This window comes from Leiobunum rupestre, chromosome 3 (genome assembly GCF_980474605.1).
Source record: "Leiobunum rupestre chromosome 3, qqLeiRupe1.1.hap1, whole genome shotgun sequence".
NCBI classification, from domain to species: domain Eukaryota; kingdom Metazoa; phylum Arthropoda; class Arachnida; order Opiliones; family Sclerosomatidae; genus Leiobunum; species Leiobunum rupestre.
The window spans coordinates 17,270,028-17,414,206 of record NC_143386.1 but is presented as its reverse complement, the minus strand read 5'-3'; the positions used below and the strand labels follow the sequence as shown (position 1 = coordinate 17,414,206).

General features: G+C 35.4%; 2 protein-coding genes and 1 long non-coding RNA gene across 3 annotated transcripts; 2 read left to right on the top strand and 1 right to left on the bottom strand.

Annotated features, from left to right (window-relative positions):
* The first annotated feature begins 1,093 nt into the window (after positions 1-1,093).
* LOC149949715 (uncharacterized) lies at positions 1,094-7,713 on the top strand. Its single transcript, XR_016479958.1, has 3 exons — positions 1,094-1,199; positions 1,538-1,785; positions 7,194-7,713. It is a non-coding gene; the product is annotated as an uncharacterized LOC149949715 (long non-coding RNA).
* Positions 7,714-78,069: 70,356 nt separating this feature from the next.
* Positions 78,070-117,914, bottom strand: LOC149949714 (uncharacterized). Its single transcript, XM_090169277.1, has 7 exons — positions 117,876-117,914; positions 87,995-88,082; positions 87,774-87,935; positions 84,851-84,974; positions 79,573-79,808; positions 78,487-78,737; positions 78,070-78,424 (listed from the first exon to the last, which is right to left on the bottom strand). The coding sequence occupies exons 3-7, from the start codon at positions 87,930-87,932 to the stop codon at positions 78,187-78,189; spliced, it is 1,008 nt and encodes a 335-aa protein (XP_090025403.1). The 5' UTR covers positions 87,933-87,935; positions 87,995-88,082; positions 117,876-117,914; the 3' UTR covers positions 78,070-78,186.
* Positions 117,915-118,506: 592 nt separating this feature from the next.
* On the top strand, positions 118,507-119,355 carry LOC149949713 (uncharacterized). The gene is made up of 2 exons (XM_090169276.1): positions 118,507-118,659; positions 118,733-119,355. The coding sequence occupies exons 1-2, from the start codon at positions 118,641-118,643 to the stop codon at positions 119,119-119,121; spliced, it is 408 nt and encodes a 135-aa protein (XP_090025402.1). The 5' UTR covers positions 118,507-118,640; the 3' UTR covers positions 119,122-119,355.
* The last annotated feature ends 24,824 nt before the right edge of the window (positions 119,356-144,179 follow it).

The window sequence follows — 144,179 nt, the reverse complement described above, 5'->3', positions numbered from 1 at the left end:
CCCCTTGAGAAAGTGCACTCATCGGACATTGGCAAAAGACGCTGATAATCCTGGTTTTCGTCAGCCATGATGTTAAGGAAGTTGCAGAATTCGTATCGGTGCTGCATGTCTCCCCATTGTGTAGTGCTTGGTTACAACGATACAGACTATCTATTTGCCACACCAAGGTCATTGCTAGGAACTCTGACGCTCGATTGAGGATATGCAATGAATTATTACCCTAGCTGATTTTCATTGATTATTATTACGTAAGGACAACGTATTCCAAGTCAAAGTTCTTTCGGCCTTGTCCATAGAACCTCAGATTGGTGTTATGACTTTGTGAACAGTTGTGTTTCTAGGGCTACAGTTGGGAAAACGATTTCTTAATAACTGGTTTACTGTACGGGCGTGCCATAAACCTACACCGAGAAATAGCTCAAGCATATGGGTGCGCTGCTCCCAATTGTAACGAGGCATACTTAACTGGAATTGGTAAATTAAAATAATTATTTTATTTCGTAGTGGTACAGCTTTAAATACTAAATGACATTTTCTTTAAGATTAAACTTAAGTAAAAAAACAAATGACTTTAGATGTCAAATGATTTTTGTGGTTAATTAAGGCATAGAATTTTTTTGATAATTTTCGATTAAATAACAAGTAATAAAAGGTTTTTGCCTCCTACGACCATCTTGTTTTTTCATGACCTCATATTTCAGTGAAACATACGAAGTTAATTTTAACCTTTTAAAGTCCGCTCTTTCACTTTATCATTGAAACTTTATTTGCAACCTACCGGTGAAAAATAAAGTTTTTTCAAAATGCCCTGATTTTCATGAAAATTAAAATTTTAAACCATTATAAGTCGTTGAATACCTCCTTAAATTTTCTTACTTCTACAACACAAAGTTTTTGTGAAAAACGCTTGTGTCTATCAATTTCAAACACCTTGTATTGGTTATTTACTAAAAAAGAAATAGTAACAATTTTTTTTTAATCTGGTGAAGGTTTGGTAAACATTTTTAAACCAAAGATAAATCTCAAAAGGTCGGATGATGTAAGTGCCGATAGAGGGCGCCTGAAATTAGATAGAGGTGGCGCCATAGGCGTGTATATATTCCTTGATAACGAGAAAAAATGGGCTTAATTGAGAGGGAGAGTCCCGGAATAGGTGTTAAAGTTATATTTTTGGTTCGCAAATAAGAATTTTAAAGATTGTAAGTACTAATAAAAATACTTAATGTTCCTTTCAAGAACAGTCTATTATTGTAAGTTTACGCGCCTATTCGACTTACCCCTTTTGGCCGTTACTGCATTTCCTCATTTTATTTGCGTAAGTACTTTGAATACCCCAAAGTATTTCAAAGTAATGGCTTTAATTCTAAGTTCAATTGTAAGTTCCCACACCGAAATGTTCATTAGTAAAATGCCCTTCACACCGAAAGTGCCGACATCTAAAATTCCGGAAATAACCTACACACTGAAAAAATTTACCGAATCAGCCGCACCGAATTGCTCCAGATTTCTAAGTGTTTATGTTGAATTTTGTTCGTAGGCTTTCGGAAAGGTGCATATTAATAGAATACATCGTGTGACGAGAACGGAATACAGAAAACAGTTGTATGCCAAACTTTTGACGGAAGGGAAGTTGGCGTTCATGACAAACTCAAAATATTTCTATTTGTTGGCTCAACAAAATAACATCGTCAACAAATATCACGAAGTTGAAGAGTATCTTTTTCTGCAATACATTTCCATCGCACACAGCAAAACCTTTCCGTGCAGCATTCAGTTTGCTAAAGTGTAAGATTTTTATTTAAAGAACATTTAACCTGTAGTAGTCGCTTCTGAAAAAGGCGAAATAAAATTTATTTCCCCCTCTCTATGGTGGCTCTTATTCACTATGTGCAGGCAGGTATATCCATTTTACTCGCCACGTTTTATCATAAGGTACCAAACTTTTTTATCTAGTTATTATATTTTACAAATATATTTTTAAAATAAAGATTTAAAGGCCTTTTATAAAAACTGCGTATTCATTGCACATGTATAAAACGAAAATGGGTAATTGTAGGCGCGACCATACAACATGTTTCAAATGGATTGAGTCACAAAGGAAAGCTTAAAAACTTGTTGGTTTAACGGTAATAGTTAATGTAGGGAGCTGTTAGCTCGCGTGGCTTGCCACCACCCTCATCCGCATTGTACCCGGCCACCTGAATTAATGGCTTTAAAAGTCGCTTGATGACGTAGGCCTAAGGTGGTGCCTTGAGTAATTGCCTAGCCTAGCTGATTAGCTATAAAGAAGGTTGAAATTATTACGATCTGGGAGGCTATTCTGTAAGCTTCGAGACCGTGATGTCGATCGACATCTCTCTCGATCTCGAACTGAGATGTCGAAAATTGCCAAAATGGTATTCTGTAAGGAAGTTGTCGAACTTTGAGATGTCGAATATCGACAACGCTCTCGAAGACGATGTCGACAGGGTAAAAGCTGTCGAGATCGCCTTCGACTAGCTCTCCTCCAATGATATTCCATTTACAAAATATTTTTATTGATGTGATATTAAAGATGGCCGGAATGAATTTAGCTCGTCTTGAGCTACTACAACTGGCAAGGGAAAGCTTTTTAGCTCACAGAAAAAAACTTTCGCCGATTATATAGACTTGAAAAACATATTGTTATAGAATTATGTGAGGAGCTTCGTGGGCCTTTGTTAGGCCAGAGGAAAACGAATATACCTGTAGATAGCAAGGTAAGAATTGAACTAACACCTTAAATGTTATAATATTTATTTAAATATATTAATTTCAGATATTAATTGCCCTACGTTTCTATGCGATTGTGTGTTGGCCAAGATCTATTCCTGGAAGTTAGCCAGCCTACAGTTTCTCGTTGTCTACGGGATGTTTCTAAAGTGATTTTAGACGTTTTAGCCTCTAAATGGGTGAAATTTCCATGTGATGAAGTTGAAAGGGTTTCTACGCAGATGAGGTAACTCAATATAAACATACCCAGATATAATATACAAATGTTAAACAAAAACATGGTTAATTTTTAAAGATTTATGGAGAAAACAAACTTTCCGGGGGTAATAGGAGCAATAGATTGCACGCACGTAGCCATTGTATCACCATCAAAAGTCAATGGTGAAAACCGAGAATATCTCTATGTGAATCGGAAAGGATATCATTCTATAAATGCTCAACTGGTAAAAGATCAGTTTTCTAAATGTATGATTAGTTATATACCCTTTTCATTATTTTTACACAGATGTGTGATTATGATTTGGTTATTTCACAAGTAAATGCATTATTTCCTGGGTCAACGCATGACACTTAAGGCCTTTTCACACGAGCCAACTTTTTGATCCAACTAGATGAGTCAACTTGAGTTGAGTAAACTAGTTGGTTCGTGTGAATAAAAGTTCGATGAGTTGATCCACCAAAAAAGTACGCGAGAAAAAAATGGATCACTGATCCATTTTTGCTGACTCAGCATTTTGATATGAAAAGTTGGCTCGTGTGAAAAGGTCTTTACATATACAAAACATCCGGAATATCTGCTTACCTTGAAAATACATTTGAAAGAGGCCAATTGAAAGGGTCTTGGCTGCTAGGTAATTTTAAACAAAACTGCTATTTTAATTTAAAATTATCAAGACACAATCTTTGGTGTAATTGAAGAAATTTATTTCTAGCACTTAATACAGACTTAAAAACCTTTCCAATTACAAATAAATTAAGTTTAAATGAATTTCTTCTAATAACATTTTTGGTAGTAATAATATGTGTTTTATTTCAGGAGACAGTGGTTACCCGCTCCTTCCATGGTTAATTACTCCAATCTCTAAGCCCGCAGTTGGATCTCCTCAGGAACGTTTTTCACTCTGTCAGCAATCTGCAAGATCAGTTATAGAACTCTGTAATGGAGTTTTGAAACAGCGTTTCCGCTGTTTGCTCAAGGACCGCGTACTTCATTATTCTCCTGAAAGAGCATCCAAAATAATTAATGCGTGCGTGGTGTTGCACAACATTTGTATTTTACGCGGAGTACCAAATGATTATATGGAATTAGAACCTTTAGAAGCTGGTGAATATGGCCTTGATGATGCCATATGGATTGACAATCGACCATGGGAAGATGTGGCACCACCTAGAGGAAACCCAGTGGAGAATTGCAGGACAACAAACCCGTGACCAAATAATTCGAAGGCGTTTTATGTAACGAATGATAAATAAATTTTAAAATGCTCTTGGTTTTATTCAATATGAATCGCGTTGTAAATTTTTTTTCAAATTAAATATCACTTTTACCTAATTATTTTTAAGCCATAACATGAACTAAGGAATTGATTAAATCATTTGTCCGCCTATTGTTGATAGTTTTAGTTTTTCTATGTTATTTTTCTCTTTCTTGATTTCTAACAATTGTTTTTGTGAAATAGCAAGATCTTCGGTGGCTTTCGCGTAACGGGCAAACGAAGACGCTATATCCTTATGTACATCATTCTGAGAGTCTTGTAACTTTTCTAGCAGAGTTGTAGTACTACCAAGTTGAGTTTTTGAATTTTGTTTGCCTTCATTCATTTTTTTTCGCTTGATAATATTCTCTAAAAAGTAAAATATAAAATGATTGTACGGCAGTTTTTGTAAGGGTATTAATACAACAATAATAATCAGCAGACAGCACGCGGAGCAGTTATAGCGCAAACAGCGTCATTGCATTTGGCTCGTTTAAAAGTTAATTTGTCGTAATTAAAAAAAATACTGATATTTTGAGTATATTTAAACATGATCTGGACTTTTCCATTAAGTCACCACTACAGTCCTAAGTCATCTTGCGACTCATAAGGCCCTATAACCAATGGCCGGATTATATTGCATACTCAACTTACGTTTGGCTGCTTTTTCAATACATCTCTTTTTTTCCGCATTTGAATAAACCTCTGTATTGCCGTCCGACTCGCCTCTAATACCATCTATCAACAAAACGTTTTCAATTGATGAATTGTTACGGTTAAAAACGGATGCTGATGTATTTGGTTCCAATGTTGAGATATTGATTGTTAGTGAGATATATCAGTGAATGGTACGTTGTTACTACTGAAAGTATCCATTTCAGCCTGATTGTTTTCCATCACTACAGAAGATGCCGGCTGAGTGGACCATTAGTTTTTTGTTCCATTTTAGTTGGCTGGCTAGGGCATTATAACCATTAAAATGTGCCAGAATTTAACGTACTTCAATAGGTAGACCATATTCTTTGGTATCAGCTATACCATCTGTTAATTCTCTCCCATAAACAGCTAATATTTTTTCTTCAAGAGTTGTGAGAGCTTCCGTAGTCTTTTCTCCTCCTCCCGTTCCATTCAAAGACTTTTTTATTCGAGCTACTTTAGATTTAAAGTTACTTTTCCAGTCAGCCAATACCTATTAAATCATTAGTATATGCAAGCACTGAAGACTAATAATAACAACTTACTTTTTTCCATTTATCCGCAGTTTTGCAGGGTCCTGTACCATCAGAATTTAATCTTTCGGTTAAAATATTCCACATTTTGTCAGAATAATCCGCTGTAAATCTTTCGTTTGCTTCAAATAGCTTATCATAATTTTCTGTTGCGAACTAGAAACGCGCTTCTTGGTCCCGTTCATTTTCGGCACGTACAACAAAATTAAAATACTTGGACACGTGTTTATGTTTTATAGTCTGCTAATAATATATACTAGTCTTCTATTCGTCTTTTTAGTTACGCGGTTGATCACGTGAGGCATCCCATAAAACGGAAGTACGTCAGACTATCGACATCTAAGTTGAAGTCGAAGATCGACAACTTCAGTATCGAACTCGAACGAAACGAGTTACAGAATCCCAATTTCTGTTCGAGAAGAATCTCGTTCGATAAGGATGTTGTTCGAGATTTTCTTGGAGTTCGACAACTAAAAAAGTTACAGAATAGCCTCCCAGGTCAGACCAACTGAAATGAGCATCATATAATATACTATCTCAAATTTAAAATTTAGCTTTGGAAAAAAGTGGAAAAATAAGAAGCGACTAACTGTAAGTTAAGGTAAAGGGTTATTATAATATTATTTATAATGGACTGGGTGATTACTTTTTCTTTGTGATAAAGATCGATTGTTTAGGCTTAGTGCCCAAGTTATGCTAAATACCAGTGTTTTAGTTTTCATTGAGATATCGCTCATTTTTATAAAATTTATTTAGGTTGCTTTAGTGCGCTCATCAAGTAAATTGACAGTGTGATTAAAATTTGGTTAAGTATTAATGGTCAGGTGCATTTCTAAAACGATGTTATGGATTTTTGTGATGAAATTACTCTTCGGTTGTTAATACTCAGTGCGTTCATTTTGATTAACGACAAGGTGATTAAGATAAAGTTTTTATGTACAAAGTGGATGAGAAAACGCACAATCCAAAAAATATGTTCCGTTATTATAGGGCATTTATTTAATAAATGTACAAATTTAAATTTAATATGTAAGATATACTTATTTCATCAGGAGGCTTTGTGTATAATCATTTGATAAAAATGCTTTGGCCTTAGAGTAAATAGATCCGCCGTTGATCTTATGATTGTTCTTAACTTTTCACTATAAGCGAACTCTTATTTTAATTTAATCAATATTGAAGCGAAGTAATTCATTATAGTTGAATCTCTTAGTAAAAGTGTGTTTGATTGGTATTTTTGAATCACAAACTGAGACAGACTCCCCCGAGCTCTTCGGTTTCCTCTTCCTTAAAAAATTGTCGAGGTCAACGGTAATAGTTAGCGTAGGGAACTGTTGACTCGCGTGGCATGAAGGCCTAGCCACCACCCTCCTACGCGTTGTAACCAAGCCCCCTGAATTAATGGCCTTAATAGGTTGTGCCTTGGGTATTAGCCTAGCTGATTATTATTATCTTTATTTTCTTCACTCACTGGATTTTTCAAAAGTTAGACCCTTTAATTAGATTGTCCCGAGTGATCTAGCTAAGTGATTTCTCGTTTTAGTAAAATTCTAAAACCACCCACGCATTCCTGACATTTTTTAACAGAAACCGTTGTTTGTAAAACATTAACAACTTAGTCTTACACCCTGACAATTTGTTCTTTTCTCAGTTTTCCAGCAAGTTAGATCTAGTATTTTTAGCACATTTAAAATATATTAAATAAGTCAATCTATAATGATATATTGTTTACCTTCAGCATAAATATCCTTCGCGAGTCCGGCATTTCCGAGAAATGGGACCAAGAAAGCTTAAGGACGTACACAATTCAGCACAAGTTGGGAGAGTCCAAAGAAATGGTTTACATCAATGCCGCCGATTTATATTGGGCTTTCATTCTGCATTTCATTGGTATCCTAATTTCACTGATTGTTTTGAGTGGGGAGTGGATATTATCTTCATGCAACAAAAGGTGCCGTAGATTAAAAGTGTAGGCTGCAATTCATGAAAATAAACTGAAGCGAAGCGAGCTACTTAAAATCCTGAATCTGTCGATCGAGTTTATTGACTTTTTGAGTTATACATGTTAAGTTATGGTTGTAATTTATTAATATTTTCGTTAGGAATATTTCAGTATGATTTTTCTGATTCTATTATTCGATTAACCACGGGGTGGATGCTCAGTTTGGCGGATCAATAAAACTTTGAATCAATTAAAAATATAACAGAACTAAATGTGTAAAAAATGGATAACGAGACTATTTTCATGTAAACCCTTTAACTTACGCGAGGAGACGACCCCAGGTGGTGCTCACCGATTTCGTTCAAAGTTGGGGGATTGTTAGACCTAGATGAAACATGAAACCCGTTAAAGGGAAAAGTTACGCTGGGCTTCCGTTTTGCCATGGCAACCAAAAATGTTTTTGACAACATAAAATGAGAAAAAGTCTACGTAAAATAACATGCGAAAATGACAAACTTCAATAAATCAAAAAAATGTTATTTAAAAAAAATAATCAAAATCGTAAAATTAACATTTTTGGATTACTTTGGACAAATAGGGGGGAATAAAAACCATTTTGGGTGAACTCGAGCTAATTTGAATAAATACGTCGAAATTTTAGGTAAAATACAAAATATTTGTAAAACTTATGCCGTGATAACTGCCATATATTTTCGCCGATAAATCTTAAAATTTCAACATTAAATTATCTGAACGATGTTAACCAATTTTTAGATTTCGATAGAAAAACGACGCCATTTTATAAAATGGCGGATACAAATATAAATCATGGGGCAATAAGTTAGGTAATTTGTATCCGATTAACCCAAGATTTTCTACGTTACATTATCTACCCGAATGAATTCGTGCTATAGATTTTTATAGAAATCCGACACCATTTTGGAAAATGGCGGATATCAATAAAACTCATCGTGCGATAAGTTTCGTAAATATTCGTCGATTAATCAGATATTTTCTACGTTTCATTATCTGCCCGAGTTAATTAGACCTATGGGTTTTCCAATAATAATCCGACGCCATTTTGAAAAATGGTGGATATAAATATAACTTATGATGCAATAACTGCCGAAATTATTGGTCGATTTACGTGAAATTTTCTACATTACATTATCTGATCGAATAAATAAGGCCCTTACACTGTGATAGAAATATGACGCCATTTTACAAAATGGCAGATATCAGTATCTCATAATGCGATAACTGCCGAAATTATTTGTCCAATTACTTGAAATTTTCTACTTTACATTACCTATTAAAGATAATAAATCCTATTAATTTTAATAAAATTCGAGGCCATTTTGGAAAATGGCGGATCTCATATAATTTCCGTAATTATTCGACATCAAATCTGAATTTTTCTGTTTCATTAAATGATCGAATAAATAAGTCCTTTCTATTTTGAAAGAATTCCCAAGCCATTTTGCAAAATGGCGCATGTCTGAGAAGTTCCGTAATTATTCGTCAACTATTCTGAAATTTTCTATTTCTGACCGAGTAAATTAGTCCTATTTCTTTTGAGAGAAATACTCCGTTTTTCAAAATAACGCACATCAATGTATCCCTTGGTGCGATAAATTCTATATTGTTATTGTTAAAAAAAAATTAGGAAACTTCATATAAAATGGGTAAATTTTAATACATTTCGGCAAAATTCAATAATATTGATTTTTTAATATTGTTAATTCAGAAAATGGTTGTAATTCAGGAAATTTTGGGTAATTTGGAAACTTATTGGTAATTTGGGAAATAATTTGTTATTCTGGAAATTATTGGTAACTCGGGAAATTATTGGTAACTCGGGAAATTATTTGTAACTCGGGAAATTATTGGTAACTCTGGAAATTATTGGTAAATCGGGAAATGATTGGTAACTCGGGAAATGATTGGTAACTCGGGAAATGATTGGTAACTCGGGAAATTATTGGTAACTCGGGAAATTATTGGTAACTCGGGAAATTATTGATAACTCGGGAAATTATTGATAATCGATAATTATTCTAATAACAATCAAGAGATATATTGTTATGCGCTATTTTGCATACGGCAGATTTCAAATTAATGTACAAATAATTTCGGCAGTTATAAGATATTGATATCTGCCAATTTGTAAAATGGCGTCATATTTCTATCACAGTGTAAGGGGCTTATTTATTCGATCAGATAATTTAATGTAGAAACTTTCACGTAAATCGACAAATAATTTCGGCAGTTATCGCATCATAAGTTATATTTATATCCACCATTTTTCAAAATGGCGTCGGATTATTATTGGAAAACCCATAGGTCTAATTAACTCGGGCAGATAATGAAACGTAGAAAATTTCTGATTAATCGACGAATATTTACGGAACTTATCGCACGATGAGTTTTATTGATATCCGCCATTTTCCAAAATGGTGTCGGATTTCTATAAAAATCTATAGTACGAATTCATTCGGGCAGATAATGTAACGTAGAAAATCTTAGGTTAATCGGATACAAATTACCTAACTTATTTCACCATGATTTATATTTGTATCCGCCATTTTATAAAATGGCGTCTTTTTTCTAAAAATCTGTTTACATCATTCAGATAATGTAATGTTGAAATTTTAAGATTTATCGGCGAAAATATATGGCAGTTATCACGGCATAAGTTTTACAAATATTTTGTATTATACCTAAAATTTCGACGTATTTATTCAAATTAGCTTGAGTTCACCCAAAATGGTTTTTATTCCCCCCTATTTGTCCAAAGTAATCCAAAAATGTTAATTTTACTATTTTGTTTATTTTTTTTTGAATTATTTTTTTTTATTTATTGAAGTTTTGTCATTTTCGCATGTTATTTTACGTAGACTTTTTCTCATTTTATGTTGTCAAAAACATTTTTGGTTGCCATGGCAAAACGGAAGCCCAGCGTAACTTTTCCCTTTAACGGGTTTGATGTTACATCTAGGTCTAATAATCCCCCAACTTTGAACCAAATCGGTGAGAACCACCTCGGGTCGTCTCCTCGTTAGTTTTTCATCGTGTGAGAGAACAAGAATGGGCATGTTGTCTGAAGTACCAGGTTCCTGACGACCATGTTTCCCCAGCCACAGCTATTTTGCATAACACAAATTACATAAATATATATTATTTTAAACTAACACGTTAGGTAATATCGCTTCAACCTTCATCATGTTTAATATTTTTTTGTTAATCACGATTAACCGTCGTTTATTGTAAATCATATTAAAAACATTACCCAAAAATGGTTGTTTATAGTGATTAACCAAATTGATATGTGTTAGTGCCGTTGGTAGTTTCATTATGTTAAATATTACGACCATGATATAAAAAGTATGTTTAAACGAATTAAATGATCAAAATCCAATTGCTGGTTTTTTTTCTCAACTCGTCATAGCAGATCTAGCGAATCACCTTCTGTAATTTTCCCATCTCTGAATCCGGATATTTGCCTAGAAACTAGTAACATTGTACCGCCGGTGTAGGCCGTTATCTGATTTCTATATATCAAAAATCAATTTTTTTTCTTAAAGAGGCTATAAAACTGGTTTATATTATTAAAAATAGAATTTCCAAAAACACCCGAAATAGCAAAATTGAGGAAGCTAAGAAATTTTATTTTCCCAACTAAACTAAATTTAACAATTTGACAATAATAAACACTTGCTTCCTTTATGAATGGGCTTTTTTTTAAAATTGAAATCATACATGTTTTTTCGAATTTTTTGACATCAAGCTAACCTGGTAAAGAATAATTCGTTTAGGACATCCTAGCTTAAATTTAGTAGCTGAAGTATAGATTTTAAAAATAAATGATATTTAAATGTATGGTGTGATTTCTTTAATTGTTTTCCAACAGTTCCCAAATGGGGAAATATTCTGATTCAAATTCAAACAGGACATTTTTCATTAAATTTGTGTTGTTATCCGATAAATATTTCATTTTTCGTTTGTTATTATCTCCATATCAACTGTGTGTTTGTTTTAACGGGAAACGTCCATTGTAAACACACCGTATCAGAGTAATACGCCCTCAATCGACAAAACTCTGGTATTGTATTGGATAATAAAAGGGTTTACTTTGTGTCCCCGAAAAGGTTTAAATTTAGTAAAATTTTGACTTTATATTCATGTAATTTTATTCGACAACTCTAAGTGTAAGTTAAAAAAATAATCGTCATTCTTGTGTCTTATAATAAAAAAAATTAGCCCTTATGTAATTAGTTGATCAACTTTGGTCAGAAATTGGACCCATAAAACCATAATAAAATTTTTAGAAATATTTTGTTAAATTTTTTAAATCATGGTTTGATCGGTTCCAATTATCATCACAATTTATCAACCACTTTTGCAACGGAGGTTAAGTGAAACAATGGTTAGACACATTGAAATATTAGATTTTAAAGAGTTTGTGTCAATAGTATTTTTTTAATTTTTTGGCTTTTTAAGATTAAGATCTTAGAATTATTTAAGGAACCTTTATTTCGAATTGAATTGGGCTTCAGATTTATTATTTATATGGAAGTTTTTCATATAATTATTAAAAAATTTCATTTTTATCACTGATTTATGCATAACGTTCTAAAATGGTCATCAACGCCACTTGTTCAGGGAATCATTTTAAGGTCGGAATTATGATGGTCTGTCTATAGTCTTATCACTTTTATTGTTATCTATAATGATGGCAAACCTTTATTTGAAATCTATTTACGGCTTTACAAGGCAGCGTCGAGTATATTGGCTTTCGACAAACTGCCCAATGGAGCCTTGACGAATGTTGAAGGATATGAAATAAAAGTGTTGAAAAAGTTGGCCAACGTTTTAAATTTTTGGTAAACAATAAATATTTTAATCCGGTAAGATCTTGGTTTTAGTTAAAAGTGGTTTTCTGAGGTGCAAGCACACCTACTACTAAAGAGTATCTTAATTTTAAACGCCAATTATATGCCACCTAACTTAAAATTTCTTTGAATTCAAATAATATCCACCATAAATTGTTCATGCTTGTTATGCGACCTTAGGAAAGAGCTTTTCAAGTTGACCTAGTAACATGAATAGTTAAATAATTGTTAGATTTTTATCTCCTGGCAGACGATTTGCTACTAAAAAATACAAAATGTCTGCATAACAGGTAGATATTCTACAGCTTCTCGAATAGGCTCCATTTTAACTCAAAAGGCTTATTGCTTCTTGATCAACTACCCTCTATTACTGTTTGCCTAAAAGCGTTAATTAAATTTCATGATATTTATGAAATCCGCCATTTTGCGTCATTATAGTAACCATAACACTAAGACGTTTTATCAGTATTTGCATTGCGTGTCAATGCTAGAAAACCTATTTTAAAGTGCCTATTTCCAGCCCAATTGTAATGGCAGGTAATGAAGTGGATTAACGATTAAATTAATAAAACATTTAAATTCTTCTTAAATATCAATAAAAACATTTTAAGTCGGCGTTCGGTAAAATGCTATGGATCACATTCCAAATCGTTTAATATTTCAGAGATTTATAACACGGACAAAACTTAACGCAGCGCTTACATTGGCCATATGCTGGTTGCTCATGAGCACCGTCATAGCCATCTTCTTTGAGAGTTCATTAACAGCTTCAACCAGTGTCTCCAACCCGTCAGCGATAAATTCCATCAGTCAGCTAATTCCATACTTCGAGAGTGGCTCCCTCGAGATTTACATCTTCGAAGGCTCCTACTACATCGACAATACGAGAAAACAAACCAAGGTTGATTTTCAAAGTCATTTTTAAACTTCCTTTTGCACCTCAACGTGACCGCTAACATTTTAAACAATCCACGACTATTTTTCTTGATTATAAGTAGGCATTATATTTTCTTCTCGTCTAGTAACAGCACAAAACTACACGTACCATTTAATTGGGTATTTTTAAAAGTCAGCAGCTAAGGTGACTTAAGTAAATGGCATTTTTTAAATGTATTATCAATGAACAAAATATTGAGATTTTGTAATTTCTTTGTTTTAATTTTATCATTTAATTGGTAAATGAATAAGATTTCGCAATTCATATTTAATTTCTGTCCACCAGCTCTGTTCCAAATGCAAAGGTAGATATTAGGTATTTAAACAACCATAAACTAAAATTACTTCTAAATGAGCGAGATTAAGTGAAGGGTATTGAATTACTTCACGTTTTGGTGAGAGAGAAGGAGGTAATTTTGTTCGAATTTAAAACTTAGGTGCCACAATTTCCCTTATTTCGTTTGCCATTCTCCATCACCTCGCAGTGATTGCGGATCTAATTTAAAAAAAAAATTCTTTTGTAATCCAAAGCCATCCTAGAAACCGGATGGCGAATGAGGCTGCTCTATTTTTAAGTGTAAAATAACAATAGTTCATTGATTTTGTCAGTATTACATTTATAACTAAATTAAAAAAAAATGTATTTGCGTAGGTCACTTGAGCTATGTACAAATAATCGACCTTCTCGCTGGCGGTTTAAAAAAAATTAAAGTAAAGACAAAGAAAGTGTGCTTTTGTAAATGAAACTAAGTGAACGAAAAATATTTCACCAGGCATAGTGTGTTCAATATGACGGGGTCCAAATTATGGGGTTGTGGAGTGGTTAACACTTTCATCTCGCAACAAGAGGAGTCGGGTTCAATCTCAGCTTGTGGCACTGGATGTCAAGATATATTGATATCCTCCAGCGTTAATATTTGGCGCTATAGTTTCGAAAAATGGGACTGAGAAATGACGAGAGCTCACGAAAACACCTTTAAGAAGTAAGAAATATTGGCCATTCATTCTGTATTATTTGGAAATATAATTTAATTGATTGTTTTGAGCGAAGAATGGTTCATATCTTCAAAAATAAATCACAAAGAAACTGTGTAGAGCATCATTACATGGTCATAACTTCAAACGAAGGTAAAATGTTATGTTATACATATTGTTCATTTATTCATTAATTTATTATATGAAAAAGCTCAGCTTCGCTGAGAAAAACGATGATATAGCTAACTGTGCAAATTTACTACTACATGATATAAAAATTGGCCTATTTGTATCAAAGTTTTCCTTTTCTGGCTATATATAGCGGCCATAAGGTTTCGATTTTTACTTTGTCTATGTACAATTAGATATTTAGATTTTCTAAAAAATTTCAGATATAACGGATTGTAATTTTTTTAATACAACATTAATAAACAGTAATATATAATGAACAAGGTGGAAATTTTTTGTTATTACAAGATTAAAAAACTAATTTCGAGCCCCTCCCAAATTTACATGTATAAGACAAAATTACTTTTTAAGTCTTATACGCCGTTTGGTTCAGATTTGAAGGTTAATTTAGCGATATTTGGTAAGAGCACGTTGAGACCAATCGAATGATACCAATATCAGGTCATATCAATTTTCAAGGTCACGTGGTTCGTATTTCCGAAAAGCCCCCACTTTGACCCATAAGACAAACAGTTCTTTGTTACAAATCAATAACCTAATTAAAAAATATCTTGACCCATCGTGTAGCTTATCACATGCTTATTTTGTCATGGGCTCTTGGACTATTGGCTAAAATCAAAGGAAATTGAGCTCTTTGAACCTAAACTTTTGCCACAATTTCGAAGTTCGCTTTTACTCTTTCAATTTTTTTCAACTGCAGAATGATCATCGAACAAAACTAATAGCTGGGACACAATTCCATTCGCATTTTTGTTGAAACCTTTCAGTGCCAATGGCTCCATTAAAATGCCCTTTTTCCATATTTATATTTCTTCCAAACATTACACGAGCTTGAAGACAAAGCAACAGTCTAGATTCCAACCCCGCTGTAGCAGAGACATTACTTTTCTATTTCTTTAGCTGTTCATTGACAGCTTTTTTTTCATTTCTTGATGTATACTTGGCATACAACATTACCACATTTTTGCAGCATAATAGAGTTTATAGCGTGGCACAATTTATTAGTTGATAACAAGCAAACTGGATTATAACCATCTTTGGTAATTAGACGTGTGTTCAAGACTTCAACGTCTTGCGCCGTAACCTCACCTACACTTATTCTAGCTATCATTTCTCCGTAAGCAAGGTCTTTTTTCTGTCTTTTGTTAATTGTTAATTCTTCAAATGTAAAGCACTCTCAAAATTAATTAAAACCACCTACGGAACCTATAAGTTTCCGAGATTCAGGCTGTAATTGGAGAAAATCGCCTAGAGCCACAATTGAAATTCCACCAAATGGTTTTTCTTTTTCTGCTATATCACAAAGTCTTAAATGAATGTAAGCAAGCAAAGCCGATGACACCATTGGAATTTCATCGATTATTAGTAACTTCAAATGACTTAACGTGTTTTGCATTACTTGCAAAATATCAAAACCCAATTTATAATACTTGGCGATTTTAACCCTTTGAACATGCAACATTAATAAACGGTGTAAGGTGACGTCTCCTATGTTATCAGCAGTCAATCCAGTAGGGGCTGTCAAGGCTACGCAAAAGTTCGTCTTTAAAATGCGAGCACAAAAACAATCTAATTGTTTTATCACAAAAATTCTTCCCAGTTCCACCACATCCACTGATAAACATATATAAGGTTTATTTAGGCGTATTGGTGCTGCAGAAAAACAGGCAACTTTGTCAAAAATAATCCTTTGATCCGTTTCTAAATGTACACCGTACACGTGAACAAGCTAAGCTATCGGGAGTTAAAATTTAAATTTGATGTAGAGGACGCCTTACATCTTTCAATCCATTTTCGGCTTCTATCAACACTCTGCCTTCTATAAGGTTGTCTGCGGTATGTTGAAAGATATTTTGATCATCGCATGGCATATTTTTAATTATAGCTTCTGCCAAAGAGTTTTCAGCTTCCAATAAACTTTTTACGTGTCGTGGTATTTCATCATTTCTTTCAATATTGGTAAATAATAATAATCATCAGCTAGGCTTATACCCAAGGCACCACCTTAGGCCTAAGTCATCGAGCGACTTTTAAAGCCTTTAATTCAGATATGGTTTCGAGTTTGGTGACCATACCGAATTAAAAAGGGTTAGCTTTCATTTAACAAATTGTAGGCTTTGCTTATGAACCGATAATCATTTATTGATTTACATCTTTAAATTAAAGCATACAAACACGCAAACATGTTTCCTATAAGTATGGCGTAAACTCTAAGGTCATCAATTGACTTTTTAAGCCAGTAATTGTTTTTGAAAGACTCTTTGAATGACTAACAATCACCTATTAAAGAAACCTGCTCTCTCCAAGGTAAAAATAGCATCAGCATGCAACGATAAAATATTTCAGCTTCTGATTCGGATTTATTTGGATCGTACTCCAGATGTTTTACAAGTAAAGGTTTAATCCTCATTTTAACGAAACCAATTCCATTTATCACCTCCAATATTTCACTAGGGCCTTTTGTGGTAGGCTTTTTTGGCACGCGATAGTATAACCTTGCCTTCGGTTTCCCCTTTCATAAAAACTTGTTGGCGTTAACGGTATATAGTTAGTGTCGGGAGCTGTTGGCTCGATCGCGTGTCATGCAGGGCTTGCTACCACCCTCCTACGCATTGTAACCCAGTCACCTGAATTAAAGGCTTTAAAAGTCGCTTGATGACTTAGGCCTATGGTGGTGCCTTGAGTATTAACCTAGCTGATTATTATTATTATTATTAAAGATATCTGTGCTTTCAGGAAGACTCTCTTTTAAAGATTGCAAATTTTTGTATCGCTTAAGTAAGCGCTTTCTATATTCTTTTGGCGCTGTATTTACAAAAACCAAAGATTCGGACTTTCCGTACATGCTGGTGGGATAACCGATCGTTCACCTGGTAGCTCCAAATTTCTCGACGTGATGAAGCCTTCAAACCCAAAGCCCAAAGGCAACCTCGAAGATCTTTGTTTGATAAATAATTCCACAAATTATCTTTCTCTGGTTTCTCTTTCTTCGTAATGTACGAAGTGATATAACGAGCAACAGCCATTTTTTGGTCGGGAACAAACTGGATGTCGATGTTCCCTTTGAACGCCTTTAGCAGTAAAGGGTTATAATCGTTAATAAGAGTTTCAATCTTCGTTCTAGGTAGCGAGTACAGCTTTTGAATATTTTCCAGAGACATGAGGTTTTATAGTACTATCAACTTTATTTAGTTTCGCTAGACTAGAAACTTCTCTAGGAAATTTGAAACGGCATCGCGTTATAAATTGGTTTCCTTTTTTTCCTTCTTAAACAAGTTGGATTGCATTTATGCCATTGATATTTCGATACTAAATCATACAACGTAGGACTTGTACATTTGTCTTGTAAGACACAGGTGATATATTTCTGAATAAAACTCAAAACTTCCTCATAGGACGCCTCACCAATTTTTGGTACATTTTTTATCCATAAAATGAAATGAATGTGTGAAGCACCACGACTTTGGTATTCCACCCTCCAAAAGAAAAAAAACCGCCCCCTCCCAAACCCGTAAATTTTTCCTGCCGGGAAAGGTGGTCGAACTTGGAAGTTTATCCCGTTGAGGGAAAAGGAAAATAAACTAAAAACATTTAGTTACGTTGTACAAATTTTATGATAATAATAAATTACATTTTATTTTATAATATTAGCTTAAGATAAGAATTGATTACTTAATAATAATAACAATAATATATATATATATAATAATTTATATGTAGATAATTTATTACTTAATTATCATAATAAAAAAATATTTCCAAAAAACCATCTATGAAAAATATATCTATTAGAAAAAATATATAACGTCAGAAATGAACTCCCGCGAAACGGGCCTAGAACACAGAACCGCGCAGTATATGACCATAGGGCAACGTTCATGTCTAATCGGTCGCGCTAGTCTATAGTGGAACTTCCTAAAATTCTTCTCCATTAATTAAAATGTTATCCAAGGTTTAGTTAAAAATAATTAAATATTGTTAAAGTGTTGGTTGCACGAAATTTTAGCTATGACTAATTAATGATTCATTAGAAAGAGCAAATATTTTAAAGCAAGTCCAGAAAATTTTATCAAAATCGGTTAAGTGGTCTTTAAATTATTTTAAAAAGAAGTCGAAATGGTGGAAAGCGAGTTTTTCGGCGAATTTCCAGTCTTCTAAAATTCTTCTCGGCACCCATGACGTCAGAATATGCAAAGCGTATCATTGGCTAATTGTCTGTAATACATTTCTTTACATCTGGGATTAAAAGCAGGTTGATTTAACAACCAGGAAAATGTCCTACGCAGTAGTAATTAAAATAGGCATACACAAGCCTACATGTACGTAATAGAAAAACGATATGAAACCGAAGGCTCCTTGTAAATTTTTCTTAAAACGTCGGGTAATAAGCCTAATATAATGATTAAAAACCTCTGGTTTGAAAACTTCTACAAGTAAACCTACCCGGGTTTTGGGGTAGTTTTTTGGGAGCCCATATCTCTGAAACGAAGCACTTTAGGACCCATGTTTATTAGACATTTGTTACTCATAGAGACCCATAGAATGCAAATAGAAAGTTTCGGTACTCTTATCCGTAACACCCTGTATAACCCGAGCTATTAAAGCTATTGATCATTGAAATTTTGTACATTCCCTGTATTTTGTCATCAAATATATAATATGTATTGCTTTTGGACTACAAAATGAATTAAAAAGAAAACCAATATCTCCTGAAAATACAAAAACGGTCTGTTTTGATATTTTTATATTATTGTTATATTGATTTGACACACGCCCAATTTTTCTTACAAAATAAAATGTGATCTAACGGCTGAAAAAAAGCCGAATGAAAATGCGTACCTCAGAAAATAACCAGATTAAATCTATTTCGTAGTAAGTAACTGCAGTTATTATTGTTTTTTTGCTAGGAAACTATACCAAAACCACACCCAAAAAGCAAGCTTTGCGTATTTAATATTAATTTTAGTTTTATTAATTATGTTAAATGACGACTGTACTTGTTGACCTACCATTAAATAGAACAGAGCTAAGAAACGATTTCATTACAAAAAATTTAAATGATATTTTGAACGCAATGTAAGAGCGTCGAAAAATAAAAAAATAAAATTATCCCATAACAGTCAGCGAAAAACGTTACAGAAATACGAACCTTTTTGTAGGAAGCAAGAATTGCTATGATTGGAACAAACTTATCAACGTGCGTAGGAAAACATTACAATGTTGGCATATTGGGGGTATGTAGTAAATTTAAAAATTTTATTAATGCACTATTAGAAATCACTTAGAAAATCTGTAATTGGCTTTATTTAAAAAGCTTGAAATGGTTTTATAAAATTAATGTCATATTACGTACTCTAGAAATTATATTATAAAAATCGTTCTTCTCAACTTTTATTTATTAAAGTTTCTACAAAAATGATACATAAGAATTAATTATTTTAAATTAATCTGATAACATTTCAAACGAATTTCTATAAAATCATTTCGAAAATTTTATATCAATTTATTAAATTTCTAACAAAGTTTTTATATATCTCAGGACGCTTCAGGAATATTGTCATTTGATAAACTTGAGAATGGAACGTTGACAAACATCAGTGGAATTGAGTTTAAAGTTCTTCACCTTTTATCAACCGTTCTGAATTTTAGGTGATTTAGGAGGAAATTTCCTTATTAATTTACTAACGTGCCCAGTTTCATCACAAGTTAATTAATAATATATAACTTTAAGTGTCAGGAAAATATAAGATTAAAGTTTCGCACCAAGTTGACATAAATGACGAGGCAAACTAGTAGCTTCTTTCCTTGTCACGTTCAAGTATCTCCTATTTGGGATATTGTAGTAGCTTTCTCTTCGTGACATTCGAATACCTCATCTACTTGTGATATTTTGTGAGCGGTTTCCATTCTGGGATTTGAGCAGCTTTTAATATTGGGCTCTATTAAAAACACAAACTTTTAGAGATAAGCAGAAGCACTTAATCGATAGGAAACATGGTACCGATAGAACATTCTCAGCGACTTCGATTAGCCGTTTTCCAGTGTATTGATCGCGTCACCAGTGGCATTTCTCAGAAAATTAAGCCGGGTCACATAAACATTAAAGTTCTTTACTCGCAAATCTGTCTTATAGAACACCCTTCCTCAATTGAAGCATGTAAAGAAATCTATCCGACAGGCAATTTTGTAAGAAAAGTTTCTTTCTCTGGACAGTGTGTCAGAATTTATAGCCCGGTGTACCTAGTAACAGAGACCATACCACCGTAGGCCTATTATCATAGTGCCCTACGCTAGCGTCCACCTAGCCCGGACAGGTGACAAATCCAGCATGGGTAGCAGTACCCTACTACTGATGGTCGCACCTTTGACGCAAGCCACTCAACCCAGCAGAAGGTGCAGCAATGAGTGGACTAATCCCCACTTCGCACACAGCAGTGGGATTTAGAATGGATGCTGTAGCAACTCCAGCCGACCCCCTAACTACGGAGGTAAAGAGTCAAACCCTTTGGAGAGAGCTCCTAAAGGGGAACGACGAGCACACAACAGTCCAAGTAACCCGGCACAGCTGGCTCCGGAGATCCCAGTGTGACTCCAAAAGGCCAGGAATCAGCACAGCCTTGCCCGCATATGGAGGCCCGCCGCCCCACAGCAGGCTACCCAATCTGCCGAAGCGGACAGTTTGCACGGACCCTCTCCGTTAGCCTGAGCCGAAGCGCAGTATCCAGCCCAAACCTGACCGAAGTCGGAGGTGAAGATAGGACCATTTGATCAGAGCTAACATCTCGTAGTGCGCCACCGCCCTTATGGGTTAAAAGAGCCGGACCGCGACTCCCTGGTAAAGCCACCAGTTATTGCACACTCTAACCCATTTAGGGCCTCTTTCTCTGGACAAGATATAGTTTATTTTATTGACCATGCCCATCCATAACTTATAGCCAAATATAGAAAATCCGTTAGGCCATTGCATATGGTTTCTCATTGAAGCCATATCAACGTGGGTCATCAGACCCCAAAAAAAGTTATCACAGAAGTAAGATTGGTAGACTTTTTAGTTATTTTTATCTTATTTTAAGCAAACCCTTCACAATTTCAAGAGCCCCGACAAATATTCAAGGGCTCAAACTAAAACTAAAATAACTTAGATGTGTTTTAAGCGATTCTTTTAATTTATTAACTGAAATAAATTTATGATGTGCTAGATTGTTTTTGTCTTACGTCATTACGTCATAAACTATTCAATATTTTGGCGCAGCAGGTCAGTCAAGCGGTTCTACTCTTAATGATATGTTTCGTTTCTAAAAGTGATATTTTTAAAAATTCACATTATATTCAAAATCGAATCTTCAATTGCCAGAGCGCAAAAATATATTCTTTGTTTAGTTAATATATTCATAGAAAGATATATTTTCGAGTATTTGGAAAATAACAAAATAAACACTATAGTTTGGGCAGCTCCGCAAAATTTCCAAAAGTTCATGATGTAAAAAGGAAAGGGTTTATGCCCATTTGCGCGGTTTCCCAAAAGCACGGTGTCCCAACTATACTATACTCATTAAATATATTACAAAACGTCAAAACCTCTATACAATTATGATTTTTGGTAAACCCTATCTCAACAACTGGGTTGAAAGCACCTAACCTAACCTAAACTAACCATTCGGGAAACCGCACTATTGGGAAACCGCGCTTTTGGGAGACCGCGATTTTGGGAACTGTGCTAATAGGCATATACCAAGGAAAGAAGTAAGAGCAATTCGTAATACAACATTAGGCCTCAAAAAATTAAGGGGGAGCAGTTGCATCAAATTCTAGGTTAAAGCCAAACATAACGGTTAAGGACCACTTAAATTAATTAATAAATTTACTAAAATGAAGATATTACTGAAATCGTGGTTTCTTAAGAATCATTGGAGGGCTACTAATATGGAATTCCTTTTATTAGCTACACATTGGTGGATATGGTTGAAAACAGATGGCCAGGGATAATAAAGGCACTTCAAGCAAACGTGAGTAGAAAAAAAGGATTCAAATATCCAAAAAAAAATAATAGCACTATCGGAAAATCAGAATTGTATATACATTTTACTAAATTCCATTACTTTCAGGAATTAGACGTCGGTCTAGCCTACTTAACAGTAACCCCGGAAAGATTGAGAGTGGTAGACTTTACACCACCTTATGCGGTTGACCGAATCTCGATTATTATAAAATCTCAAAATTTACATAAAAAAGAAGGTGTTTATTTCATGATGCCCTTCAAAACTACAGTAAGTCTGAAATTATCTTTAAATTCGGAATAGCATTAAAGTAGAGATATTAAATTAAAAGTTGTCATGCGAATTTGGAGGGCCACGACTTTAAAAGAGATTTTGGATAACAAATATAAATCCTTTATTTTTTAGGTTTGGCTTTCATTGCTCTCCTCATTAACCGTTATTTACTGCTTAATGAAATATATTACCAAAGGAAAAAGTTTCAATGGAAATAGTTTAACATTTCTTGTTGCCAGCCTTTTACAACAGGGTGCGTGAAAATACTAATTTTACTATTTATTTTGAGAATTTTATAAACTCTTTAGAAAATTCTAAGCACCAATCCAGTGTGGCACTTTTAGAAAACTATTCAAATTATTACTTACATGTATTAAATCGAGTTATTACAACTTTTTAAATTTCCAACAAAATCTATTACCTATTTTCGTCTTACTTCTACGAGAAACAAATTTAGATGTAGCCGCGTTCGAGCCTTTTTGTGTGATTTTTTTTCAATACTTTTATTTTTGAAAGGTACAAAGATGGAAATATTTCCAAATTATCAAAGATATGCTGGCCAAATTCTGCTCATTTTCTGGTTCATTTTGTGCACTATCTTAGCCATCTTCTACGACAGCGCACTGACGGCGGCAACCAGCGTTTGTAACCCTCAGGCCATAAACACACTGAATCAACTGATTCCGTTCTTCGAAAGTGGTTCTTTAGAATTATGTTTTGCTGGTGGCAGCAGTGACGAATCGGTTTTAAAAGGCGTAAGGTATCTTTATTAATAATTATGAAGAAAAGTACCTCCAAGGAGCGTAGCCTTTTTATTTCAGAGCTCTTTCCGTTAATATTAACTTAAACTTACATTGTCAGGGCCGAAGTTCAGTTATATTGTAATACCAAGAATGTATTTATTTTTACCTAGGGAGAATGTCTATGTCGAGACGGTTTTTAGCCTTTCTGTCAATCCACCCGTTGGTCCCCCCAGTACGCTCCTTCACTTAAAATAAAACGAATAGTCCCGGAATTTCATTGGCTGCTTAAAATTTACGTCACCTAACGCGATGCTAATCAAACGCCTAAATATAAATAAATACATTCTTGGTAATACCAATTGACCATTTAAACATCAAACATTGTCATGTCTAGGTGATCTTTAGAGATCTAAATCTAAATTATGTCTTAAAAGAGTTTATATTAGAATTTTAATAGTATGTTTTCATTTTTTTTAATACTTTTGTTAGAATAATTTTTATTGTAAGCAGTTATTATAATAATATATTTTATGGAGAATTATGATATATTCGAGGATATTGTTATTCAATTTTACATTTCTAAGAATTTTTTTTAAACTCTAACAATTGTGCATATTATGTCGAAATTATTGAATATTACATCGAAATATTTTGGAAATAAGAAACAATTATATTTCGGACCAGAATTGTTTTTTACCGTCTTTTACAACTTATCAATTGCAACTAAAAATTTAAAACCATAATATATGTAAAATTTTGTCAATTTATATAACATCGAAAATATTGAATTTATTTTATCAATTATTATTATGAGTTCTTAACGACCTTTCGAAAGTTCATTTCGAAAGCTCATATGCATTTCTTTATACTCAAGCATTTAAATGCATGATGAATTGATATAATAATAATAAGCGTTTATGATCAGGATTCATTTAAATCATACGTTTTGATATAAGCCCAAATAAATATTTTTGCCAAAGATTTCAACAGTAGATTGGTTTTGCCCTTGTCGGATTGATCAGTACTAGGACGAAACTCTGATAAAAAGCAAAGATATCAGTAGAACTAATGTACAATTGCTTACATATAGGTCAATTTAGTTTAATATAACCTTTACAGATCGATGGTTTTCTACGATAGTCAGAATTCCAACACAGTTCTAATGAGATCTAAAAGAGTAAAGCGAGTTCATTGTTGGAATCTCTAGATAAGGTTTCGAGTTTGATGACCATAACAAAATAAAAAGGTTCAGCTTTCATTTAACAAATTGTAGGCTTTGCTTATGAACCGTTAATCATCTACTGATTAATATCTTTAAATTAAAGCATACAAACACGCTAACATGTTTCCTATAAACATGTCGTAAACTCTAAGGTGTCTATGGGTTCTAATCCGATAAAAATGAATGATGATCCTTCAGTGCTTCGTTTCAAAGTTATGGGCTCCCAAAAATCTAATCCAAAAAAGGTAAGCAGCCGGAAAACTGACAAAAGCTGTTCTTCCATGAATCAAATGCTTTGCATAAAATCTCACATAGATTTTACTCTTGAACTTTTAACTGACTTCATCGAAACTGTCATTTATGGAAGAAGGGGAGTCGGGAATCACTAACACATCAAAAACGAGTTAATAGAACCTAAAGAAAGTGTCGAAAGCGAATGGAGGAAAAACCTGCTGAACAAAATAAAGGAACGATAAAGGAAGAGGAGGAAAACCAGGATACCCATTATCTTGAGCCGTTAAATCATTTCTATGTACCATCAAACCCGGGTAGCCATTTCTATAACCCAGTCGAACATCCTGTGAAGAATTTACAATTGTGATAATGCCTTTATTCCCATAACCCTAGTGGATTATTATCGAATGGGGAGAAGTACCCATTCATGCACTTCGACCAGAGGTCCATTGTGGAAACTGAACTCTTCCGGGCGAGATTTACAGTTCCTGTAATGACTTAGTTGTTGGCGTCTGCGCCGTTGCGGTTTGAAGAAGAAGCAATCCACAGCCAAATCAGAGTGTACAAAGAATTACCAGCTCTCATTGTGTACATAAATGCAACCACCTATCCGCTGATGGGTGATTAAAATATTATAATATAATCTTAGACACGAGGACATTGAAGTCAGCATAAAAAAGAGACTGGGTTGATACTCAGTAGAAAAATGCAGATTGAACTTCTGGTAAGGTGGTGAGGGTCAAAGAATTGTTCGAAATCATTCCACGTTAGTGCTCGGAATTGTTTATTCCTTATTCACAAATTTTCCGATTTATTGAAAAAACGTTGGTAAAAAGAATATAATTTTAACTTATTTAATTATGTTTTTTACGCAACCAAGCATTTACTTGAATAAAAGAGGTATTTTTTTAAATAATTGTTTGTTTTATTTAAATAATAAGCTTATTCACTTTCAATTATTTAAACATTTTACAATTTTTATTCCACTATTGGTTATTTAAATCAATATTATTTAAATATCGCCGAGTTTATTTTATTCTTGGATAAAAATTAATCGAATGCCGAGCACTATTCCACGTTACATATAATTTCGTCTGTGATAAGGAATTATTAAAAACCAAGTAAAAGCCAGTTGAGGTCACCCACGAGGTAAAAAGAGCAGCGATGACATCTCGGGTTCATGCATCGAGGTAGACCAGGAGGAAGAAGCATCACCTTCGAGGTATAACACTTTCGCATGTTCCTGTTTAAAATGCGGACCTAAAAGGCATGTCACCAAACAGTGCCTAAGAGATCGCCAGGCAGTTCATACCCAGGTGCATCTAAGCAGTCATCGTTTAACAGAGCTTTCGTTAGAGTGTTGACCTTAATCGTTTAGTTGAATCCGCAGATTGTTCCGATATGAATGAAATCATGATAGAGAAGGAAGTTGATATAACAGAAACTTTAGTTTTCAAGGAAAATACAACTATTAAATATAATCCAAAACTATACAGGGTGTTTGAAATTGATCGATACAATCGATTTTCGCAAACACAATGCATTGTAGAATTACGAAATTTTCAGGAGTTATTCGAAAATTACGAAGACGACATGCTTCTACAATTTTCTCGCGTAATACTTCAACGGTGGCCACAGGCGTTCGGTACTCGTGGTCTTTTATGAAGCCCCACAAGAATCAATTCTGAACTGTTAAGTCCGGTGATCTAGGAGGTCAATGAACGGGTCCATTCCTTCCCATCCATCGATTTGGGAATTCGTTGTAGAGGTACTCCAAGACATCATGGTGCCAGTGAGCTGGCGCTCCGTCGCGCTGAAACCAAAGACGCCTGAAAACATGGAAGGGGGAGATCATCCAATTGCGTCCCTTAGCTCGTTTTGAAGAAAGGCCAAGTAAAGAGCCGGCAGTCGTTGTCTTTTTTTATATAGCCCGTAAATGAATACATACCGGGGGTGTAGGATAGAAGGTATACTTGAAAAAATTGCTCAATAAGTCAATCTCCTACCAGTCCAGCCCAGCCCACACATTGACGTGAAACTGCTGCTGATGGTGGTAAGGTTATCACCAGTGAGGATTCTCTTTGCACCACATGTGATTGTTCTGGTGGTTAAATGGACCATCCCTTGAGAAAGTGCACTCATCGGATATTATCAAAAGACGCCGATAATCCCGGTTTTCATCAGCCATGCTGTTAAGTCAGTTGCAGAATTCGTATTGGCGCTGCATGTCTCCATTATGTAGTGCTTGGTGGAGTGTCAATCGGTAAGAATGATAATGGTAAATGTTTAAAACGATACAGACGTATCTATTTGCCACACCAAGGTCATTGTTAGGAACTCTGACGCTCGATTGAGGATATGCAACGAAGTAGAAGCCTAGCTGATTATCATTGATTATTATTACGTAAGGCCAACGTATTCCAAGTCAAAGTTGTTTTGGCCTTGGATTGGTGTTTCCAAAACTGTTTATGTCAATTATGTCTATGTGAACATTTGTGTAACTAGGGCTACAGTTGGGAAAACAATTTCTAAATAACTGACTTACTGTACGGGCGTTCCACAAACTAACACCGAGAAATAGCTCAAGCATATCGGTGCGCTGCTACAAATTATAGAGAGGCATACGTAACTGGAATTGGTTAAATCGAATATTTTTTATTTCGAAGTGGTAGAGCTTTAAATACTAAATTACAACTTTTTTAAGAGTAAACGTAATAAAAAAATGTATTTAGGTCTACGCTTATTTTTATATCATTTAAAAATGTCAAAAGTTATTTTTTGTGGTTAATTACGACATTTTTGACAATTTTCGTTTAAAATAAAAGTAATAAAAAGCTATTGACTCCTACGACCAATTCGTGTTAATTCAAATTTTAAATGGTTATTAGTAATCGAATACCCACTTTAATTTTCTAACTTTTACAACACAGTTTTTGCAAAAACGCTTGTACCAATCAATTTCAAACACCCTGTATTTTTTATTGACCAGACTTATTTTTGTATTTACTAAAAAAGAAATAGTAACCTTTTTTTTGGAATTTTATGAAGGTTTGGTAAACAATTTTAAACCAAAGGTAAATCTCAAAGGGTCCGATGATGTAAGGGCTGATAAAGGGCGATTGAAGTAAGATAGAGAAGGCGCTATAGGCGAGTATATATTCCTTGATTACGAGAAAAAATGGGCTTAATTGAGAGGAAGAGTCCCGGACTAGCTATTCAAGTTATATTTTTTGTTCGCAAATAAGGATTTTAAAGAGTGTAAGTACTAATAAAAATATTTGTTGTTAGTAGTTAACCCCCGTATTCCTACACACAGGTGCGTGTCGGGCGGGAATGAAGCTGGGAATCGCGTTTCTGCCACCGCACGTGTTCTGAAAAATTAATGAGGTCAACAAGTGTTTTAATTAACCCCGTATTCCTACACACACGCGGGAAGCGCACCGTGTCTCTCCCCCGGTTGCACATGTGCGTGTCGGGGCGGGAAATTTTCATCCGTGTGTAACGACCAGGTGTTTTGAAAAAGGGTGAATAATTAATTAGCCTAATTAGGGTACCTGTTTACGTAAGCATGTGTTACTTTTAATTAGTCACCTTGCGCGGGAAAATGTTTGGATCAATGACCTATTGGTGGTTGCTATATTTTACGGTTTGATAAGTCTACAAATAGTTATAAAAAGGTTTATTATATACAACGTAAAATCATATAAAACAGTAAAATGAGATGGATGCTTGACGCCATTTATCGAAGAACATTTTCGGTTTTACCAACACTTCTACTATGAAAACCATATTGAATTCGTTATACAAGATGCGACCGTCGCACCTATGATATAAAAATATTTTATGAATTGTACAAATACGTTATTGAATAATAAATTTTTAACCTATATGCATATAAATGTTTTATAACTTGCCATGAATAATAGTTTATAAGAATAATACTACTAATGTAAGGTAATTATAAATGTTTAATTTCCGATCCATGGTAAATTTTAAACTTATAAAATTAAAAATATCAAAGGAACTGATACTTATGGTTAAAAATATTTATTTATTTTCTTGGAGCTTTTGGACTGAGGTCCTTCGTCAGCCGTTAACTCGTTACTAATGTAAGGTAAAATATGAATAAATATATTTTTACTACATAATAATTTTAAGGTCACCGCCTAAAATAACACAAATTAGTTTCTAATATTTTAAAGATAATTGAATATATTACCTCCTTCCACGATGACTCTAATTCCCGGCGCTAGAAAAAGTTAAAATTATTAATACATAAATATTTAAATTTTTCACGTATCACCATTTCTCAAGTCTAATACGCGCATCTCCGCTGACTACGATGGGTTAATATGGATCTCCCAAAGATTAATCTTTAATTTACCCCTACTGGTGAAATATGGTAACCCTAGCCTTGTTCAAATATGGCTGCGACTTATGGCTACCCCATATGTAGTCTTTAATAATTGCCGATTGAACCGGAAAAATGTATGGAAACAATACATTAGTATTTATCTGACCTTACCCGCGGTGCTTTGTCAACGAATTTACATAAGGTTAGAAAGTTCTTAATTCATTCTATACACGAAGAGTAATAATAATAATAATAATAATGATAATTACAGATAATAACAAGTGAAAAGATGTACGCAAAGTTTGGTACATTAAAGTATCGAACGGGAAAAAATAATAATAATCAGTTTATTCATTAGAAAAATGGCAATGTTAAAGACGATAGTTTTTTAATTTCCTATCATTCTCCCTAGACAAATATTTGATTACTTTTTTTTTACCTAAGGTTCAGGGGCGGCTGAATGGCCGGGCAAGGACAGTAGATACAGGGACGAGAAAGTGTATTGGCGGCATCTGTTGGAATATATCACCTAAAACGACCTAAACGCAAAAAGAGTTAGTTGTAAACAAAACAATGGCGGTCACCTAATTTTAGCGGTTCTTGACGAGGCTTAAGTGCTCAAAACAAATGGGCATTTTTTATTTACGCTTGTAGTTTTATTTTCATTTAACATCAAAATGGTAAAAACTAACTACAATAATATTGTCCATGGTGAACCACGTCTTAACAATGGCCGCGGTTTGTTTACATCTAACTCCCCGTGAATATGAAGACGTTCAAAATCGAATTTTTTTCCCTGCTTTCTCGTCCCTGTATCTACTGTCCTTGGGCCGGGCAACCCGGGCAACTGCCCGAGGCTCCGAAATTGAGAGGGGCGCTGAAATTGAGTTGCGCGCCTTTTTGGTTTACCAAGAATTGGATTTGTTTATAAAAAATTTAATGAAAGCATAACATCGAAAAATCTTTAGCTAATTAGAAATACATATCGCTTTCCCAACGAAAATGTCCAACATCATCGATGAACGTTTTTTCTCTACTATTTACTTTACAATAGTAAATTATCCATAAAATTATAGTGGATAGTTCTGACGGATAAAGCATTTTCCTGGTATTCTCATTATAAACCATAGTATATAATATGAAGAAGAAAAAGTGATTGGGCGATACCAAAGGAATACAGTACTTCAATGTACTTGCTTGCTATTTCGTTGTCGTTTATCCAGCTTTATAATAAATAAACTAGCAGGCCATCTTCAAGAATTCTATTTGTTTTTTAGGCTCTTATGAACCGGCATTCAATCTTCTAAAGCAGTCTATCGGTACGATTTAATCTGTCGTGTGTCCGTGGTTACAGTTAGTCTCTTCTATTTTACGAGCACGCGCAGAAAGCCATTTATTAGTTTTAGTTTAATAGTTTTAGTTAGATAGATATTAATTAGATTCACGTTGAACTGAATTAAGATGTTCGAGAAAAAGAAGCATTCTGGTTCTTTTTATAAAAAAGGAAGTTAAAGGGGCTCCAAAGTTCGGTGGCAAAAAAAGAAAATAAGCATGCTTTTCCTTCCCCCCAACCCCTCACTCGCCCTTGGCAGAGGTTGGCAGAGTCAACCGTAAGTTTCGCACTTTACTGACTTTACAAACATTTTGCCACCGAATTTTCGAGCCCCTTTAAGAGAAGCCGTTGTAGCAGAAAGCAAGCGACAGCTTTCAAAAAGTCAATAAGTGTGGGCCTTAAAAAAATACCGCAAAATAGTGTTTTAATGAAGTTGTTAAAGCAATTAATGGGAATAAAATAATTAAGTTTACTAAGAGCAACCCGTGAGTTAAAAATAAAAATATACATTATTATTATCTTTAACTCACGGGTTCTTCGTAAACTTAATTCTTTTATTTCACATATATTAAAGTTCTAAAGTTCTAAAGTATTTTAATTCCGACAAAATGCGATGCTCATCACGTCAGAGTAAAAGAGAAGGTCAGCTTAGAGCTGACCTAGATATTTCACGTGTGAAGCTTACGCGGTTGGGCCGGGACTTCAGGTGGTGAGAGAGTTCCAGTCCTTGATGGAGGAGGGAACAAATGCGTGCTTCCAAAGCTTAGTTTTCAGATAGGGGATAACATAGGATTGGCCGGTTTTCAAACCGCGGGGGGCACGCATCCACGATGAGGTTGTATTCGCGATTGGTGAAAGCGCCTCATTCGCTTTATGGATGATGAAGTTTATCGCCACAAGACGTTTGATGCGACCAGTTAACATTTTTAAGTACTTGTGAGATACGGATGTCCCACGAGTACCCGACCGAGGTGGCAAAACGGACGGCCTTTCACCGAACCATTTCGAGTTTGTGGGTTTCCGCCGAGGTGTATTGGGACCACATGGCTGAGCAGTATTGCAAAATCGGAGTGACGTAGGTTTTTATGGCCGATGCTTTCGTGGGAAATGAGTAGCCGTGGAAGGTTCGGCTGAGTCCTCTCCACCGGAGAGGCCAGCGGTCTCGCGCAACGTTTCAGGATTGCCGGGATAAGTCCATCGGGCCCTGGCGCTTTATGGGGATTTAGCTGCTGAAGGAGCTTTAGGATTCCCGTGCTTGAGATTGTGATATCTTCCATAGGGGGGCAGACCGGGGGGGGGAGGGGGACACCGAATCTGGATGAGATGTTGCGTGAGGGGTGTGACGTAAGACCGCCTCATAGAGGGTAGCCTTAAAAGTGTCCCACTTGTCACACATATCCTGGTTTGGGAGGTACACTAACTGGAGATCAGCGGAGATAGCTTCAGTATCCGCTTTGTCGAGCGCTAGGCAGGTGCGGGGGGGGAGGCAGTCTAGGTGGTGAGGGGAGAGCCGGCAGAGTGAATGGAAGGAAATCGTGGTCCCCGAGACTTGGGTGGTGTATCACGTCGCCAATAATTCCTGCGGGAGACGAGAGCGCTAAGTCGAGAATGCTTACACAGGAAGACGTAGTTCTGGTAGCACTAAGAATGTGCTGCGTGTAGCACAGTGCACAAGAACTTCGAATCAAGAGTTAAAGGGGCTTGTAACAGATTCCAGTCTATGGATTTATAATAGAAATCGCCAACTACTAGGATATCAGAGACACCCTGGGACAGCTTTTCAAGTAAGGCGTTGACCCGGGCGGAATACGACTTATTGGACGAGGGGGGACGATAGATGCAAGCGTCCCTCAGACATTTGGAGCCCGTAGTAAGTCGCACCACATCCGCCTCAACGGTATCCTCGGAGCGCACTGGATAAGATTTTATGCTATTGGCGACCACGATCAGGACACCACCACCGTGTCGATTTCGGTCGTGACGGTATACGGTAAAGTCCGAGCCAAATATTTCCGAGGAATTTATCGAGGAGTCCAGTTTTGTCTCAGTTAATGCGACAATAGCAGGGCGGAGAGTTGAGAGGTAACCTCGGAATTCTGGGATCTTATTGCAGAGCGATTCCATGTTGGCGTAGAGGAGAGTCAGTGGAGACCGTCGGGACGGTCAGGCCAACACGGTTGCTATATTGTGTTTTTTGGCACTTATACTATTCAGTATGGACATTATAATTAATGTACTTAAGGTATACTAGTCTTGCCACCTTACCTAGTGTTTCAAGCTTCATGTAAAATGACCATGTACCACAAAGAAGATATTAAGTATTTAGAAAGTGATTAAAGAGATTATTTATTGTTATGAAAACCGTAAATTTATAACACGGACATGGTGGGGGGGTAGTTTAATTTAATTTAAAAATAACAGGGGCCCCAAAAATCCCCCTTGCCCGGGTGAAAAAAATTACTTGAGCCGGCCCTGCAAAGGTTACATGTTCGATGGTGCGGTAATATAATATATAAGACATTGTATACGTAAACTAATTAAGTACATAAAGACAATGTAAACTGTTAGATTAACTCTACAATGTATAAATTTATGTGTACACGAATAATGTTTGTAGAATACAGACTTAATAATCTAAAAACCCGTTAAAGGTTCGTATAGGAGCAACTTAACCAAATATTTGAAACATGTTCAAGTAACGGTTTTTATATCAGGTAATAGGAAAATGTGGTATATTGTTAAGTTAACGACACCTCTTTTTAGGTTAAGGTACTAACAACGACTTAATCCCGGTTTAGGCCGTACTCGTTAACTCCGTTTCAGTAACTAGGCAAGTCCGAGTTGACACGGGAAAACCTTCTGCCCGAAACCGATCTGGGCATCGCTTTATATTCGAATATTGAGATTACGCCTCACTGAGTACGGAAACTGAACCGGGTGAAAGTCGGGAGTACCGTTTATTTGAAACATATATTTTTTACATTTATTTACATATCATATATCGTAACAATATCCCCAAATGTAACTCTTCAAATATCCATAGATACCAGAGTTTCAAAAAAACCTAGTGGTGAAAAATGGAAACATTATGATTGACAAACTAACAATGTTAAACGCTGATAAATATTTTATAATCTTTATTATCAACTTTATAAACAATTACCGTAAAAAGCTATAGGTAAATCAGATGGCGCGTGTCACGTGACGCGGCTTAAATCTTCTAATAAGTAATTAACGAACATATAGTGACAACTTGTTACCATGAACCCATTGACAAACCCCGAAACGATTTGAGATTCGGTTATTGAAATGTCCGTTGGCCACACTTGACAAGTAATTAAAATTCACCCTTTTTAAAGCACGGGCTCATATCAACCTTACCCCCCTAAAAAAGTCATTAACGTAAATATGAAACACTACAATTTTTCCCGCGCTTCCTTGTGACGTATTTAATTCTAAAATGTAGTAAGCCTAAATGGGAAAATATACATTAGTAGGCTTATAGTAAATTACGTCAATATTTGATCTAGTCCCGGGTAACTCGCTTAACTTCACTATTGGTGTTAGCGAGGGCATGACGAATTTTGAAGATGTCTAGTGGAAATCTAAGTTTATATTTAATACTAAATCAGAAGAGTACTATTGAGAATTGTCAAATAATTTATTTAGAAGAAGTATAATCATTTTAAGAACATAAGAGTTATTAATTACTCATACCCGTGTAGCACATGAAGTCGTATTAGGGTCGGGGTACGGTCGAAAAGTCGCTTTATAGTCGACGACCAAATGCCGACCTAAAAACGTCCGAACGTTTTTCGACACTAAAACCGTAAATCCTTTTTTGGGACTATTTATGGTCGGTATGCCAACCATTATCCGACTTAAAATAGACCTTACATTTAATTATTACCCCTGTAGCACAAAGAGTCGATTTAAGGTCGTGCTTTGCCAATTAATCGCTCAAAACTGTGAAACTTTGGCGATTTAATAAAACAAATTGAAATATTTTTAAAATAACTTCCTTTCTGTATTATATTTTTTCGAAAAAGATTATATATCCAATCTGGGAATGTTTCCTTATTAAAAATCTCTCAGCTCAAGTACGTTACATTCGTATAGCTAAATATGTTAGGCTAAGATATTATTAATTAAGATTTTTTCGTTACTTTTACTAAGCCCCAAGAAACTCTAGAACTCTGTACTCTAGATTCAAGAGCTTTCCGATTGACGGAAATAAACTCATTGTTTCACTCCCGTTCATGGGACTTGACCAACTGCATACATGTATATAGCTATATTTACGGTTTTATGTGGTCATTTTCAGTCACTTAAATATCAAAAAGTAAGTCGTGGTTCTTAGGTCTATTAAAAGGCGGTAAAGAGTCGACGTTTTGTAGTCGGCCGACCCTTTTACCCCTAGGACATTTCGACCCACAATCCAAAGGTCGGCCTTAGTGTTTAGTACCTTTTGCCGACGTCGGCCCGACTCTAATCTGCTACAGGGGTAAGTGGTCGCCCGAAGGCAAGGCTATTTTCAAAAATACTTATGTGGCATGAATGTTAAGAGTCCTGTAGATCAAATGGATGGACGGTAAAAATGAAGTTGAAGGGCGCCAACTAATTGTTGAACGAAGCGCGAGAATGAGTGGATCTTTCAGATCCCTTTTTATTTACATATTTTATTAAGTTTTACGCTCCGCGCACAAATTTAGACTAAGCCACCGAAGCCGCACATCTCTGTCTATTCAGAGCACTATTTTGTGAGTTCATAAACCAAGTAGGGCATGTAGGATCTCTCTGTTGAATTGTTAACGGACTCTTGGTTTTTAACCAAAGAGTCAGATGAGTTTTCTTGATCCGGGTCGCTGGTGATGTCAAAAGGACCCAATCACGTCTTGGCGTCCCTTTTACTTAAGCCAATCGGCCACGTGGGGTTGGACCTAGTGTTTATGACACAGGGGGCACCAGTTATTGGTGACCCCCTTTCAGTCAAAGGTTTAACACCACGCACTTTTGGACAACACTTCACTGACAGTCATAAATTATCTTTAACCCTTGGAAGTGAAGAGAAGCACATTGTGAAAAACTAAATGAAAAGAGACTTAAAACGGTTTTAAGTATCTTTTCATTTAACCATTGGGTTAAAGATAACGAAACTCCGAAGAATAAAATACAATTAATATTAGAAATATCAGAAAATATTCCTTCTTGGAAGTTATACAAAAATAAGCCATTACTGGCATTTTTAGCAATTCTCAATTCTTATCTTTAAAACGAAAGTATGGTAAAGAAAAGGGGTTGTAAATGAAAACTATTTTGGTATGTATGGTAAAGAAAAGGGGTTTTAAATTAAAACTATTTTGGTATTTGAGAGAAGGTCCTAACAAAGACCAAAAGTGGAGCTTCGCGAGCACATACGGAACAAGGTCAAAAGTGACAATACGGTTTATAGTGGGCTATGGCCATTGGACCCTCTAAGCCAATTTAAGAGCGACCCTGCGAGTATACCTGGACAGGGTTCGTACACGACCTGGAATACCTGGAAAACCTGGAAAAGTCAGGGAATTTGAAAATGTTTCCAAAAGGTCAGGGAAAAGTCAGGGAATTTGAAAATGATTCCCTATGGTCAGGGAATAGTCAGGGAAATTTAAAATGGTCCAAATTAGTAATGGAATTTTAAAATTGTCCAAAAAAAATCCGGCAAATAAATTTTTGAAAAATGTATTAAAAATACATAATTAAAATTTTTCAAGATTTTACCTCAAAACATAAATTTAATCTACAAAAATGGACAGGGAAATTTGGCAATTTAGTCAGGGAAAACCTGGAAATGTCAGGGAATTTAATTCCGGAAATTTTGTACGAACCCTGCTGGAGGGAATACTCGCCGAGCGTTTTAAGTAAAACCTGCAACCGAAAAAAGGGGAATGGACGGCCAGGCAGCGCTAATACCGGATGATTGATCGGTTTTAAACGAGCATTGAAAGAAAAGAAATGTAAAAGTTACTGTATTCTATTTGAATAATATTCCGTAGGTATAAAAGTTAGGATTAAAAGTACGTAAACCATAAATAAAATAGGGATTATATGTAATGGGAATTAAATCGGAATATTTATTGCTACATCCTAAGGGTTATTAAAGATGGCGGCCAAAACACAGCTAATTAAATTTTAACATAATTGTTTGTATAACCTTTTTATTACAATAATAAACCTATTATATTTAACTCTCATTATATTTCCTTCTTGAGAGTTCAAACACTAAAAGATACCACTTGTTTCCCAATAGTTCATTGATCCCTACGACGCTCCCTAACGGTTATTAACAAAGATGTCGTGACAGGTCATTCGCCTAATAAAACCATACAAACTTTACCCCTAACAAATATGCCGAAAGCACTAAAGAATTTTCCAGCCAAAAAGTAGCCTTTGAAATGTTATTATTTTCAAAACACATGGTCATTGATCGACGCTACTATTCTCCCGCGCTTTCCTAATCAAAACACATTATAAAGAATTTTGCCGCTCAAAAACTTAGTGATGAAATATGGCAAAAAATAACCGTTATAAAGTACGTACTCCCTAGTTAATTTAAATTCTTCGCAAACTTTACCCCGAAGAAATATGTAAGTAGAACTACTCGAAAAATAACATTGAAAACACCGTTCATTTATCCATTTACAATAGTTCTTTTTATAAAGTAACGTGGCCTTCTTGTTTAAATGTTGCTCTTACGTCACAGTCTCTTACTTTTACAAGCCTACGAGCGCGCGCTACAGTCGCCAGGGCAATATAGATTTTCTAGCGCGCGTGCAAATCGCTCGTGCGAAGAATATACTATTAAAGCTGGGTCTTGTGACGTAAGAGCAACATTTTAAAAAGTTGGGCAACCCCATTTTAATTTATAAAATCAACTATTCACCCGAAACAAATTTAAGTTTCCTAAGGGTTATTAAAAATATAGTTCAAGATGGCCACGCTTGGGTCATTCCATGACAAATCAACCATTTTTTTTTAATTAGTCCATCATACCCTCTTAGATTTCGCTAAATTTTGGTTTAAAGGGTAATTTTGGGCCAAAACGCCAATTTGCAAATTATTTTTAATGCACTATCAATGGTTTTGGAGATATTTGATACCAAATTTGACCAAAAATGGAAAAAAGTTACCATGGCCTTTAAAGTCAAAAATCCATATATTTTGATAAAATAGTCCGATTTTAACCAAAACAAAATTATTATAAAGACATTCTACATTGAACCGTTACTTATGAAAATTCAGATTGAATCATTTGACCTTTGACCTTTACTTGTTACTCAATTTTAAAAAATATTTTAATAAATTTTTTCGAATTCCCCATCGGTGATTTACTAGATAATGTTGAAACCCCAATATATTATTTTTAGTTTTCGAGAAAAAAATTATTTTCTACCGCACCAATTGACCAAGTAAATGCCGCAGCTCTTTCGTTAATGAAAGATATAAAACCTTCGGGGCAATGAGAGTCTCGAACGACCGAATGTTATGGTGAAATATCTCCTGGTGATTTTCTATCGTGTTTATCAAAACAATTACCAAAAGTAAATAGGGGGAGAAAGTCTGGCACTTGGGTCCAACCGCACGACGTCTTATTTGAGGGGTAAAAATTTTGGGCTTCAGAAATTACTTCCCCCTCGCCTCTTTACAGGGACACAATGGTATCTGTTGTACTCCGCCACGATGAAAAATAGTTCTCTATAAAATACGTAAATAATAAACTTTTGCTTTCGATAATTTGGTTAATTTAGTTCCTAAATAAAGTAGATATATTATAGAAATTAAAATGCGACATTTTAAAAATAATAACACGACTTTTGAAAATAAATAAACCGTAACTAGAATAACACTCACTTAAATCGTGGAGAGCGTGGCGCCATCTAAGAGCGGAGATCGGGACTAATTGGTAAATCTACGATTTTAAGGCCTAACCATTTGCAAGTTTAACTGAAATAATAGCTAAAGCTACGAGCTTTTTTTGTTTATTTTACAATTGATATAGTAATTATTAATTAAAATCAACCGTTATCGAAGGAAATAATGGTCAGCATTTGACAGAGAGACTATTTGAAATCGCGAGGCGGTGACATGGTTGCCAGGGAATAAAATTCAAAATTTTCATCTTGAGCGCGGACCGGAATACCACAAATGCACTACTTCGCGCGTAATGTGCAATCCTTATTGGTTAGAAATATCACGTGATCACTAGCTCTTTAAAAAGGGTGTCAAGCACGGTGGAAGGTAAAATCTGAAGGCAGTGATAGACTTTCTCCCCCTATTTACTTTTGCAATTACTATATAGCAGTAGTTGAGAAACTTTCGTATGAATTTGGCGATTTAAAGGTATCCTGGTCATTCGGATTATAATTCCTGACCTGTAATTAAGTATCAATTCTGGGTTCCATCTAACAATATGTCGTGCAAAGTTGAACGCCCAGTTTTAGACAATATAACTAGGCAATTGGTGCTGTAGAAAAAAACATTCTCGAAAACTAAAAAAAACATATTAGGGTTTTAACATTATCTAGTAAATCACGGATGGAAAATTCGAAATAAAAATTAAAATATTTTTTAAAATTGAGTAACAAGTAAAGGTCAAAGGTCAAATGATTCAATATGAATTTTCATAAATAACGGTTCAATGTCAAAGATTTAGATTTTTATTGGACAATAACGCGAAAATGTCTGTATAATTTTTTGGTTAAAATAGGACTATTACATCAAAAGATATGAATTTTTGACTTAAGAGGCCATAGTGACTTTTTTCCATTTTTAGCTAAATTTGGTATCAAATATCTCCAAAACCGTTAAAAGAAATTGTAAAACGGCTTTTTGGCTCAAAATTACCCTATAAACCAAATTTTAGCGAAATCTAAGAGGGTAGGGGGGACACCTCTGGTTGATTTGTCATGGAATGACCGTCTTAAAAAGTAATTTAAATTCACCATTTTCAAACCACGGACTACCTATAAAGTTTACCCCCAACAAATATGTTCTGTTAACCTTAAAAGGTCATTACCGTAAATATGAAACAATTTTTCCCGCCAAAAGATGGCTGCCAAAACAAAGCTAATTAAATTTGTAACATAATTATTGTAAAACCTTTTTATTACAATAATAAACCTATTATATTTAAATCTCATTAATATTTCCTTTTTAAGAGTTCAACCACTAAAAGATACCACTTGTTTCCCAATAAGTCATTATTACAAACATTTTCCCGCACTTTCCTAATCAAAACACAAGCTAAAATATTTTCTCGCCAAGAATGGCAGCCACACATGTTTACTTAAACATGTATCCTAATTAAAATTCACCTTTTTCGAAATTTGATTGAAACGTCATTAACCCTAATTAGGCAAAGTAATTAAAACACTTGTTGACCTCATTAATTATTCAGAACACGGGCTGTGGCACGCGCCCGTGGGGGGAGGGAACGTGATTACCCATTTCATTCCCCCCGATACGCACCTGTGCACGTGGGTGTGCACGGGGCACCCCCCGTAGAGGCCTGCGCCGATTTGATATGGGTCGGCGGCGGCGTTTGACCCAAAATATAACGGCGGCGGCGGCTTACGCCGGCATTTAGGCCTACGGCGGCGGCGTCTTCGGCGTGGCCAAAATGACCGGCAACGCCGGCGTTTGTATAAATTTTAGAGCTATTTCTTGTAGCGACAGTTTAAAAAACACGCGACCAGGAGGGCACGGGCAAATACCAACTCGTACTAGTCCTTCCATGGACTAATTAATGTACTTCGCACAGGGATGCCCCGTTCCCGAATATTTGCTGGCTGCAGAGTTAGGAACTAACTAACTAATGATAACCGGGGAAGAAAGAAAAGGGGTGAGGGGAGGGAACCTACAAATGTAGTTCAGCAGCTGGAAAACACGTGGGACTGGCTCAATTTGTAAAACGTTTGTTTTAATCTTTTAATGTGCGAAGTAAATTAATTAGTCCGTGGTCCTTCCGAGGGTGGCCACTGGCCTGACGTCAAACGACATCCAAAATTATTCCCAGTTATGCCGGGTCGAAATTCGGATGAAGGCTCGATATTGGCTTTTTATTTTTTTGGTCGGGCTCTACGATAACGCTCTGCAGTGGCGTAGACAAGGAGGGTTCAATGTCAACCCCCTGGGCCTACCTGGATTATACTAAATTGACACCCCCTCTTAATATTAACATTCTTGGACCCCCTTTGACGAATTTCTGGCTACGCCCTTAACGCTCTGAGCCTTCCAATCAGAAATAAATCCGAATTACGAATAATATCATTTTTGCTGCCGAAGGTTATCATCGCACGGTGAACATACATATTGCTATTTTGATATGTTATTTTATCAAATGCTTCATTTATTGAATTTAAAGTAAAAAATTATTATTAGTCTCGGATTGGCCATAGAGGTAACCTGCCCGATGGCGTGGATCCCATGGACCGTTCATGAAGTGGGCCTCCTAAAACATTTAGTGTTAATTGTGTAGAAATTAAAATTGGGGAAGTATCTTGTTTAAAGTTTGATATCTCTAGAACGGACTGGAGTCACTCTTTTCGGTGTCTAGCTATCTATAGATCTCCAAACTCTAACCTACAAAATTTTATTCTGAGACTTGAAGCCGAAATTTCATCTTACAGAATGGTAAAAAATGTAGTCTTAATTGGTGACATTAATATATACACTAAAGACACTAATAACGAAAATACAAATGAATACCTATAGACATTCTGAATTCATACAGCTATGCTGATTACATAAATGATTACACTAGACACTCGGGTGACTCTAAGTCTTGTCTTGATCACATTTTTATAAAATCGATACCAAGTATAAAAATTAATTCCTGTATATTGGAGACGAATATAACTGATCAACATGCTACGATTTTAGGTATAGACTTTAAAAGCGTTAAATCGCATATAGAGAAAGATAGATTATGATAAATTAAAAATGCTATTAGGCTTTGAACCGTGGTACAGTATTTATCAATGTAATAATGTCGACTTAGCCATTAATGCCTTCATTGAAACTATGAACTTTTACGTAAATTTAGCGAAAAGAAAAAAGTCTTAATTAAAAAAATGCATAAAATTAAACCTTGGATCTCGAACGGTCTTATCACAAGTATTGGTAAGAGAGAAGAATTAAGAAAACAATTAAAAAAATAACCTTTCAATGAAAATCTCAAGCAAACATACTTGAAATATAAAAATACATTAAACTCCCTTATTAAGACTGTTAAGCAGAACTATTATGCTAAAAAAATTGATAATGTGGTACACGATAATGCAAAAGTTTGGAAAGTAATACGGGACATTTCAACCCCCGACTATAAAAAACGAAATAATATTGAAACAATTTTTGTAAAAAATAAGCATTTAAATATGAAAAATGATTCTAAAGAGATTTTAAATTCTTTTATGAATATTTTGCAAATGTGGGTAAAAACATTGCTAAAAATATATATGGAAATACTTACCAAAATATAAATTCTAATTACGCTCATTCGTTCTTTTTAAAACCTGTAACTGATGATGTTAAAAAAGCTATTGGGGAATTAAAAATAACGAAATCGCAAGGAATTGATAAAATAACCTCTAGTATGTTAAAAAATAATATTGATTTTATTGCTTCCCCATTATCGCACGTTATAAATTTAAGCTTTTCCTCGGGAATTTTCCCAAATGTTTGTAAATATGCAGAAATTGTACCAGTGCTTAAAAATGGCCCTAAAGACATACTCTCTAATTATCGACCTATCTATATAACCTCAAATTTATCTAAATTAATTGAAAAATGTATGAAGGATCAGTTGGTTTATTACTTCGAAAGCTTGGGTGTAATTTCTAAAAATCAATTTGGTTTCCAAAAAAATCTATCGACAAATGATGCTCTAACGATATTTTACGATTTTATTTTGAAAAATTTAAACAAATGTTGGTAAAAAGGTTTGGCTATATTTATCGATTTGGCAAAAGCCTTTGATACAGTGAGCCACAATATTTTAATAAGGAAAATGTTTAATATTGGTATTCGAGGCCTTCCTCTTTGTTGGTTTAGTAGCTATTTAACCTCCAGAAAGGCCATAGTTAAATTTGGTATTCAACGTAGTGATGAAAGGCCTATAACTGTGGGGTACCGCAAGGCACAGTTCTTGGCCCATTGTTATTCCTTATTTACACAAATATGATTTGTAATACTACTGATGCCGATAAGTTAGTCTCCTTTGCAGATGATATGGTAAATTTGTATTATGGTGACACATGGTCCAGTGTTTATAAAAAAGCTAATACCAGCCTCAATAATCTAAAATGTCTATTAGACGAACATCTCTTAAGTTTAAATCTTGTTAAAACATGTTACATTACTTTTTCTATAACGATCAGTGGGCAACCCACAGATGGAAAGTTAATAATTCATAAAAAAACCTGTAATAGATTAAACATCTGTGGATGCCATATTATTGAAAAAGTAGATAGTACTAAATACCTTGGAGTTTATATTGATAGTACCTTAAAATGGGAAGTTCAGATTCAAAATCCAGCTAAAAACACTAGTAAAAAATAACTCGATATTGTTTTAATACCTGTTCTGATTTAAAATTGATTTTCTTGATTTCTCTTTTTTGTAATACCTAATTGAATCTAGTAACCCGCAATTGACTAAAGAATTTAAAAACACCCCCCTAAGTACAAGCACTGCTTAGGTAGGGGGGGCGGTCCTGTTGTGCACTATTTTATGTACTACTTTATTTTCAAAAAAAAATTCAAGCGCAATAATAATAATAATAATAATAATAATAATAATAATAACAATAATAATAATGGTAGCGTTATAGTTGTTAAAGCTGGGACCCTTAGTCTAATAGCAACCAAAAAATATGAGACCAAGTTCGCCACTGATTATTATAATGCATTTTTCGAAAACATATCGATAAACCAAGCAACATTTAAATTTAAAGATAATTAAAATGTGGATAAGCCTTGGTTATATTAGTGACTCTCTCTATAGCCAAGTTAGCAATGCTGGAATTTATTGACGCTAAGTGAAAATGCTATTACTCTGCGTAGACCGAAATCCGAAAACTAAAATTTGACATTCGACGTCGTGTTCAATCGTCGTTATTTTCGCGTAAATGAAAACCAAGCTTAATATACCAAAAAAAAATGTATAAAGAAAAAAAACGGTGGCGCGCCGTTCTTTGTATCGGCGGCGGCGTTTAGCGGCGGCGCAAGCCTCTAGCCCCCCGCATGTGTGTAGGTTTATGGTGGTTAACTACTAATGTTCCTTTCAAGAACAGAATATTATTGTAAATTTAACGCGCCTATTCGACTTACGCCTTTTGGCCGTTACAGAATTTCATTATTTTATTTGCGTAAGTACTTTGAAACCCTAACATATTTCAAAGTAATGGCTTTAATTCTAAGTTCAATTGGAAGTTCCCACACCGAAATGTTCATTAGTAAAAGGCCCTTCACACCGAAAGTGCCGACATCTAAAATTCCGGCAATAAGACCACCTACACACCGAAATATTTTGACCGAATCAGCCGCACCGAATTACAGCAGATTTCTAATTGTTTTTGTTGAATTTTTTTTGTAGGCTTTCGGAAAGGTTCATATTAATAGAATACGTCGTGTGACGAGAACGGAATACAGAAAACAGTCGTATTCCAAACTTTTGACGGAAGGGAAGTTGGCGTTCATGACAAACTCAAAATATTTCTATTTGTTGGCTCAAGAAAAAAACATCGTCAACAAATATCACGAAATTGAAGAGTATCTTCTTCTGCAATACATTTCCATCGCACACAGCAAAACCTTTCCGTGCAGCATTCAGTTTGCTAAAGTGTAAGATTTTTATTTAAAGGGAATTTAACCTGTAGTAGTCGCTTCTTTAAAAGGCGAAATAAAATTAATTGTCCCTCTCCATGGTGACTTTTATTCACTTTGCGCAGACTGGTATATCCCTTTTACTCGCGACGTTTTATCACAAGGTAATACACTTTTTTATCTAGTTGTTCTAGACATGAAAAAAGTAGGAAAATAAAGATCTTAGGGCCTTTTATAAAAACTGCGTTATCATTGCAAATGTATAAAAAGAAAATGTGTAATTGAATACGCCACCATATAACATGTTTCAAATGGACAGAGCTGCCAGAATGTTTTTAACTTTTACCGCCCAACTACTGCTTTCCAAAGTAGCCCAATTACCAGCCCAATTTCAAATTCGAAATTTTTCGAACAAGCCTAATCTAAAACTCGGTATTTCAGCCCAAATTCCAGAACATTTTGGCATTTCCCCCCCATTCCTTTAAGTTTACCCTATTCGTTTCCTGTGGCTTAGAGCGCTTATTTAATATTTTAGGATACGATGCTCGCACTATTTCGAACGCGTTCACTGAAAGAATTGTATCGTAAAAAAATTATAAAGTGACCCTCCTCATTTTAGGATAAAAGTTTTTTCGTTAGGACATATCAATTAAAATGTATTTTGAAACCTACATTATTGATATATAGTACAGTTTTAGTACTACTAGAGTTAGGGAGCAAATTGGCTCTTATATTCTTCGCACATTTAAAAATATATTAAATAAGTCCGTCTATAATGATATATTGTATTCCTTCAGCATATATATCCTTCGCGAGTCCGGCATTTCCGAGAAATGGGATCAAGAAATCTCAAGGTCGTACATAATTCAGCACAAGTTGGGAAAGTCCAAAGAAATGGTTTACATCAATGCTGCCGATTTATATTGGGCTTTCATTCTGCATTTCATTGGTATCCTAATTTCACTGATTGTTTTGAGTGGGGAGTGGATATTATCGTCATGCAACAAAAGGTGCCGTAGATTAAAAGTGTAGGCTTCAATTCATGAACATAAACTGAAGCGAAGCGAGTTACTTAAAATCCTGAATCTGTCGATCGAGTTTATTGACTTTTTGACTTGTACATGTTAAGTTATGGATGTAATTTATTTGTATTTTCGATAGGAATATTTCAGTACGATTTTTCTGATTCTATTATTCGATTAACCACGGGGTGGATGTTCAGTCTGGCGGACCAATAAAACTTTGGATCAAATAAAAATATAACATTTCATTTTGTTTAATATTTCGACCATGATATAAAAAGTATGTTTAAACGATTTAAATGATCACAGTGGCGTTTGAAAAATCCAATTGCTTATTTTCTTTCTCAAGTCGTCATAGCAGATCTAGCGAATCACCTTCTGCAATTTCCCCATCTCTGTATCCGGATATTCGACTAGAAACTAGAAATATTTTAACGCCGGTGTGGGCCGTTGTGAGATTTTTTCCCTTAATGAGGCTATAAAACTGGTTTATAATTTTAAAAATTGAATTTCCAAAAAACCCCGAAATAGCCAAATTGAGGAAGCTTCGAAAATTTATTTTTCAACTAAACTAAATCTAACAATTTGACAAAAATAAACACTTGCTTCCTTTATGAATGGGCTTCTTTTGATAATTGAAATCAAACAAGTTTTTCGAATTTTTTTTACATCAAGCTAACCTGGAATAGAATAATTCGTTTAGACATCCTAGCTTAAATTTATTAGCTGAAGTATAGATTTTTAAAATAAATGATATTTAAATAGATGGTGCGATTTCTTTAATTGATTTCCAACACTTCCCAAATGGCGAAATATTCTGATTAAAATTCAAACAGGACATTTTTCATTGAATTTGTGTTGTTATCAGATAAATATTTTAATTTTCGTTTGATAAAATGTGTTATATTAACTGCATATCAACTGTTTTGTTTTTTTTTATAATGGGAAACGCCCATTGTAAACACACCGTAGAAAAGTAATACGCCCTCAATCAACAAAACTCGCGTATCGTATTGGACAATAAAAGGGTTAACATTGTGTCACCGAAAAGGTTTCAATTTATTTACATTTTGACTTCATATTTCAAGTAATTTTATTCCACAAGTCTAAGCGTAAGTTTAAAAAATATTCGTCACTCAAAAATTGGCTTTTATGGAATAAGTTGATCAAATTTGGTCAGAAATTGGACCCATAAAAACATAATCAAAATTTTCAAACATTTGGTTAAATTTTTCTTAATCATGGTTTGATAGGTTCAAATTATTATCAAAATTTACCAACCACTTACGCAACGGAGGTTAAGTGAAACAATGGTTAGACATATTGAAATATTAGATTTTAAAAAGTTTGAGTTAATCGTAATTTTTAAATTTTTTGTCTTTTGAAAATTTAGTTCTTAGAATTATTGGAAGACCAAATTTTCTCAATTTAATTCTGAACTTTGTTTTGAATTGAATTTCACTTCAGATTTTATTTTTGTTTGGAGGTTTTTCAAATTATTATTAAAAATTATATCGGGTGAGAAGACGAATGCATAACGTTATAAAATGGTCATTAACGCCACTTGTTCAGGGAATCATTTTAAGGTTGGAATTATGATGGTCTGTATATATTAACTTTCATTGTTATCTGATGTTTATCGTTACTATCTGTTATGATGGCAAACTTTTATTTGAAATCTATTTACGGCTTTACAAGGCAGCGTCGGGTATATTGACTTTCGACAAATTGCCCAATGGAACCTTGATGAATGTTGAAGGATATGAAATAAAAGTGTTGAAAACGTTGGCCAACGTTTTCAATTTTAGGTAAACAATAAATTTTTTAATCAGATAAGATCTTGGTCTTAATTAAAAGTGGTTTCTGAGGTGCAATTACACTTAATTTTAAACGCCAATCATATGCCACCTAACTTAAAATTTATTTGAATTCAAATAATTTCCACCATAAATTTCTCATGCTAGTTATGCGACCTTAGGAAAGAGATTTCAAGTTGACCTTGTAACATTTATAGTTAAATAACTGTTGGAATTTTATCTCCATGGAAGACGATTTGCTACTATAAAATACAAAATGTCTACATAACAGATAGATATTCAACAGCTTCTCGAATTGGCTCCACTTTAACTCAAAAGACTTATGGCCTCTTGATCAACTACCCTCTATTACAGTTTGCCTAAAAATGTTCATTAAATTTCGTGATATTTATGAAATCCGCCATTTTTCGTCATTATAGTAACCATAACACTAAGACGTGTTATCAGTATTTGCATTGCGTGTAACACTATCTAAGTCAATGCTAGAAAACGTGTAAGAGCATGGACGTTGCTTTTTTTTTAGTCAATCTACACTCCCTTACGTTCCCCCTAGATGTTTTTCGAGTAGTAGCTTCATTTGTACGGTGTAGCACCAGAGAATAGTTTTCCTTTTTTGTTTCTTCTTAACGTAACAGAAATATAAATTAATTATTTCATATAACAACAGCTACAGTCTTGTGGATATGGTTAACGATCCCTTTGGCAATAGAGCCGATAATGGCACCTGGCTTGGAATTGTTGGAGCACTTCATCGGAATGTGAGTTTCAAATTGACTTTACACGATATTGCAATAGAAAAGTGACTTTTACAAGGTTTCTTTAAAAGGTTACAGCTGTATAAAGTATAGAAGTTATCTTGAAAACATCTCAATTTAAAAATACTTAATGCTATAACATTTTATGGCGAATATACCCATAGCGACATAAAACTTGGATCTTTTGTTGCCACGAATTTCCTAAGGCTAGCGCGAAAATCTCTATTAATATCCTGCTAACGAAAAAATAGGTAGAGCATTGTTTTTAAAGATGGTTGCTCCTTATGCGCAGAGTTAATTACGAATTTTGGAAAAACTGCGTTGTATACTTTAGAAGGTCGAATCGTTATTATATTTATTAGTTTGAAAAAACATGGTTTAAAATTGTGTAGGCTATTTCATTTTTTTCTAGCACAAATAAATGGATTAAATTTTAAATTCTAAGGGGCTTGCTCTAAATTCTGGATTCCACTGTAAGCAATCATCAAATCAGTGTATTGATAGTATAAAGTGCCTTCTCAAATGTCCTTGAAAATCCAGGCATTTAAAGGTTATATAGATTTGTAAGGCTCTATAAAACGTTTTAACACCTAGACCAATTATAGACCTGATAATGAAGTTCTTATATACACAACAAACCAGTGTTGTGTGTTACATTCAGGTAACAGTGCCGAGGAATATAATGTTCAAGAAAGGAAATTTTTCCTTGAAATCAAAATTCATTAAAAATTCAAATATTTTAGTAAAAAAAGCTAACACTTTCTTAAATTTTGTCTCAACATATTCATTCCTGGTATGTGCCTGGGTGACATGCATTCTCAAATCTCACAAAACCTTTTTTTAGATTAAATTTTAAGATTAAAGTAAAAATATGTTGAATTTCTTTCAGGTTTTAGATATCGGCATCGCGTTTCTAACCACGACGGCCGACAGATTGCAAGTGGTGGATTTCACACCGCCCTACTTAACCGACAGAATCTCTTTCTTCGTGCAGCCCCAAAAACTTAACGAAAAGTTCGGCGTTTTCTTCATCCAACCATTTAAAAGTACAGTAAGTAACATCAATAGTTCATTAGCAAACTCTTCGGTAGAGATATTTCACTTGGATTTCTAAGTGAAAGGTAATCCCGTGGACCTAGAGGTTTTTTTTATAAAGGTCTACGTAGTTTTAAATAATCTTAATACCTTCATTTTAAAATTGACTTTTGATTTTAAAATATGCAAATTTACCTTTTATGATAATTTTATTTAGATATTACATTAAGAGTTGATTTTTTTTAGTAAATCAATGTTAATAATTAGTAGTTGTGGTTCCAAATTATGCAAACTGTAACCATTTAAAAAATTTCAGATAGAGGTCTACCTCACTGACTGGCTTAGGTTGAACGCGTTGAAATACCTAACTGACCTACTAGAGATTTTCCTAGGAGCGTTGGTAACATCAGCTGCCTTAAAATAATCTATGGGTTAAATCTGTAAAAAAAATTAGTTACCAGACCTCTAGCATGTTGAGTTCGACATCAAAATTTTCTACAGATTAATTAAGTTTCAAAATTTTTACAAAATATATTTTCGCAAGTTCTCAAATTTTTAGTTTTCGTTTAGAAACAGTATAGGGATTTTGAACAAAAATTTTAACTTTACAACACTGTTTCTGAACAAGAAAAGGACAAGGCACCGAAAATATGATATTAATCAGTAAAATGTTTAGTTAATTTTAGATAATTAAATTGTTGAAGATAAGAAACGTTATCGGCTTTTTCCCATTTCGTATTTTTTAACAGGTTAAAATGTTAAATGTAAATAAGATATTCTTTTTTAATTATTGCTAATCTTCTTTACTATTTTTAACCTAATATATATATATATATCCGCTCAACAGCGTTTATAGTCGCCAATTATATTCTGTCATTCCATCTTGTACAGTATTCACTCTTAATATGTTTTAATTAATAAACGTGTGTTATTTTAATTAATGTATTATGACTCGTTACTAGTCTCGTCAGTTTAGTGTAGTGTAGGCTTTGCTGTTATCATTGGTGTTTAAAAACTCCAATATAAATTTTATTGTACCAATAGCTACTTTAGTTTTTATCACAAAGCACAATATTTTATTTAATAATTAGCTCTAATGAAAGTGTTTATTACTTTCATTGACAGAAAGTCTAATGATAAATTTATTTTGTTTAAGGTCTGGTTGATTCTGTGTATCTCAGTTTTAACGTATTGTTGGTTTTTCAATTCCTTACTGAAAAAAGGAAAACATGGGATTGCGTGTATCTATATTATTTCCAACCTTTTGGTGCAGGGTAAGAAGAAAACGAACGAATGTTTCCATTTTACATTAAGTCCAGTTACTTGCGGATTTTAGTTTGGAAAAACTAAAAATCCACCTAAATTTAAAAATTTGAATTCAACATTAGTTAAAACGAAATCTATAAAAATTCCCAAACATAAAGTGAAATTTAATAAGTAATCCACTAACTTTAAGATTTCATTTTAAAAATTAACCCAACTGAATATTGGATTTTTATTTAATCCTTATAAATAACTGGCCGAGAAAGCTAATAATAATAAATTTTATTTTATTTTATTAACCTCCATTTAGTAGCAGAACGTTTATTAAATTTTAATTTAAACTAGCCGAGAAGACTTCTTTCTCTCACAAACCAAATTATTTAAATAAATATTCCGTGGTCAAAAACTATTAACATCCTCGTCCCAAAGACCTATTATCGAACCACCTCAGTAAGCCCTCCCCACACCTTTTATCCCATGCGATAATTTCCGTGGTACCCTTTCTAACTAAACTCTTACCTTCTTCGTCCCAAAGACCGATAGTCGAACCACCCCAGTGTGGTCAAAAACATGTCTCTTTCTCATCCCAAAGACCTTTAGTTGAACCACCCCAGTGTGGTCAAAAACTCGTATATTTATCGTCCCAAAGACCTATAGTCGACCCACCCCAGTAGCCCGCCCCCCCCCCACTTTTTCCCATGAGAGAATTTCCATGGTACCCATTTCCCCCCGCAAAAATAAATCAAAAACTCGCTTCTTACTCCCGTCCTAAACCCCCTACTCCCAAAACTCGCCCCACCCTCATTCTCCAGAATAAGGCGAAAAAGAAATAAACCTAGCGAGAGAAAAGGGTGATAAGGGTTAGCGCCCGCAAAAGCTCGAACGAACGAACGACCAACGTACCAAGCGCTCTTTATAATATAGAGTAGCCCTCAGCGCTCCACTCCAGTACGCCCCCCCCCAACCCTTTTTCCCATGGGATAATTTCCGTGGCACCCTTTTGCCCAAAGTCGATCCACTGCAGTAAGGCACCCTCCCCCTTTTACCCATGCGAGAATTTCCGTGGCACCCTTTACCCCATAGTCGAACCACCGCAGTAAGGCCCTTCCTCCCCTTTTTTCAAATGTGAAAATTACCGGGGTACCCCCTTCCCATTTTTCCCATGTGATAATTACCGTTCATCCCCTTTTTTCCATGTTATAATTACCGTGGTACCCACCTACCCCATGATAATTACCGTTCTTCCCCTTTTTTCCAATGTGATAATTACCGTTCCTCCCCTTTTTCCCATGTGATAATTACCGTGGTGCTCTTTTACCCATAGTAAAAGCACCCCAGTAAGGCCCTTCCTCCCCCTTTTCCCCATGTGATAGTTACCGATGTACCCCTCCCCCTTTTTCCCATGTGATAATTACCGTGGTACCCTCTCCCCCTTTTCTCCATGCGAGAATTTCCGTGGTACTCCCCTCCCCCTTTCCAACGCGAGAATTTCCGTGGCACCCTTTACCCCATAGTCAAACCACTGCATTAAGGCCCTTCCTCCCCTTTTTTCTCATGTGAAAATAACCGTTCCTCCCCTTTTTTCCCATGAGATAATTACCGTTCATCCCTTTTTCCCCATGTTATAATTACCGTGGTACCCTCTCCCCCTTTTCTCCATGCGAGAATTTCCGTGGTACTCCCCTCCCCCTTTCCAACGCGAGAATTTCCGTGGCACCCTTTACCCCATAGTCAAACCACTGCATTAAGGCCCTTCCTCCCCTTTTTTCTCATGTGAAAATAACCGTTCCTCCCCTTTTTTCCCATGAGATAATTACCGTTCATCCCTTTTTCTCCATGTTATAATTACCGTGGTACCCTCTCCCCCTTTTCTCCATGCGAGAATTTCCGAAGTATTCCCCTCCCCCTTTCCGACGCGAGAATTTCCGTGGCACCCTTTACCCCATAGTCGAACCACCGCAGTAAGGCCCTTCCTCCCCTTTTTTCCCATGTGATAATTACCGGTGTACCACCTCCCCATTTTTCCCATGTGATAATTACCGGTGTACCACCTCCCCATTTTTCCCATGTGATAATTACCGTGGTACAATCTCCCTCTTTTCTCCATGCGAGAATTTCCGGGGTACCCTTTTCCCCGCAAAAATAACAAACTCGCAGTCATTCCAAACCTCCCTGTACCCTTTTAAACTTAAGGCTACGGGACTAACGTACGCCGAGAGAGCCACGGGACTTTCAAATCGGAACGAACCCGAACCCCCCCCCCCCTCCCCGTTTCCGAACTCACAGGCCTTCTGAAACTACCCTATACGTCCCCCCCCCCTCTGAAATCCGCGGCGGTAAGAGAGAAAATTTCGGGTGTATTGCGTGTTGGGACAAACACGGCCAACTCTCAGGGGCGACAGAGTTTGGGCATTTTTAGAAACTGACATTTGCGTCAATTTTGAAAATTTGTAATAAAAAAACTAAAAACCAAATCGGAAATCGAAGCCGACTCGATGCGAAAACGCGAATCGTAGCGTACGTAAAAAAATGCCACGCGACGCTCACGCCCGTAACGCGTCAGAAAATCGTGAAATATATCTCGAAAATCGGTTGACGAACCTACCTACTAGGGATGCAACGGACAACCGGAACCGGAACCGGAACCGATAAGAACCGAGTAAATTCTAATAACCGTAACCGAAACCGGAACCGATAATATAAAAATTTGATAACCGTATCCAGAACCGGAACCGATATTTGTAAAAAAATGATAACCGAAACCGGAACCGGAACCGAGTTTTTCATTGTTTTAAACGGTTTTTAAACTGTTCTATATTTTTATTTACCAACCTTTAACCCATGTGGAAATTTAGTAATTAAACTTCCTAATTTACTTTTAGTTTTCATATAAGCTCATCTTTATCCTATCTCAGATAATTCTATGTGGGTTTCTACGTAACTCTCAACTGACACACCCTTACGTATTCTCAATTGAAAATGGGCTCGTCCTCCAAATGTTTGCTTTAAAAACTGGAATAATCCGGAAATCCGTGATAGTTTTAGGTTTAATTTCTTCAGTCGGAAAACTCGACACAATTTCACAAATGTAGAAAAGGCCACAAAAAATATTTGTCGTCTACTGATACCAAAAGTAAATAGGGGGAGAAAGTCTATCACTGCCTTCAGATTTTACCTTCCACCATTCTTGACACCCTTTTTTAAAGAGCTAGTGATCACGTGATATTTCTAACCAATTAGGATTGCACATTACGCGCGAAGTAGTGCATTTGTGGTATTCCGGTCCGCGCTCAAGATTAAAATTTTGAATTTTATTCCCTGGCAACCATGTCACCGCCTCGCTTTTTCAAATAGTCTCTCTGTCAAATGCTGACCATTATTTCCTTCGATAACTGTTGATTTTAATTAATAATTACTATATCGATTGTAAAATAAACAAAAAAGCTCGTAGCTATAGCTATTATTTCAGTTAAACTTGCCTTAACATCGTAGATTTACCAATTAGTCCTGATCTCCGCTCTTAGATGGCGCCACGCTCTCCACGATTTAAGTGAGTGTTATTCTAGTTACGGTTTATTTATTTTCAAAAGTCGTGTTATTATTTTTAAAATGTCGCATTTTAATTTCTATAATATATCTACTTTATTTAGGAACTAAATTAACCAAATTATCGAAAGCAAAAGTTTATTATTCACGTATTTTATAGAGAACTATTTTTCATCGTGGCGGAGTACAACCGATACCTTTGTGTCCCTGTAAAGAGGCGATGGGGAAGTCATTTCCGAAGGCCAAAACTTTTACCCCTCAAATAAGACGTCGTGCGGTTGGACCCAAGTGCCAGACTTTCTCCCCCTATTTACTTTTGCTGATACTAGTGTGCCTTCCGAGGAATTATTTAGTGGGGCAATGGGCAAGCATAATTTTTGATCCCCTTCACAACGGACTTAAAGGAGAAACGGCAGAAAAGCTAGTGGCGTAAATAACGCCCCGGCAGACTCCGCAATTTGGGGGGGGGCTTCCATCGAGAGGCCCCCAAATTGCGTATGGACTGGGTACAGTCCAAATGCGCGTGGCCTCGTCTAGTTTTTTCTCTTGTCAGCTCAAGTTAAGTTCTACGTGCTTCAAATATTTCTGTATTTTTCAGCAGGCGCGCCTAAAACCTTATAAATACAACCACAATAACCGTCGCATCAATATACAAACAACGTACATAATGAAGTAACATACTTAAGTTTGAAAAGTATCGAGACACGTGTTTTATAGCAGATCGTTAAACCTGTTTTAAGGGGTTTTCCCCCGAGTTCTTCGGTTTCCCTTTCCATGAAAACTTGTCGAGGATAACGGTAATAGATAGTGTACGGGATGTTGGCTCGCGTGGCATGCAGGGATTGCCATCACCCTCCTACGCATCGTAACCCAACCTCCTGGATTAATGGCTTTAAAGGTCGCTTGATGACTTAGGCCTAAGGTGGTGCCTTGGGTATTAGCCTAGCTGATTATTATTATTATTATTACCTTGTAAATTAATAACTAAGTTGTGTTTCTGAATAGAAAATTTTTAAGGTAAGGCTCATTCGGTTGCATAATATAATCGCTGGCCTGGGTAGTTTTTGTCTAGAAAATCTAAAATGCTTGTAGAACGAAATAATATGGAACGATATACTCAACTGAAATCAAAACTAGTCATAGAAATCCCGTCTTTATATTTTTCAATGAAATGAGGCAGGGGCGTAGGAACCAGGGGGGGGCAATACCCCTCCCTAGAATTTTGCTGGGATAGGCAACTAATGTTATTGCCCCTTCAACTTTGTGGTCAGTTGAAATCTTCAAAAGCTCAAATTCTCAATTTAAAAGCATATAAAGCTTATAAAAGCTCAACTGTGTCTTTCCCCGCCAATTTACATAGTAGTCAATCAGTAACACTTGCATTCGGTGAAGCTACACTCCTTTAAAAATTCAAAACCATTCTCATTTTATTATAGTGGATTTCTGTATCTTAAATTCATAAACGACTCTAAAGAATAACTATTGTTACTGTTAATGCCTTAATGACCTTCGCGACCGATTACTCACTCTACATCGGGGGCTTAGCTCCTAGACCCCCGTTTTGTTTCTCTTTGCCCCTCCAACTTCTAAAACGTTCCTACGTCCCTGAAATGAGGAGCGGAAGGGAAGGCAATGTCTCCCCAAAAGTTGAAAGTACATCAATCCCCCCCCCCTCCATCTTGAAACTATGAAACCGTGGGAATTTTCAAACAGAAGATTTCCTTTTTACATTTATTCCTACTGTATTGAATAAACAAATAACGCGCTTACGTGAGTTCGTTACGAGAGAATAGTAGCAATAACCTTTTTTTAATTATATTACATTTAGTCATCTAAATCGTGATTCTGGTCGGACTTGGGAGTCTGAAGTCCAGACTTCCAAGTTCTACCAGAACCTTTGTTTTAATGCTCCAGACGCTGATTGCCGTGATTTATCTTAATCGATTCGCTTAGGGCTTAAAGCCATTTTTACGCGTTTTATATATTTAACATGCAAGCACGTGTTAAATCTATTTGTAGAAAGCGATACATGTTAGCCCTAACTCTAGATGGCGATAATCGCGACTTGGCCTTAATGATTATAAGGGACCCCAAAAACAGTTTCGCGGGAGGACCCCGAACCCATTGCTACGTCACTGAGAAAGCTACTATTTTTAAAATATTATTTATCAAAAACAAATTTTATCATCTAAATAAATAAATGTGGTGGATTTTATTTATCTTTAACTTCATTTGAATTGCTTGTGTATTTAACTTTAATTAATACTATACACATTGGAACCGTATAGGAACCGTTTAGGAACCGGAACCGATCGGTTCTAAATTTTGAGAACCGGAATCGATAAATTAAAAATTTAAGAACCGAAACCGTAACCGGAACCGAGATAGTCCAAAAAAGTGGAACCGTTGCATCCCTACTACCTACCTACCTACCTACCTACCAACCAACCAACAGCTTTTTATTATATAGATGTGTCAACCGTCCAGTCACTCCAGTTATCATTTATTCGTACTCACCTTGATTTAGTTTCCGAAAATTGGCGCCCAAACATATCTACATTGTTAAAAGAGGTTAGAAAGTTATACCTGAAACGCGCCCGAGAGCCCTAAAACGTAACATTAATGCTAGTTTTTTAAGGAAATTGACTAATTTTTATTTGTGTTCTATATTTTATTGTCTTAAAATATACTACCGTAGATATTAGTGAAAACCTATTTTAAAGTGCCTATTTCCAGCCCAGGTCATGAAGTGGATTGGGAATAACGCTTAAATTCATAAAAAAAAAACATTTTAATTCTTCTGAAGTATAAATAAAAACCTTTTTAGTCTGCGTTCGGTAAAATGCTATGGATCACTTTATAAATCGTTTAATATTTCAGGCTATGAAATCAAGAGATCGATAGCACGGAAAAAACTTAACGCAGCGCTAACATTGGCCACGTGCTGGTTGCTCATGAGCACCGTCATAGCCATCTTCTTCGAGAGTTCATTAACAGCTTCAACCAGTGTCCTCAACCCGTCAGCGATAAATTCCATCAGTCAGCTAATTCCATACTTCGAGAGTGGCTCCCTCGAGATTTACATCTTCGAAGGCTCCTACTACATCGACAATACGAGAAAACAAACCAAGGTTAATTTTCAAAGTTTTTTTTTATTTTTTTCCGCACCTCAACGTGACCGCCGACATTTAAAACAATCCACGACTATTTTTCTTCATTATAAGTAGGCATTATATTTTCTTCTCATTTGGTAATAATACAAAACTACACGTACCATTTCATTTGGTATTTTTAATAGTCTGCAGCTAAGGTGACTTATGTTAATGGCATTTTCTTCAATGTACTTTACAGTAACAGAATATTGAGATATTGTTATTTTATGTTTAGAAAAGTGTTTTTTATTTAATTTAACCGGTAACTGTGTAAGATTTAGCAATTCATATTTAATTTCTGTCCAGCTCTGTGCCAAATACAAAGGTAGCTATTAGTTATTTAAATAATCATAACTAAAATAACTGCTAAATGAGCGAGATTAAGTAAGCGAGCGATTAAGTAATTTTGTTCGAATTTAAAACGCACCTCGCACTAATTGTGGATCTAATTTAAAACATATATTTCTTTTGTGATCTTAAAGCCATCCTAGAAACCAGACGGCGAATAATGCTGCTCTATTGTTAAGCGTAAAATAACGATAGTTCATTGATTTTGTCAGTATTACATTTATAACATTGCTGAATTTAAAAAAAATGTATTTGCGTAGGTCACTTGAGCTATGTACAAATAATCGACCTCCTCGCTGGCGGTTTAAAAAAAATTAAAGTAAAGACAAAGTGTACTTTTGTAAATTAAACTAACAAGGAGACTACCGATTTTGTTGAAACTCGGGGGTTAGGTAGACCTTATGGTAGTATGAAAATTCGCAAAGGGAAAAGTTGCAATGGGCTTTAGTTTTCCTATGGCAACCCAAAATGTTTTTGACCTCTCCATTTAAAAAAGCATGGGATTTTCTAGGTTACCCAAATTTTGTTAAAATTTAACCAAGATATATCAATTTTAGCCAAAATCATTGATCAATTTTACCCAAAATAGGTCAAATTAATCTTTTTGGGTTTGTTTTGAAAATAAAAAAAATTCAAATTTTTTAAGTAAGTAAGTACCCTGTGAAACCAAAAGTCTGATAAGACTTCGTACAAAAAGTCCGGAACTAGGGCCGAGCTGCAGCTTTGGGTGTAGTTTACACGTTATTTCTTGAGCAGACGATGCTTTTTCAAATTTATCATTCAAAATAAGCCAATTGCTTATCAGAATAGATGTGACGTAAAGAAAGTAGAACCTATATCGAATTCTAGTTCCTTATTGGTCATTTATACACGGTCGTATTATTTCAAAAACTCGGAGACGTTACTAGGATTAGCTGGTTTTGATTTAAATATATACGTCATTTTAGGCCTTTTCACAACATATATTGCTATCAGGTAAATAAATAATTGTAATTGGAAACTATTTGTTAAAATTGTTTTATATTAAACTATCAACTTTTTTTATAGATGTTTAAACTTTAAGCCTTGGCCATGCCTTCCCGCAAAACTAAAATATCCTCTTCTACAACTCCAGCTGTTCATCTTAATAATCAGTCCACCCAGTGCAATTTTTACCTAAAAGTAACTGCGACTAAAGCAACCCAGAAAGATAACCCATTTTCTAGGAACAAAGAAACTCAAACAGATAAAGAAAAGAGATTAATATTAAAAAAATGCTTTAACACAAACCTTTGATGTAAAGTTTCAAGATAAAATTCCACCCGAAACCCAAGTAGCAAGCGCACAAACTGATTGTGTTTACACAACTACCATCTCAACGCAGTGTGACTTTTTCTTGAAACAATTACATTCACGAGAAATACAAACTGAGAATTTAAAAATAAAACTGGAGATTGCGGAAGCTCTAAATCAAAGCGTTTAAAATTAGGTCCTGATGAATTGTCAACTGAATCTGGATTAAAGATTATTTACAACTACATCTGGAAATTAGAACTAAGTGAGAGAAAAAAATAAAATAAACATTAATTTTATATTCCACCTTATTTGGTTTTTTTCTTATTTAGCTCGTATTGTCTTAACACCAATGAGAAAGCTGGATGGAACCTTACATCAGCTTGAAGTAATTAAATCTGACAGTTTAATAACCGTGACAAACTACTGTGATACTCCTATTAGAATTACATTATCGCTTAATGGGTTAATGACCATTCTGACCCCCTTTAAAAAAGCTAGTCAAAATGTTGTGTTTACTTTAATTGGCAATCAACCAACAAACGTCAATTTCAAAATTATTGATGATGCTTTAAGAAGTTTGTTTGAAAGCCTTGTATTTTGCCCAGGAATTCCCGAGGTTTGTGAAAATCAGAATTTGATGTGAAATTAGTTTTCTTTTAATGTTATTTTTTTATTCAAACTAGATTAATTGTGATAATTTTCATACTAAAAATCTGGTGAAAATCAATTATCCTTTCCTAAGATATCAGTCCGTAAAATGTCCAGTTTTTTTCAACCCTCCCAAAATTGTGTCGAAGGAACAGTTACAAGCGGAAATGTTCCAGCACCGGTGTAGCGAATGCCGCTATCTTAATAGGTGAACTTAAAAAATGTGTTAGAAATTTATTTCTCTTATATAACTCTTCTTTCCTTTTTAGGTACATTTTAGAACAACAGAAGAAGAAAAATGAAGTTACCCCACGAACTAGACGTAAAAGACTGACCGCAATTTCAAGATGTAGAATTAGTATTTTAACTCCGAAATCTAGATCTAAACGTATACATGAAAATCGCCATCTTCGAGTTAAACTAAATAAGAAAATTAAGCAACTGGAACAGAAGTTGCAAGAATCAAGTTTGGAACTAAGCCAAGAGCAACACTGTAAATTGCAAGATGTTATGGACAAAATAAATGCTTATGGCAAGAATGATCTTCAGGAAATTTTTCAAAAAGCTACAGAGAAAAATAAAATGTTAGGAATTGCCCTGAAGAAAAGCTGGGAGCTAGATAACCAGAGAAATGGTTTCGTAAATGATCAAATAAATTGTGAAAAAGGATCTAAAGGAAATCGTTGGAGTCCTTTGACTTACCGTATAGCCTTAAGTGTATACTCAAGATCTCCTGCCGCTTATGAAGCTTTAGCTTCCTTCGATGTTTTAAAACTACCTAGTGTTCATTCAGTTAGAGACAAAATTCGAAAAATTCCATCAAAGCAAGGTGTAGACCTCGTATTTCTTCAAGGGGAAGCAAACCGATTTTCTGATTACACTGAAAAGTATCCTGGAATGAATAAATCACCAAAAGAAGGAGTTTTAATATTCGATGAGGTTAAAATTATTGGAAAGATGATATGGAATTCCAGAAACCATGAATTTATTGGCTGTTGCCTTAGTCCTGAGGAGTACCCAGCTATGGAGGATTTGTATAAAGAAACTACAGTCTCGGAAACCCTCGAAGCTGAGTATGTACTACAATTTTTATGGAGGTGCATTTCGGGAAAATTTGATATTATTGGACCATATTTTATGCAGTCAAAAGCAGCGTCCCATTCTTTCTTAATTAGCTGTATTTATGATGTAATCTGGGTGTTTCAAAATGTAGGATTAGAAACTTCAGCTCTAGTGTGTGATGGCGGTACTTGCAATATGTCGGCATTACGCCACACAATAGGAACGCAGAAGCCCTTGCCCTATATTGAAAATGAAGATGGATCTTTCAACTTTAGGTTTGATCCTCATTTCAAACATCCATTTCTGAAAGATAGATGGATCTATTGGATAGTTTGTCCGACCCATCAGTTAAAAAACATGATAAACGCTTTGAATCACTCTCAAGATAATGATACGAAAGAATTTACTATACTTGGTGATATTAATTTTGGTTGGTCCCAAATTATAGATATGTATGAAAGAGAAGTAGATCGACGTGACAATAACGAGTTAGCGCAAGTAAAAGGTTTAATTTTGGCATTTATTGAGAGAGATTCTTGGGTGAAACTAAATGTAACACCCGCTAAAATTATGCAAAGCCAAAAGGTTTTGGGTGAGTTATTCAATTATGCAAACCCAATGTTTGAGGACCCACCTGCGGACAAAGATGAGGTCATGGCGTGCCACAAATTATTCGAGACAGGATTGTTAGCACACGAAAAAGTTGACTCGTTAGATTATCCACCAGTGAAATCAATGCTTGAAGGCCTAGAATTTTTTGAACATTGGGCCACAGAAATAATTTTATGCGAAGAAAACTTAAAAGATAAAAGTGGACAAAAATTTTTAGCTTGGCAAACTTGGGAATTACTACGAATTTCAGTATTCGGTTTCTGTGGCTTAGTTGCAGATTTTACATCGCGAAACCCAACAAAATACATCTTCCCAGTACGCATTAATGGTTCTGCAGTTGAAACAATTTTTAGCCAACAGAAATATGTTACTGCGGGAAAACTCACGAGTTTGAATTATGGTACTGCTAGGAGAGCTTTGCTGATAAAAGGATGCACTAAAACCTCCCAAAATGCAGAAGCTTCCTACCGAAAAGTTGGAGTTGATATTTGTGACAATTAAGAAAACAATTTAAACGTGTATTTTTAAAATGGTTTAATTTTAGTTAAAACATGTTTTTTAAAGGCCTAGGTTTTCTTCTGCCTGTTTCCTTCAAGTTTACTACCCGCTGTGCAAATAGCCTGGTGGTAAGCCAACTGCAGAACACGTTGGCCTACCACCAGGATATTTGCACAGTGGGTAGTAAACTTGAAGGAAGCAGGCAGAAGAAAACCTAGGCCTTTAATTTAACATATCACATTTTTTTAAATAAAAAATGTCTGAAAGAGGAACATGACTTGTTTATCATTAAAACAAAACCTTATCACACTTTTGAAATGAATAACCTATTCATATAAGAAATTATCGAGCAACTTCTTTCTTATGTGTCTTCCCCGTGAAGATCTTTCAGCCAGATCTGAACTAACTAAAGGAGAAGATGATGCACCTTGTTCATTTATTACAATTTCTTTCAGAGGATTTAAAATAGGAACTGAGCTAAGTGTTGACCCACGCTGTTGTTTTTTTACCACAGGTTTCTTTTTAGGAGTTGATTTGTGCGATGAAACTGACATGCATTTCTTTTTTTTCACAGGTTTCTTTTTAGGATTTGATTTGTGAGATGAAACTTGCATAAATTTATTTTTTATCACAGACTTCAATGACTTGGGATTCTTTTGATTCGCTGCTTTTTTCACCGAATTCCGATACAAATAACAACGCAAATTTTGACCGCCAATGCCTCTTTTTCCGGTTCGGTCATTTCTTGATTGAATTTTGGCTCGCACCAAATCCCCTAGTTTCGCGTGTCCTATCTTTCTTTGGTAAATTAATCTGAATTGCTCTAATTGATTTGGTGAGAAATGCCTCTCTTGTACTTCACTTATGTCCAATAACGATTCGTGAAACAATTCTTTCAGTTCTTCGTTTTTTAAGAGAGTGGTCATCGTCTGTTCTAAAAATTAAAATAAAATAGAGTTTATAAAGTAAGCATTTTTTTTAGGTTTAAAACTTACTTAATACTTCTCCAGGTTTTTCTTTAGTCCATTTAACCCACTCATCAACCACTAAGTCGTGAACCTTGGAAATGTAGAGATTCAGGGCTACGTGAGGGATCAATAGTCCTCCTTTATTTATGTGAATGAGAGCCGGAGGGATATCTTTAGGAAACTGATCCATGTTCCGCAGAGATAAGCTTATTTGGTACAATTTATGGGCAGCATCTCTCTGCTTCTGTGTCAAAGGCTTTTTCCCTTGTCTAATTTTGGAATTAATTTGCATGGCCCTCTTATTCACCTTCCACATTTCCCCAAGACACCCACCACCCAGTCTGTTCAAAGAGTAAACTCGGTCTGATTTCTTGTGGCGCATAACTTTCTTCTTCTTCGGGACTACATGGCCTTGCCTAGAACTTGAAGTACTAATTGTTTCGGACAAGGTAACGTTTGAAGACGATCTTCTTAGCTTGGCATGCGTTTCTAGTATTTTCTTCCCAATAAAATAAGATATTAAAGAAAACTCACTTGCATTGCAATTGAGCTCAGAGTAAAACGCATCAGGTTTCTCCAATGAATACTCTGTCACCCAGCTATTCCATGCACAGATGAACATGGAATTTGCTGTACGCTCAACCTTATATTGTTCTTTCAATACGAAAAAGGTTTCAACAAAAGATTGAATTAACTTATTCAGATTTCCATTGGCTTTTAAAACATCACAGATTTTTCTCCTGTTTCCATCTATTTTGAAAAAGTCATCTTCATAATCACTAAATATTTCATTTACTTTTAACACATCTTGAAAAGCTACTTTTTCGTTGTTGTTAGTCATTTTATCTGTACAACAAACATTTTAAAATAGTGATTATTATTATACATTATTCCTGTTTAAGAAAAATAAATTTACTTACAAGACCGTGTATCGAGGAAAAATTACACCGTTTTACACGTGGTGTAAAACCACGTTCTGCATTCAACCAAAACAAACTAGCAGATAATGGTTTAGACCAATCCCTAGCTAGTCACATGTCCAATTCTAGCCAATAACCATATCTATTTTTAAGCATTTTCATTTTCTTACTAAACTTCCTCTATGTGGTTTGCTTTAGTTTCCAATAACCGTATTAATATCATTTCATTATTGTTTTATTACATTAGTTTTAATATTATACTGTTAAGACGCGAAATCTGGAAGAACTACGTTTTGTAGCGCATAGCCACATTTTCTTTAAAAAAATTGAAGTGGTGAGCAAGTCACGTGATTTTAGCTGCCGCTTTACAGAGATCATGGGGTGATATTTTCCTACGCGGCGTAAGAGGAACTGTTGAAAGTAACACGGTTCTCGCCTCGGCCCTAGTTCCAGACTTTTTGTACGAAGTCTTATCAGACTTTTGGTGAAACTGAGAAAATCCCATGCTTTTTTAAATGGAGATTTTGTTTTTTGAGAGATCAAAAACATTTTCGGTTGCCATGGGAGAACTAAAGCCCATTGCAAATTTTACCTTTGGCAATTTTCATACTACCATAAGGTCTACCTAACCCCCGAGTTTCAATAAAATCGGTGATAACCACCTCGGGTAGTCTCCTTGTAAGTGAACGAAAAATATTTTACCAGGCTTAGTGTGTTCAATATCACGGGGCCCAAATGATGGGGTGGCGGAGTGGCTAACACTTTATCTCGCAACAAGAGGAGCCGGGTTCGATCTCAGCTTGTGGCACTGGATGAGCTCTCGGAACAACTCCTTCTGCTAGTTATCTACTCACTGGCTAAAGGGCTTTTCCATAAAAACTTGTAGAGGTTAACGATAATATGGAGTGTAGGGAACTGATAACTCGCGTGGAATCAAGAACTTGCCACCACCCTCCTACGGAATTTAAACCGGCGAACTGTTTCAAAGGCAATAATAGTAGCTAGGTGACTTGGGCTTAGGGTGGTTCTTTGAGTATTAGCTTAGCTGATTATGGTTATTAAATTATGTCACGAACAAAGGCAATATCATGACTATATTGAGCTACGGTTATTCCGAAAGGTGGATATGGGCCAAGTGAGCGGCAGCAGAGTCCAACGAATGTTCTGGACGGATTTGGAAAAGGGTCGTTATTTCAATCTCTTCTCGGAGGGAAAGATTTGTTACATGATTGGCGTGAGGTACTTCGTCGCTCTGATGCAACAGATGGGTTTATCAGACAAATATCACGAAGTAAAGGAGTACCTGTATCCCGAATTCATTGGAATCGCACTGAGAAAGATGTTTCCCTGTCGACAAGAATTTGGAAAAATGTAAGGTCATTTCTAACATCCAAAAACTGAGCACGTCATCTCTGGCATCGTGTATTTCGCAAATGTTTTAAGTTTCTGGAGGTTTTAATTTTAAAGCATTTTATTTAATAATAAATGAAATATTTTCACTTATATTTACATCAAACGTGAAGTCTTAAAGTTTCACCATAATTGTTACGGGAACTGTGGGGACTTTATCAACGCTATCACAGCTAAACCTATGCGACCAGAGGAAAATCCCCGTAAGCCGAGCCCATGTTCTCGAAAAGTTTCCTATTTCCCGGACTCCCAACACGCGGGGACAACGTGATTCTTTTCCTCCCCCTATGTTTAGTCCCAAATGTTGTTGGAGAAGTTCCCGTCTAATATCCAACCTATATGTACCGGCTTTTACGAATCTTGGCTATGAAAGTTATGCAAAATTGGGACGCGTGCCGTTCCCACGATCGTTGAGTTACTCCTAACGTACATTTTTTAGAGGGAGATGATTTATTCTCAAAAGATTTCCATTATTCTATAAAGTAAGGGAAATTTGGCGTTATGTGAAATGATAACCTAAAACGTATTAACTGTTTCACAGAAAAAATATCACATTTTTCTCAATAATTAATACTCCATTGAAAATTAAAAATATTCGATGTCTACTAAACTTTTTAAAGTAGAACTTGAGCTTGAAGGTGTGTTAGACATTATTTCAAAGGTAAACTCACAAATATCAAAGAGTGAGTGTAGCGCGTCCACTCAAAACAATTGTTATTACATATTTACCATAACCTTTAATTTTTACTTTACTATGTCATAATTTGTAGATTTCAAACTATTTTTATCAAATAGCGTTTTACAGACTTCATTCACTTTTGCTCTCAGGTATCGATTTGTATCGGAAGCTAAATTTGAATGATTTATCGTTTTAGCATTAACATCCTGCGTGAAACGGGTTGTTTGGCCAAGTGGGAATCCGAGATTACAAAGGATTACGATGCCACTCTCGAGAAAAGGAAGTTGAAAGAGTCTGAACAAACCCCTTACATCAATGCGGTCGATTTGCAATGGGCTGCTTTTTTGTGGGCTGCCGGACTGTTGTTTGGTTTGGTGGTGTTTATGGTGGAACATGTCAATTGCTTTTGCTGCAGAAAATTTATATCCAAAAACTGACAAATTTATAAAACCAATATTATTTTAATCTTCAGAACAAAACTTTATTATTTTATTATACTTGCAGAAGATATAACATAGCGCTTTAGTTTATGAATATGTATTCAGAAATTTAAAAAATAATGTGTATATGTCCTCATTTGGAAAGGTTTATTATATTTAGTTTGAGAGAAACTGGTATGCTACGTAAAGCTGTTTGTTAAAGACTATCTGACTAAATAAAATAAAGCTGTGTACCCTTAATCTTAATGTGAACTTATATAGTTAAGGTGAAAGTTAAAACACAATAAGATATAGAAGAGTTGAAGTACAAATTGAAAATGAAAAAACGTTACTTAAAAAGCTAAAATTGTGTTCAAAATTTCGGAAAGTAGTTCGTTGCCCAAAGCATTGCTCACAGTGGGAACCTGCGGGTTAAAGTGGAGAGTCCACGAAACCCGACATTGACATCGACTTTCTACAGACCCTTTCCAATTACGATTTATTATTTATTCGGAAATATTCATGCTTTTATCTTTCCCAAAACAAGTAAATTGACTAATATATATTTGCATTTTATCTTAATTTTTAGAAAGATTACTTTAAATTGTAATGACTCGATCCAATGTCTAAATTTGGCCACAACTGGAATCAAGACACATTCAGTCGGATTTCAATTTTAATTGCATAAAGTAATTTTGATCAAATTGGAATAAATTTGAATTCCATACATTCTTCGTTGATCAATGTAACACATTTTGAATTTTAGTTTTGGCATTAAATTAGATAAATCCTTTTCTTAGGGAATTTTACCGCGTACTTTCTTAAATCATGAAGTTCTTGGCTGTTGGAACCTGGTACCAAATGTTATATGCATTCCTTGTACAAAAGAAAAAATCTGCATAAGCACCAGTGGCGTAGCGCAGTAACCTAGCCAGAAATTCGTCAACGGGGGGAGGGTGAAATATCCGAATGTTAAGAGGGGTCGAGAAGAGTAGGAAATTTAGTACAGTCAAAGCTAAGTCCAAGGGGGGGTCGGGAACCGGAAACCCCCTTCTCTACGCTACTAGCGTAGTGTCATATTTTGGACCCGCCTGCAACTGAAAGTCCCTAAAAAGGGACTTTATTATTTGAGGGGGGGGGGGGAGATTTCCGTTAACTGATAGACGACGATCAATTGCCTTGATCGAAGTTTTTATAAGTTAAATTTTAAGATCCCCAAAATACTTATCAACCTCCGACCTATATCGATACACCTCTGTTTGGCCCTGAATGGGTTAGCGTGTGCAATAACTGGTGTCTTTACCGGGGAGTCGGTGTCCGGCTCTTGTAACTCATAAGGGTGGCGGTGCACTGGGAGATGTTAGCTCTGATCAAATGGTCCTATCTCCACCTCCAACTTCAGTCAGGTTTGGGCTGGAAACTGAGCTTTGGCTCAGGCTAACGGAGAGTGTCCAGTCAAACTGGCCGCCTTGGCGGATTGCGTAGCTAACCAATTTTAATCAATTTGGTTATTTCCTTGATATTTTTTGATACTTTCTTTTTAACGCTAATTTCTGTCGTAATGGGGTTTGAAACAAGCATTCGTCGAAACCTTTTCTTTGGAGATGCTATATTATACAAAGGATGTTACATACGTGATGAATTACGCAATATGATTAATTGGGATTTGCAAAAAGCGTAGGCCTTCGATTTACAAAAATTGAAGGAACTGTTGCAACGCGTGAAATGCGTAAATTATATTTTGTATATATTTAATATTTGAACATACGGCATACATTTAGTTTTATCACTAAGCCAATTCCTAGTTAAATTTGTTTGCTACTATAAGATGACCACTATTTTATTTCTACAAATAATTTAGAGAGAGATCTTCGTAATGGAATTTACTATTTTATATTTAACTGTTTTCTTTACTGCATGTTCATTATTTTCTATTTTTGTGATCGGCAAAGTCGGCTCGGTTGATAACTCGCCGAGACCATGGCGCAAACCACTCAGTCCAATTCGGTTTTCACCGAACTATTGAAATAATTAAGTTAACTGTCCCACATTAGCCATCGAGGTAGCTTAATGTTTATAGTTAATAAAATAAATGAATTGAGAGATTTTGTAGAAATTGATGACGCTCCGATCGCTCACTATCATTTATGGAATAAAGTTTGAACTAAAAAAATAGTTATGAGAGGGTAGATATTGAAAAAGGTAAGCGACTGAAACTGATAACCCAGGCCACCGAAGGGGGTTCAAACGAAACATGGTAATATTTGGTTAGACGCAAAATGGGCCCAAAATCACCCTGCGCTTAGGATAATCAAGTGAATTTGAAAATACATTTCTTCCGGGGATTATTTTTACATTCGTAGACTTTAGTTTGAATTTATACAACTTAACTACCTTCATTTATTTTCAGAAAATAACATAAATAATAAGTTTTTTAATTACGTACACAAATTAATCATATTTTTAACACCGACGTGGAACCGTTTACATTCAAACGAATCAAATGTCCTAGTCATGCGCTCTTTGCCAATCTGCATGTACCATGAGAACCAAGTAAGTTGTTTCCCATGGTCGGGTTAAGTCAAAAGCCCCAGCAGCCACCATAAATCACGAATGGAAAAATTGTCTAAATTGGGATTTACTGGTTTCAAACGTCCCCGACACTCTGTCTCTAAAAATATCGAACAATACAGCAAAATATTTCTCCAACTAGTTCGCGGAAATAGTCGTAAAATCCAAGAAACGTCACTAGCCCCGGCAATGAACGCGGCGTATCAAACGACAGAGAGAAACTAGTCAAACAATGCTAAAATATAACAACGGCGAATTCCTTTCGAGCCCCTTCTAGCTACGTTACAGAGATGGAAAAGAAAATAACAAGGGCCCAAAGAGAACGTTTCGGTCATAAGGCGCGCAGAGACACTCACTCCCGCACTTCGTCTCAAAATAGTAAAAAGTCAATCAGTCACTTCAAAAAGGTCGAAGGAGAATTCAGGGAGCCTATTTAGTAAAGTGAAAGATAAATCGACTAAATGTTATTTGTCCTCTATATAAGGTTTGATTCTCTTTTGAAAAATAACGCCGAGATGAAGGAGAGGATATAACAATGTCACCAGTAATTGTGGTCAAAATATCGCTCACTATATAGATTATTAATTTGATATTGATTTCTTAAGATTGCTAATGGGAATAGTATCATGGAGAAATCTCCTTTCATAAGCCCGAATGGTGGAATTAACTCGAATTTTAATTCGCCTTTATTAATAGATAGCTGCGCTCATCTGACAGACATGGTATAGATTTTTTCTCTGGTTTTCTATTCACAGTTTAAAATAAAAACTCATTTGAATAGACTAAAGAGAAGTAAACCTTTCACGGCGATCATTCAAATGATGATTAGTTTTCTTTTCGAGTCTCTTTGATCTCGTCAAGCCAGCCTTTGGTTACAATTGCACACGCGGTCTACCAATAAATTACAAATATGTATTTGCTTACACATGCCGTACTACGCTAGCAGCAATTGACTGGAACGAGCGTGTAAACAGACCTCAGGCCGTAAACAAAAAGGGTGAACCGCAGTTCCGGTTTTACCATAGCAAAAAGTCTGCAAATTTTATCGTTTCGAAAGCTTGCGCGAAAAAACAATACGCTTATATAGATAAGCTATTGGAAATAATTTTTCTCGATAGGAAAAATCATAAGGTATATATTTTTTATTATTCTTCGGTTTTTACAACTCAGCTCGTTTTAATCAGCAAATTATCAATGAAAGGATCGTAATGGGCGAGTATCCGATACAGTTCCATTGTCCGAAAGTGACCCGAGAAGAATCAGCAGTTTGTATTCGATGAAAGATATGCCTCCGAAAGAACAGCTTTTGAAAAACCCCAAATCCCGATTTGAATAAGTCGCGGTTAATTTGCTAATGAAGTGTAGTGGAAGCGACGAAATTTTAAATTACTGTACGTCACACCATTATTAAACCAAATTGTTTGGTGTCGCACTTTTGTTTGTTATTTTACTTACGAAGCTACTAAGACCGTTGAGAGAGAGGTACGAATTACCGGGGCCGGTGCATCTAGGGAGCGGTTCGGTTTCTAACCGTATAAGTACAGTTATTAATACATATAACGTCTTTTTTTGGGGTCCGAAATTGTTTTCCTGGTCCCGGGCAAGCTCTACGCTGCCCTGTTAAACCGATTTCACGTTTTGCTTTCTTATTTGAAATGCCCTATTTTCGGAGAGAAATGTTAAATTAAATGGAATATCGTAGTCTCCTCTTCAGGGCTTTTCCCTCTTCCAGATCTTTTGCCGCTTTTTCAGACGGAGGCTACCATTTTCCCCCCACGAGACTCCTCAAAGGATGTGATTTTTGTGAGGACGGACCCGGGATGAAATGGGCAGGCAGGGGTTAGACCAATTATACTATGCTTATTTATGGGTAGCATATAACGAAGCAATTAAAGTGGGTGGAGCTAACTTGGTCCCATTACTACCCTGCCATATCAATGGACGTTTTGTGGAGGATACTCGACAAGAGACCTCGTACTCAGAAAGACTGATCTAAACGTTTCGCTCTCGCCTCGAATTTTCGGAACCTTTTATTTTTTTTATATTGGTTTGCTCGCGTGGCATGCAGGGGGCTTGCCACCACCCTCCTACGCATTGTAACCCGGCCACCTGAATTAAGGGCTTCAGAAGTCGCTTGGTGACTTAGGCATAAGGTGGTGCCTTGGGTATTAGTAATTGGGTTTTTCCGTTTCAAAATACGCGGTAGATTTAACCGAGGCTTAAGACTGGGCAAGATTCACCGCCTTTCATTTGCTTTCTAATACGCGGGTTGACAACGCAAACTTTACCTAGACGAGCAGATGTTCGGTTATCTACATGGTACGGGAAAAATATTATTTTTGAATGTTATAAAGCGATAAATGATTTTTTAAGACGATTTAATATTACATTTAAGTTCATATAAACGGGAAAAATTGTAAGTGGAATATTTCTTATATCATTGGGCAGGTTAATCAACTTTAAATTATCGCCAACTTTACATTAATTTCAATGGGGCGGGGAAAAACTTTTAACCAAGTTACGCGCGAGCTCGCCTCTAGAGGGGCTGCTCGCCTCTAGAGGGGCTGCTCGCCTCTAGAGGGGCTGCTCGCCTCTAGAGGGGCTGCTCGCCTCTAGAGGGGCTGCTCGCCTCTAGAGGGGCTGCTCGCCTCTAGAGGGGCTGCTCGCCTCTAGAGGGGCTGCTCGCCTCTAGAGGGGCTGCTCGTCAATCGCTCGTACTCTATAGCTACTTTTGTAACTCCGTTATCGGAATGGGTTTACTCCGTTTGCGATACTACTTTTTCTAGTGGTGTAATATGAATCCGTTTATGATATTGTTTTATGGTATCGGTATTAAACGACCCCGTTAGCGGAGTCGATCGACGCCATTATCGGAGTCACAAGACCGCATAATTGGAGTCAAACTACTAGGTTATCGGCTTAAAACAATCCGGTTAGTGGTGTCAAACGACTCCTTTGGTGGAGTCAAACGGCCCCATTATCGAAGCCGTTAAAGCGGTTCAAAGACTCTGTTTATGGTATCGAAAGAATCCGTTATCGGAATCCAAAGACAACTTTATCGGTTTAAAAACATTCTGTAGGCAGGGTAAAAAAACTCCCATTACGGTGCTTAACGACCCCATTAGCGGAATCGATTGACCGCATTATCGAAGTCACAAGACCCCATTATCGGAGTCACAAGACAACGTTATCCGCTTAAAGCAATCAGTTAGCTGAGTCAAACGGCCCCATAATCGGAGTCGTTATAGCGGTTCTAAAACTCTGATTACGGTATCAATATAAGGTGTCAAACAACCCGGTTAGCGGAGTTTATTGACGCCTTCAGCGGGGTCATTCGACTACGTTATTGGAGTCGCAAGACCCAATTAACGGATTAAAACCATTCTGAAGGCGGGGTACAAAACTCCCTTTCCAGTGTCTATCGGCCCGGTAGCGGAGTCAACTGGCCCCTTCATCGATGTATGTAAAATAAATAATACAAAGGTATTTCTAGCACTATTTTGTTTTATGAAACACTAAATTTGAAATTTTACCACCAAATCTTTAACAGCTTTAATTCTTTTAGATTTTTTAAATCTAATACCGCTTCAAAAAACATTAGTGTTTTATTTAACATATTTGAATGTAAAAAATCCAATACGCAGAAAACCAGGCAATGGTTCCGAGGTATAAATCTTTCACCTCTAAAACCATTACCCGGTCCACGTATCAAATGAATGTTTTACTTTTTAAAATTGAATTGTGTGTGTATATTATCATTGGATCGTTTGGAAGCTGGTGGATTTCTTTTTCATTGAAGAAAATTTTGAAATGTTTTTCTTTCACCAAACTTGGAATTAATAGCAACGCTCCAGCCATTTTCTTCCCTATAAAGAAATTAATAGTTTTAAACAATAGTCTGAAGATAATTAGAAGTTAAGTTTAATAGTAAATTGAGAAACATACTCGTTTTCGTTTCCACGTCAGTTGTCTGGTTTACTTCATTTTCTATCTTCATTTTAAACTCCTTGACCGATTACGGGGCCATTTTCCATATTTTATCGGTGTTTTTGTGGTAAAGTCTTTCAAATTCCAGTTTGAACTGCATTTAAATATATATATTTAAGTTATTAAATATATTATTTATATATATAAAATAGTCTTAACTATAAAAATTAACGCCTCAAAACGTTTCTTATTTATACTTTTTTAATTTCAAGAGATTTACTTGACATCGGTAAAATCGTCTACATATTGATAATAATCGGTATCGGTAATTTTTTTAAATCATTATAAGTTAAATTACGCTATCGGATAACATTATTATTGTTGAAAATTAAGTGAATAGAATCTTCAATACTATGTTGAGGCTAAATATTTTATGGTATTTTTGTTAAACTAATTTATATGGATGTTGGTATCATTGGTTTCTGTTTCCCTAAAATCCTAAATCTGCTATTTTACTTTTTTTGCAATTAGGCTTAATAAACTCACTTTTTTTCCCAATTGCATAATACCATAACTATATTATTATGGCAAAAGTATGTATCTTTGGTAAAGCGGCCCGTTATAGCGTAAATCGTTCGCATATGAATAGGTACTGTCATATTTATATTAAAATCTTATACGCGGATAATATTACCAATTGTTACTTTCAATTCTGCACAGAAGTACCAATTATGTCACTGAAGAGAAAAGCATATTTATGAAAAGGTGATGAAGTTAATAGCCAATAGCTGTGAAAAAAGCTTAGGAAAATTGACTTGCCTAAACTTACGTCATGCATAAATGAGTGTTAAATATATCCCAATTTATCCGATCACGATACCAATTTTTCCCGATGGTCAATCGGTAGCAATATAGTTTTTCAGTTTATTACTGATACTGACATTTTCAGATTAATAACTTTATGCAACTTGAAACTGAACATTGCTTGACAAAAACATTTGCGAAAAAGTAGTCGCTTTCTATGGTCAACGTTTCAATAACACAAGGAATATAAAAATACAACTTTCATTTCCTTATGAGTTTGATCCATGACGTGATAAAAAATCATAACACATGAAATTTTTTTCTTTTGCAAAATAAACCGATCATAAGAAATTTAAAAACCCTGCAGTTAGTTAAATTAAACACTTTCCTTTATAAATCTTATAATTTTAAAACTTTTCTTAAATTAATTGACCACTCATTCGACTGCTTAAAACCTTTCACAGGAACAAAACTTAAATGTAACATTTTTTAAATATTTTTGCTATGAGATAGCATTAAATTACCTTATTGTACTTCAGATGCGGACGCCATTGATTTTTTTAAGCAACGCCGCAAAAAATCAAAAAAACTGATTATAAATGAGAAAGTAATACCAAATAACCATATTCTGAAAACAGGCAATAGAAACAAAAATACATCTGCGTAAAAGCGTTTTTTTTTCTTTCTCTAGACGAGAAAAATAGAAACGAGAAACTCTATAAAATTTTTAAAAACATTTAAAACGGAACAAAATTAGTAAAATTAGGTAAACTGATTTCCTGCACGGTACTGATGAGTTCCAAATAGAACGAAACCGGTCTAACGTTGGAATTTCTGGCTATTTTATTTAGGCCTAGTTTTTATGTAGTTTTTTACTCGAAGATCTATTTGATCCGAGATTCGCGTCTTTTTGTTTGCTCGAAGACCTGTACAGTTGGTACGAGTTTTTTGTAAGTTTTTAAATATCTTCAAATTTGTATAGCGTTTAGCTATTTTATCCCTTTTAATTATGGACTAATCTACTTATTCGCGCATAAGTGGTGTGCCGAGTATGGGAAGAAGTCGGCAAAAGATAAGAACGTGAATCAGATGGCTCGCGATACAACGTGGTTGAAACGCCATCACCAGAAACCGAAAAAGTTAAATCCAAAAAGACAATCGTAATTTCAGAGATATCAACAGTTAATTCCAGAGCAGAATGCATGGCGCAATAGGCGGTAAGGAACGTGTCAAGGTCCTGACGACTACAAGAAACAAACAAGGTGACGTCATCGACGAAACGACCATAAAACTCCGGAATGGGAGCAGCATAACCTGAAAAGAAGCGCTCCTCGACCCAACCAACAAATAAATTCGCAAAACTAGAATTAACATTAACTATTAACATTAACTATGCTTATTAATCTAGAATCAGATTCTTTTTTTAAATGAAATATTTAATAAACTTATGTTAAAATAAACATGCACCCAACCTTTTCGTTTTGAAATTACAAAAACGTTTATTTATAAAAATTCCTTATTTTAAAGTAATTTCAAATTTGGGCATGCAATATCTGAACTGAAAAATTCAATTTTGAGTGTAACTCCAAGCGGTTAAAGGGAATATAACCGCAATGTATTCTATATGGAAGACCCATATAATTTGAACTAAAATTAACTAACCAGCGCCTGAATTATAAAAAGCCATATATTGGAGTGGCCAATATTGGAATTGTTGGTGTCCCATAACAAATATCTACGACTTATCTTAAAAGACAACGTTGTGCGTTACTGTAGCTGTATGCTCAATCACAAATTTTGTAATGCTAAAAATCAACTATATATATTCCTCTCATCCCATCCCTTCCAAACAGTTGGGGAAAAAACCACATTTCATAAAATGTTGGAAAAATTATCTAGTATTGTCTTATCATAAAAATGCTTAAGAAGTAGTTGATATGTACATTTCAATTGTATATAAATTCTGTAAAATTGTGTATTGTGTTTCAGATTCCATTAATTGGGGAACCATTAATTTTCCCCAAACAATGGTTAAGTTTTATCACTAAACTTTTAATGCTTGTGCACAAATCTTCTCGTTGTTTTACTTTTAAAATTATATTAATTGCGCAAGACGTTTTGGTCTAATTCTACATAAGTAAAACCGGCTTTTGTTTAAAGTGTGTCATTAAGAGTGCCTCATGCAAGGTTGAGAACGGAAAAGCGAAATTTCCATCGATAGAAACACATAATTAATGTAAAGTTCTAAATTGTTTTTTTGCTTAGAATTCCTATCAACCGAATAGCGACAATTTTATCACCAAGAATGAATTTATTTATACTTTGGGTTGAGACGATTTTCAGCGTTGTCCTCAAAGTAGGAAGAAATCAATAAAAGTTGGGATAAATGCGAGTTTGCGGTTCATTGCAAATATAAAGAAGCACTGTAAACTAACCGAACAACTGAAGGCCTTAACGATATAAATAATACGTGTTTTTATATTTTAGATAATGACTATGCAGAGGCGATTCACGAGCACCATGGTCTATCTTTTTCCGGCACGAGAGGGGTAGGAAAACCTCGTCGTTTTGTGATTTAATCTCGTCGGAACGTTTTATAGAACCATTGAGATACCAGGCTGATTTCGGGTTGAAAATTTCCCAAAGAGTTTGTACGGAGTGCATACCCCATACGTTTTTGGGAATTAAAAGTGGTTAATTCCAACATAGACAGATTTTGGCTCATTTAAAATAAATGGAATAAAAAGCTACTGCCTCCAATGACCAACCTTTTTTTTCGTAACCGCATATTTCAGAGAATAATAGGCAGATTTTAACCAAAGCAAGTTTATTCTAAACTTTTATATAGTCTGCTCTTTCACTTTATCACTAAAACGTTTTGATTGCAACCTACCGTTCAAAAAGACAATTTCAAAAAACCATGGAATATGCCACGATTTTTGTGAAAATTTAAATTTAAATTGATTAATATTCATCAAATACATAAGGTTGCGTAAACGTCCTTTAAGAATTGGCGTTTTAGGTGATCCCATTTCCCTATTACGAGCTGACTGCGAAAGACCAAAGATTCAATTCGTGGATCTCAAGAAATATTTGCGGGTTGCAGTGTAACGATGGCGAATACAAATCGAGTGCGTTAGATGGAATCATCACCGACACCAGAGCTAAAGCGTTCATATTTTTTTACGAAAGGGTAAGAAAAGGCATTGTTCTTCTCGAAACGTTGCGAGAGAGAAACAATTAACATCGAAGATATCGGATGCTCTAAGTAAGACGAGTTATCAGACTGGTGCGCAAATTCCAATTAATCTGATTCCCTATTGTAAAGTAACTTTAATGTGGCTGTAGTAGAGCTCAGGATTTGGATAAAAAATATCCGTTTTATTTGTTTTCATGCATAACTAAAAAATTATCCTAATAAACCCTTATAATATTAAATTACTTGGAATATATCAGTTTTAAATAAAGTAGCCAAAACCCCTAACTTTCTCGCCAAATATTTCTCAGAATGAAAAATCATTATTTCTTCTAATGCTAAAATATAGGGAATTTTCAAGCTCATTGTGCTACCTCTAAATTTGGCTCAATTTAACCCAAATTTCTGAAGAAGTTTATTTATATACATTGAAACCAATTTAGAGTATAAAGCCCAGTTCACACTATACAATTAATTGGGCCACTTAATTGAAACCAACTAATTGTAAGCAAGAAAATTGTACAGTGTGAACAGAAAAAGTTGGAACAGTGGTTACAATTTTTCAGTTCACACTATTCAATTTTCTTGCTTACAATTAGTTGGTTTCAATTAAGTGGCCCAATTAATTGTATAGTGTGAACTGGGCTTAAGACTTCAATATTTAAGAAACAAATAAAAACAAGGACCATCCTAGTAAGTACGCATAAAAGTGAATGAAATTGTTTTCAAAATTTATCATTAATGATATATCTTTCTCTAGAGAGAATGATAAAGTGTACGTTAAAACACATTGCTTTCCGAGCTTTAAAAGAAATGATAACCCACATTAAGTTGTAGCAACTTTCAATATTTGAGAAAAGCAGTTAGAAAAATTGTTGCTACTTTCTTTGTGGAAAATCGGTAATTTCAATCGAATCAACTATACTTGTACATTTTCCGAAATGCTCTACAACTTTCTCAATGACACTTTCATCTATTACTTACTGGTTGAAAACAAACTTTTTAAAACGATGGCTATATTTTTTTGATTTTATGATTTTTAGAAATTTAATAATTGTACCTATAAGAGTTTTTTATCATAGTTTAATGAAAGTTTTTGATCATTTTCTAATCAAAACCACACACCTGTATATGACTAACAAAATTATTTAAAACAACGACATTAATAGCAACAAGCTTTTTTAATTAAAATTTTATAGCCGTCTACAAAATATTAAATAGTGCAAAGTGTTTGTAAAAGAGATTGGAAATAATCTTTCAAATGGTATGGTAGAATAAGTACTTTTAAAATTTAATTTTAAAATATCCAGTTAACTGGACAGTTTCGTTATTGCCAATTGGATTTGATAAGTCAATGAGTACGAAAATGCCAAGTTTAGAAAATAGATGTAAAAAAAATTGGTTTATTGCAAAGACAGGTTTTTTTCAGCAATTCAATTGAGGTTTCAAAGTTACAATACAAAATCTTGTGAATTCCATCTAAATTGGTTTATCTTGGTAGCATAACTGGTTGAAATTAGAATTTTATAGTTTTTTCCTCATATTTTTCAAAATTGTTTCAAACAATGCAGTTTCTAGGCATTTAAACCATTTTTGTTGTAATATAATTCCTTAAACTTTTGACTTTATTTTATTACTAAATATTTTAGGGTATTAATAATTAAAAATATATAAATTTCAGAAACACACAACCCAATAAAATGATAAATGTTAAGTATGTTAAGAATGTGTTCAATATTTTTATCTATACATGTATAGTTTTGTTAACAAATCAAGATAGAATTTCATAAATATAAATGTGAGTTTATCATGTCAGTTGCTACGTGTATCGACCTTAAAAAGCCGGATCATGTTAATTTTGAATTGTGACATAATTGGCGAATCGTTTGATGAGGCTAGGGATGAGCATGACGAATCCCGCCAAGTAGCCTCCCGTCAATAGCAAGAAGGTGGTTTGGAGGTCTCGTAGGAGGATGTAGTCTGCCACCTTTGCTCCGTCTGGGCGCTGCTTCAGTTTTCCGAACGTCAGGGGGCGCTCCAGTTCTTCTTCCCATTTAGACAAACAACCAGATTCACGGAGAGTCTCAATTCTGCTAATAGAAAAGTGATAGATTAAGAATGACTCGATGTAATATTTGGACCTATAACCTACACCCAATTGAACCGATCCTTGCTCTTAAAATCCTTTCGGAATCCAAGAGCTATTCTTACGTTGTATAAATACTCTTTAACCATCGAGTATTTGAAATCTCTGTTGCCATAGTACCACAACCAATTACTGAACCCTTTATTAAGGTATATTATAGCCAGCTTGTGCTCTTTGAGACGCGGCAAATTCTTGAAATTCAAATTTATTGGAACGGACACTTTTCTATAGAGATCACCGTACTCGTTCGATGAAGGCTGTAATGAAAATAAAAGTCGGAAATTGCAAAAAAGTTAAGCCAGACATAATTAGACTGCTTGAAAGAGATGGGCTTATCTGGTGCACACTAAACCTGTTAAATTTTATGTTGAACATTATTTTTAATTTTGGGTCAGACGCATACTGGTGCAGTGTACTGATTGAAAATAATGATCTGATGTAAGGTACAAACTAAGAAATTGGAACCCGTGGCTTAAAAAATACAAAACACTCGATATTAAAACTGATATATTATCTATGTATAGAATCAGGTAAGGTTAAAAAGTTAGAATAGCGGGCAAGGTTTACTAAATAAAAACATATAATATAGATCTAAAACTAAAAACAAATTATTTTTAAATATTTATAAAATTATTATAAATATAATTATATAATTATTAAAAATGGTCAAAAATATTGAAGAATTATATTTATTCGTATAATTTTTCAATATTTGATCCGTGGTGGACCAAAACTATATTAACAATAAATTTGTGAAGAATAACTCTATAATTAATAATTTAATTAAATATAGATAGACTCTTTTCCAAGATCTATTTATTTTCTAAGTGGTTGCAAGGGCGTATATAGGGGAGAGGGTTTGGGGTATAACCCCCCCTAACTGCTGATGACTGGGTGGGGATGTGGGGATGTCTAATAAAAATCAATGAAACCTCCGTCAAACCCCCCCCCCCTCGAAATAAAATCCTGGATACGCCATTGAGTGGTTGTCTTTTGTAATTTGTAAACGGTCTCAAAAATAATTTCGTGATTGATGAAACTATCCTTTGAAGACCATTATGAAGAGCATTATAAATAAAGTAAGTATCATACCAAATTTTTCACATAATTTTCGATGAAGGTCCCTTTAATAACTCCTATTCGCAGTATCCGTTTCCGAAATAAATCGGCTAATTTGTCTAACGAGTCGACTTGATCAGCGCTGGTAACACTGGTTGAGGCTGTTAACACATCGCCGTAGAATATCACTAAGATCGTCAGTGCGAATAACCAAAAAGAGAGTGGAACAGTTGCTGACAACCGATTGCCACTAATTACTGTATTTGTACCTGCGTTTTTCAAAAAATTAATTGCTTAAATATAAAAGAGATTTCGAAAAAAAAATTGTAATCATATACAGCATTAAAAAATTTACAATCTGTTTTCAATCCTTTATGTAAAATCGGAATCTAAGGGCTAAGTTTAGATAATGGAAAGTTGCCTGTTTTTTAAAGTTCCTTTAAGTCTTAAATTAAAAAAATGTATTATGTTAATAATTTATAGATTGATGTGTATTAAGTAAAGCAGAAGATAAGGGTTAGAAATTTTATCTGTTTATATTCAATAAAGAGGCGGTAACCGTGTTTTCTCTGCTAAAAGTAGAGTGTGTAAAACCATACAGGTTTTTTCAGAGAAGTCTGGCACAAATTTACAGGAGTATTCTTTGGGTAACAAGGAGTGAAAAAGGTCCTAAGAAACGTTTTGCTAAATTGAACTGCATCCGAGTTATTCGCCGTCAAAAATTGGACTCCAAAACGTCGAAAAACGCGTGAGTGTGCAGTTTATATTATTCCTTGGACTCAATTATTTCCTTTTACTAAGCATTTGTTTTTTTATCGAAAAACATAAGAAAATGGTCACTAGTATCAAAAGTTCGTTGGTAATTTAAAGAAGTATTCTTCGTGTAGAAATGAACAATACCAAGGTGTTTCAAAGTGACCACGTCAATTAAAGAAAGTTACTTTTTGAATTTCGTTTTTTTTTTCAAATGCCATAAATAGAAATTTAACTGAATTTCAAAAAATGTACAAAATGATAACCTGGGGCACACACAAAACATTCTTGAATCCGTTCGAAGATTCGAGGCGTGTTACGAATACGCGAACGAAAACTACTCGTCGGAGGTGTAATTTAATGCACTGTGGAAGCTTGACGTAATTAGACCCCTTATACGATTCGGCACCATTGCGATCTAGACCCATTTTGGTCGCTAATAGTTTCACAGCGATCAATATTGCGTTGTCATAGGTCTTCAATGTTGCGGACTTCCGTCATGTGTACCAATTTTTTTAAATGTCCCCAGAACTTGAAGTTGCGAAATGGTAGAAATTCGTGTTCTTTGAATACAAGGAGTAAAACGTCTTATAAGATAAGTGAATAAAAATTTATAGTAGCAAAAGCTAACTAAGCGTTCGCATCTAGAAGTACGCTATCGTTACAATTTACCATAATGAAAAGATGATTTAAATTATCAAGCGACATAGTAAAAAATTCCATTCTTTGTTTTATGGTTTCTCAGAGTTTACATGTACTGTTACATAACAATATTACATTGATCATTGTATTTACAAAGGCTTTTCAAAATGGCCCCCATTGGCAGGTAGGGCAAGCTTTGACGCATCTTCGGGAAGCTTCTCGAACACGACGAAATATTTCAGACGTGTTTCTGATTGTGTCGCAGCTGTCAATTATCCGTTTACGTAGGACTTTAACGTCTATAACTTCAGTCTTGTATACCAAGTCCTTAATATGGTTGCAAAGGTAGAAATCACATCGGTTCAAATCAAGAGATCAGGCTGACCATGCAAGAGTTTCGCCTTGACCTATCCACCTCTACGGAAGCTCGGAATCAAGATGAGCTCTAACCCTGAGGGGGTGCTTGGTCGTGCATAAACCATATTCGTTTTCTTACTGCTAACGGTAAGTCTTTGAGTAGCTCTGGTAAAGTGTTTTGTATAAAGGTTTAGTACTACTCAGCAGTTATAATATTGAAGTTGAGAAAATAAGGTCAAATTAAATGGTTGCTAAGAATTTCGCACCCGACGTTGAGACAAAAGTGCACTTGATGTGACCTAACGGTATAAGTGTGCGGAGTTTCTTGCTGACACTCATGGCGATTATGTAAATTGAAGATTCCGTCACTGGAAAAATTATCTCCATCAGAAACTAGGAGCGTACGTGACACCGTTAGTCTGCCCCTGAAACCACTGACAAAATTCACTTCATGTTTGATAATCAGCCTCAATTAAAGATTGAACCTTTTGTAAATGGAGTGAGTGGTACCGGTTTTCTCAAAGGATACGCCAGGCAAGAACATTATCAACTCGCAATTGACGTCCAACGTGCCTCATACTTGTCGTAGGAATATCTTCGAAGATAGTAAGTCTTCTGGAACGTCTCCTTTTGAAGTAGCATGCCCCGTTTCCCGTGGGTTGTATTTTTCCAGTTTATTTTAAGCGTCTGACAACCGCCTTGAATGTTTGTCGATTTGGTAGCCGTCTTTGAGGAAAGTGCTCCTGATACAAGCGCCGCGCTTCTACCACATTTCCCTGAGCGAGTCCATACTTAAGATGCATATCGGCGTATTCTGCATTCGTGAAGTACGCCATAGCATAGCGGGTTTAAGATACGAAATGTGGATTTATTTTATTGAAATTCGAGCCTCGTACCCGTTCAAAAATACTATTAGAACAGGTGTTGTAGACTAAACTTGTATACTAAAAACATTTGTTTGTGGGTGACTTTTTAATAAGACCATTAATTACACCAGCCAACTACATTCAGTGTACTAGCATTCTGAAAAAAAGCATGGAGATGTGATATACAGGGTCTTTTTTTTTGCTCGGAAAAGTGTTTTTTTGAAAAATTATTTTTCGACCACTAGGTGCGAGATAAAAGATTTCTATTATAAAGTTGTAGGCCGTCATCGAAAACCCTTAAAAATTGTTCACTCGACGAAAAACAACTTATTTATCAGTGAAAATTCGAGCTTGAAAAATTTACAAGTTGGTGAAGCCAAATTACGATTGTTTGAAACGATAATTGAAAAGGGAACAAGTCTAATACAAACGTAGTAGAGTTTTCACACTTGAAAAAATGTACACGTTTGGTTTTTAAATGCAGATATTTTATTCACATAAATTTTTACAAAACATTTTCAATAATATCACCATTGGCTGCAACACAGGTTTGTGCGCGGACAATTAAGTTCTCAAACGCTTTCTCTACCATTTCTGGTGTGACGTCTCGGCAAGCACTGATTATTCGTCTAATGAGTTCCTCCCTAGTTTCAATGGGCGTGGCGTATACCTTTGCTTTAACGAATCCCCAGAGAAAATAATCCAGCGGTGTTAGGTCAGGTGACCTTGCTGGCCAATGCACTGGACCATTTCTCCCTATCCACCTTTCAGGAAACTCGTTGTTGAGGTGCTCAGTTACTTGCCGGGAAAAATGTGGAGGGGCGCCATCTTGCTGAAACCACAACTGACGTCTTTCAGCCAATGGAAGGTCGTCGATTGCGTCACTCAGTTCGTTCTGTAGAAAATGTAAATACCTTTGGCCGTTGAGGTTCGTCGGCAGGAAAAAGGGACCAATCAAACGGTTTCCAACAAGTCCAACCCAAACATTGACCCGTTCAAATTGAACCTGGTGATGATATTCAAAACCCCAATGTGGGTTGATCTCAGACCAAAGATGGCTGTTTTGATGATTAAAGGGCCCATCTCTAGAAAATGACGCTTCGTCGGAGAACAAAACATGGCGCAAAAATTGTCTATCTTCTTGGACAGCATTTAGTAACCAGTTGCTAAATTCATAACGTCTTTGATGGTCTCCGTCAATTAGTCCTTGGTGGAGCGTAGCTCTGTATGGGTGATAGCGATTCTTACGAAGAATTTTCCACACACGATTTGCAGAACAACCCAAATCAGCAGCGGCGTTAGCGCAACTGTGACGAGGATATGCCACAAAGTACGCGAGTACATTGTTCTCGAAGTCTAAATCCGGTTGACCCAATCCGCGAAACCTAGGTTGCAAGTTACCAAATTGATTGAAATCGTGAATTGCTCGTCTTACTGTATTTACAGATGGTGCTCCATTTGGATGTCTTTCTGCGAAGATTTCAGTCACTCTTCTAAGGTTTTGCGCTGCTTCTCCATAGTAAATGGCAACTATCTCGGTACGCTCAGCTACTGAATAACGAGGCATTGTTCGAAATATTATCAAACACTGATAATAATCTCCCAAAGTTTTCCTTTAAATACCCAATGCATGTTTAGGATTGACCTATAGCCTCGTGTTTTTTAAATCCGGTCGTTTTTTTAACCAAAGTTTCAACTGGATTAGGTAATTCGGTTTCAATTATCGTTTCAAACAATCGTAATTTGGCTTCACCAACTTGTAAATTTTTCAAGTTCGAATTTTCACTGATAAATAAATTGTTTTTCGTCGAGTGAACAATTTTTAAGGGTTTTCGATGACGGCCTACAACTTTATAATAGAATTTTTTTATCTCGCACCTAGTGGTCGAAAAATAATTTTTCAAAATTGGTGAAAAACATTACCGAAAACGCTCAAATTTCTCAAACTGATGTCCCCCGGTATAGAGAATTGACCTTCCAAATTTGAAATCGGTACTATAAATAGTTTTTGAAAAAAAAAACACTTTTCCGAGCAAAAAAAAAGACCCTGTATAAGGCTCACAATGTGTTAAATTGGTACTTACTTATGGCATTAGATTAAAAAAAACGAAATTAAAAAAATCCTTTTTTAATAGGCGTTGTCACTTAGAAACACGTTGTTATAGTTAAAACTTATTTCTACACGAAGCTTACTTCTTACATTTTAATAATACACTTTTGATACTAGTTAGGTTTTTTATCAAAAAAGGTAAGAACCAATTCTTAGTAAAAGGAAACCATTGGGTCCAAGGAATTATAGACGTTTTCGAGGACAATTACTGACGGTAAATTACTCGGATAAGATTCAATTTAGGAAATCGTTTCTTAGGATCTTTTTCACTCCTTGTTACCCAAAAAACACGCCTGTCAATTTGTGCATACTTAACTGAAACACTTTGAATATTTCCTCACAGTTATAAATGGATACCACAATTTAAAGACGGCGAGTTTATTAGGGACAGCGCGAAGGTCTTTCTTGCAACGATGGCACAGAACAAAGATGTATGGGTAATTAAGCGTCTGTAACTGTGAAAGCTGTAATTTTGGCATTAAGAAATAGTTAACCTCTACTGGAAGAACTAAAGCATGTGGCTGTGGAATCAGTCTTTATTATTTGAGAGAAAAGACATATGTGGTATTTCAATTTCTCTTACTTTGGCGAGTTACAATACCGATGACGTACCAAATCGCCCACGAATTGCTTTGAATTAGATCGACAGTTAATTCTCGCAACAATAATAAAATTATTATGATAAACGCTAGGAACACCAGCCACACCTGAGAAATATAAAACCATTTTGTAATAATATTGTTTAGTGTACCTATATTTAAATAGCCATATTTTGCTTGAAAATATTTTTTTTTTCGAAAATTTGTGTTCTAGAAATTGGAAATTTTGACGCTACGCTTGTGCCAATTTCATTTTAGGCCAGAGAGGGAACTTTACCCTTAAAAGAGGAAAGCCGATATATTTGTAAATGTAACAAGTTGGGGCAAGTTGAGATATTTCGTTCTTTAATTTCCACAATTTAAATTTTCGTTTGTTGGAAAAACTAGGATCCGTTTGGAAAAGTATTAGAATTTAACCGAGTACGAACAAAATTTTTAAAACTATTTCGAACACTCCACTGTCGGTTGCGATGCAAGCATGGACGCGAACAATCATGTTGTCTAACGCACGTTGAACCATTTCCGGTGTTACTTTCCGCCAAGCGTTAATAATTAGTTGACGTAATTCTTCGAGCGTTTCAAGGGGAGTGGCGTATACTCTGTCTTTACTGAAGCTTCAAAGAAAAAAGTCTAATGGCGTCAGATCTGGTGACCTTGCTGCCCATTGTACCGGACCGTTTCTCCCTATCCATCGTAGTGGAAATTCATTGTTTTAGATAGTATTTCACGTCTCTAGGTAATAAGGTGGGGCAAAGTCTTGTTGAATTCACAGCCTTTCTCGTTGTGCTAATGGAAGTTGTTCTAGCTCCTCCACTAGTTGGTTTTGTAAGAAATGTAAATAACTCTGTCCATTGAGATTTTGAGGCCAAAATACTGGACGAATGAGAAGGTATCTTAGAAGACCAATCCAAACATTTAAGCATTTATGCGTCCAAATTGAAATTGGTGACGATGTTGAAATTTTCAGTGTGGATTTTCGTCTTGACAAAATTGTTAATTTTGGAAATTGAAAGGCCCATCTCTTAGCAATGAACATTTAGCGGATAATAAAACTTTGCGGATAAATTAAGGATCATTATCCACAGAATTAAGAAGACAGTTGCAAAAAACCAGCCTTCTTTGAACGTCTCCATCTATAGCCTCTGTGTACATCAAAGCGTAGCTCTTTACGGATGGTTCAGATGTCTACGTAATATTTTCCAAATGAGTGATTTACTTCAAGTCAAATCCGCAATTGCCGCGGCACAACTGTTATGCGGGTAGGTAAGAAAATATGCTAACACTGTGTCCTCATAGTCGAAATTACTTTGACCAAATCTACGAAATCTGGGTTCTACATGACCAAGCTGCTGAAAGTAATTTACAGCTCGCCTTACTACAGTTCTATTCGGGTGTCGTTGTTCGAAGATCTCACTCACTCATCTAAGATTTCTAACACCTTCTCCGTACTAAATAGCATCTATTTCCGTACGATCCGCTCTAGAATATTGAGGCATTATTATAAATATTAATTCAAATAATGATGTAAATCACCGAATGCATTCGAGTTTTATACTAAATAAATGTGCGGTTTTAACTGAACTTTAGACATTAGGTCTAGTTAGCTATCGACTTCACTATGCATTTTTCTTATTCTAGGTCTATAAGTAGAAATTAAAACCTATTTCAACGTATTGTATTTGCCAAAATCAGAAAATTTCAATTATTAATAGATTCAAAAGCTTAAAACAAAACCAACAATGTATTTTTTATTCTCAGAAATGGTTCAACGTGATTTTGACATGATTGTTCGCATCCAAGCTAGCGTCGCAACCGACGATGGAGTGTTCGAACCAATGTTAAAAATCAGGTTTTGTATTTAGTTAAAGGTTTTTTTTGTATTTGGTTATATAAACTGTTGGTTTTTGGAAATTATAATACTTATCCAACATACGTACTTTAAAACAAAATACTTGTTCCCAACAAACGAAAATTTAAATTCTAGAAATTATAGGACGAAATACTTTAGCTTGCAAAATTGTCACATTTCCAAATCGAGTGTTTTCAGTGAAAAATTCGTCAATTGTTTTCCAACGAACGATATTTTTACGTTTGCGATTACGCTCTTCAAGTTTCTCATAGATAAATTTATTCCAGCACCTAGTGGTGGAAATCGAAGATTCCAAAAAACGTGAAAACCATTTCCGAAATCAATGAAAGTTTAAAAATTCTAGAAAACAAAGTTGTCGAAAAAAAACATTTTTGCAAAAAAACAAAATAACCCTGTATATTAAAGAGAAAGCATTTCAAAAGAAATGTGTTTCATTATTTCTGGATTGAATGGCTAAGGAAATTGATCCATTAGTAAAACAGAAGTATTAAACATCTCTTAAATTTAATTATTTATCTACCTAAAACGGTTTTATTGTTAAGCACTTGGTTCATATTGTTTTTTTTTTCAAAACTTATTACTGCGTAGAAAATACATGAAATCAGACTTTATAATATAATTTCTGGAAAACCAAAAACAAAAAAGTCTACAGCAAAGTAATAACGTACATTTTCTCTTCTACGCGAATTTTAAATGTTTAAAGATAATAGTTTTTCAAAGTGTACGATAAAGCCTTGGTTGTAACATTGTTTTAATAGTAAAATATATGTTTGAAATAAATATGTTTATCCAAATATCTACAAATCCCACCGTCCGCAGTCATCGAATAATTTGATGTATTTTTGATGGAATTTTTAAATTATGATTTAAAGTTTTTTTCTGTGAGGTCAACCTTTCAATTTTGACGGTTAATTAAATATTTAATACACAGGGGATTTTTTTAAATGATATCTTGTATAAAGAAATTGAATTGGATTTATGGTCAATTACTCCAGTGACTTTTCAAACCTTATTCAAAGGTTGATTGTTCGACTTACTGTGATTTGAAAAGGACTAAGGAAAAACACTATTGTGTTTCTTGATGGCGTTTGGGGTCCTATGAAAAAATTCAAAGTTTCGTCATAGTATGAACTGCTAAAATCGATGACGGTTCTCCTCTGATAAGAGTCTACTAAACACGATATCCCAACATCCATTTCCTAATTTATAAAAGGATAAGTTCGGTATTTCAACAATTATACAAGAAAAGGAGCGTTACCTTGGTTGTCAGTCGACCCACCACACCTGTCCATGTTTTGTTGGGTAAAAATGCACCAAATCCCGATTTAGTTTCGTAAAGGATGTATCTAATGAAATTACTGTTAAATTAAACTTTTCCAACTAAGGGCATGGGAAAACCTTTTAGGTACAAGTGATAAAAACACAACCACTAATCTTTAGCAAGGGCACAATACAGTATTTAATTGTTAATGGCGGTAGTATCCATTTGCCTACAATACGGACGGTTAGTTTATTTATCTGACTAAAGAACCCATCCAAAGCAATCTGGTTCGCCAACAGGTACCTTCCGTCACTATTACCGTTAACCTCAAGTTATTGTTAAGTAAAAACCTAGAAATACGGAGGCCAAACCTAATAACCAGGGCAAAGAGAAGCTAACTAGCTAACCGCTGCACCGGTTCAGGAAAATTGTTCACCCATTTTTTCAACAGTTGTTTCCTCAATTTAGCTTAGTACATCTCCTAAAAACGTAAAAATCTTGGTGTATTTGACCCCCCCCCCCCCAATATACTTCGTTAACCCTAACAAGTGCTTTGAGAACATTAACAAGTTTTGGAATATTAAAAATGAACTACGTTTATACTTACTTAGCAAATATAAAGTAAAAATTTCACTTTTCTTACGAAAGCAAAAAAAAATCAATGTCTTTGTGAAACGTTTGCCAGCAGTCGCCAAATTGTTCGTAAAAATATCGCGCCATAAATTAATAATTTTTCATAGAAATAATTTTTGTAGCATCGATTTTGGCCAGAATTTTACACCAGGCAATACTGTGTATCAAGTCAATCGGTGCGCTTTGTAAGAAAAGTAGGCATTTTTAAGAATTTCATGTTAAGAAATTATAATAATCGAAAATTTCAAAAGAAGAAAGTATGTATAATTAATAAATATTTCTTATGATTTCTTTTGTTTCTGTTTAAAAAAAAACAGTTTTTCATCAACTTCAATAGTCAAACCATTAATTTTGTTTCTTAAACCTTTTTCTGACGCTAAGCGCGACAGAAGGTCTGGTTGGTTTTCAAAATGAAGAGTAACAGAGTACCTCTTAAAAAAGGTTACGGACAGTTGTTTACTTTTCAATTGATCTCAATTTTTATCAGGGAATTACTTAAATTATCTAAAACAATTGTGTATGGAAAGTTTAAAATCTATTTTATTTTTACTATAGCCAAAATCTTTTTTAATTTGAACTTACGTGAAATTAAGAGTAGTGGAGAGAGCCTTGAGTAGTTTTGATTCGAATCCGCTGTGTGTAATGATCTCCTCAACAGTTCCATTGACGATTCTTTCATCGGTTTCGGTTTGCAACAAGAAAGTCTACCGTTCAATAAAAATATATTGTATTGATTATTTTCATGCACTTTTCATTTGAAATTTTAAAAGCCAACCTTAAAAAAGGCAATTTTAATATTTGAATTAGTAAAGTTAGTCTGTGGGTGCGACATTATTGTTTTCTATTCGACTGCGTAAGGAATTGATTCTATCAAAGTCCTCGTTTCTTGTTATCGATCGAAGTTTCTGTTTACTTCCATTTCAGTTAGTTACGCTACTGCGGTTAAAAGTATTCTTTTCTCTCACACGACAATTCCAAGCTCACCAAAATGTTTTCTACGGTCTATATAGGGAGACAAGGCTTAAGCGTCATGACCGTCGATGTCAGAGTAACGTCGCTGAGTTTCTACGGTCTATATAGTACACCGAGGCTTAACACACCCTGTGATTGGAAACTTATGCAGCCTGAGATTGAAAGTTAATACACTCTTGTATGAAATTTTGGTAAGCGAAGTGACTTCAGTAGAAGGAAAGTGAGGGTGTGGCATCGATCCCGGGTTCGGGTTTGGGTTCGGGATCGAAATCCGGGATTTAAGGGAGGAAATGGGGGTAAAATCATCGAAAAGTCAATGTATTTAGGGTATTTCTCGCGACGATTTGTTTTCCCGTATATCAACATATTATGTCCAGGCCAACTTGTTCATTTATCTACGCTTATCTCGAAAGATACTTGAACGTATATCTTATCGCGTTTTATCGTACGGAATAAGTTGAAATGATGTAAAAATTGATAACCTAGGCGGCGCGTGCGCAGATTACCCCGGGGGACGCGGTTAATTTGAATTGAAGTGTTTTGACGTCATTGAATATTCGTTGTTAAAGTAGAATGGAAATATTTTTAAACTTCATTTTAATATCATTGTAGTACGCTTGGCACTTGAACCAATCTCACGAGTATTTCTTAAAACGAATATCTCGATCGCGTTTTATCGTACGAAATAAGTGGAAATTATGTAAGTTGTATGATTAATAACCTAGGCAGGAAGATAGCGCGCGCGTGCGCGGATTACCTGGGAGGCGCGGATTGCCCGGGCGCGCGGTTAATTTGAATTTAAAACATGGATTCCCTCTCCGAAATAATTCATATACCCAAAATTGGACCGCAAGTTTTTCTTTTTAGGGGAATCTCTATGGGAGTTTAACATTACAATAAAGCTAATAGGTCCAGTTTGGGGTACTTTTGGTCCGAAATGGGGTACATAGGGCCAAAAATGGTGACTTTGGTCGTTTTAAGGGTACTTTTGGTAATTTGGTCCATTTTTGGGTACATCAGAAAAGCAGTTGGAAAAACGAAGAGCCTATTTTTTCCACCCATCTCCAAACTCCAAAAATGTATTGCTTTAATTTATTTATCCCTTCCGTAGGTATAAAATAAGATAAAAACCACTTACCTATATTTTAATTACGGTAAATTAAAAATACTTAATTAGTGTACTAAGTTACGTTTAAAAGAACCTTTTGTAACAATTCCAATATGTAAATATAGGTAAGAGACAAGGCTACCATCTATAGAAGCGTTTTACAGTTCATTTAAAAATCTATTTTTTTTAAATCATTATCTCGTTCGTAATTGCCTTTCTATCTCTTCAATTTTAAAAGTATCCTAATTAATTCTATATTTTTAACATTAACAAGTCTCCAAATTATACCAACTTTTAACCAATTTTCCCCAATTGTACTAATTTTTAACAGAATTTCCTAAATTATTCTAATTTTACCATAAGCCAACTTAATTTCATAACTATTGTCTATTTATGAAAATTGAGTTTTGTACGTATTTTGAATCGTTTCATTTTTATCCATAAAATGGGTGATTTGTAGGAAATTTATATTATTTTTATTGGCTTTACAATATTTCAAGTTAATTTATAAAATTTATAAATGAGTTTAATTAAATTAATAATTAAGTTTCGTTCGTATATTGAATCGGTATTTATTTATAATATTTTTTTTCACCTAGATTAATTTTTTATCCCCCACACTCTCGATCTAGCTCCCTACTATACGTGTCCATTTATAATATCAAAATTGAACCGTCATGAATAATCCATATAAACGTAAAAGACGCGGGCGTCTTGAAGTTCAAGTTTCGTTTCCACTGAAATAGAAACAACAAGAGGAAAGGGTCTTTCTGGTGACCTAACATTTAACATTGCTGGACGTTTTATATTTATTGTGTTCTGTTACTTATAGTCATATGGATTTCCATTCATTCGAGGAAGTTAGTGAAATAGTGGTTAGATATGCAAGAAATAAAAGAACATTTGGACGAAATAAAAAAAGCATTTAAAAAAGTGGGAATTGAAGTTAGAAGAAGCTTGTCAAAGGGAAATTGTACTGAGAAATAAAGTTAAAGATATAAAAACAAATACAATTGGATTGAAAATATTGCAAGATAGTTGGAAGGGAGCAGAGAAGTAAAGGGATAATATTGTATGTCATTTATTGGCTTAAGACCTGTTAAATAAAATATGAAATAAAATAAAATATAAAATAAAATATGAAATAAAATAAAATATGAAATAAAATAAAATATGAAATAAAATAAAATATGAAATAAAATAAAATATGAAATAAAATAAAATATGAAATAAAATAAAATATGAAATAAAATAAAATATGAAATAAAATAAAATATGAAATAAAATAAAATTTAAGTAGGAATACTCGGTGATAATTCTTAACTTTGTCTTAACTTTGTCTTAATGTATGTATTTTATAGGAATTGTTCATTTCCTGTGTCTGCTGACAAAGGGTTAATCGTTTATTTTATAAATTAATTTATTAAATTAAAAAAATATATATAAATATAATAAAAAGTAAATTACATAAATCCATCGGAATTGATTTGCGGGTGTTCGGGGATTTGATAAACATCGTTAACATTTCTTATTGGACGAGGGTACGTACGTTATAATGCTATATAAAAATAATATTTATCTAATTGTGGTAAAAAAAAAATAGAAAAAATGTAAATAACTTCTAAAAAGTTTTGAAAAGGTTTTGATATATTTCAAAATAAAATACCGGAGGACGCGGTTAATTTGAATTTAAGAGTGTTTTGACGTCATTGAATATTCGTTGTTAAAGTAGAATGGAAACATTTTTAAACTTCATTTTAATATCATTGTAGTACTTAAATATGCTTGGCACTTGAATCTATATCACGAGTATTTTTTTTAAACGAATATTTCAAGTTTAAGTATGAGAAACGTATCGTTCTCAAGTATTGTAATTGTACACGTGATTCCGTATGAGGACCGGATAAATTCCTATATACGTAACGCGATACACTTCAAAATGCGTATACGTAGAATGGAATTAATTTTAAACCCCATTTTAATAAATAATATATCGAAGATCAATAATTTCAGAGTATAAAAAGGGAAAACCGTATAATAGTTAGACCAGATTTCGAAAGTTCACCATCTGTATTATATTGGAAGTGACTCCGAGGAATCTTAAAATGTAAGTAGGAATACTCGGTGATAATTCTTAACTTTGTCTTAATGTATGTATTTTATAGGAATTGTTCATTTCCTGTGTCTGCTGACAAAGGGTTAATCGTTTATTTTATAAAATAATTTATTAAATTAAAAAATATATAAATATAATAAAAAGTAAATTACATAAATCCATCGGAATTGATTTGCGGGTGTTGGGGGATTTGATAAACATCGTTAACATTTCTTATTGGACGAGGGTACGTACGTTATAATGCTATATAAAAAATAATTTTTATCTAATTGTGGTAAAAAAAAATAGAAAAAATGTGAGTAACTTATAAAAAGTTTTAAAAAAGTTTTGATATATTTCAAAATAAAATATAAAGAATAAAGAAATTATACACTAAGGTTCATAGTATAGCTAAATATTAGTTATTATTTCTATAGTGAAATGGCATCGAATAATCTTCGATCTTTATCTGGAGAAATTGATACACCTTCATCTATTACAAATTCGGTAATCTATATAAATAAAATAGTTTTGTATTCATATTATATAGTTACTAAGTAATTATTTTATTTATATTTAGATAATAGGAAGTAATAATGAATCTATTGAATCCAATGTAAAGAAAATGCATCAAGATATTAACTTGGAAAATCCAAAAGATGATTCACCAGTAAGCAGTATTCAGATAATTAAAAATCATAAACAAAAACCGACTGATTACGGTGCATCAAGAGATTATATTTGTTTATCTTCGAAAAAAGGTGAATCATTAAACATCAACAATGCGGTAATTTACTTATAATATATTTTATATGAAAATAATTAAAGGTTTTATAAATGATTAATTTATATTATAGATTATAGGTGGATCTAATAGCAAAATAGTATACGTCCAGGTAAAGTATTGTTTTATTTAGAAGTTTAAATTTTAATTTAATGGTTTATTTTAGAATAACTATATGTTAAATGATTTATTTTAGAATAGCGTTGATACATATGGTGGTAGGACAACATTATAAAGTAGGTATATTGATTTAAAAAAAAACTATAGATTAATTAAACATTTTAATAATATTTTTACATAGCTTCGATAGTATCCAGAGATTGTACGATTGTTATTACAAAATGAAACTAATTTATTTTATAATCTAATTTGAATTATTTATCAATAAATATAAAAAATTGTTTTGTTTTGTATTTAAATGTACACATTTTCATGCAAAAAAAAAGTTTTTTTATCATTTTCTAGTAAGCGATTGTAAATTAGTTATTTTAACTCTTGCTAATTCTAATTCCTAGCCATTGTATTAGTAAGCAGATTTTTGCTCGATCCATTGTTACGTTTGTTATATTTTGTGTGATATGGTTAATGAAAATAAAAAAAGGTCTCGACTAGCTCATTTCAAATGGGTATACGAATACGTTAAATTACATTCCGATATACAAATATATACTCTTTACGTTCAATACGTTTAAATAGCTTTCTAAAATGTAAATATAGGTAGTAAAATACTGCAAAAGCCTCTGACTCTACGTTCAATACGTTAAAATAGATTTCAATACGTAAATATAGGTGAAAAAATACTAGAAAAACACGCATACTATTATTTTTTTTTTAATTTTTGGAAATACACAACATCCCCCAGTTACTTCGCAATATGACGAACTGGCTGCTCTCTTTGTCCCTAACATATCACAATTTAAACACAAATATATGCGTGGTAATGCTTTTAATACACCTGGTGGAATTCTTATACTCAAAATTCTTTTAGATTGGAAATAAACAGCTTTACGATACTTCAAACAGATTGAGTATCCGTCACAGTACCATGCTAACCCTCCGTCAGTTGGAACATGAAAAACTGAACCGTCACAATATATACAGAAGTAGCTACCAGTTCTTAATAATGACGTGATTCCGTCTTTCTTCAATTCTTCGACAGATATTGCATTCACTAGTGGTAAATAAACGCGTGGTTATAAATTCATATATAATTCTTATAATAGTTTCTAGTGAAGGCTACCATTAATTAAGAATTAACAACATCACCAAACTTTAACATTACAACTAAATAATTAAATATAAAAAATAATGTAATTTCTAAGCTAGCTTTAAAAATACCCGAAAACAATCTTACTTTTGAAAAATGACTCTTTAATATCATAAATCGTCTGTCATACTCGGAAACAATTATTTGATCACTGATGTCGTTTCTAATATTTCTTCAGCTTTTAAAGAAAAAAAGAAATACTCGAGAATGGTAAAATAGTCTATATTGAAATTTAAAGTGCGTTTAAATTGAAGTGATTCTTATTTTGGATTCCACTTTCACAATGGGAAAAGCGTCTTTCTCAAATGTTGTAATTGTACTAATAGATATGATTTTAAGACCTATTTTAATCAATAAGATAGAATCGTTCAATACTTTGCAGGTATCAAAAGAGGAACTCTTTCAAATGGATAAATCCGTTCGGTCTAATAGTAGATTACGCACCTACAATCCATGATGTTTACATTTAAATTCAAATTATAACGAATTGAAAGTTTGAAGAAAATATTAATTTAGTTTGTAAATTAAATCCTTTTATAGTACTTTGAAGGGCTCTTAATACGTTTTGAACTTCCAAAATAAATTAATGTACTAAGTTACGTTTAAAAGAACCTTTTCTAACAATTCCAATATGTAAATATAGGTATAAGGATTGAAAAAATACTTAAAGAAACTCAGCGTAAATTAGAATGGAAATCGGCTCCGGTAACGGTTTGGCAAATTTTAATTCTAATCTCAGGTTACTGTTTTTTACAATATGCAAGTGATTAGCGTTGTTATTAAGCTCCGAGGTATCCAAAATCAAAAAGCAGGCTTTAATTTTCTATTTTTGTTTGAAAATAACCAAAACTGTGCAGTTTTTTTAAAAAGAATCTCGCAAATTATACTAACTTTTAACAAAATATCCCCAATTATAATAACTTTTAACCAGGGATAAAAATGAAACTATTCAAAATATCTACAAAACTCAATTTTCGTAAATAGACAATAGTTTTAAAATTAAGTTGACTTATGGCAAAAATTAGAATAATTTAGGAAATTCTGTTAAAAATTAGTAATTTTAATATTTTTATATTTTTATATTTTTTTTATTTTATTTCATTTTATGTTATATTTTATTTTATTTCATATTTTATTTTATATTTTATATAACAGGTCTTAAGCCAATCAATGATATACAATATTATTACCTTTACTTCTCTGCTCCCTTCCAACTATCTTGCAATATTTTCAAACCAATTGTATTTGGTTTTATATCTTTAACTTTATTTCTCAGTACAATTTCCTTTTGACAAGCTTCTTCTAACTTCAATTCCCACTTTTTTAAATGCTTCTCCATTTCGTCCAAATGCTCTTTTATTTCTTGTATATCTAACCACGTCCTATTATACTCTTCCACTATTTCACTAACGTCCTCGAATGAATGGAAATCCATATGACTATAAATAACAGAACACAATAAATATAAAACGTTCAGCTTAACTTAATTATTAATTTAATTAAACTCATTTATAAATTTTATAAATTAACTTGAAATATCGTAAAGCCAATAAAAATAATATAAATTTCCTACAAATCACCCATTTTAGGGATAAAAAAAAATTAAACGATTCCAAATACGTACAAAACTCAATTTTCATAAATAGACAATAGTTTTGAAATTAAGTTGGCTTATGGTAAAAATTAGAATAATTTAGGAAATTCTGTTAAAAATTAGTACAATTGGGGAAAATTGATTAAAAGTTGGTATAATTTGGAGACTTGTTAATGTTAAAAATATAGAATTAATTAGGATACTTTTAAAATTGAAGAGATAGAAAGGCAATTACGAACGAGATGATGATTTTAAAAAAAAATAGATTTTTCAATGAACTGTAAAACGCTTCTATAGATGGCAGCCTTGGCTCAAAAATTTATTTTCCTTAAAAGGTGTTATACATTCGATAAGCAGTGACGAGAATTCCCGTCAATCAGAGTAATATTTTATTAGTATATCTCAAATTTTTCTGAGTTTTCATCAACATACCAAGAAACAAGATCCCCAATGCAGAAAACTACGCGAAAACGCGCCGGTGTCGAAAAACGTGCTCATTCGCTTAAAAACTACGCGGAAAACGCCCTTATACGGAAATATACTAGGTAAACGCGCTCGTATGCGGGAAAGTTCCCGGAAAAACCCCCACTACCCAATGCCACACGCGTCTTATATAACAGTTTATCTCTTTAAAGTATTGAATCACTCGACATAATAAAATGAAGTTTAAAAATATTTCCATTCCACTTTAACAATGAATATTCCATGACGTCAAAACACTCTTAAATTTAAATTAACCGCGTCCCCCGGGAAATATTTTATTTTATTTCATATTTTATTTTATATTTTATTTTATTTCATATTTTATTTAACAGGTCTTAAGCCAATAAATGACATACAATATTATCCCTTTACTTCTCTGCTCCCTTCCAACTATCTTGCAATATTTTCAATCCAATTGTATTTGTTTTTATATCTTTAACTTTATTTCTCAGTACAATTTCCCTTTGACAAGCTTCTTCTAACTTCAATTCCCACTTTTTTAAATGCTTTTTTTATTTCGTCCAAATGTTCTTTTATTTCTTGCATATCTAACCACGTCCTATTATACTCTTCCACTATTTCACTAACTTCCTCGAATGAATGGAAATCCATATGACTATAAGTAACAGAACACAATAAATATAAAACGTCCAGCAATGTTAAATGCTAGGTCACCAGAAAGACCCTTTCCTCTTGTTGTTTCTATTTCAGTGGAAACGAAACTTGAACTTCAAGACGCCCGCGTCTTTTACGTTTATATGGATTATTCATGACGGTTCAATTTTAATATTATAAATGGACACGTATAGTAGGGAGCTAGATCGAGAGTGTGGGGGATAAAAAATTAATCTAGGTGAAAAAAAAATATTATAAATAAATACCGATTCAATATACGAACGAAACTTAATTATTAATTTAATTAAACTCATTTATAAATTTTATAAATTAACTTGAAATATTGTAAAGCCAATAAAAATAATATAAATTTCCTACAAATCACCCATTTTATGGATAAAAATGAAACGATTCAAAATACGTACAAAACTCAATTTTCATAAATAGACAATAGTTTTGAAATTAAGTTGGCTTATGGTAAAATTAGAATAATTTAGGAAATTCTGTTAAAAATTAGTACAATTGGGGAAAATTGGTTAAAAGTTGGTATAATTTGGAGACTTGTTAATGTTAAAAATATAGAATTAATTAGGATACTTTTAAAATTGAAGAGATAGAAAGGCAATTACGAACGAGATAATGATTTAAAAAAAAAATAGATTTTTAAATGAACTGTAAAACGCTTCTATAGATGGTAGCCTTGTCTCTTACCTATATTTACATATTGGAATTGTTACAAAAGGTTCTTTTAAACGTAACTTAGTACACTAATTAAGTATTTTTAATTTACCGTAATTAAAATATAGGTAAGTGGTTTTTATCTTATTTTATACCTACGGAAGGGATAAATAAATTAAAGCAATACATTTTTGGAGTTTGGAGATGGGTGGAAAAAATAGGCTCTTCGTTTTTCCAACTGCTTTTCTGATGTACCCAAAAATGGACCAAATTACCAAAAGTACCCTTAAAACGACCAAAGTCACCATTTTTGGCCCTATGTACCCCATTTCGGACCAAAAGTACCCCAAACTGGACCTATTAGCTTTATTGTAATGTTAAACTCCCATAGAGATTCCCCTAAAAAGAAAAACTTGCGGTCCAATTTTGGGTATATGAATTATTTCGGAGAGGGAATCCATGTTTTAAATTCAAATTAACCGCGCGCCCGGGCAATCCGCGCCTCCCAGGTAATCCGCGCACGCGCGCGCTATCTTCCTGCCTAGGTTATTATTCATACAACTTACATAATTTCCACTTATTTCGTACGATAAAACGCGATCGAGATATTCGTTTTAAGAAATACTCGTGAGATTGGTTCAAGTGCCAAGCGTACTACAATGATATTAAAATGAAGTTTAAAAATATTTCCATTCTACTTTAACAACGAATATTCAATGACGTCAAAACACTTCAATTCAAATTAACCGCGTCCCCCGGGGTAATCTGCGCACGCGCCGCCTAGGTTATCAATTTTTACATCATTTCAACTTATTCCGTACGATAAAACGCGATAAGATATACGTTCAAGTATCTTTCGAGATAAGCGTAGATAAATGAACAAGTTGGCCTGGACATAATATGTTGATATACGGGAAAACAAATCGTCGCGAGAAATACCCTAAATACATTGACTTTTCGATGATTTTACCCCCATTTCATCCCTTAAATCCCGGATTTCGATCCCGAACCCAAACCCGAACCCGGGATCGATGCCACACCCTCACTTTCCTTCTACTGACTTCAATAGTTGATTTTGACTTTTTAGAAGAAATTGACGGTTTTAGCTTACGGCAAAACCACTTAAAAAATAATTATTTCGATGTCGTATTCACTGTCCCAATTGTGGTGACGTCGAAAGAAATGATAGAACAATAAAATTAGGAAAGGATGTGCTATGGCTTAAAATTTTATAAATAAATATTATAAATCCCATATTTAATAACACCACGTTATGACTCTAAAAATGATCGAATTCATATAAAAAGTTAAACTTAAGACGCTGAGATAGGCACAGAGGGTGTACGGAATTGCTCAGACTGGGCATTTTTCTCAAAAACTACACGAGTTAGAGTTGCGAAATTTTTTGGGTATTTTTTAATTTGGGAACGCCTTACATTAACATTTTATTATTATTTTTGTTTTAAACAATTTGGCGATAAAGTGCTAGAAGAAACATGAGAAAGTTTTAAATAATAATCGAAAATGTAAAAAAAAAGTTGGTTTCATTGAAAAACACCAGTTTTTCACGTATAAAAACAGGCTTCGGCACGATGGGCCATCTCTCGAAACGTGTAATATAATCAGTAGTGAGAACTCGGAAGTCTGCAATGGTTCGTTGTCGTAAATCTTCTATCGACGTTCCGTATCTCCTTCGTGCAGAGCTTGGTGCAGGGTAGCTCGAAACGGATGAAAGTGGTGATTGCGAAGAGTGTTCCACGCGAATTACCTTGAAAAACCAAGATCGTCACTTGCGCCTAAAAGCTTGCTTGAGGATCGCAGTAAAGTAAGCCAGTATGGTCTCTTCCATGTTGAGTTTATGACGACCCGCTCCACGGAACCTGGGGTTGATGTCTCCGTTGTTGTTGAAGTCTCGAACAGTGGCTTGATCTCTTGTCAGGATAGCGAATACGAAACAAATCACTAACTCTTTGAGTATTACGATCGGCATCTCCGTAATACAACTCTTCCATAAAAGCGCTGTTCACGAGAATAAAGTGGTATAATTGATTAAATACAAAATCGTTAGATAGTGGTTTGAAAACGGAAAGGTTTCGCTTTAAATACTATTTAAAAAACCGACTTTTATATGGAAGAAAAATTATATGTTTTATTTTTGGGCGTAGTTATTAAAATAAATTAATAAATCAATTAATTTTTGGATGAATAAAATAATCATTTGGTATAAATAAAATTACCATTTAAGCCAAGTCTTACATACAAAACTCTAAAAATATTGCTTCCTATGGCGAGCTTGTTTTTCATCACCTAGTATATTTTTCAATGAAATCAACGTTATTAAATATTTTCGATAATTCTTCACAAATTCTCATTAAAGGTTTTCTTCTAGCATTGTCCATCCAAAAAATAATAGATTTTCTGAAAAACGTTAAAATAATTTCCGATTTTCTTTGAATGTTAATCGTTTCCACATTAAAAATAATACCCTAAAAATTTAGGAATTCTAACACTCGTAGTTTTTGATAAAAATGTATAGTATTATACTAGAAGCCAAGCGAAGTTTCGTAGAAGTAAACAAAAACATCAGAATACTTCTGCAAAGCTTTATCTTTAAACTCTACCATTGTTTTCTGAATCGAATATTGTTCTATGAAACTGTATTTACTCACCTGTCTAGCAGTAGAAGCAAAGAACTCTAGGAAACATGACGATAAATGCCAGGAACGGAGGAATAGGGGGGAATATAGGGTTACATTGATTATTGTCAATGTAGTTGGAATAGTAACTGAGCATTTTAAAAATAGGGTTGTTCGTTAAACTACTGCACCATTTCAAAGGGTTTAAAACTCTTAAATGATCCTCTTACACCCAAACATGAAATGATAGTGTTGCGTGCAAAAAACAATTTTGAGATCGATCAACTGACCAATCCCTAAATTTAATTTGTTACTTTATTATATATGGGCCGGTGTTTTCTAATTATTGTCCATGACAATTTCAGTTTAGGTCTTTTGGCTAAGTGAAAAAGTAGTATATCTATCATTAGATAGAAATATATTGATAAAAATAAAAGTAAAACATCTGTTTGCCGACAGCAACAACATGAATAATATAAAACGTAAAAATGGGTGATTTTAAAATTTCAAATTAAATATTCATGATTAAGCAGGCAGTATTAATTAAGTTTATTTATTTCATTTTATAAAAACACTAATATTTTAGAGATATTTCTAATTTTTATTTCCTATTTTGTTCTGCTGAAAAACGTGTGATTTAAGGAATACTAATTAAGTGAACATATTTTCTTCATTTCTTTAAAACTTCACACATATTTTCCTTTTATAATTAATTTGTTGATGATTGGTGCGCCATTTATATTTAGTAAATAGCATTATTTAAATTGGTCATTTCATATTGCTGTAAGATGTTTTTGCTCTTTATCTTTGGTCAAAACGCAGTATTCTATGATTTAAGTAATCCACCCGGTACATTTGTTGAGTCTGCCTTTCGTCCGCGAAACATCGTGGGTCAAATATCAGACAAAAAAATTAAATCATTAAAAATAAATCTATTCGAACATATCTTTAACCAAAAACTAATAAATATATAGACATTGTGAAAGAAGAATGGATACATACACAACTTTTATGAAACTATACAGGGTGTTTCGAATATAGGTCGTCAATTTAAGGGCGTCCAAATTAGTCAAAATTGTAAAATGCACTTGAGTCGTACTTCGTTTCAGAGATATAGGACCCTACAAATTATCGTCAAATAAAAACAAAATTACCCCAAATATTCCAAACGATATCTGGCTTGCCCCAAATTGTTTGTGTTAATTTACAATTGGTTTTTATTAACAAGTAGCAAAAGTTGACTATTGGTTGTTTGAAGTACGTTTTTTTAATAACGAATTTAGTAGTACCAACCAGAAATATATCTATACCGTTCCTACAAAACTATTTTAAATATAAGATTAAAAAGTTACAATGTAAAGGGAATGTTTGAAATCACCATCGCCGACTCGAAAAAAATCATGTGCCCGTCAAGAGAATGCTTTACGAACTCTGGTGAAATTTCTAGACCTGCTTAGAATTTCCTCACAACCTTCTATTAAGTATTGAATCAGGTCCTCAACGACTGTACTTCTGGTTTGTGCACTTAGTGTTTCAAATAAAAGTAGTATGCAGGTGAGATCTTACATCGCGATATAAATCGGCTGAGGCTCCGTCATTCGATAACCACATTCCTAAGCCGTTAAAATAGTGTTGGCAAATATACTAAAAATAAATAGATGTAATATGTAAGTAGCTGTTCTTCAGTATTTAAAATTTAACTTCTGTAACGTCTCGAGCTCTTTCGATAATTCCATGGTTGTATTCGCCCGCTCTCTCTTAGTCTACTATCAACGGCAATGAAAGTGATACCCGAAACTATTCCTGATACAATCTGGGGCTCTGCGACATCTTTTTAAGACCAACTTACAAAGTTGTTTGAAAAATATTACTATTAGAACAAGCACTCTGATTTTTATATATACTTGTAAAACTATAATAAAAGCATTGTAACCCGGCCACCTGTTTCAGGCATTATAAGTCGCTAGATGAATTGGGCCTAAGGTGGTGCCTCGGGTATTAGCCTAAATAATTGTCTTAATTTGGTGAGATTATTCCCCTTGATGTGGATAGCACGAGGTGGAGCAGTAACGTGCCCGGCCCGATCTCTAGATTTATAAATGTGCAATTTGTTTCTGTCGTATTTTCTAAGAGTCCATTAATCAAATTTTAAAGTCAATGACTATTAGCTTTTTCAAATTTATAAAAAGACGTATATCGTAAACATTTAGTGGAAACCCGGCCATTTGGATGCTAAGACGTTTAACGTAACCGTTAGAGCTCAGTCCGTCCCAAAAGTTAATTATTAGGAGTTGTAGACTAGAAACCCCGTACATACGCAACATAACCACAACATGAACAACATAAACACAACATGCACAACATAAACACAACATGCACAACACAAACACAACACCCACACACATCGAAACACGAATTTGAATTCAGGCGTTTTGAAAACAATAATCCTTTTTCCAAAATTCGAGCAAATACGAAAGAAAGTTATACTTTATCAGCTATCAGCTAGGCTAATACCCAATGCACCACCTTAGGCCTAAGTCATCAAACGACTTTTACTTTGGCCCGGTACTGCGAGCTCGTTTCCGCAGCGAACAACAAACTGACACGGTGATTGTAAAACCACTCCTGGGAAATTGTTACCTTGGATAAATAAAAATTGTTTGAGTAAGAATAAATAGATTTTAAATTTGCCATACACAGTTGTTTTAAATAATAAAAGTAATTCCCAGATAAAAATTGAGATCAATTGAAAAGTAAACAACTGCCCATAACCTTTTTTAGAGGTACTCTGTTACTCTAGATTTGAAAACCAACCAGACCTTCTGTCGCGCTTAGCGTCAGAAAAAGGTTTCAGAAACCTAATTAATGGTTCCACTATTGAAATTTATGAAACAACTGTTACCTTTCTATTTAAATAGAAACAAAAGAAATATTAATAAATATATAATGATACACACTTTCGTAAATTGAAATTTGGGATAATTGCAATTTTTAATATGAAATTCTTAAAAATCCCTACTTTTATTACACAGCGCACCGACTGACCTTATTCAGGCTATTGTCCGCCGAAAAGTTATAGCCAAAATCAATGCGACACAAATTATTCCTACAAAAATTATTAATTTAAAGCGCGATATTTTTATGAAAAAGTGGGCGACAGCTGGCAAACGTTTCACAAAGATATTGATTTTTTAGCTTTCGCGATAATAGTTAAATTTTAACTTATTTTTTGCCAAGCAAGTATAAAGGTAGTGCATTTTTAATATTCAAAATTTGGTTAATATTCTCAAAGCACTTGTTAGGGTTAACAAAGTATATTATGAGGGTCAAGTGCACGAAGGTTTTCACGTTTGTAGACGATGTGCTAAGCAAAATTGAGGAAAAAATCTGTTGAAAAAAAGGTGAACAATTATCCTGAACAGTGACGTGGTGCAGCGGTTAGATATCTAGCTTCTCTTTGCCCTGGTTATTAGATTTGGCCTCCGTATTTCTAGGTTTTTACTTAAACAATAACTTGCGGTTAACGGTAATAGTGACGGAAGGTACCTGTTGGCGAACCAGATTACTTTTATGGGTGCTTTAGTCAGCTTAATGAACTTGCAATCCGTATTGTAGACAAATCGATACTACCACAATAAACTATTAAATACTTTGTGTCCTTAGTATAAATTACAGTTAATCGAACAATCAACATTTGACAGGATTGAAAGGCCACTGGATCATTTTACAATAAATCCAATTCAATTTCATTATAAAAGACATTAATTTACAAAATCCCCTTTTTTCTTCAGTCAAAGTACCCCTCTTCGGATAGAGCGCGCACGGGCCTTGATAATTTAGTCGGTAGTGGCTGGTGGGTTCGATAGTAATTCCTTAATTTCTATTCCGCATCCCATTGGTTCGCTTACGTTATAAAAAGATAAAGGATACATAATTTCTACCAGTGCAATTTCCCAATCTCCGCGTAAACTAATGGGTTTGGCCAACGTTGTAGAATACGAGGCTAGAGTATTTTCAAGATGGTTTTTATTGTTATCTCTAGTATTACTAGGAAGAGTTATGTAAATCCCAGACGTCATCTTGATTAACCCAACTATTAAACGATGGAGGATATCCTAGCCAACTAACGTACAATTGTTTTACTCCGTTTTTAGTTATCTGTCGTAAAACCTTGTTTAACTTGTATGAACGAGGCGCACTGACCATTAGAAGCTCTCTCGAATAGAACGTCCCTTTCATATCGATTTCTGATAGGTCTTTTATTTTATAAACGGGAGGATGTCTTTTAACTATAGCTACGACTTTAAATATTTCTTCGGTATAATTAGCTTCGAGTCCCTTTTGAAATATCATTTTAGTTGTATTTATTCTAACCAAATCCCCTACTTGGAATTGCGGTTTCATTTTCAGTTTCTCGGAATAATATTTAGAGTAAATATTATTGTACACACGTAATACGTTAGTTTCCGAAACGTCATTAGGGGCCAATTTAATTGAGCTATGGTATAAGGAATTGTACGCTTCGACCAAGTCCTGTAAGACTTCCAAATATCTATTTGTGGAGTGATGGGTAAAATATTTATACATTTTTGTTTTTAACGTTCTATTAAACCTTTCTACGATAGAGGCTTTTATATCGTCATTTTGGGTACTAAAAAATTTAACTTTATTCTTTTTGAAATATCCTTGTACTTCTTTATTCCTAAATTCCGTGCCCTTGTCCGATTGGAATTTATCCGGAATTCCGTCTTTAAAAACCATTTTTATATTTTTCAAAACCTCTTTCCCCGATTTAGTTTTAAGAGGTAACCCCCACGCTTTTTTACTAAAACAGTCTATAATTGTTAATATATATTTGTATCCGTCATTATCAGCATCTAACGAGCTAATATCGTTAATATCAGCCTGGTATTGTTCCCTTATATTACTAATTACTATTTTATTTCGTTTAAACTTTTTATATTTCGGCCTATGCATCGTAAAAGCGTCGATTCCTCTTAACCATTTTTCTACAGTTTCCCTACTTAGGCCGTGAGACTTTACGGACTGGAATAACCTTTGAGCGCCTCCGAAAGACGCCGGATGCTTTGGGTCAAAATATATTTTTTCTAAAATAGCTTCTCCCATACTTTCGGCTTTCGCGCGCGACTCCTTGTTTGTTTATACGAGTGATGAGAAGAGTCTCCGTCTGACGTTGAGTGATCTCGGTCGAGGCTACGAGTGGAGTGGGGCTTATCTGTCCTCTTTGAGGAACCGGATACTCATGCTTCACATTTGGTTTAACGGGAAAACGTCGTTGTGGTGCGCTCGGAGCTAGCGGGACGGGAAAGCCGGGGATCGTCGGTGAAGAGTTAAATTGGGTTAAATTGGAAATACACGCGAAATATCCGATAGGTTTTGGGTAGGTTTTAGGATTTAAATACTCTTTGGCAATTTCGCTAATATTGGAACCTTTATTATTATTATTGATGAAGGGGTGAAGGGCTTTGGGAATGCCCGTTCGCGCACGTCGACCAGAGGTCCATTGTGCAAAACCCGAACCTTAAGACTTAAAAAGTCCAATATCCGACACAAAACGGAGAATCCTCTTGGCCGGCATATTATAGAAATCAGAAGTTTCCAGTTGATGCATACCAAGATGCTCGAATCTTTGGGCCGCGTAGTAATCGCACCTACAAAGCACATGAGAGGCGGTTTCCTCCTCAGCCTGACATGCCCTACAGATTGGATCATCACTGATTCCAATCAGGTGAAGATGTCTGTTAAGGAGACAGTGACCTGTTAGTAGGCCAATGACCAACCTGATATTAGATTTGGAAAGCGAGAGCAGCTCCTTAGCTCTCTGCCTAGAGGGGCCCGAGATAAACTCTTTAGCCTGCCTTTGGCCATCCATCTCAAGCCAAAGCTTGAGTTGACGGTCAGTCATGGAGTTAGAGATAAGGCCGCGAACTATGCTAGAGGGGATAGGAACGGCAGGTTCAGGACCAAAGAACCCAGCCTCTGCCCCCTTCTTGGCTAAGACATCGGCCCTCTCATTACCATAGTACCCCCGATGGCCAGGAACCCAATAGAGCTGAACTTTATTATTGGTGCCTAGCTCCGAGAGGAGGTTCAAACAGCTGTAAACCAGTTTTGAAGAGACCTGAAACTGGTTGAGAGCCTTGAGGGCTGCTTGACTATCCGAATAAATTTGGATAACCTTGCCATGAAGCTTCTTCTTAAGACAAAAATCAACACAGAAGCAGATAGCGGCAATTTCCGCCTGGAAAACACTAGCATAGACACCAAGGCTTTCAAAGAAGCCGAGATTGCTAGTAAGGCAATACATCCCCGAACCTGAGCCAGAGCGGGTCTTAGACCCATCGGTAAACCAGACGATTTCTCCTCTGGCCCCGAGGGTACTATGATTGGCCCACTCTGTACGGCTCGGAAAATAAGTATTGAAGGACTTACTAAAATGCAGCTTCGTAGTCATCAAATCAGAACCCATGAGATATACAGGTAACTGACATGAAATTTCCCGAAAGATCTTGGTGTGGCTATTATCCCAAGTATTCGCCTTCCACCAACCATTCTGGTTGAGCCTATAGGCTCCCATAGCAGCAGCTTCTTCTATAAAAAGATGAAGAGGAAGAATGTTCAGGAGAATTTCTAGAGAAGCACTTGGGGCTGTTCTCATAGCTCCTGTGATGCTGACACAAGCCAGCCTTTGTAGGGTGCGCAGATCGCTCTGCACAGTCTTAATTCGGACTCTTGGCCACCAGACCACTGCAGCATAAGAGAGCAGTGGTCTGATGATCATGGTGTACAGCCAGAAGGCCACTTTAGGGCTAAGCCCCCATGACCTGCTAACTGCACTCCTAGTCCTCCAAAGTAACATCTTGGCCTTCTTAACTACACAGTCAAGGTGAGGCTTCCACGTTAGTTTGTTGTCAAGAATAACACCAAGGTACTTCACCTCCGTGCTTTCCCTCAAAATAGTCCCAAATAAGGAGATATCATTAAAAGAGTTTTGCAGCCTTTTACGAGTAAAAGGAACAAGTACCGTTTTACTAGGATTAACCGTAAGACCAACTTCCCTGCACCATTTTTCCACTGATGCAAGAGCCCTTCTCACTAAATCGCTAGTAGTGTTGGGGAATTTTCCCGTAAAGATGATGGCGATATCGTCGGCATAGCCGAAGCAGCGGCACCCATCCCTGTCTAGCCTCACCAAAAGCTCATCCACAACCAGGCACCACAGCAGAGGTGATAGAACACCACCTTGCGGGCAACCACGGCTGGTGGAGATCATAAGGGATTCACCGAGCAGGGAGGATACCACCACACGATTCGTCAGCATAGCTTTGAGCCAGAGACACAGAGTGTCATTAATGCCAAAGCGCTTAGCAGCCTTCATGATGACTGCGCTGGACACCTTATCAAAGGCGCCCTCAATATCAAGGAACACAGCTAATGCTATTTCCTTAAAGTTAATAGCCCTTTCAATGCAATTGGTTATGCCATGAAGGGCAGTCTCAGTAGATTTGCCTTTTTGGTAGGCATACTGAGCCGTCGAGAGAGGTGTATGAGAAATAACCTCTCCCCTAATATAGTTGTCTACCAATTTCTCCAAAATCTTTAGAAAAAAAGAAGTCAAACTGATTGGTCTAAAAGCCTTAGCCTCGAGATAGTTAGATTTCCCTGGCTTCGGAATAAAGATCACCCTAGAAAGCTTCCAGGTGCTAGGAATATATCCAAGGGCAATACAAGCCCTATAGATTCTACTCAGCATTGGGCAGACAACGTCAATGCCCTCCTGCAACAGAATGGGAAGTATCCCATCCGGCCCCGGAGACTTATAGGGCTTAAAAGACTTTATAGCCCAAATAAGTCTCGAGTGCGTGACAATTTTATTCGCCACCGCCCAGTCCTCCCTTTTGGTACGTGCAATCCTAATAGGAAGGGGGTCAGAATCAGTACTGTTTGTAATTCTGGAGTCGGGAAAGTGTACATCTAACATATGAGTTAGTGTCTCCTTACCCGACGAAGAATGACTGCCATCTTTCAACTTGATAGTGTCAAGATGTTTAGTCTTATCGTTGGCCATAATTTTCATTAACTTTGCCGTACTAGGAATATCAGAGATATTCTCACAGAAATTCCTCCACGAGTCCCTCTTGGCCTCGCGGATGGCCTTATGGTACGCAGTGAGGGTTTGCTTGTAGGCAACCCAGTCACCCGACCTCTTAGCATTGTTAAAGAGCCTCCTAGACTCTTTGCGAAGCCTGCCAATCTCAAGGTTCCACCAAGGAACTAGCCTTGGCTGGTTGGCAGACTTCACCGGACAGTTACGGTGGTAGGAGTCGATAATGGCATGTTGCATGCGATCAACAGCCAAATCAAAATCCAGCACCGATGACAGCCTAGGCTTATCATCCTGCAGATGAAGATTTAGATCATCCCTAAAACCAGGCCAATTAGTTCGCCTGGGATTACGAAGTTCGGTACAAACCTGAACCACTTTCATCCTGACTGTATAGCAAATGTGTCTGTGATCCGACAGTGATGGTTCACTAGACACATGCCAGTCATTAATAAGAGCTGCGACATTTTCTGTGCACAGCGTGAGATCAATGACCTCACTTCTGTTACGAGTAACAAAAGTTGGTTCATTGTTCCTATTAAGAATATGGAGTTTCGTACTAACCACATATTCCATTAGTTTATCACCACGATCGTTGCAGTTACTGCTGCCCCAGATAACATGGTGAGCATTTGCATCACAACCTATAATGAGTTTCTTTCCCGACCGCTCACAGTGGTTGACCAGATTGGTCACCTCCTGTGATGGTGGGGGCAGAGCATCATCGTAGGGAAAGTAAGCAGAAGCCAGCGTGAGTTCATCATTCCCATCAGCAGAAGGGGAAATGATTTTAACCACTGCAGTGTCCCTAGAGTGATAGATTGAGAGCGGAAGGGCATGAATGTCCTTGCGTACCAAAATACAAGCTCTAGGAGAAACGGAATTATGGTCATAATAGATATTACCTGCACTATTAAGACCAAGGATTTTACCCCTGGCAATCCAAGGCTCCTGAATAAGAGCAACATCAATTTGCTCCTTAGCAAGCCTTCGACAAAGTACAGCGGAGGCTGCCTTGCAGTGATGAAGATTTATCTGCACCACCTTAATGCTCATGGCGACGGGCCTAGATTGGAGGTTGACCAGTGACACCGCCCCCTCCAGTTGGGGGTGTGGAAACCACACCACTCCCGCTGGTTAGGTTAGTACCACCAGTCTCCCCCACCACTGCTCCATCTGGCTGAGCCACCATGCCTTGGACCTCTTCACCGTCCGAGACACTGAGGTTCTTGATGTCCTCTGTCAGCGTATCCCCTTCCGAGTAATCGCTGAGCAGAGGCTCTAGGTCCTCTAGTCCTGAAATTACCGAGTCGTTAGACTTGGAATCATTAATAGGTGTAGGATTATCCACACCCTCTACAGCACTTACGACTGAGGTTTGATTTGGTTGACTGAGTATCTTAAAGATACCCCTATCCAAACCTGTCTGAGCGGCAAATCCTGCCGCTTTGATGGCGTTGACCGACTCACCATCCATTAGAAAAATCCAACGGATGGCAGCCGGTTCCTCGGATTTGCCCAGCACCTTCCAGCGGCTGGTGTTCAGCGCACCGTTGAAGGCTTGAAGACGCCTGAGGAGCACTTTAGGGTCCTTCGTCCAGACGTCCCTTGTACGGAGAGCGACCTTAAAAGGTTTCGGCAGGTCACTGGCTTTTGTTACCAAAAGCTTCGTTCCCTGGAGAACCTGTTCGTTGCGGTCGAACTCCTGGCTTAACCATTTACCTGTGAAGTCATCCTTACACAGGTAAACCAGGGCACCTCCTTTCAGCTGGAATTGCAGGAATTGAGGAAGAGGGTTACCCGAAGGTATCCCGTCAATCCTCTCCAGAACTCCACGCTGGATGGTGCCCATTTCTGCCTCGGTTAAGCCGTTCGAGGGAAAGCCTTCTTTAATGATGGCCATCCGCATCGAACCCACAGCTTCACTGAAGGTTAGTGGTTTGGACTTCTTGGCAGCCTGTTGTTGAGAGCTAGGAGAGTCTTGATCTGACTCCCTTGTTCTCTTGTTAGAAGAGGAGTTACCCTTTGGAGAGTCGTCTGCCACCTTCTTGTTTGTCTTACGACGCCTGTTCCTCTTGCGAGTACGAGCATTAGAAGCACTTACCTTGCTTCCCTCCGTCGGGGTACTGTCTTTGGTAGACTCCGGCTTCTGATGCTGGGTACTGCCAGAGGCAGACCCTAGCACCATGGGCTCGGTATCCTCCACGACAGACCCACGACCTGAACTTGTGGAAGGGAGGGTAGTATCCTGAGATACACCCTTCCCCTGGCTAGAGCAGGGTGCTGTCAAAGACAGACCCTTGCCCGATGGTTTTTTGTTTTGTTTTTTGTTGTTGGAATTCATAAAAGATCCCACGAGAAAAGAGGAAAGTAGAAGGTCACCGCCCTTAATCCTCTGTCCGGGCGGAAGGCTAAAATACAACGGGGTGTCGCCTGGTTCCCCGAGGGGATCGTTCACGATACCGTAATTTCGCTTCCCCGGTACCACTCAGCCCTCAGCACGATACCACCCACCTTAGCTTAAGGAAGAAGCAGAGCCTTAGTTGGCCAGCATGAAGGGTTGCCCCTCCACCTGTTACTCCCTTCCACCACGAAGAGGTACAAGGTTGCAGTTTATGGAAGGGTATTGGAACCTTTAATTGGTCGACCGTTTATTACGAGCTCCCCGTTTTCATCCCACCGTATTCTATCGGGTACAGTTTGCAACTGATCCACCATGCTTTGCGCTTTATGGTAATATATCAAAGGTAAATCGTCTATCCAGTCCCTACTTAACGAGTCGAGCTCGGGGGCAATTTCAATTTATTTAGGAGCCAAGGCCTGTTTACGTAGATTTCCGTGTCTCATTAAAGCTTGTTCGTATAAAATCCATTTCGAGGCGTCGTCTAAATCTTTCATTTTTAATATTTGGTCCATCTTAGCGTCTAATTCAGAGACGGTCAGAGTGAGGGGGTGCGGGAACGGGTCGGGCTTTAAAACGTCACTAGGGACGAGAATCATTTTTCTGGCGTGTTTCATTGTTTACTTCCGAATATAGAACCAAGAAGGGTAGAAACGACGGGTAGAGGAAACGAGAAAAAACCGTCCCCAGACTGAACTAACAATTTCTTTTTACTTCTCCAAGCTATGCGCTTACTGGCTAATTTTCTAAGGGTATTTTTATGACGAGATAACCTGGTTTTCTGCGTATTTGATAGTTTAACGTTACCAATTAAAGTATTATGAATACACTCGGCTATTGCGTCTATGAGGGATTTGTCGGCTTTAGCTAAAATGGCTTTTCGTTGAACGGGTTTGCAACGACCGAGATATCGGAGAGCGTCTCTCTCGATACGTACTCTACGAGACCTGATTCATAACTGATTGAAATTACGAAATGTTAGTTCTATGTATTTGGTGAGATAGGCGTAGAACGTTTCTCCCGGTAAAATATTAGTTAAGATTCTTTGATCTTCGGGACGAGTTTGAGTTAAATTAAATACTAGATAACCGTGAGGTCTGGAAGTCGCGTCTTCGTAAGCGTCTACTACAAAACGCTATTTATCCGGGAACATTTGTCTAGCGAGATAAGCTATTTGCTGACGGTCTCGGGGGCTTTTCAATAAAATAATATAATGCGAATTCAAGGAAACTGTTCTGCTATCTTTTGATTGATGGAATAAGTTCTGTGTAATAAAAATAACGCTTAGATAACGGTGATGCGTCCCTTTCACGAATAAATCGCCAATTTGACCTTTACTCTCGCTCATCTGGTCGTCGATAACTAATAATATAGGATCTTTTCCATCATAATCAGATAAAACAGGCAATCCTTCTTTAAAAACTACCCTTTGCTTCATTTTATCCTATAGAGCTTGCCATTCTCCGTAATACCAATGTATTTCTTTGAAACCCGGAACAAACATTTCCTCTTCGTGATTAATTATAGATTCAATTAAATAGCTTTTGCACCTCTGACTCGGGCCTGCCGTTACGCAATTAAACGGATGAATAAATTGCATGGTTATCTCCCTTCGAGTACTAACGTACAAATGAAAATGTCAATTAAAATTCGGTTAAATTTATGGGACTCTTCAGCGAAGGAAAAATATAATCGAATAACCTATTTCGTCCCTTACCCCGTATAGGTTTTATATTCACTTTAAAAGTCGTGAGACTATATTCACTTTAAAGTCGCAAGACTATATTCACTTTAATGTCGCAAGACTGAAACCTATATTCACTTTAGAGTGGTGAGACTAGAAGCTTATTTTTTAGCGAGAATTAGCGATTGGCAGCCGCTACGTCCCCTTCCTCAGGACCAATTAGATTCGCTTTTTATAGCTGTAGGGTACCGTAGTGAAGTCGTCCAGTAATCGCACCTTGTCTACGATGGGTCTATAGATTTTAGTGCGGTCGTTTCTCCGTCGACGCCTATCAATCTTTTAAGCGTGTCCATATTAACCAAATCTTTAATGCCTTGATTTATACGGGGCCCTTTGACCTTAATCTCGTGGGAGACTTTACCGGTCGTAGGGTTCAGTACTTTAAAGGCGTAATTTTTTGCATCACCTGTAGCCAATTCTTGAATGTACGAGCCTTTTCCGTACTTTTCCAACTCATCTGTCATTTCTCCGAGATAGTTTCCAGTCTCAATCTCTATCTCATTACGTTCTTTTAGATAAATGCAGCTGTCCGTATCATAATAATACGAAAGCGGGCCTAATCTCCTTAAATAAGAGTATAACTTGATCCTAGCCATTGCGGTCGTATAGGCGGCAATTACTACGTTCGTGTTTGGGTAAACAAGATCGATATCTTTCAAAAACGCCCACTTGACCACGCAATGCGTTTGACTTAAGGGAATAACCGATTTAACTTCTATGTCGGGGTCTAAGAATAAATCGAAAAACTTTTTGGGTTCGCTAATAATAGCCGATTCGTCTTTGCGCGGGTTAAGACCAAACCGTCCCCAAAAAGAGTTAAGGCAAAGCTTCGCGATGGTACGACGTCCGGGGTTCTTTTTAATATTGGTAGGATCAAGTTTTACTCCTTCCTTATCGTAATATTCGTCAACGTATTTCTTAATCTCTTCATCGGCCTCTATTCCCGAGGGGAAACCGCTGGATTCCTGTTTGAGTTTAAGAAAAGCGTTGACGTATTCCGAGAAAAGACGGCCCTCTTTCGATAACCGATCGTATTTTACTACCTCGTATTCCCAAATTTCGTGAATAGAAATGACCTTGTAACCCATTTCGATTGCCAACTGTACCTCGTCAGCGACCCAAGTACCAGTTATTTCTCGTTCAGAGTCTTCGTGGGGGCAATCCTGCTGGTTTCGAGACTCGCTACATTTTTGACAGTTGGCAAACACTAGTTTCGATCCTCCCCCTCTTAACACTTGTGATGTAATTTCAAGGCTGACGTACGTCCTCCGAAAAAGGCTTCGCGGGGGCGGATTGGCTCTTTAATTTTTAATTTTTAATTTTGAGTAGAAAGATAGGCGTCGATGGCGGGGCTAGTACGCCTCTCGGCTTTGAAGGTACATTCAAATTTCTCATGGACAGTGTATCCCAATTGCTTCAAGCGATTTGTAGTATCAACGGTTGACGCGTATCGAGAATTATGGGTCTGTGTGTGATCGCCGTATAACGCTAAATTTCTATTGATCGGAAAAAACTTTTTACAGCCGTGATAATAACAACCGTGATATTGAAACACGTTAATGTTAAGAATTCTAGGTTCAAATCCATTAAAAGCGGACTGTATTTCCTTCCCTCGTAAGTGAGACATCCATTCAAGCCATTCAATCGCGCCAAAACTCTGGTTACAGTTCATACGATAGCCAAAAGGGGGCACTACACCAATCGTATTGGGCTGTAAAAAGTGTTTCCTAAAGATAAAACTGCATACTCCCGCAATCGTTATCGCGGTTAAGAACGGGTCTATTTCGAATTTATCCATGAAAATAGAACGATAAGATATACATTCTTGCAAAAGAATGTTTACGTCCTGGCAACAGTACCGGATTAAATCTCTTTTAAAATCCAAATAATTAAAGTTGGGGTCCGAATTACCACAAGCTTCTGACTGGGAATCGTTATACCACTGGATAAATTCAACGTAGGCCTTACCGCTTAAACGATTAGGGTCGTACGCTTCGATCGGAGGCAAGTCATTATGTAGTACGTAATTGGTTTCGTTCGAACGGGCTGGATCAAATTCATGGTCTACGGTATTAAACAATAAATGCGGGAAATGTCCCTTATTCAAATTATTATCTAAACCGAATGTGGAAACGAATTGAGAAAGGGCAAAAGACATAAAATTTAGTGAATCTAAGAAATTAAATTTTTTTATACTGTACATTCATGAATTTGGTCCCGTCAGTCAGGACTTTAGGAGTCCACTTTAAATCGACCATTTTACGTACTATAAATTGCGCGTCGTAACCTATAGCATTATGGGCGATACATATTATCTTATCAGCCACTCTGTTAAGCGTACGAAGATACTCCAGAAAGTCGCCGACAGGGTCTTTTGAGAGATATATTTTCTCCCGATGACCACTACCGCATTTAGCGCATGCGTACCGATTATCTTTTTCTTCGAAACAGAATTTACACGCTTTTTGCGAAACGCATAAAATTGGTTCGTGAATCAAAGCATTGGCTTCAGTACGCTTTGTTTGTTTACATTCGAAGTCATAAAAAAAAGACTTCCGTTTTTGGAGTACTTCTCTTGGTCGGTGGTGATTGTTCATTGTCAGATTCGTGGACCCGTTTATTATTGCTATTTATTCGAGAACGAGTAGTTTTTTCGGCAGAATCTTTACGGTCGGTCTTTAAAGGTTGCATATAACATAAATGACCAGCAGGGTTAAATTCACTACACTAAAGACAATAAGTATCTCCGCAAACGTGTACTGTATTACGCTTAAACATACTGACATATTTCCCGCAAAGATTACAAACGTAAATTTTATTAAATAAGGGCTCGGGTCCTGATAAATGGTAATCGTAACAATTTTGATTAGGGAAAATTCTTAAACATGTTTGACAAGTTATTTTAGTCACTCCCTTCTGACAATCTGGCTTTCTACAACAAGCGTTACAGAAAAGTGAGCATTTATGATCTGTAAGATTATTATAACCTACTAAACATTTTTCGCAAAAACTATTAAACGCGAAAAGGGGCTTTGGATTAGTAATTACGTTCAAATGATTGTCAATATTTAAAAGGTAAAGACGTTTGCGGAGAGGTCCATGGCATTCCCGCTCTTCATCCACGTCACCGAAAACAATTACAGGAGCCGGATCGCGTAATCGAAAAACGATAATACTGTATTCGGGCAAGATTTCTTGGAACCGAGATAAAGCCTCCGGCCCCGAGCAATCGTCATCGGATAACGCTGCATTTGCTAAAAGTTCTCTAGCTTTCAAGGTCTGAAGCAAAGCTTCAATGTTTTTACCTCTACACTGTCTTATAGTAGTATATTTTCTTTTAAGTTCTAAATCATCTTTATTATTTATATGCTCTCGGTGAGCTATAGCTACTACAAGAGCGCGTGCTAAACCAACTTTATCCTTATTGTCTATCGTTATCGTGCATTTTTTATAAAAAGAAAACTCTTTTTCGAGGAAAATACCTAACCCAGCAGGTCTAGTTCCTCCTTGCGGTAATCTAACTCTGTTAAAAGTGACCGTAACGATTCCTTCAAAGAAACTACCATCGTTCTCGGATCTATAGCTTTTTTCATCGATATACGTCATCAACCATTGCAAATCTAATTGATCCCTTCGCCGGAAACTGACGTGAATTTGGAAGCTGGGTTTGTTGACATTCGCAAATGAAACCGAAACCATATCGGAAGGCAAACAGTCTTCCAATAGGGTTTCCATTAATGTATAAATACCTTTTCGATATTATTTTCTAACCTAACATTTAAAGTCCGTCCCAATAGTCCAAAATTTGGAAAATTTTGGACATTATTATTTAATATTTTTACTGAACCTGGTAAATTAGGAAAGGACGGATACGTTATTAGAACTTCAGCTAGCCCACCTCCAACTTGAGGAGGAGACGAAGCGGGGGCTGCCAAAAGCGCGTTCTCGGGGTTCGCGTTACTAATTTCCATAGCCTGAGACAAGGGCGGTGAATACTGTGGAGCTCGTGACGGCCTGCGACAGCTATGGGGTCATTATTACGCGGAGGGGAAATATTACGAAGGTGCCTACTACTACTAGCCGTACGGGCGGCTAACAACGCTTTAGCTTTCTCGAACATTTCGGCTGCCCTTGTGGCAGCGGCGGTAAGCTCCTCCGCGTCCCGTCGGGCAACTTCAACGTTCTCAGCTAACCGTTTTATCTCGACAGTACTGGGCGAAGTCACGATACAATTATCTTCCGAAGATAAAGAGTGACGCGTGTCATCTGATTCTAGAAACGGCAACGGAACATCCGTAGGCGTATACGAGGGCGAATTACGTACTGCGACAGGTGGGATTGAACTAGGTCTTAAAAGGGGTGAAGTTAAATTCACGATAGGGGGCGTACAGATAGGGCGGGTTAGTTGATATTCTCTAAGATAATCACGTACCATTGTCATTTCTTTTAGACGTTCAACCTGTGAATCTGTTACTACAGACTCTGGTGATGGGGGTACTGACTCAAGGCTATCTGTTAAATCTATTACTTCCATTTTTGGAGAATCGGGTAAAGTAATTATGGGTACTTCCGTGGGCTCGTTAACAGTTATATCAATCAATTCAGGGGAGTCGATTATAATCATTTCCGGGGTGTCAACTAAAATAATTTCTGGGTACTGTAAACCTTACATTTTTATGCCAATTTACTTTGAAAATGAAACCTAATTCCAAAAATTACGATAAAAAATCAAAATAAACTTACGTAGAGAGAGAGCGCTTCAAAAATCCTGGTACTAGACGCACAAAGGACAACAATAGAGTGACGTTCCCCGGTTCAAGGACCCCCTTATATAGGGCCGAGGGGAAGATAGTAAGCTTATCTCTTATTTTCAAAGAACTTGTTCACTTCTCGAGAATATATTAGGGTAATTCTAAAATTTATACTTATTTACGAAAATATTCCATTTAACTTCATTTCCGATATGGACTCGGAAGTACAAACATCGGCCATAATCGTAGTCCTGAAACAACCATCTAAAATTATTGCCGTAGTGATAATTTTAATTACAATTTTCTTATTTGAGTTCATTTTGTGGTATTTTGAAAACGTTTCTACCGTAAAATTGTAACTTTTTCACTGTAGTTCATAAAATGGTATTAATAGTATACTAATTTAATGTAAATTTCTATTAATTGTTTTGTTTTCTAGGAAATGATTGCATCAAAAGCTCTCGAGAGGAATCTACATTGGTTTTTTTTCAAGTGGGTTAATTGTGTGACGTCAACAATGGGTTCCACTTTAGATATTAAACTGGGTAAATTATGTGACGTCAAACAATGGGTTTTTTTTTCAAGTGGGTAAAATTATGTGACGTCAAACAATGGGAATCATTAAATGCAGATTTGATCACGAGACGGATTAATCTCGACAAGATAGGAACTTATTAATCTCCCACGCGTCATTTCTCTCCGAGACGCTGAACTGAAAAGAAGTGCATCCGCTTTGCTCCCTTCGTCTACAGTAAACATGGAAAAACGTTCTATTGGTAAGCATTCCTTCTTAACACTAAATTAACTCTATTTCAATAGGTAAAGGATTAACATTTTTATTTTCTATAGCCGAGACCCATACCGTATCCAAACGCCGGGCCCAAGAAAGACGTATCAACATAAAAATCACGTTAGGAGGATCAGTGTACATTTCTTTTGGTTTCGACGGTTCCAAGTTACAAGTTCTTTTCTTCAAAAAATCGAACGAAAATATTCTGTTCCTGACATCCGAAGCTTTCACCAATCTACTCTCTCTTTGGGAAGAACTTTTCGCCGCTACGCAAACCGGAGCACCGACGCTAACCCACAACATCATGGACTATCACGGCAACAACGTATCCATCGTTGCCACGTTGAACACTATCAAATTGAACTCAACCTACGGCCATGTTCTGGATCTGGGAGCTCGTGAAATCGGTGAGTTCCAAAAAAAATTGATTTTATTCGGTTTCAAATAGATCTTTTAAACGAGCATAAAAATGTTATCGAATGCATGTATTTAGCTATTGTTAAAAACCTTAAAAAAATTCACGAATTATTATATGGTAAACCTTTCGAGGGTTTATTTTTGTACCCCGATCAATTTAATTCGTACCATAAAGTAAAATCTTATTTTGGCTGTTTTAAATCACCCTCGGAAGTACTACAAGATTTTACCAATTTACTCGTAGATAATCAATTAACCTGTAAACTTAGCTACTTTAATTTGTTTTCATTGTGTAATATACAAGATAACCATCTAATGGAATATCTGATAGTACCTACTAACATGTAAACAAAGTTCTAAAATAAAAAATTAAATGTAAATAACTTGTCATTATTGCCTAGAGATTAGAAATTATGGTTAACGGGGTGAACAAAGAGAGGGCTTGGGGATATATAGGGAATGGAAGCGTTAAAGAATTCTGGTGATCAGGGGTAGGGGTAAAATCTGTATTAGGAAAACTAATTCTGGAGAACGGAAAGAGCAGAGAGAATCTGGTGATTAGATATTAGAAAATATAGCCATAAATTAATGGAGTTTAGGGAGGGGGAAAGGGGGGAGTGGTAAGCAGAGAGCATCTGGTGATTGGAAATTCTGGTGAATGGAAACGATAAGAAAAAGCGATTGGGGATGGGAGAACAGATAGAATCTGGTGATTGGAAATTCTGAATGGAAACGATAAGAAAAAGCGAATGGGGATAGGAGAGCAGATAGAATCTGGTGATTGGATATTCTGGTGATTGAGAGGGGGGGCAGGAAGCAGAGAGGATCTTGCTATTACCATCTGGTGATTGGAATAAGATATCAGACTGATTATTCCAATCACCAGACGTTAATTCCCCTCTCTAATAAACGTTAAACTAACGCCACCACTTTAATACAACTATATCTAAGTCGATACGAAAACCCCTAAATAAATTACAAAAAACTAACTAAGTTCTACCCTTTAACCATCTTATTTCTGCTGACTGCGCTAAAACAAGATTTGACCTTTAAAATTTCATACGTAAAATTGTAAACTTTAAAAACTATTAATATACTCTTCCGCTAAGCTGAGTTTATAATTTTCAATGAAGCGTAACATGTAGCGGTGGTTCTGTGGCAGAACATTCGCCTGTCATGCAGGAGGGCTCGGGTTCAAATCCCGCCTGAGACTATCGCAAATTGATAATAAGACGTATAACGTGAGCATTTGGCGGAAACCCTGCCACCTGGACGTTGATACGTTTACCGAAACTCTCAGCACTCGGTCCGTCCCAAACGTCGAACATTTTTCAGTCACAATTCGCCAAAGAAAATATAATACACCCAATGACAAAAGACAGCGCTTTTGGTAAAACCTTTTCCCTTATTCCCCTCTCTTTTATTGATATACGAGCTGTCGTTTAGTCAAGTGGCTTTCTGTGCTTTGTTATTGGTAACGGTTTTGCTTCTTGTTAATATATTTGGTGTGAATATTTGTATATCTACGATTCCTAATGCAGTCATTGATTTCCTGGGTGTGCGAGTCATTATATGATATTTGAAATTGGACGGCATTAGTTTTTTTACATGGTGTGTGTCACAACGTCAACAGGAAGTCGACGATTCGTCCACTACCATATATTGGAAAAACCACCAACGGTCAAGATATTGAAAATAAACCACGACAAAGGTATTTAACGGGAATTAACGCGGTACTTCGGCACATATGCCTTCGAGGCGAGAAGAAAACTGACAAATAAAGGTTTGACAAATTTGAAACAGCGTGCGCGAGGACCATGCGACAACACGTGTAAAAAACGCGAGTAAAAACAAAGAGGAAAACGCGTATAAAAGGTACTTCGTGACAACTTCAAGATCCTTCAGCTCGACCCGAACACTCGAGATATATTCCCACACCCACCTAGATTTTGCTATCGACGGGACCAGAATATAAAATCTCTCCTGGTGTCAAGTTCGCTACCTGACGACGAAGCAGTCGTGAAATATTCTGGGACTTCGAAATGCAATCGCCCGCATTGTAATACCTACGCTCACGTTAGTTCCGACTTGAATGTTGTCACACCGAAGGCGAAATATTCCATCAAGGGTTCTTTTTCTTGTACGACGTCCAACTTGATTTACGCTTTGTCTTTCACAGTCTGTATTAAGCTTTATATCGGCGAAACCGGTCGTGGCCTGGGTGATCGCTTTAGAGAACATTTACTTGATATAAGGAGCCACAGCGACAAGAATCAAGCCAGTAACTCGACATTTTAACAACGTTCACACCATCAAGGCTTTATCGGTCCGTGTCTTGAAGACACTAAACGGCGATCGGAACTACAGAGTTACCGAAGAAAATCGACTCATCTTCAAGTTCGGAACGGAATTTCCCTTCGGTCTAAACGATAAATTATCGTTCCGCTAGCCCCGCTCGTTATATATATCAATCCTTGTTAAATTTAAAATTTTAAAATTTACTGTTCTCTACAATATATATTTTTGTACGTTTTTTAGTTTCCGTTTATAAATTGCCCCTCCCCCCCTTTTTCATTAGCTTTTATACGCGTTTTCCTCTTTGTTTTTACTCGCGTTTTTTACACGTGTTGTCGCGAGGTCCTCGTGCACGCTGTTTAAAATTTGTCAAACCTTTATTTGTCAGTTTTCTTCTCGCCTCGAAGGCATATGTGCCGAAGTACCGCGTTAATTCCCATTAAATAACGGTCTTTCATACCTTTGTCGTGGTTTATGTCCACTACCATATGTCTACGGTATCTTCATCAAGGGCGAGTGTTGAAATAACATGAGCGTTAAAGATGTGGCAAGTATTTCGTAAGCGAGAAAAATACAAATACCCTCTATAGATATTTATTTCATTAAAATTTGTTTCGTATTATATTTAACTGATAAACTTGTACTGTAAATAGGTATAAATTCAATTGTGCATTGTTTTAGTACGTCTAACTCACTGTCGTAACTACTTAATTTATAATATTCTGAATAAATTAAACTCGGTTGTTTCGTCTCAATTATTTTAATTATAATTAAAATTTTATACCGGGCGGGATTGAACCGGGATTACGTTTTTAGTAAATAACTCTGAATTGCGGAGATATATCTTTAAGGCTCATCTCGAGAAATTAATACCACTAGGGACAATTCTTCCGAGGAGAGGTATATTTTGGTTTGCCAACTTGTTAAAATTACTATTTATAACATCTTTGAGCCTAAGCTCTTTAAACGCGTATTTATTGTTTATTCCAATCCAGTTATATTTGAGAACCAGCTTGTGGCTAATCACATTCTTCAAAATCTTTCTGGTCTTATCTATGACGTTTTTCCTGCAAATGAAGAAAACCTTTTAGTCTAAAAAAGTATTCGATTATTTGTCAATTAATTTTTCAATTATTTTAGACTTTATTCTTGAGAGTTTCATTTTCTATAAATTGATAGAAATTTTAATGATTTGAAGGGAAATTGCAGACATCCCGAAATATTTAGATATTCTCAATGAGTTTCAGCTTTTATATCTTTCATGCAAAATTCAAGAGCCTTGTCCATTATTGCATGAAGATCAGTCAAACTGACCTTCATGCAAAAATGGACGAGGCTTGTGAAATTCAAATAATTGTGCTGTTTATGTTGACAGTTTTAGTGTACATAAACAGCACAGTTCTTTAAAAATTTCTAGGCTCAAACGCATTTGTTGGTTCGAAATTAAAATTAAAAAACAGTACAATTAAAATATTATTTAATAAAAATAGTATAAGAAAAATTTCATGCAAGGTAATTCATATTTGAAATTTAAATCGATAGAGGAAAGAGGGCCGATATATGTGTAAAATATTTAAGAGCCGCTACTGTCATACGTTAAAAAAACAAATTCATGCATAGTGTAGAAATGAAACGACTGTAAACCATTAGTGGTTTTTATTCGGATAATGAAAAGACTTATGCTACAGAATGCTCAACTTCATCAAATTTGGTTGAAAGTCGGGTGCAATATAATTAAGCACTCGATTTAAAACGCTATGAGCATAACTAGCTCTATTTCTATGCAAAGGCGTTGACGTAATTTCCTGAATATATAACTGCTCGTGATATCTTGCGCAGACTCATTGCTAATATACATTTTGCAATAAAAACTGGAGGCTATAACATCAATACAAAACTTAATTGGTATTTCTACTATTTTTAGTACAAAAAACCTTATAATATTTATTAATACTATGAAATAACTTTAAAATAGCATTTAATGTTAAAACTTGCCTAACATTAACTCTGAGATCTGTAAATAACATAGCTATAGCAATATATAGAATGAAATTGAAAAGTCCCACGAAAAGACCATAACGGAAAAAAGGTGACCTATTCAAAGGCTTCAATACGTGTTATAAACAAGAAAAAAAATGAAATTTTACCTTTCGAAAAAAAGTTTCGCCTTACGCTTGGTAAGTTAAAAGGAGCCACCTATGGACTGCTATTAGTACGAGCTATTAGTAAGTTTTTAATTTTCTTCAAATTTGTTTAGGGTTTAGCTTTATTATCCCTTTTCATTATGGGCTAATCTACTTATTCACCAATTTTCTCGTCTTACGCTTGACCAATTCTAGGAAACTTTGCTAACTATGGCTACGTTTGACAGCATAACCCTGGCTTTTGGCGATTGCCGCTATCTATAACTTGTCTTAAATAAAGTATGACAATTATTTTAACTATTTTAAAATTAAATTGTAAAATATTCAAAAATTCATAGAAAAATAAAATCTTACTTGTTATATTTAGTTTTAGACAAATCATCGCAATAACTTTCCTTCTAATTTAGTCAACGTGCTAACGTCAGCAAGTTAATATTGGCCGTATGTAATCTTAAAGCGGGAAAGTAGGTACGATAACTGCTATTTAAAAAAAATTAGGCTTTTAACATTTCAAATATCGCTGATTTCTAAAAATCGAAGCTACTGTATGTTTTAAAATGGGGAAATATAACATGTAGATTAATTGAATAAGATAATTATTATAGTGCTAACGGTTTTATTATATATTTTTATAAATTATAAATAAAATTTTAAGAAACATTTTAGTTATACATATATATATATATTAGGGTGGTTCAAAAAAATGCACATATCGAAATGTTTCGGTGCACATGGATTTTCTTGTTCATTTTGATGAGAAAATGACCCACGAAAAATTTTAAGTAAATTCATTAATATTTTGGACTGCCTCAACGAGGTTAAGTTTTACCACTATGAACTAACCCATTTATAAGCAAAAATCAGTTATGTCACTCAAATACTTTACTTGAACGAAAAATTTTATATTAATTACTTATTTAAGTTTTTACAAGTTTTATTATAGAAATAAGTACCGGTACACAATAAAATATTTGCCAGAAAGCCCCACTAAACCAAGTCATAACTGCTGAAAATCACAAGTTAGGACCTGTATTTGTGGGGATTTCTGCCAATTATTTTATTGTGTACCAGTACTTATTACTATAATAAACCCTGTGTAAACTTAAGTAAGTAATATATACTAAATATTTCGTTCAGTTAAAGTATTTGTGACATCATTATTTTTTGCTTATAAATTGATTTCTTTAAAATGGTAAAACTTTAGCTCGTTGAGGCAGTCCTAAATATTGATGAATTTACGTAAAATATTTCCTGGGTCATTTTCCCAACAAAATGAACAAGAAAATCAATGTGCACCAAAACACTTCGATATTTGAATTTTTTTGAAACACCCTAATATATATATATATATATATATTTATATCTTATCCTGCTGAAGTCCATTAGGAAGTGTGCGTATTTGTATTTGACAAACACTTTTCCAATTTTCTAGAAACAACTTAGGATCTTTATTTACAAAGCTTGTTCATTGTGCCTACAAGAAAATAAAGCTGAATTGTGTTGAAACGAGAAATGTCAACTTCTTATAGCGTGACCAAATGATGAAACTTACGAAAGTTGATCTATAAGCGGAATGACAAAATTTATTTACAAAAATGCAGGACTGCGGCTGGAGGGACAATACACTTCTTTGAAAGTGAATGACACAAGTATCATACTTTCTAATGACACCATTTTTAAGTGTCGGTCTTCCAACAGTCGGACTACCCAGGGCGTCTTCAGACCCCTGAGGAGGCGTACGATAACAGCTCGAAGTTCGAACACGTCGGCTCGCTATAGAGTAAATAGGTCGACACGTGTTTACGAAAATCCACTTAATTATAAACCCGTAGTTTAATTACGAATATTTTAGATTATGCCCTGTTTTCTTTCAAAAAGGGTATTACAACTTCTCTTTCCTAAATAAATGTATTCTTAGCTAAATTAAATTGAAACTATTGAAGAACTATATTTCGTGTGGCAAACTGCAGCTTTTAAGTAGGGCCAAAAAGACGCAACTCTTTCCTATTTTTTTTTCAGGACTCACTTATGTTTCTCCATTTTTAACTACTACAACTTGGCGGTTGAATTTGAAAATATTCCAGCCTCCACCACCCACCCCTTTTTTGGATTATCTTTAAATTAAAGTACAAAATGTCACAACAGAAGATCAAATGTTCAGTTCAAAATATTAAAATTACATTTTTTAAAGTAAGTTTTTAAATGTTTAAATGGATAGCATTAAAAAATTGATCAACTTAGAACCGAACGAGAGATATTTTTGTTCAAAACCAAAGTTGACGATAGGGTAACCAATGGAACAGAGCAGGGTTTCCTTAAAGACAACGTGCTCGAGTCAAAATTACTCAATGTTATCTCCTCATCTCTAAATTTCACGTAAGCATCTTTGTAAGAGGTTGCTAGAATAAATGTAATGTAAGCATGATAGTATCTATCCCCAGTAGCACATAGGCGCCGAAATACAGTTGGTTAAGAGTCCATCTGTCGGGTAAGAGTCCGAAGTTTGTAGACGGTAAATATTACAATTGGCCGACTGTTCAAATAAATGTCGGTGGTATACTTGTTTCGGGCCTGATTACCGAAATGTTGGAAATCTGAACAGTATTAAAAAATTAAAAAAAAAATTTATATAAATATCTTAACGTTGCAATTCAACGGAAGCCCGAGCGTAAAAGATGTCTGCTGAATAGCGACCGCCATGCAATAATTAGTGAATAATTTCACTATAAGTTGCAATAGACTGCTTACATATAGGGCACTCTGAATGTATATTAGTTTTACTGATATCGGCAGATTTCCGAGTTAAGCTAGAGTTCCTGCACAGTACTGATGAGCCCCAAAAAGGGCGAAAGCGGTCTACTGTTGAAATCTCTGGCTAAAATTTAGAATTTAGGTAATATTGCACTGTTTAAATTCTGGATGTATTAATATAATACGTTTTTAAGGTTCATACCAGAATTATACGTCTTAATATTCCAAAGAATTCTTATTGGGTATGACTCCGTAACGGGGTCGGGTATGAGACCGAAACGGGGTCGAGTGGGTTTAGGAAACTGGGTCGAGTGGATATCCGAAACGGGGTCGGGTATGAATCCGAAACGGGATCAGGTATGAATCCGAAATGGAGTTGGGTATCATTGCAATATTGAGTCGTATTACCTACGCATTGTTAGTCGGAAAGTAATTTCTTTGCCGTAAAAATAGTTTCCCCGACTCTAATTCGAGCGGACATAGTACCAGTCAAATGAGTAGTTTCCCGACTGTATTTTGGCCACGAAATAGTCGCCGTCGGACAGTCGGCCCAACCGAAAATCGGCGCCGTCGGGCAGGCGACAATTGCTACTGGGGATATTATATATAAAAATCAGCTAGGTTAATACCAAAGAAAAAAACTCAGCTAGCGACTTATAATGCCTTTTAAAAAGGTGGCCGGGTTTCAATCCCAGCCAACCGCTCACTACACTAACTATTACCGTCAACAAGAACTCGGGAGAAAACGACTTTCAAAGTATAGTACGGGGAAGCGAATCGTCGGTAGAGGAAATGACAAGCATTTGAAATGAATGCGTTCTTAGTTTAATTACTCATTAACAATAGCTATTACTAGTTTTCGTTTAAAATGTTCCTAAGGAAATATACATATATTTAAAATAAAAATTATAAAATTATTGATTACCCAAATAATATCAATTAATTTACTGTAGAATTGCACAAAAGCTATCACGAAATGCCCATAACACATTTTTCTAATTGTCGAATGACACCCACAAATATACTTATTTCCATATTATCAATTTAATTACAAAACCGAGTAGAATCGAGATTTATTTTGACTATTCCATCAATTAGGATAAAAAATTCCCACCTGGTACCGTCTCACGATACTACCGGCACTTTTGGTACTCTCTTAAAAAAATCTGGTTGCGTTATAATTAAGTTAAACCATAAAAGTAGCTTAAAATGTAAATCAAAAAGAATTTTCTGCCACGATATTTGGTTTTGAAATTACGATAAATACGTTATGAATTAATATAAAATTTAATATTGAGCTCGGGTGGAAAGAATATTTAAAAAAATTTCATTTGAAGGCGAACACTAACTAACCTACAGCTGTCTCTACACTGCCAGCTTACTATACAAGCAAATGCATACCGAGTTGACAAGCACTCGCGCAAGAAATTTCGCGCGCAAATCAAATCTAATAGCTCTGTTTCGTGCGAAGATTATAAACATCAGATCCTCGTCGTTGTGATGGTCTTACGAAAACACCGTCAACCGTCACTTTAATATGGAGTACAATTGGATGGATCTGAATTATTTTATTACTTCGAAGGATAAAGTTATAATTATCTATATTAAAACCTCGCCAGCAGAAAAAAAAATTAAGGGGTTTGAGAGGGTAAAAATAAGGAGCTTATCATAAATTAATAAAATAAATGAGGATGGACGGCAATTATGGTAAGCCTTTGACGATTGATTTTCATTCAAAGTTTATTTTTCATATTATTCTTCGATTTGTAGCTTTTTTAATTATATGCATAAGACTCACCTACTACTAATTTGCTTAATTTGTTAAAACTATTAGTAAATTATTCAATTACAGATTTCTTAATTTGGTGATAGAACCGTAGAAACCTCCCGGCCGCCGACACTTTAGAATATCGCGATTGTAGATTGGAGAAAGAAGTATAATCGTAGAGACCACTGCCATCGGAACGTAACCGTGGCCGGATACCTGTCGAAGAGTTCATGGATGAATAAGACCACCGGATCCAAAGACCTTCGAATAGGGTGCCGGTCGCAGAGGAGTAGTTGAATAGTTGAACCTGGAACAGATGAGGTTCGTTGGAGCCTGTAGTATAACAATGCTTGGTGATGTACTCTGCCGAAAGCATCATTGAGCTCGAAGAAGACCGCCCAGCAGTGCTGATTAGTCACTACGGCCCGTTCCAAGCTAGATTTCAATTTCAATTTCAATTTATTTGTGCATTTGGTGTATACAAAAAAAGAGAGGGGAAAGCGGGGCTAAGTCGCTTGCGACTTGTAAACCCCGCAATTACAGATTTTTCGTCAATATATCTATATATACATTAAACAATTATATTAATTAAAAAAAGAAGAGCAAAAGTAAACAAAGTAAACAACAATACAAAATAAATATGGTATAAAATATAAAACTAGGCTAAATCTCATCCAACATAATCTTTTTAATACAGGATTTAAATCTAAAAAAACTTTCTATTTCTATAATATTTGTACCTAACTTGTTGAACAAGTTAGCGCCATGGTAAAAAATTGATTTCAATTTTTTTGTTGTTTTACAAAAAGGAAGCTTAAATTTATCGTAGCGTCGTAAATGCACATTAGTTTCTTTTAATTCAAATAAGGGTTCAACGTTTCGTAGATCTTTATAAATAAATATATAGTAGTGACTTCATTTTAAATAATTGTTCGACTTTTAAGATCTTTTTTTTAACCGGATGAAAAATTTTGTACGTCTCCAAACACCAAACCAACCTGCCGAGAACCTGTTGGTGGTAAATATTCCACAGATTCGGGATCAAATTGATGATTCTGAAGGGGCGTCAGTGGAGGACTTTCCGGGCCTCAAAATAGAATGAAGAATGGTGAAGAAGAGGGCTATCCGGTTAACCGACGTCAAATTTTAAATTACAGTGTTTGACACATTATCCAGTCCCAAGAAAGTGTTATGCCGACCCGAGATAACGTCGTAAAATTTCATCTCTGATAATTGACCTTTGTACCACGTGTTTTGTTCTAGAGAAAGTCAACTAAACGGGACGAAACTACACAAGGAAAGAAACCACAAATAGTGATCTGCAATAGCTAACCCAGAACGTAAGCCTAATTTTGAACTAGTTGGTTACTCTAGATGAAATACAAACGAAAATCAAGATGATTTCCACAATTGAGAAGAATTAGATAAAATACATTATTGAGACGTCTATTTAGTTCTATTCCGATAAGATCGAAGACTTAGGCCAAAACTAGGAACTTAGTGTGTGATGAAATACAATTACTATAAAAACGCAATTAGAAGAACACCTACTAGACCACGACATAGGATTAATGAGCTTAAACAAGAAAGCCGCCTACTTAATAACCTAAAACTAACTGGTATTGATCAATCAAAAGACGAACAAATATTGGAATTGTTAAATGCGGTAGCCAAAGAAATGACTGTCACGTTTGACGCTTACGAAATTAATGACGGATAAACGTAACCAAAAAACGATAAGAATCCCGTTTTTTACCGAAAAAATCGTGATACTTGGCTTAAGCACTCTGATATTAAGAAATATTTGAAATCCAAAGACATTGATAAATCACTTAAAATTGTTAGAATCTATACTGATGAGCATTTGACCCCAACTAATAATTTTTTTTTATAAGAAACCAAACCACTGGCTTTATCTAAGAATTATAAATATAAAAACCAATTGTTTGAACTGAAAAAACGGTGTTTATTCTTTTAATAGTACTGCTATCAAGACACAGATATTAAAATTATTATGCGAGACTTATTTTACAAAGCAACAATCTCAATTAAATAATAAGATTTTTTGATTATTGCTATAAGTATTTCAATGGAATTTTGATTTATTAATCATCAAAATGCCACATAAATATTCAGACAAATAATCAAAAAATCTTACTGTCTTTCCCCTTCTAGGCGATACGCCGAACCGTCGATTTTTACGGGAACCGTTAAAAATATTCGAATTATTTTAAATCAATAATAATGCACTTAAAAATAAACTTAATAAAATTTAAACATATAAAAAGCACATGTCTGCGACGTCAGGAATACAGGGTTGGTGTCAGATTTTGTCTTCGATGATTAGTTTTTTCTCTAGATGCTCCTAATTAAATGAGTGTAGCTTTCAGAGTATAAAAATTATTTGTATTTAATTATTATTAATTAAAACTAACTTTAATGGACTTGAAATATAGAGAAGGTGGAATGTCAAATTGTGAAAAAATTAACACAATTCATTTCCAAGGTCGAAGGTCAAATATTTGGAGACAGATTTGTGTCTTGAATCTTAACTTGATACTAAATTCAAATATAACAATAGTGCGTACGCGGGTTATGGGGTCCCTCTAATCGACTAACAATCTCACTTCAATTAAAATTTCTTGGTGCAACCACAAACGTAGTAGAAAAATGACGAAGACTAATTATTAATATAAGTTGCAAAGAAATCAAACAGAATTTTAGATAAGTAGATTCCAAGTCGAAAATCCCTAAAATCACAGAAAGGTCAAACGACAAACTTGTAGGTCCCCGATCACCAGGGCACTAAAGACACGATTTAATTTATTGATTGACATATCATTGACCCTTCAAGGCCTATGTTAAAGACTTAAGTAGAATTCGGCGGCTACACTGTACCTGAATCTAGCGATTGTTTGTAAAAATCGGTGCGCAAGATCAAAACAGAAAATCGCGTTTGGTATTCCTGGATTGGGGCTATTAAGTCCATCGTTTATAACTAAAAGGTATTCCTCTACCTCAGGTTGATAACCATACGTAAAATCAAATAAGGCAATTTCACATCGTATTTTTTTCTATCATCAATTTATTTTAGATACGGTCTTTACGAAACTGAATCTGGATTTGGTACTCTTCTGTCCAATAACACATGGACAGGTGTGGTGGGACGACTGACAACCAAGGTATCAGTACTTTTATTGTCAAATTGTTCTAATAAAAAGCGTTTTCCTTTATAATTTAGGAAATGGATTTCGGAATATCACGCTTAGTGGATTCTTATCAGAGGCGAGCTGTCATAGATTTCAGCAGTCCTTACATCAACGAGACACTGAATTTTTTCGTCGGACTGCAAACGCCAGCTAGGAACACAGCAGTTCTCTTTCTTAGTCCTTTCCATTTTACAGTAAGTAGCAAAAGCGACTTTTTCATCAAGTTTCAAAAATGATACTTGTAGGTATACAGAGTAAGGATTTCGGCTGTCCCATGGCAAAACCTATTAACCAACACGATCGTAATTTTGAGATATTTGACTTTTTCAAAACCTAAGTTTAAGATTTTAACGTGGTTTTTAATGCGAAAATTATAAAATCCAAAAACATTTTTTAAGTCATAAAAAGTTAAATATTTATTACTTTTACCTGAAACGTTTACAGTACTTTTATACAGGCGTTGTAAAACTGATGCGTAAAAATCTAATTTTAAAAAAATTTGGTGGTTATAAGGTTTTGCCATGGGGCAGCCGATTTGCAGAGTGTTCATAACAGACATGGTTTATGATTTAAAAGCTGTTAAAAGGATTACATTATTTCAATAGCATTTAGAGAATTTTGAACGAGGCCTACGATGTAAACACTACATGGGTTTTCAAAATCAGCTATACCAGAAATATAAAATGTATAGCTTATGAGTAAAAAAAATTATCTTAACCACAAAAATTAAACAAGTATTTTTGCCAACGAATTTCTCGCGAAAGCTTAGAAGCGCACACCGTGTCATGAATAAAAATATACCACGTCTGATGACGAAATATTTAGTTCTTGAAGTAGAATAATTAACTAATGTATTTTTAATAGTTTAAGAAGTCAACTAGCTGGTTTATATTAACGAAGTGAGAAGCACATAGTCTTAAAAAATTGTTTCAAGGGGATCGGCCAAGCTTTTCCAAATAACGCTTTATTTGCATATCAAACGATCAATAAGACGTTCAATATACTTACACGTACCTTTTTTGTCTTGAAAAAATATCTTTTGGCCTAAAAAGTTGAAACGCAAAATAACGCCAAGTATTTGGGTTTGAATTAATGTTGTCCGTAATGCAATACTGCCAGGCACCGATTTATTTTTCGTGAACTCCCTTACTTAGGCTTAGTAAAGTGGAGTATTTTTGAGTAAATTTTCAAGTTCACTTGTCCTACTGACTATGCCAAAGGCGCTCGGCGTCAAATGTAAACTAAGTGATCCACCAAAGAACTTGACTGTTGGCCTTGTTACTCATGGTGGAGTGAAATCTAGTTACTCTCTTCGTAACAGCATCAGTGACCTGAAAATAGACTCTCTACAACCAACAACGCGGTCAAGCAGGAATAATAAGGAACGTACTTGTTTGCAGAATTTTAAAGACAAGAGTTCTTCCCCTATAATGAACACTGTTTTAACCCCTGTTATGGATCTTGAAGTAGCTCTTTTACAACTTCAGCGCCAGTTCTCAGACCTTTCAAAACAACAGGGTGAGCTGGTGGAAACTGTTTCTGAACTTAAAACTACTATTGACTCTCGAGAAGCCACAATAGCAAATCTGTCAGTGACAATTTCTGTACTTGCTACTTCCCTTGACACCTATAAAAAAGACGTTGCAAATTATCAAACTGATTTTGAGGAGCAACGAGTGACATTAGATGACCACAATGATATTTTGTCTACTCTCTCTGATAATTTGGATAGTCAAGGGGTGATTTATTGGACTTGAGAAAAACCGTGCAAACAAACCATGTCAATGTTACTAACAGCTTAATGAAAATCGATTCAGGGTGTGCCAAACTTGCAAATGTAACTACTTCGTTCCAGAATAGTATATTTGTACACGTTCAGGAAATGGAGTCTTCGATTGTAGCTTTGCGTACACAAATAAATAATTGCACAGTACCAGATGATCTGGAGAATCTAATTCGTGATACGGTCACAGCGATGGATCGTGAATTAATTACTACTATTGATTCAAAAATACAGGAATCAATGAATAAGATCTTAAGTGACAGAAGTGAGCATAGCAGACAATATAATGCAATGCTATTTAACTTCTTGGAAGATGAGGATCCTGAGTCTGATTCAGCAGCCATTCGGGCAGTACTTAAAGATGTAGGCGTTCCTTAGGAACAGATACCCCAAGTCAAGCTTCTTAGACTGCGCTCACCACAAAAAACAGGTTAATACTCAAAGGCGTATAACTCCGATCAAATTGGAATTTCCCTCTTTGGACTTAAAACATCTGTTTCTCAATGGAGTTAAAAATCTAAAGGCAAATGACAGCACCATCAAATTTGCATGTTCCATCGATCGTTCCCCTGTTCAGCGACTGGCTCATAAAATAGCATTCACCGAGTTGAAAAAACGACTACATAAGGGTGAAAAAGACCTATGTATAAGAAATGGAAGTGTTCTACCCCGATCAAACCTAAGTAAACCTACAACTAGTAAAACCGTGACTGCTCCAAAAAACTAAGTGAGACACACGGTTTCAATCCTGTTTTTGTAAATAATGTAAATATATTATCTCTTAGTCCTCCCTTGTTTAGTACTACACTAAACCCACTTGCACCATCTTTCTTGCCATTGGGCAAGTCACCTCTACTGCTTGATTCCTCTCTGAATGTTCTTGCGCCTGAATTCATACCCTCTCGCAGTGTAATAACTTTTATGACCACCAATACAGGATAGCTCCTCAACAAACCTTTAGAGTTACGTATATTGGTGTGGGATACTGTTCCGGACATAATAGCGGTCACTGAATCATGGCTCAATAAGGACATTGGTGGGGAACTTTGTTATATAGAGGGGTATGATTCCTTTCGTGCAGACTGTGATTCTACTAAATGTGGCGGGTGTGTACTATATTTTAAGACAATACTTGCAGCCTCTTTGAATCGTTCTATAACTTCTCCCAACATACTAGTTTGTCAATTAAAGATTGATGGTCTGCTCTTACTGGTACTTTGTTGTTATCGAAGCCCCTCATCTTCTTTGGATTTCTTGAAACGTATGTTGGGAACGATTGAAAGAGCCTGTAGGTTGGCAGACCCCATTATTTTGGTGGGGGACTTTTATACGCCTGATATTCATTGGCCTTCTGTAACCACAAGTAAGGGAATACGATCGGTGGAAAGGAGACTTATTGACATGATCACTACTTTTAAACTTAAACAACATGTTACGTCCCCCACTCGTAGACGAGGTGAGAACATCCCGTCTCTGTTAGATTTAATTTTAACTTACGATTGGGACTTGATTGAGAATCTTACTCATTTACTACCCTTGGGTAAAAGCGATCATGACATACTCTCCTTTTCCTTTAGGGTTAAATGTAAAACTCCTGAACCGACTAATCCCCCTGTTAGATTTGCCTACAATCGTGGTGATTATGAGCTTTTTAGAGCTGCCCTTATCGCAAAGGACTGGGAGTCAATGAATTATACCAATATTGACAAAATGTTGGAGATATTTGTATCTTTTGTAACTGAAGCGCGTGATGACTCGGTACCACTGGTCAAAAATTACCCTACTGCTCGTACAAGTTTACATAGAGAACCATAGTGGTCTTCTGATACCGAAAAGTTAATTTTGGAGAAACGCGACGCTTTTAGAACCTATCGCGTATCTCCCTCAGTAGAAACCAGACACAACTTCGCGCAAAAACGAAACAAACTGACGTAGCACATACGTTCATCCAAGTTTAGATATGAAGCTCGCCTAATTGAAGATATTCCTACCAATCCTAAAGCTCTCTATTCGCACATTTCGCGCTCTCTCAAGCCTAAACCCCCACTAATGATAGTTGAAAATGCGGATGGCGAACCACTTCGGGATCCAATGGAAATTGCTGAGGCACTAAATTATTTTTTCCGCTCAGTTTTCATTAGTGACCCGCATCCCGAGGCGGTGTATTTAGGTGACTTTTTCTCCTGTTTTGAGCAAACTTCCCTGTTAAACTACAATAACTTGTCTCCCATTGACTTTGGGTTAACTTATGCTGCAGTCCGAAAATACCTCCGTCGCTTAAAAATTTACAAATCTCCTGGACCAGATAACATTCACCCAAGATTACTGTCAGAAGGCTCTGCCATTTTGGCCACTCCATTGCTAAAGATTTTTAACTGTTCTATATTAACTGGTCGACTTCCATTATTGTGGAAGAAAGCAAATATGACTGCAATCAAAAAGTCTCCCAGCTCCTGTGCGGTGGATACTTTTCGTGGTATCAGTTTGACTTGTCTTCCTTGTAAGGAATTAGAATCTCATGTTAGGGACACGCTGGTATCTATCCTAACTGAACGGTCTTGTTTCTCAAATGATCAACACGGTTTCATACGGAAAAAGTCTTGCTTTACGAATTTACTATCTACAATTGAAGACGTCACGCAGTGCCTGGATAAAGGGGACTCTGTCGACATTATTTATCTAGATCTGCGGAAAGCCTTTGATACCGTACCGCATTCGTTACTTATCCGTAAACTCGTTGACCTGGTTGTTCCCCCCATTATTGTCGATTGGGTAGCGGATTTTTTGAGGGATAGATCCCAGCGTTTTGTGGTAAACGGTGTCTCTTCGTCATGGTGTAATGTGACCAGTGGTGTACCGCAGGGCTCGTTGTTGGGACCCACACTATTTATTATCTTTATTAATGACCTGCCACTTGTAATTAAGAACTCTTTTGAAGCTATTTGCGGATGATAATAAAATTGGTCGTGGCATTTCTGGTCAAACTGATGCTCAAGCGCTACAAAGTGATATTGACGCCCTCGACTTTTGGGTGTCTTCCAATTGCATGAGTTTTAATCCAACTAAATCTATGGTTTTACACTGTGGTGACAGGAACCCATGTCACCAATATAGGTTGCGGGGACGGATAATAGATGCCCATTCTGTAGTAAGTGACCTTTTAATTATGTTGGGAGACACTCATAGTCGTGTTGCAGCCGCTCGTGGGATGAGGGCACTGTATATGCTACGTAAATCTTTTTCACACTTTAGTGTCAAATCCTTTAAAATTCTTTACAGCTCGTATATACGCCCTCACCTCGACTACTGCTCTAGTATTTGGTCCCCTCACCTATTGCGTGATATTGACAATTTGTAGAGGGTTCAGAGGCGAGCCACGAAGCTTGTCACGGGTTTGAGAAACTTACCATACCCAACTCGCCTTAAGCGTCTGGGGCTTCTGTCACTCGACGACAGAAGACTGCGTACTGATTTGATTGAAGCATTTAAAATTATTTATGGTCATTATGTCATCTCAACTGAAACGTTTTTTGATGTTAAATGGTCAGGGCGTAAAGCTCCTACAATCTTTAAAAAGAGATGTGGTAGCCTCTCTCGAATATGTTTTTTTTACACAAAGGGTAGTTAATCATTGGAATGACCTGCCATCGATAGTAAAGGTCAACTCGTCTGTTCATGCGTTTAAGTCGCGTCTTGACAAGTTTCGTGGCTGGTACTAACACTTGAGTATTTTTCTTCTCATTTCTTTTTATTTTATTCTAATTTTTGTTTTCATTTTCTTTTGTTTTTTTTATTTTTTTTATTTCTGGTTTTTGGGTTTCCAGTTTTATTTGAATTTACTACAGTATAATCCTTGTGTATGTATTCGTGACTCAATAAGTGCATAGCACTTTCTCTCCTGATAAATAAAATTATTATTATTTGTTTTTCTGTCTGTCCTATTTCTCACCAGGTGCCGCAGCGGACGCGCGCTTTTCAAAGTCCCTAATTTTCTTTATTTTACTAAAAATTTAACCACTTAATATTTTTTATGCGGATTTCGCCTTAAATTTTAGTTTTTTAACGGGCTTTAGGGCTATCTAAATCGTTAAAGCTTGACCGTTCCCTTTAAATGTAATTTATGCTCTACTATCCCAAAGCAACTCATTACAAACCCTTGTAGCTCTCTTATCAAAGCTCAAAACAAAAAAGTGTTATATCATTCTAAAGGCCTCACCTATATGAATCAAATATTGTTGGAGTCATTGTTGTGTAATAGTATAGGTACTGAGAGTAAAAATCCACAATATATTCAAAAGAACAAAAAAATTATACACCTTTTCTTTCTTTCTGTATATCCTTCTTTTCTGTTTATCCTTCAGTTTTATTTTTTTTGTTATTTATTCTTTCTGTTTTCTTTTTTTTTCTGTAATTCCTTCTTTCCGTTTTCTTTTTTTTCTTGTATTCCTTCTTTACTGTTTATCATTCTTTTTGTTTTCTTTTTTTCTGTTATTCCTTCATTCTGTTTTCTTTGGTTATTCCTTAATTCCTTCTTTTTGTTTTCTTTTTTTTCTATTATCCCTTCATTCCGTTTTCTGGCTTTTTCTGTTATTCCTTCTTTTCGTTTTATTTTTTTTTTCTGTTATACCTTCTTTCTGTTTTCTTTTTTTTATTCCTCCATTCTGCTTCCTTTTTTCTGATATTTTCTCTGTTTTCTTTTTTCTTTCATTCCTTCTTTCGGTTTTCTTTTTTTCTATTATTCCTTCATTCGGTTTTTTTTTGTTATTCCTTCTTTCGGTTTTCTTTTTTTTTCTGTTATTCCTTCTTTACTGTTAATCCTTCTTTCTGTTTCCTGTTTTCTGTTCTTTCTTCTTTCTTTTTGCTTTTTTTTATCTTATTCCTACTTTCTATTCCTTTTGTTTATAGGTTGTGATGTATTTACTAAACTAAGGGTAAAATATAAATTAGAGGCTAAATGGAAATAACGCCAATGACTGAATTAGTCCCGGTTAATTCGCTTAACTTCACTATTGGTGTTAGCGAGGGCATGACTAAGCTTAGATTTAATTTTAAAAAGACTACGATTAAGAATTGCCAAATAAAGTATTTAAGAGATGGAAAATTAGATTAATTTAGAGTTATCTTAAACGCAATGCTAAGAACAACAGTATGCCCGAAGGATCATTAAGGTATCTTTTTGATATAACTTGATACAGTTTTTGGATTCGCGCACAAATTATCTAAACTTTTAGCGTAAGCCGCTGAAGCCGTACATCTCTGATTGCGGATTCCAATTGAGTTCCGAACCCAAGAAGGGCATGTGACATCTTTTTTTTTAAGAAATTCGACGGACTCTTAGTTTCTAATCCAAGAGTCAGATGATTGTGCTTGGTCCGGGTCGCTGGTGATGTCAAGGGGACCCAATCACGTGTTAACGTCCCTTTTTGACTGAACACTTTTGGTTTTGATGCTCAAAACCCAAATAGTATATCCGAACGTAATTCAAGGCCTATATTGTACTCCTAAAAAGAATGAGAGCTACGAGCAATGGGTATTCCGAAATTTGAAGAAGGCAGACAAAGAGTCAGTCGACGAATTTTTAGTGGCATTAAGGAAAAAGTTTGAACGTGTAATTTTTAGGCTATAGAAGAATCGATGCTTAGAGATCAGATAATAGCAGGAGTACCGTCGCAAATGCGTGCTAAGTTATTGGCTGAAGAAAATTTAACACTAGATAGAGCCTTAAACCTTTGCCGGGCAACGGGAAATTTGGCGCTTCAAGTTAAGACTTGATCAGAGCAGCGCGTAGAAAAATAAGCTGGAGGTGACTCATCCGAATCATAGGTTGAATAATCCAACTTCGGCACTAATTTTTATAGCTTAGTATTATCGAAGTGGTCCTTAGAACCACCGAACTAGTAGCTATTTATTTTTCTAGTGGTCCCTTTCTTAATTTGATTTTCAATGAATCGGTGATCAACGAAATCTTAAGCGCATTCAACGAATGCCTCAACCTTACTCGTAGGAAATAGAACAGGAATCGGTTGAAGAGCAGTCTCTTTATTTGGATTTTTACCTAGAAAAAGCCCACAGCACCAGGACCATTTTATCTTTTGCTATATTATTGCAAAATAAGTTTAAACAGTTTTCCCAGAATAGAAGCTTGTCGCTTGCTATAAATATACGCGTATTTCTTTATAATTTAATGTTTTCTCAGTTTCAAGATTCAAAATAAAAAAGGTTTTAATACAAATTTGCGGAAATGTGAGAAAATTGATGGCAACTCTTTTGCATATATGAAATTAAGTGATATTTATTTTTTTAAATGAGTAATAAGTCTTCTCATCTCCCCTTAAAATTCTGCCATTAAGCTGCTTTGATAAAAAAAATTCTCATACATAATGGGATGTTTATTTATTGAGTGTCTATGTGAAATATCTTATACATATATGTGGGGAACTTTTGTCATTAAATTTTATTTTAAGTAAGTGTATTATAATCGGCATTGATCAGTCGATAACAAATCGGGAAAAGCGCCATAAAGTACAGTTGGCCAACTGCGATATGCCAACTCGTAAAATGCCAAGTTCTCTTTGCCTACAATTAATAAAAACGATCAATTGGTGGCTATTTCAGAAGCACAAAGAAATGGCGTTTATAGTACAGTCTGCGGGGTATTTTTTGTTTAAATTATCGCAACATAAAAACTGTAAAAATCTATAAAACTGCAGCTAACGTTTTTGAACAGTGCAGTTTTTTTTTCAGGTGTGGCTGGTGTTCCTAGTGTTTATTGTTACAATAATTATATTGGTGCAAAGTTTAAACTTTGACATTTTACATGAAAAATCCAGGGCGGTTTGGTACGTCATCGGAATCATACTTGGCCAAAGTAAGATAGAATTTAAATCCCACTTTGAACTTACTTTTCGTCAATTAAGGTCGATTTCAGAAACGTTACTTTGACCATAGCTCAATTTTAGTCAAATGCAATATGTATCAGCGAATTAATGGGCCGTGTCGCGAAATTCCTAGTGACCAATAACAACAATGAAAGAAAGGCATTTATGGGAAAATATACACTCTTTTTCGCGGTCTTTACGACCCCTCTTTTTGGCCGCCCGCTAGTCGGCCATTCCCTGGAACCACCGGTGGGGCATCTAGGCTCAGGTCTTTGGTCCCAGGATATGGAGAATGGGGGTTAAGGGGGGTAAACTCAACATGAACGCGCCCAGCAAAATTCCCAAAAAAAAGAGTGTATATTGGGTGGTACAACTTTATATCTACTCACAGGGCTTGGACTTTAGGGGAAGGTCGTCATTCTTTAGTTCGTCAATTGATAGTATTCGAAAAGTAATTAATTTATTGGCAAACTTAGGTACAAATGCAGGATTTTCCGGAAACCGGCTAAAGACTACCGTTCTACTCTCCTTTTGGTTGTTCGCACTGACGATCTTAACGATATTCTACGGGGACCTTTTAACTGCGTCAACCAGTGTGACCAGCGTAAGTCAGACGGACTCATTGAAGAAATTGGCTCATTTGTTCCGGAAAGGAATCTGGCGAATCGGAGTGTTCGAAGGGACCTTGGTCGAAAATTACATCGAAAATTTAGTATGAAACATAACTGTTTTTTTAATTCTTATGGCATTTTCAACACCTTTTTGATAGGCCATAATAAGTCCCTGCTTCTTCAAAACTGTACGCTGTCTAGAGTGGGAACACTTTGATATTTGAATATATGCGGAGATTGTTTTCCACCTGTTTCCGTTAAATAAATATTTATTGTAGACGTAAATCACGATCCCAGACCATTACATTTCAAAAATAAAGGCTGGAAAAATGCTCGTTTAACTAGAAATTTAAAATTAACTTTTAATTTGTTAAATAAATACGCAATTTATTAATTGAATGAATAATCATGAACGTGGGAAACAGTAGAAATAATAAATGGTTTATGAAGTTGCAAAGTGGGGAAGATGGCAGGCAGGTCGTCATAGAAAGTTCCTCTTTTTTCCTACCTTCCGTTGGAATTTATTTTAACGTCTACTACGTTAACAAAAAAAAATGTTTTTTGACGACTCTAAACAGAGATAAAGCAAAGGAAAAAACTTTCTTTTAATTATATACCAATCACCTCTCCATCTCTTGAATATAATAGCTTTATGATTAAACAGCATTTAAATAAAGTCTTCTAAGCATAGTTTTTGCCGGAGTAGTGGCGTACTCCTGTAATCCCAAGCGTCTGGGAGGCTGAGTTTGTGGATGACCACCAATACCCCAACGGGGGGTCGGAATATTTCCGCCACGGATCCCCACCCCTGTCCCCTCGTGTCCCCACGAATTCCCCCGTTGGCGTGGCCGTTACACATTTCTCGCCCTGTTTAATCAGATATTCGCCGGTCTCGCGGTCTTCTCAGACTCAATCCGCCCTTATTTTTTTTAAATAAAGAAAGCATTAAATTCAATTCATTCTACCCTTTCCGTGTCTTTCCCGGCCTTTTTCAGGGGCGGGAGCCTGAAAAAATTATGTGATATAAATAAAAATACTGATTTAGTAAATATAATTAACCGAAAAATTATTTCCAAAGTTTAATGATGGTATGTTTGAATTGTCCATAATCCGATGGCTTTTTTGGAGTTGCTCTAGGACATAGGATAAAATGTAGTCGAGAGGTTTAACTTTATGTTCAAAGTTTGCAGAACGGTACACTATTTATAAATATTTATCTGCTTAGGGTTATTTTTTAAACAATATTTACCTCCTGAAATACTTATGAAAGTCCTAATACGGTGTATGCCCCCCAAAACAAATCTTGAAAAAAGGGTATATTCCCCAAGGTATATAAAGCAAATAAAATGATCAGTATTAAGAGTTCCAATATATGGCCTATATAAGTATCATTTAATTGTTATGATATTTGACTTTTGCACTTCACAGCCCTCTTCAAACGAGTACGGTGATCTTTATCGGAAAGTGGCTGTTCCAATAAAAATTAATTTTGAGAATTTGCCACGACTCAACGAGAACCAACTAGCCATCATATTTCTTAGGAAAGGCTTCGGTCTTTGCTTGCGGTTCTTCGGCAACAACGATTATGAATACTCGATGGTTAAAGAACACTTGTACAACATACGAATAGCCCTTGGATTTCGGAATGATTTCACGTGCAAGGATCAGTTCAATTGGGTGTAAGTTATAGAAGATGACTTAATAGTAATTTGAAAATTGATGTATTTGGGAACTATACTAATCAGAACCTACAGATATTGGGCACATTGTGTTAAACGATCAGTTTTCCTGACAACTGCAGTAATCGGTGTGTGGTTCTAACTCCCCGTATCTCCTCCCTAAATTTAAAATGCGAAGGCTAATAAATTAAAACATCTCAATTTGAAAAAAAATCTTTGCGTTGCATTTTCAATTATCCATACACATTGAAATATTTCATTAAGTATGTTCATAAGTGGATCATTCTCTCTAAGTAGACAAAACGCTATGCTACCTATGACTAGAGTCTTTGTCCGGGTCGGTCTGGCAGCCCTTTACAACCGCTCTATACTGTGTATCAACTCAACTTCACTCTGAATTGATACTGCCGAATCTAACGTTTCTTACATCTCTTATGGTACGTTTCACGTCTGAAACGTGTCCCTAGGGCCGAGAGAGAGAGAAATTTTGGGGTTTGGCTCCTCGAATTTTTCCCCCCAAAAAACCTATACCATATTTGTTCAAGATCAGTTTCAGAGCCAAGGGTAGAGTTTTGTTCAAGAAACGTCCCTTTAGTTGCCGTCTTGACCACTCCGTGGCGTCTCCGCCGAAATATTTTCAAAAATATTCTCTCTGGAGTTTGCTCTCTATACAAGCTCTGACGTCACGAAACCCAGACTAAGATACCCGACCGAGACCCGGAATTTGTTTACTTAGAGAGAATGATCCACTTATGGTATGTTATAATGAAGATTTTACCTATATACCTATTAAAATATAGTAATTGCGTATTTTACAATACAATCAAACTAGTAGTTTATCCAATTACTTATTTAGTAATTAAGCCATACATTATTCAAAATGAAATATAAAATTAAACAATTTTCAATACTAAATTGCTAATAAATTTTAATAATATTTTACAAATCAACACATAATTAATTGGGCAAATAACTCATTATTTAATTAACTAATTAAGTAGAATTTTTTATAATGACTATTTAAATAAGCAAATTACATGTTAAGATTTAGAAAAAATAACACTTTATATCAGCTTCAAAACTACCGGAAAACGCGTGGTTAAATAAACAATACTACATTTTACAGTGTATTTTTGAACTTTATTTTAACGTTATGAAAATTTACTTTGGTGTGAAGGGTTAGTTTTTGAATGATTCTATTATTTTCGGCGTTATTAACAAAGCGATGCTAATCTATTTGCAGGATTGAGACTCTACGAGAATCCGGTTGTTTGTCTAAATGGGAAGAAGAACGGCTACACTCACTGAAACTGAGCAAAATGAGCGAGGTCAAAAAGGCATTGGCCGTCGATTACATCCGACTGAGAGACCTCAAAAGTACTTTCTGGCTCTTGACCGGTGGTTACTTCGTGGCATTCTTCGTTTTCATTCAGAACATCATCACGCAACTCGCCATTTATGTCACGGCTAAATTTCAAAATAGACAATGCTCGGCTTTAAAGGTCGAAATATAAACTAACTTGTAAGTAATGATGTGTAATCGATGTAACAATTTTTCAAAATACGTGATTGTTTCATGTTCCACCATTTTTGCTTAAATATATATAAACGATAATAAATCTAAAAAATATTAATATACATAATTATATATGCACTGTGAATTTATTTTTTATTTCGGCTCAGAACAGATAATTCAAATGAATAGGCTTGGCCTTTCCTGTAATATCTTTTACTAAAACCGCTTAGTTGATAGTTTTCCGTTGTAAACGTTTTCCCTTTCTAAAAATAACCCAAAAGATTGTAATTAATCCCAAATCTTAAAAATCTGATTTTAATATGTTAACTCTGTGTGAAGTTCAAATGAAGCTTTTGCGCATTTAGAATTGAGATAGCACCAATTTCTGAAATTTTGAAATAGTTCATAAAACCATTCAAATCTCGATAATATCCTTTAATTTTCCGTTAAACCTC

Coding starts and splice junctions, on each gene's coding strand:
- LOC149949714 (XM_090169277.1), bottom strand. CDS start 87,932: ATGGATGTTGGGATATCGTGTTTAGTAGACTCTTATCAGAGGAGAACC. Junction 84,975..87,773: donor TTAGTCCTTTTCAAATCACA/GTAAGTCGAACA, acceptor TATATTTCTCAG/GTGTGGCTGGTGTTCCTAGC. Junction 78,425..78,486: donor AAGGATCGGTTCAATTGGGT/GTAGGTTATAGG, acceptor TTCTATTAGCAG/AATTGAGACTCTCCGTGAAT.